The 144179-nt window shown below is 43.0% G+C and overlaps 2 protein-coding genes across 2 annotated transcripts; one reads left to right on the top strand and one right to left on the bottom strand.

Moving 5' to 3' along the window:
* Positions 1-2692: 2692 nt before the first annotated feature.
* Positions 2693-5049, bottom strand: CLDN5 (claudin 5). The gene has a single exon (XM_066603498.1). It carries the CDS (start codon positions 4967-4969, stop codon positions 4322-4324), a length of 648 nt encoding a protein of 215 aa, XP_066459595.1. The 5' UTR covers positions 4970-5049; the 3' UTR covers positions 2693-4321.
* A 36081-nt stretch (positions 5050-41130) lies between these two features.
* Positions 41131-128105, top strand: LOC136627949 (septin-2A). Its single transcript, XM_066603496.1, has 13 exons — positions 41131-41244; positions 58085-58136; positions 58676-58775; positions 59869-59955; positions 63132-63255; positions 68647-68781; positions 72556-72673; positions 86007-86108; positions 87354-87499; positions 91499-91582; positions 91671-91728; positions 105163-105249; positions 126813-128105. Exons 2-12 carry the CDS (start codon positions 58110-58112, stop codon positions 105232-105234), a joined length of 1053 nt encoding a protein of 350 aa, XP_066459593.1. The 5' UTR covers positions 41131-41244; positions 58085-58109; the 3' UTR covers positions 105235-105249; positions 126813-128105.
* Positions 128106-144179: the final 16074 nt, after the last annotated feature.

The raw sequence follows: 144179 nt of genomic DNA, 5'->3' as shown, positions 1-144179 counted from the left end.
CATTTGAATGGGTTTATACACAAGTGTGTATACATATCGCAGCATGTTCTATCTGGCTGCGATATCGTCCATTGCCTCCAATGGGGCCGGCGGCAGCAGCAGCTCCACCCCTATGGAAAGCAATGGAAGAACTCCGCGATCTTTTGTGACAGCCACAGCAGGGGATTCCTTCATCCCCTCAGGGAATCCCTTCAGATGCAACTGGGGTGAAGAGTTTCCCCGCGGGGATGAAGGAATCACCTGCGGCTGCAGTCACAGAGGATCGCAGAGTTCTCCCATTGCTTTCAATGGAGCCAGCGTTGCTGGCACCCCATTCCCTCTGTGATGCAAGGCTGTTTTCACATGAAAACGCCTCGCATCGATGGGCCTTTCACATGGATGGTGAGGGCAATATTAGCCCATGAATAAGCCCGATATTGCCCTCGCCCGTGTGAAACTAGCTGTACTTTGACCTGTGGATTTGCTGCAGAAATTGTGCAACAAATCTGCAACATTTTTGCAATGTGTGTACACACCCTAAAGGAAACTCTTAAGACGAAGCAGGGGCTTGTATCTTACACAGAGCATATTCATTGATGACTTTTCACAGTGGAAAATTGGCACCATGGATTTTGTCACAGGTTTGAGTCTTTGCATTTCCAAAGCTGAAATCCGCTGAATACAACGTAATGAAGTGTTAGCGCGATTGCATGACCAGCACTCCATTCAGTCTCTTCCTCACTGCGGGGGTGCAGTAACCCTGCAATGAGAAGGACATGGAACCCCCATTCTTCAGATTGGTGTGGGTCTCAGCAGTGAGATCCCCAGCAATCAGCAAGTTATCTCTTGTCCTGCGGTTTCCCAGATAAACCAGGACTGGCAAACATAACAGACCAGCTCACACAGTGGTAAAACGCTGCATTATACATGCAGCACTTTACCACGCGCTGAAGTGAGCCCGGCCAAACTCATTTGCACTTGTACAGTCTGTTTAGACAGGCAGAGGCATTGTTGGCTTGTTCAAACGCGAATCCTTCAGTCCCTACATAAGCGAATACTGGGACTGAATGATTGCTGTATAAACTGAACGATAAGGAACAAGCCAGCAATGATTTTATGCCTGCATAAAATGAACACCGGATGAAAAGTGAATGATTCTCATTCGTCATTGGCTTGCATTTAGACCGAACGATTATTCACTTTTGTTCTTTTGAATGACTTTTTGAATGATTTTAGTTATGTCTAAAAGCACCTTTAGTATTTTGTAATAGCTGTAATTTCTTGTGATTGTGATAACTTCCTTGGTGCTCAAAGTGAGAGAAGTCAATGGTAAAGAAACTTTATAGCAATGAAACCACCAATAAGATCACACAAATGGAGACTAATAAAACTCCAAATTTCAGAATAATGGAGTATCCCAAATATGATGCGATAATTTGTAACAAGGAAAAGAATATACACACTTGATATTTAACACACAAACAACCAGTATTTTATGTTTTTGTGAACTGTTATTTTGGGCTAACGATTAATCAAAATGTTAACTCGTGTGCAATATATATTCCAAATGATTTGCTGGGATAGATGTAAGGGTTAACAATCATTATCAATCACTCTTTGTGGTTGTATCTCATGTGGTTGTATCCATTGTAGGGGCAGCTTACAAACAATTGTCTAGAATCTTGTCCTGTTTACAAGCAACATGACCCCTAGAGAGTTTATGGACATACAATATCTAATACTCCAACCTAAGTTCACACTACCTTCTTACTTTTAGTTGCATAACAACAGAAAAACGGAAGTACCAGATCCAGCATATGCCAGACTTGGGTGGCGACTAACGGTCCTTGTTGAATACAATGGGGTCTGTTCAGCTTCCGGCATGTGGGGAGACATTTTCCTGGACTAAGTAGCACAGCATGCTACACTATTTCATGTGGGGTTTCATGCTGAATGTGTACAGGAGGCTCTGAATGAAGCCTCCAATGCAGATGTGAACTTAGCCTAAATTAGTATCTCTGTGATGTAACATACAAATATGTATATATTATGATACTGTATAATAAATATTGATTCACCATAAGAAACACATTTTTCTTAAAAAAAATCATTTATTTATCTTGAAAATATTGAGACTTTGGTAGACCTTTTTTGCAAAATGTGTACATTTAAATAAACAGATTCTTTAATACAGAATTACAACACAGGTCAAACACATTTAATAGAGTATTTAAAAGGTACCAAAAACAAGAGAAATCCAGAGTTTCCGAAGAAACTTTTCAAAACAGACAAAGCTTAATGAGGCACATTGCTAATTGTAATAATATTTCCAAAGCATTGGCTTCTCTGGATACAACATTTTAATGTAACGTGCTGGTTTGTGCATGGTTAATTTATTGTGCATACTTGTATTAATGACCTCCCCACATCACATGGAAAGGGACAAGATCAAGAAGAACAAATGGGAATGTAAGTTGTGCACACGATGGGGCGACATTGAGACTTTGTAGTACAATGATCTTAACTAGAGATGAGCGAGCGTACTCGGATAAGCACTACTCACTCGAGTAATTGGCTTTATCCAAGTATCGCTGTGCTCGTCCCTGAAGATTCGGGTGCCGGCACGGAGCGGGGAGCTGCAGGGGAGAGCGGGGAGGAACGGAGGGGAGATCTTTCTCTCCCTCTCTCCCGCCCGCTCTCCCCTGCTCCCCGCTGCGACTCACCTGTCAGCCGCAGCGGCACCCGAATCTTCAGACCCGAGCACAGCGATACTCGGATAAAGCCAATTACTCGAGCGAGTAGTGCTTATCCGAGTACGCTCGCTCATGTCTAATCTTAACCATTTGGTGACAGCTGCAGTGCACACAGACTTGCATGCCACAAATTATTCCTCCATCGCATCTGTAAAGGTTCCCCTAAAAACAAAAGTCTCCATGTAGCCCCAACCATAGTGTTAGGCTGGTTTCACATCTGCATCGGAACCTCCAGCCGGAGGTTTCATCACAGATCCTGCTCAAAAAAACTGAAGGAAAAGCACTGCATACAGAACTTTTTCTTCAGTCCAAACCAGGGCAGCTGGGCAGAAAGCAGACAGACCCCATTATAGTCAATGGGGTTTGTCCGGTACTGTTCGGTTCTGTCCAGAGATGCAATAGTTTGGCCACGGCGATTCCCCTTTCTTACTCCCCAAACAAAAACAGAGCAGGAGAGCGGAATCCCCAACACAGGTGTGAAACCACACTTACAGAAACTATTAGACCTTGTTTACACTTCATGACAGTGTGTGATTTAATGTGGCGTTTTGTCAGATGTTACCTGTAGGTGATTAAGAATGTATCATTTCAGACACAGCAGAGGTGCACTGGATGGTTTTTAATGGGAAAGAGTATCATGAACAGAGTTCAAAGTTTCCTCCCATTATCATTCCACTAGATTTTCTAGCATGCCTCTATCACCAGTGTGGACCAGCCTTACCAGCTGCTTTGGCATTTAGTACAAGCTGAAGGTAAAATCAATGCCCAAAAAGACAGGAATGAAAAAAAGTTCTCTCCTCCAAGTGTAACTTGGCGCCCTAAGACCAGTTTCAGATCAATGTATGGAAACACATCTGCAATACGGATCCGCATTCTAGACGTTTATCATCAGTATTTTCATCACTATTTGCTGCAGTATATTTTATTTTCTACTGGGCAAATACTGATCTGTATTTCTCCGATAGAAAATAATAGTCAAAATGCAAAAAAAAATAATTAGTAAATAGATACATAGATTTCCATTAGCTCTGTCCGCAAAACACGGAGCTAAAACATACTTGTCTGAAAGAGGTCTTAATCTGCTGGACAAGCAGGGTATACCCAGGTCCCTTCATTTATATGGCATGATGGCATCCAGCCCCTTCCCAGTGCCCACGGTAATACCCTACAGCAAAGCTGCTCAATCCGATCACCTGATAACAGCCGTAACAAGCTGGACACACCTCCTCAATCTTCTTACTGGGGTGCCAGGGAAACATGATCCAGTCTAAGAACACCGCCTTGGCACACATGTGGTTATGGGTGACACGATGGGTAGCAGAATATACATATATCAACACCTATATACACAGTGACTGCAGCAACAATCACCCAAAGGGCATCAAAAATAAGTTCCAGTAATACTATTCCAGTCCGCTAGCTGTGATGATGTCAGTTGGCACGGAGGTGCCCGCTGCAGGAGGGGGGTCACTTGTACCCACCACACAGTAGTCCGAGTCCAATGTGGCAGCTGTTCCTGAAGGCAGAGAGGTAACTTGTAGAAGTCCCTTCCTCTACAGTGCCAGGCTGTGCCCGCAGTGCCAGTACCCCTACACGTAGTTCTTCTTATCGTAGTCTCCGTTAGAGGTCGGTCTCCGGGAGGCTGAGTACTTGACCGGCGGACTCCGCTGCCTCCTCATGGGGCACGACAGGCAGATGAGGACACCGCCGAGGAGTAAGAGTGCAGTGGCTGCCCAGCCGACATACAGCGCTGCCCCCATCTCCCTCTTCTTAGAGGAGGGCACGTGGGGGTTGAAGAAGTCGTTGATGACGATGTTGGCAGTCCAGCAGAGCGGGATGAGGACCAGCAGCCCCGAAACGATGTACATGACGGCCCCGGCACACATGATGCGCCCCTTCACACTGCTGTCTTGGAAGCAGGTGGTGCACTGGGCTCCGACCACAGTCACCAGGAGGGCGACGAGTCCCACGAAGGATGCCAGCACAGTGAGTGCCCTGCCAGCCTGCAGCTCCGGCTTCAGTGCCAGGATGGAGTCGTAGACCTTACACTGCATCTGCCCCGTGCTCTGTACCACGCACGACATCCACAGCCCTTCCCAGGTGTAGTGTGCCACCACGATGTTCTGGTCGATGAAGGCAGACACCTGCCACATGGGCAGAGCACATGCCAGGATCACCCCTACCCATCCGAGGATGCAGATGGACAGACCGAAGATCTCCAGAGCGAATGCCCCCATCTTCTGCACAGTGCACTGGTATGGTGGGTGACAGTATGCCCGCTGCTGGCAAAGTAGATCTGAGCCTTCAGGCACTCGCATCCCCTATTAAGTAGCTCTCCAACTTCAGGTCCGCCTCGCCCCAGGGATGCCAGGGCAGCCAATCAGGGGCTACAGCATCTTGAGGCTACCAATCCGGCTGTGGTCAGGGGCTGCCTTAAGGGATGTGGACTAATGACTAATAGTGGGAAGGAAGGGCTGGGGGTGAGGGGGATCCTGCTGGAGGGAGAAGGATCTGACCAGTACTAGGAAAACACAATGCAAGAAGGATACGAAAGCACAGCTGAGTGAGGTGGGCAGACAGGGGGTCCTGCAGGGTCTCAGAGGAAGAGGGGAGCACAATGGGAGGAGGAAGTGTCCTGCCACACAAATCCAGGGGAAACCCAGGCTGTGCCCATGGAAGTTCCTTCTAAATTCTCCAGTAACCAAAGTTTCATCATTGTAAATGTGTTTTCTCTTGTTTCCTCATATGAATACATAGCTCTGTTCAATATTACATGGGAAGCTGAGATATTATTAAAAGAAGGTTTTAACTACATTACACTGCTTATACGGGGTGTAATGAAAAAGACTGATCAGCGCTATACCTCACAACTGATGTTCTATATTGAAGCATACTTGAAGATTTCAATTTTGTATTGTGGCCCCCGCAAGAGATGGGGAGTAAAACCCAATTGCAAATTTGAAGAGCAGAAATCCGTTTTCCAAGTCTCTCTAAGTCCCGTGGGACCGCTGCTATGACTGAAGTAAGGAAAGTGATCTGCTCCTGCTATGATAGGGGCAGATCATCCAGGAAGTCATCCACCGTCATCTGCAGGAGATTCAGGTATCAATCCACATTGAGAGTCCTTGGAATGAACACAGGTCCCACAACTGCTCCATTCATGCATCATAGCAAAAGGACGCCACTTCAAGTATGCTTTTCCTACTTCAGTCATAGCAGTGGTCCCATGGGACATAGAAAGATGCGGAAAACAAATTTCTGCTTCTCACATGCTATTCTTCAACTTTGTAATTGGGTTTCACCCTCTATGTCTAAAGGAACCTTTACATTTGGAAATACTCGTTCGCCCGAGTAAATAATGTCACAGTTTGCTCAGGCAGTCGGTTTAAATACAAGAGAAATTGCTTGTTTTCTTTCGGGATCATTCAGTTCCCCGTACCAGCGAGTCAGAATGACTGAACAATCGGTGCTTAAACCGAACGATTAGTAAACGAGCCAACAATGATTTTCATGCTTGCATGAAATGATCGATAAGCAAACAAATTATTGTTCATCGTTCCCTCGTTCGCTGGCTGTATTTACACAATGATTGTTTAGATTTGAATGTTCTGTCAGTTTTTTTGAACTATATTCGTTCTGTGTAAAAGCACCTTTAGTGGGGCTGCAATATAAAATTGAAATCCATGTTCCGCATTCGCCATATCATCATGAAGTGTATCCACGCCTTTCTATGCATGTACGCTATTGTTATTTCAATACAGACATCGGTATTGAAATACAGCACTAGATCAGTCTTTTTCACTACACCCTATATAACCACATTACATATATAAAATGATAGGAACAATGAGCAGTTACCGAGACTAGATGACTAACAAATTAATACGAAGAAAGAGAGGAAGGAGACAGTAGATGAGGGTAGGAGGTGCTCATCCTGTGGTGACAGAAGGTTACTGTTGGTTGTAGGCTTGTCTGAAGAGGTGGGTTTTCAGGTTCCTTTTGAAGCTTTGTCAGGTAGCAAAGAGTTTGATGGATCGAGGTAGCAAGTTCCAGAGTACAGATGACGCCCGGGAGAAAACCTGGAGATAATTATGCAAGGTGCTCACAAGGGGAGAGCAGAAGAGGAGGCCATGCGAAGACCAGAGGTTACATGTGGGGAGATATTGGGATCTTAGATCAGAGATGTATGGAGTGCACAGCTTGTGGGTGGCCTTGTGTGTCATTGATAATAACTTGAAGTGGATTTTCTGGGTAACAGGTAGGCAATAAAGGGACTGGCAGAGGGGAGAGGCAGGAGAGTTTCCATTGAATTCAATTAGAGCTGTGCTTGTAGTACCAAGCTGCGCCGTTGCAATTCGTACAGCTTGGTACTATAGGCACATCTGCTTCCACAGCTATCCATACTGGAAGAAGAAACAGGAATCAGCTGACTGTTGGGGATCCACAGCAATGCACCCCCCCCCCCTCCACCCTCCGATCAACTATTGATGGCTAATCCTGAGGATAAGCCATCAATAAGAAAATTCCCAAAAGTCCCAGACAATCCTTTTAATCCTAGACACTTTTCCACTTCATAGTAATAGCACTTACAGCGGACCGGGAATATCTAGCAAACCAGAAATTTCACAAACTGACTTGCGGCAAAAATAGCAGCCCATAAGGGTATATTCACACATCATAGGTTTACTGCAGATTTTTTTTTTTTTTTTTTTGTTTCAACATATTTTATTGATTTTTGTTGCATGTATAACATTACTTAACAAGTAGCATTAGTGCGTGAAATTCACATCTCAAACTGATTGTTGCAACTATTAAAGAAAACATTATGAAAAACAATGTTATTTTGTGTAAATTCTCTTCTGTTACTTGACAGACACGGGAAGGTGGGGGGGTGAGGGGGGGGGGGATCCAGGTTGAAACCCTTTGGTTTTTATTCACAGTCGCCATCCCGTAGCCACCTAGTGAATACGGGAGAGTTACGTGTGTCTATCCAGGCTGCCCAGGTGCGGTAGAAATTCTCTCATCCGGTTACGTCGTTACTGCAGATTTTTAAAGTTACTGAGCTCTTCCTTTAGACCCATCATACTTTTGGCTACTTGCTTGATTTTATGAACCTGTTTCTAATGGATTTGGCTAAAACACCTGAACAATAATTTGGAACAGCTACAACACTATTTTAGAGATTACCTGGAAGACTTCCCTCCATTAATTCTTAACAAATGCCCATGTGTCTTTTGACGGTGGCCTTTAAGGGGCTTTACTCTGCAGTGCCGTCTTTTTACCGTGCTGCATTAGCATTCTGTGCCAGGAAGAGTGGGTGCTTGGCTGTCAGGCACTTGCTCTAACACTCGAATTCCCTGTCTTTAACCCATAACACACCGCGGGCAATGCAACCACAGAATGTACAAGGCTGACAGATGGAAGGGGATTCCTCTGTTACCCATCAGACCCCTGTGATCACATCATGGGGTCCCAATTGGTTGCTATGGCCCCTGGCTGAGCTTCATAGGCTTTCTAATACACTACTATACTCAGTATAGTAGTGTATTAGAAGAATCATAAAAGATTCTGAAAATAAAGTTCCCTTGTGGGACAAAAATAAATAGTTTAAAAAGGATTTAAAAAAAAAAAAACTAGTAAAAAAAAATAAAACAATTTTCAAAACATAACATTCTGTCTTAACTATTTAAAAAAAAAAAAATCACATACGTGATATCGCTGAGTTCATAATGGCCCAGAGAATAAAGTTAGTGCATTATTTAATAAATTTAAAAAATGGCAAAAATAGCGGACAGGTGAGTATGTATTTTTGTTCATTTTTTACATGATTCTCCTTAGGGCTTATTCAGGTGAGCGTGTTTGATTTTGGTCCGTGAAAAACTGACCGATTTTCATGCGTGTGTATATCCGTGTTGCATCCATATGCATTCCGTATCGTACCGTTTTTTGCACGTGTGTTATCCATTATCTTTTCTCACATGCCAGAAAGACTGAAGGTGGTCCAATATTTTTCTAGCATTGGCTAGTAATGATTTATAAGAAATAGAACACACAGATGTCCTTTGTGCACTCCGTTTTGTTTTGTGCACCCATTGACTAGAATGAGTGACTGTTGTCTGAGAAGTCAGAGCAGAGTAAGACATGCTGCGATTTTTTTACAGTCCTTTTAAAACATGAATGACTGTATAGCCCCATTGACTAATGGATCATTGTGCTGTCCATGTGCAGTCAGTTGTAAGTGCAGACAGCATAAGCCCTTAACTCCCACCAATGTTGAATATATCAGAAAACCCCTCTAATGAGTATACATTCCTCTCCATATTCAAATCACTTGCCCATTTCTGCACATAAATTGTTTAATTTTTTTCCTCCTCTTTTGCCAGATTCTAACAATTCAATGCCATTTTTTTCCTTTGGCTAAAGAGAAATTTAGAGAATTCCTATAGCTTATAGTCATGGACGCCACATTTAACATTGTTGCATATTAGAGAAAAATATTCATATGCTTTGAGAATTAATAATAAAATGGCTTACATTTCTGGTATATAGGTTTAAGTAACTTTTTGAGGTGTAATACATTGATCATAAGTGTTACAAACAGTACTGCTTGTCTCTTCTCTCTGGCCTGCTTCATGGATATAATGCAGTTAATCCACAGCACTCTTCAAGGTGCGTCCACCAAACATATAACCCTTTAGGTCCTTAATGCACATCACTCAAGGGGGTCTGAGCCATAGACCCATACGTAGAATCCACCATATGCAAAGGAAGTGACAGCATAATTTTATGCCTCCATAATTCACAACGTTTCGACCCTCTCGCTTGACAAAGACCCCGAGAGGGTCGAAACATCACGAATTATGGAGGAATAAAAATTCTATTGGAACTTATATACCTGATATGCTGTCACTTCCTTTGCATATGGTGGATTCTGGCCTGCTTCATGAGATGTGACCTGGATGGTCATGGACAAGCTCCTTTCAGCTCTTCTGGCTGCTCTCACATCTGCCCTATCTCACCCACCAGCATTGCAACAGTTAAGACCCCATTCACATCCTCATCAGAGGCTTTGTTCAGAGCCTCTTGTGCAGATCTGACACAAAATCCCAGATGAAATAGCGCAGCATGCTTGGCCGGACTGCGGGTGGGGGAACAAGGGCTCTATATTAGTTAATTACTGCAAATGGGCTCTATTAGATTATTGGTGCAAAGGGGGCTCTATTAGTCTATAAGAGCACGGGGGGTTCCATTAGTTTATTGGGGACAGAAGGGCTTTTTAACTATATAGGAACACAGGGGGGAACTATTACTATATAGGGACACCGGGGGCCTATATATTTATACAGGGACATGGGGAAGCTTTATTACTATATAGGGACATGAGGGTGTGGGGAGCTTGTTTTTACTGTATAGAGGCATATGGGGCTCTATTACTATAAAGGCGTTATCTGAGTTAAATTAAAAAAAAATTGTGCTGTCTATGTATAATAATATATAAAAATAATTGTATACTCACCTATCCCAGCTTCACTGCAGCCCCAGCGAGTATCTTTTGCAGGTGCGAGTATTTTGTGCCTCTAAAAAGCTTACATGTGAACACTGCATAGGAAACCAATGGTTCTAATAGGCGCGCAAAAAAAAGACGTTTGTCTGACCACAGCCTTAAGGTGCACTACACTCGCCTTTTCACGTCCGGCTGATATACGCTTCCATCTAAGGCAATTACCCCCTTCCCTTCCACTCCCCGGATCTCTGCCTCTCTCCTCCCCTGTGAGCGGTTTGCAATGGGAGTGGGCCCCTTGTCCATAGCTAGCAATGGGAGTGGGTGGGACAGAGTGAAGCTAAGCCCCGCCCCCTCCCATTGCAAACACTGGAGTGGAGGAGAGAGGCAGGGAGCTGGTGAGGGGGAGGGAAGGGGAAAACTGCTTAGATGGAAGCGTATATAGGCAAGGTGTGAAAACGCTGGACGCTATACGTACGTGTAAATAAACCCTTAGGGTCACCGAGGGTCGTGAATGGCTAAACAGCTAACAATATGCTGTTTGATTATATATGATGTGTTTATGTATATTTTAGGGTGAACCACAGCTGGGAGCCATGCAAACTAGCTGTTTTTGTGTATGTCAGGGAGGGGGTGTTCAGAGTGGTAGTAGGGGGGCCCCCCGACCTGAACATTCAAACTCGGGCCAATGAGCCTGTACTATGCCCCTGGTTTGATACCTACAGTGCCAATTATTGGCAAGAGGAGCGCTATGGAGGAACAAGAGGTTGACAGCCTAGGCCAGCACAAGCTGACATCAAATGGTTTGCAGCTCATTTGCATACACCGCGTGGAACATGTAACAGAAGATATCTCCCTCACTTCCATGTGATATTCTCATGCCTATAGGAAGTAAAGATCTGGCAGCAACACCCCTGCTTTCCACAGACATTAATATGTAGCGGGAAAAACAGCTACTGTGTTATACAGTATAGTGTTTCTGGTATGCTAAGAACAGTGACAAAAGTGCAGCTCTGACAAAGGTGACATTTGTCTTTCTGCATAGCATGATCAGATGTGACATCGCTGATGTCTAGGGAGATGCTGATGTCACTGGACAATAGCTTTTGGTAAACCTCAAGTTTGTTTTTTCACAAAATACTGTTTGCTGTAACCATCATAGAAAAGAAAGGAAACTCTGCTGTTAACATAGTAACCAATTATCTAAATGTTGCAGATAATGTGTCAGCAGAAACATTGCCGGTAACTGACATTTCCTGCATATTGTTTCCTTTATTTTTGCCCTAAATAACACTGGACGTTGGCTTTTTGCATGTTGTTTACAATAAAGGAGTAACAATCCACAAGTATTTTCTCAGAAATGCTTACCCCACAATCATCCCAAGGTCATGTAATATCTTGTATAAACCCCTTAATAACCAGAGCGCTTTGGTCCTAAATAACCACATTGTTTAGCAATTTTGCGCTTGTGGTTGAGCACTGGGATAGCCGATCTGGATCCTTCCTCATAACGGGGGGCACATGGTGATCACAAGATTGCTGGGCCCGCAAACTGTCAGAGACCTGACCTGCTCCTGCAAGATCAAAGGAGCACGACTTTAACCCTGCAATGTAATGTATATTAACAGAGGTGCAGGTTTAAAGCCCATCTTCAGGTAATGTACATATGTCATTTGGCTATTATGGAGTTAAAGACTATGGTAATTTCATCATCTTACCTCCCAGTAAGGGCTCGTTAACATAAGGGCTCAAGTGGTTCTGCTTTCCTGCTTTGTTCAGTGGTCAGGAAAATGGCACCCCTGGCCAAAGAGATCCATCTTATGATGGAACTGAATGGACCTCATTGACTGTAATGGGGTCTGTTCAGTTAATGGCTGCGCTTTTTACAGGACTAGATGGCGCAGCATGCTGCGCTATTTCGTCCTGTTTTTTACCCATAGTAGATAAAATGCCATAAATGTCTAACATGTAGCGGTCTCAAGTGCATTTGGCTCTTTCTCTAACCCGTAGTCTTTAATGGAGTCTTTCATAGGAGTCTTTCAAGCAGGTGGGTGAACAAGGTCGGATGCTGACCGAAACGCGTTCTAAGTTTTTATTATGCTGTGATACTGATTATTAATAAAGGCTGAAGATTTTTTCCATACCTATGAAGGCAGACTTTCTTTTTACTAAAATTCCTGTTCTCAATGGGGCCTTCATTCCTGTGGGGAGTCCCCTCATCACTGAACACTGTGACATCAGCGGCAGGGTGTTCAGTAATGAGGAGACTTCCCGTGCGGATGAAGGAATCCCCTACCATGGCTGTTACAGCAGCAGCAGGAGATTGCGATGTTCTCTCATTGCTTTCAATTGGGCCGGCGCTGCTGCCACCCTATTGAAAGTAATGGAATGAAGGGATTCCCTGCTGTGATGTGAGGCTGTTTTTACATGAAAACACCTCGCATTCAGGGGTTTTTAAAAAGTTTGTGAGAGCGCTATTGGGCCGTGAATCACCAGTGCCTTCACACTGGCAATAAAATTGCGCTATTTTAATGGGATGAGAGAATGAGTGAAAACGCAGATTATGAAACCAATGATTTACAATGGTTTCCTTCCCATCTGCGATGTTTTCACTCCTGTGATGTTGAGAGAAAAATAGAAACACAACATGCTCTCTCTTTCTGCGTTTTGCGTTTTTTTAAATCTCCCATCTGTCCCTATAGATCCTCCTTTTTATCGCATCACAAAGCACGAGCTTGCAATTTTCATGCGTTTTTAACATTAGAAAGTCCTATTGACTTTCGCGCCAAACAATTGGGTCGAAGGTCTGCAACCAAATTCTTTCAGCGCAGAGTTAAATGCTGTCAGAGGCTCCCATTGTTTTCAATGGAGCCTCTCACACAGGCGTAGACAGATGCTCGAATGCAGCGCTGTGATTTTCGAGTGGTGTCTGTCCTATTTTTGAGCGTTTAGTGGCCGAAGCCGAAACTGAAAGCAAAATGCGCCAAAGCACCGTGATTAAAAATTGTGGCGCTTTCCACAATGCATGTGTGAGTGAGGCCTAAGGCATAACTAAATACAAATATCCACTCCTAATATTGAAATCAGTATTGAAGGTCATTTTTTGACTTTTTTTTTAATATTAGGACATTAAAGGGGGAACTAAAGAAGAGGAGAAACAGAGAAGAAACTGTTGTAGCCATGCTGCCAATGGAAACTCATGATGGGGTGGTATAAAAGAAAGCACTCTTATTTAAAGGTGGTTGATTGTCGGTAAATTGTAAATGAATTAGATATTTTTCGCTTTATAAGACGCACCTGATGATAAGACGCACCTAGGTTTTAGAGAGAGGAAAGTAGAAAAAAAATATTTTGAACCAAAAAGTGGGCTTAAATATTTAATAAAATAACAGAATAATATGTAAACATGAACAGCAGTCAGTCAACAGCCGCATTAAGAACTATTCTTACTGTAATTAACAGATGAGCAGAGATTTTTATTTTAGAACAATACACCTCTAGTCATCAGGAAACCCCAAAAACTCCTCACTGCTGTCCGAACTTCTCAAGCTCAGTGACTCACTATCACTGGTGTCAGCATCTTCATAAAGGATTCCATCCTCAGAACCGTCCAAGGCATTACTGATGCCACATTTTTTGAAGGATCCTACAACAATTTCCTCCTTCACAGCCAGCCACGATGTTTTCACCCACTCACAAACCTGAGTGATAGTGGGCCTTTTCATGCGTCCAATGGGTGTCAGGTCATGATTCCCAGCAGCCATCCACTTGTTCCACTCCTCTCGCATGAACACTTTAAATGGCTTGTTAATAGAAACATCCAGAGGCTGCAACTGGCTGATAAGGCCCCCAGGAATTACAGCTAGATGGGTCTTTGCTTTTTTAAATATTTTTTTTTTGTGTTTTCACTGATATGTGCCCTAAACTGGTCAAGTACTAGCAGGGCAGGTTTCTTCAGAAGCCCTTCAGGGAGTCTGGACCACACTTTTTCGATCCATATTTTCATTCCATCTTCATCCATCCATCCATCCATCCTTTCTCATGAACATGGACAATAACTCTTTTGGCATGCTTTTTCTTTTGAAGATTAGCATTGGTGGAAGTTGGGTGCAATCTGCACAGCAGGACAACACAACCGTGTAATGCGTTTTCTCATGTCCTGAGGTTTTCACAGTTATGGATTTTGCACCTTTCAAATCAACAGTCCTGTTTGATGGAACATCAAAAGTTAACAGGACTTCATCCATATTCCCAATCTGGCCTATTTCAAAGCCATTTTTCTTTCTTGCATCAATTACAAATTTATGAAAAGACACAATCTTGGCTTTATATTCTTTAGGCATTTTTTGCGCAATCCTAGTTTTGGTGCACATAGCAAGGCCACATCTCCTCATGAACCTGTAGCACCACGATGCGGATCCAGTGAAGTCCTCAATGCCTTTCTCTGCAGCAAGACGCTTGGCTTCAAAGATGATCATTTTTGTAGAAACTGAAAATCCGTTGTTCCTGTGACGTATTATCCACTCTTTCATTTCCATGTCTAGCTGTGGCCATTTTGCAGTACGCCCACGAAAAGTGTGCTTACTTTTATTTGCTTTTTGCAGGTCCTCCTCCTGTTTCCTCCATTCACGTATCATTTTTTCTGTTGGAGGCGGCCCAAAATGTCTCTCAGCTGCTCTGTTCCCATGTTCTTTGGCGTATTTCACTACCTCCAGTTTATATGCTAGTCGTTTCTGCTTTGACATCTTTCTAAAATTGGATGGATGCAGCAGGAGACTAAAGTAGCTTTGTCATGCAATAATGAAAGAACTGTAAGCACTTCCTCATAGGAGGAAGGGGAGCAACAGTTGTTCCCGCCGGCGCTCACCACCAATCAGCGGGCAGCAGTGCAAAGGAGAGAGAACTGATTCTTTGGCCAAATGTTCGCATGATTGCGCATTAAACTTGCAATCGTGCGTATTTTTGCGATCGCGCAAACAAGCGGCACGTTCGCTCTATAAGACGCACTGACTTTTCTCCCCCACTTTGGGGGGAAGAAAAGTGCGTCTTATAAAGTGAAAAATATGGTATGTATTCTACAGTAATGTCAAATACAAACATTCATTGCATTTTTACATCAGCTGTCTGACAAAGGGGGCTTCACGACCGCAAAATTTGCCGTATTGGCATTATTTTTTTACTTACTTTTTTGCTTTCTTATTCATAAATTGCATCTGTCTTACTAACTGTCAGATGTACAGATCTTGTGCAGCTTACTGTTGTGTGTGACCATGTGCAAAAGATGAAAAGCCATTTAATTATCTAATAAAAAATAGCGCTTCAGCAAGTTTAGAAAATGTACAACCAAGGCTAAAGCCACTTGTAGCAACTGAGACATGAGAACTACAAATAACCGATCACATGGAACACGTCCAAGAATGTTTCTACAGCAATGGGAGTGAACATAAAATACTGCAGACCTTGGAAACTAGTTACATCATTGCAAAGGTGGATTTGACTATTTTTATTGGTCAGCAATAAGAACTTTCAAAGTCATCAAGAGGAGAACAAAAAAAAACCAAATCTGCTGAGCCCTGAATCATGGGATAAGAAGTACCGTACAGTATCATGGCAGGACCAACATTCAAATTAATCCGATACAATTTGGAGTAATAATATTAGTTTGTAGAAACAATTGTTAGCACTATGTTTACAGGGGTGTAGGCAGCTATATGGTTTGCACAGGTATAAGTTGCACTCAGATCCTGTTGCCTAAGGGGGCCCAAGGGCCTTTCTACCACATATCAAGACATCAGTATTATAAACGGCACATAGTAGGTGGGGGGCCCTGTTACAGATCCTGCTATGGGGGCTAACGAACTTTATATTATAACTATGAACATTTGATAAGAAAACCCTGAAAGCACTAAGATAAAAAAAAATCAAGCCCCTAGAAAGAATTGTCATTTTGCTGTATAACTCAGCATGTAGTTACAGCTCAGGCAGACATACATATGATTAGAGATGTGACATGATTAGATGAACGGTCTTGCCACCTGAGGCCCTAAAAGTGGTTCCATCCTTTGCCTATAAAAAGGCTCTCAGAGGCTACTTGTGTGTAGTGGACTTCATTTTCTTTCCCGCTTATGTAGAGTTTGTTGATCACTAGCAGGGGCGTAACTATAGGGGATGCAGGGGATTTGGTTGCACCCGGGCCCAGGAGCCTTAGGGGGCCCATAAGGCCTCTCTTCCCCATATATGGAGCCCAGTACTATGAATAAAGCATTAGAGTTGGGGGCCTTGTTACAGGTTTTGCATTGGGGCGCAGGAGCTTCAAGTTACGCCTCTGATCACTAGACATGTCTTTACAAAGAAATTGAAGAGATTTTGCCCCGTTAAGAGTTTGAGAGGAGGCGCATTATTAGAAAAGGGGGAATTTGGATAGTGGTATTGACAAATTGCCTGCCATCTAGGCCCATCTGACCGGAATATTAGAAAATGTTGGGACCAGTGGATGCATGAGGGCATGCACACAAGGCGATCATACTCAGGATGCCCTCGACAAACCACATCTGATCGTCTGACAAGCCCGCACTGCTAATGTGATGGTCTGAGCAGCCCCAGCGTACAACAGTCAGTCACCCCAAGTAGTGGTACGATGGACCACGACAGCTCAGTGATATGTTCAGGACATCCTACAGCCACATGTGTTCTTCTCATGGAGGCTTCCAAGTGGCATTTTCCAGCAGGATAATGCTCGGCCGCACACAGCAAGGATGTCACAGGAATACCTCCACAACATTGTCACATTTCTTTCGCCTGCCAGTTCGCCAGATTTATCGACAATAGAACTTGTATGGGACCATCTGAGATGCCACCTTCAACAGCCTAAGGTATCCTGCACACTTGCGCTTTTCTTGCACATTTTTTTAATGCGATATCGCTGCATTTTTTTTCACACGATTGTCAATGGGACTTTCTAATGTAAAAAACGCATCGTAAGTTGGGGCGTTGCAATTTTTGTGCGATGCGTTTTTAACATTAGAAAGTCCCATTGACAATCGCGTGAAAAAAACGCAGTGATAACGGGTAAAAAAAAACATGCAAGAAAAACGCAAGTGTGCAGGAGCCCCAAAGAGTTTGCACAATCTAGAGATTCAGTTACAGCAAATGTGTGGAACCGGATTGTCATCAGTGAGGATCCAGGTTTAGTTTGGGCACTGACAACGGTCATGTCTAGAGATCTAGTGGTGAGTACCCTCAATTCTGCTTTTGCTGTGGAGCGGCACACTGCCCCCACTGGTGTGAGTTCTGGGGGGCCATTGCATATGACAGTTGGTCACCCCCAGTAGTGGTACAAGGGACAGTGACAGCTCAGTGATATATTCAGGACATCCTGCAGCCACATGTGTTGTCTCTCATGGCGGCTTCCAAGAGGCATTCTCCAGCAGTTTATCGTTTGGCCTCACACAACAAGGGTGTCACAGGAATGTCCCCACTTCCGTGGCCTGCCTGGCCAATAAATTAATCGCCTATAGAACATGTATGGGACCATCGTGGAGGCCAACTTTGACAGCTTACGAGTTTGCATGATCTAGAGGCTCAGTTACAGCTAATGTTGACCCATATGCTGCAGGATACCATACGGAACCTATATGCCTCCATGCCTGCCCGTATCACATCTTGTATCCAAGCTAGAGGCGGCCCAGCAGGGTACTAGAGCCTCCCTTCAAGTGTTGAGTTTTCCACAATAAATAATCCTTATGCTGATATTGTAATTATTTACTTATATCAACATTTCAATCACACGCAGTTTCATTCGATTCCTTTGACTTTCAGGTGCTTGTTTTTTGGGGGCAATGAGTGTATTTCTATAAAGTGTGCCTATTTTGTAAGGCAGATGGTGCTTTCAGGATATTTACATACTGTATTCAGAGGTGCCATATAGCAGAAGAAAAGTCTCCCTATATTCTTTAAGGCTTATATTCTACAAAGCCTACAGCAGCCTGCTGTGCAGACAGGAACCAGTTTTTACTAGATCAAATATATAGAGTTCCCTCGTGGAGTAATCCTACTACATTTATCAGAAATGATAAACTGCATGTCTTGGCATCAGAGGAAGCTGCTTTTGGCAGAGTAATTTTCAGTTAGCAATTCCAGTCTGATGATATCATCCTGTTCTTTTCCCTAAATCACCAAGTTAGGGATATAGCGGACATAAAAATAGTGTAAATTTATTTATTTTTCTTTCTGTTGGCTCTACATGCATGTCTATATAGTAAATAATTGTATTTACTATACAATTTTGAAACAACTTTAAAACATTTTTTATTAGAAGTTTGTGTTGCATCTTTATTCTTTCCAGAAATTTATGAGAAAATTAACCACTGGGTGTTACCAGTTGGTGGTGTGTCCAAAATTCTGCAGAGAGAAGTCATCATGAAATTCTGGGCTGGACTGAGAAGAAGAGGAAAGAAAATGACATTAATCAGAGAAGACATCACCTGTGAGTTACTGAATGTAAATGTTTATTCTGCCTTTAACTGTGACTGATGTGTATTAAAGCCACTTATGTGGTCTACAGCAGGAGTGCTGCTGGCATCTGGCATTCAGGGCATAAACCTTGAATCTTTAGCCTGGTGCCCTAAATCAGCCTATAAGACCCCGGGATAGGTATCACTGCACAGGCCAGCACAATGACATTAATGAATCATGTTGGTTTGTGCAGGGATCTCCTTCCAACATTTCATAGGACACAGTGCTAAATCGGCTCAGCTCCATTCTTCATGAAAATGGGGCTAGGTAAATAAAACATAAATTTTACCACTATTACTGTGTCATGGCACTAACAGGGGGCACTGTTACTGACTATTAAAAGATGAAATAAATGGCACTGTTACAAAAAAAGGCATCAATACTGATTGGGGGGGGGCAATTCTTTGTAAGGGCATTAAGGGGGTATCAATACTGAGTAGGAGTAGAAGCATTATTCCAAGTGCTGCTTCTAGCTGGCTCAATAGAAAGGCATTGGCCCAGCTAGCAAATAGAGACAGTGCTTGGATGAGCGCTTCTACTGCTCCATTCTAGAGATCGGAAAGGGGTCTCCGTACCCAGACACCCACCAATCAAAACTTTTGACAACGTTTTCTTGAAAGTACAGATACATTTTAGGCACTGAAAGTGAAATAAGGATACACAAGACTAATTTAGGGTCCTTTTAGTCAAGCTGATCATTGTTTGAACGAGCAAGTGGTGTCATGGTTAACTCGTTCGCTCTCGTTCAGCTGTTTAGACAGGCAGATACTTCGCAGCTTACCCAGTTTGGTTGAATAAACCCCTCTACAGTCTCATCAGAATCTTTCTGATAAATGCCCATTTGTTTATGGAGCAGATGCAGCTTATCAGTGAGTTCATCACTAGGGCTATCCTTACTGTTCAAGTGAAGAAAACAGGCAGCTACTGAGTTCATTCAGTCTTTTCCTGTGTTATAATTCAGCTTTCCGACGCAATAAATATCTGACTGTCAGGTCTTCATGGAATATAAAGCCATGCAGCTCAATTGGTTAAATTATGAGCCGAGTGGAAAGCCATACATCATCCAATGTTTTTCTCTCTAATGATCTTTTAATAGTTTTCATACATTTTAACCAGCTGTTGACTGTCACAGCTTTATCTACCTTACACTACTGTGATCCTATCCAGAAACATTCTACTGAAATACAAACAATGTTTTATGCTTTTTACAGATTGTTGTTGCTAAAATGTGATGAGGAACACTTGTTAACTATATGACTACATTCTACCTCATCTGTATAAATGTTATGTCCACTTGGCACACTAAAACGCCACTTCTCATATAACAGGAACCACACACTCAGACTAAACACCCCTCTAACACGAACCTCACATACTTACTTACAGAACTTCACCAGAGTAGCACCCATCCTCTGGAACGCTCTACCCCAGGGCATCCGGACAATGCACGATGGACGACATTTCAAATGCGCCTTAAAAACGCACCTCTTCAGGGAGGCGCTGCAGAATAAGTTGTCGCTATACAGATAAAGATTAATATTATTTATTATTATCCTCAGAACGGACGCAATATGATGTCCAAATAAAACTGCAAACACTCACACAGTATTTGCACTCACAACTTGCACCTCTCCAGGCAATGATGGAAGGACCCCTGTCCCTTACTAACCAGGGAAAGTAGGGAACCCCTGCCTAAAAGCGGGGTAATCATCCCGATAAGGTCGGCCCTACTGTCTTCATCTGGGACCTAGCTATCCCTGATTAGGAACCTGGAGCTGTGCACAAAACACACATAGGACGTGACACTGTTCACACACACTGAGTACAGAACAGGACTGCACATAAAGCACGTCTGGCCACTTGCACAGACATAGCACACGTCGCGGTTCACGCCAACATACAGAGTAACACAACCACATAGAACAGGACTGCACATAAAGCAGATGTATGGCCACTTGCACAGACATATCACACACATCACTGTTCACACACACACACACCAGGTGGTGCATACAACATATAACAGGAACCCAACCAAGAGCTTGCATGCATACAGATGATCAACCATAGCCATTCCAAGTGTCCACACACCAGGGGAATACATAGTCAGCCACCGTGCTGACATAGAGAGCAGTGTCAGGCATCACCCATCTGACACACACATAGGACATCGGACGTCTGGAGGCCATACCTGTCAGAGGGAAGGGAAGATGGGGTCTGCATATGATACAGACAAGGACTACAGGTGTCCAGACCATCTTCAGGGGACGAGCGAGACACTTCAGACAAGCATGCACCACATCAGCTCTGAGTGGGATTAACAGTGATACATAAAGCACTAAAATGACCAGCAATCTCTCACAAGAATTTGCTGGTATTTATCTGCAGCAGACAAGGGGGATTGGCTGGTGGACAATACCACACCCAGCCAGCTCAATTAACCCCTACCTGTGAAGGTGTGCACAAGGAAACCTGTAGAACTGCAGGTCCCAGATGCACAACCTTAAAGGGGTTGTCTCGCGGCAGCAAGTGGGGTTATACACTTCTGTATGGCCATATTAATGCACTTTGTAATATACATCGTGCATTAAATATGAGCCATACAGAAGTTATTCACTTACCTGCTCCGTTGCTGGCGTCCTCGTCTCCATGGTGCTGTCTAACGCTGTCTTCTCCTTCCATTTAGACGCGCTTGCGCTGTGCGGTCTTCTGCTGTGTTCAATGGAGCCGCTCCGGCGTGCTCGCGCCGCTGAGGTCTTCTGCGCATGCCCTTTAACAATAAATAACAAAAAGAAGAAAGAAGCAGAAATCTAAAATGGATCAAACTAAAATGGAGCAAAGAAGTAGTAGGGAGGATCAAGTGCAGCAAGAACCTAATTGTGGCTGCTATCGCAATTATTATGCTGAAGCCGATATCCAGATAGACCAATATCACACAGTAGTATAATGGTCAATATTTTACATCAGTATTTGTAAGCTAAACCATGAGTGGGTCCAACACATGAAAGAGATGTAAATCTTTCATTCTTCTTCTTCTCTCTGTATGTTCCACTGCTGGTTTTGCTTTACAAATACTAATGCAGAATACTGCCCATAATATATGTGAAAGTGACTATAGACATTTCTTGAAATGGATGCTCAAACATTACTAGTAGAGATCACAATAGCTTATTGATGTCAGAGGAAGATAGTAAGAAGCTTGGCAAATCTTGTCCTAAAGTCATCTTCTCTTGTTGTTGTTGTCATTCACGACCCTAAAGGCTCCCTCGCTCCATGTTTTTCGGTTTTGCGCTGCTTCTTTCCGTTGTGTGATATCCATGCCAGTATCAAGCTTTGACAGTATCAGCCATCGTGTTCTCTGGCCGCCGGGTCTTCTTTTACCACTGATCTGTCCAAGCATTATAGATTTTTCTAGCGACTCATTACATGGCCAAAGTACGCGAGTCTGAGTCTCGTCAATGCTCTCTACTACATATATTGAAAAATATTTGGAAGGAGTAAATATAATTAGAAAATATATTCCTGTGTTCTCGAAGGCTGATTAATTTTAAAAGATGATAGGGGTGTATGTTTTGGGCAAAAAAAGCGCCTATTCTAGAGTCTGCATTGTCACCTATCATGCTAAAAATGAAAAAATGTGAGCACACATGGTTAAAATATGAAGAGTTTTTTTTTTAAATGGGAACACAACATTTGTAACGTTTGCATACCTTGTTTCTGTAAGCAGGACCTTTCAGATCTGTAGGAAAGAATATGCAAATTGTAATACATCTCAAATAATGCATCTTGTTGGGTGCGTCATTTATTAAAAGCTGTATGTGGCTTGTGATTTCTTGTTTTACCCAGGTTAATAAGATTTGAGTGGAGTTCATTCTCAGTCGGCTGTGCAGAATTTGCCTCCCCAAATCTGGGATTGTTCTACCCAGGTGTCCTTTGCGTAGTTCATGATCCCCCACGCCTAGGGGCCCCTCTAATTCATGCTCTATAAAATGTAGATCCCCTTAACCTAGACTATATCTACTTCTTAGCTGAGAGCAGGAGTTATATATACAAAGTTTTGGCACTTGATGGAAACAGGAATATTTTTACCAACTTACATCAAACAAGGATCTTAAAAATGGCTGTAAATGAAAACACATAGTGTATAAGTAAGTTGCATAATGTCTCATTTATACAATGATTACGGTAAGCTTTATTTGCAGAAAATCCCTACATAAGTGATGCAATATAGGAGTTTTGGTGGAGAGACTTTGTAAGGATTCCTTCTTGGTTACATGTTCTGCTACAAGATTTCTTAACTCCCCAGCCTAAATTCTTGAAGTTGTATCTGACATACCAGAGCATCGAAAGCAGCTTGTTTGTGTTCCAGTTAGGAATTACAGCATGGCTTAAAGTGTTAGCAATAGCAAATGAGCCATGGAGTCAGAATAATTTCTCCACTCACAAAATGTACTTGCTCTATAGTGGTCGCTGGTCAAGGAAAAGAGTTTATGTACCAAATTAAAGTGCTATTCTATCACAAAACCTTTCCTTTGTCCCTTCACACATAGCAGAGCCAATGACAACTAATAGATAAGCGTGTGATCTCAGAGAATTTCACACATTTTATCTGAGCCTTAGAATTTCTTTCATGGGACTAAAACACCATTAGCACTCAGCACTAACCCTATCAGGGCCCTATGTCTCCTAAGATTCTCTCCTAGGCCTATCTGGCATACATTGTAGGAATGACTGGCATAGTTACGCTGGTGATTTGGCAGCATTAGATAAATAAATGATACACCACTCATTTTCTTTTCTTACAAAATGTCCTTAAGTACAGGAACTGGGCTTGACCAGGAAGGAAGATGTTAAGATGTAGGCCTAAGTTTTAAACTATGTCTTATTTCTGTTTGTTTAATTCCTCTCTAGTTAATGAGTAGAGATAACTTATTTCCATGTGCCATGAACCATTGTAGTTTCCTGTTCTGCAATAGAGAAAAAAACTTTTCCAAATGCTTTTTTGGCTGGGTACATTCTTTAAAGCGGGGGATCACTGGACGCCGCAGCACCAGCTTATGGTGTCCTTGGCCTGCATGTGACTGCAATAAACAGTAATGATGCAGCCAATTCTCTAGGCATACAAAACCCCACAGAAACTGTAAAAGAAAATACATCGCTTTGCCAATATCTTATATTCCATAGAGAGACACGTGTACAAAACAAGTAGTTTTCCTCTAAATCCGGAGTGTGGCAGACACAAGGAGGGAAATACAGGACTACCGAGTGGAAAAATAATACTTTACTGGAATATGGAATAGTATCAGAGCCAAGAAAGCAGAAAACAGAGTACAAAGGAGTAATAACAGAAAAATTGTATCAGGGAGCAGAAGCGAAGTGTGCCCATGTTTCCTGTATTAAATACGGATATTACTAACATAAATTTCCCTCTGTAAAATATCCAACGTGATAAAATGAGTTTTAAAGAATTTAAAAAGAAAGTAAAAATACGTAAAAAGGGTGGCGGTACTGATGACTCCGACGCAGGGTCAATTATCACAATGATCATGCACAAAGTGCACATGGATGGTGATTAGAGATGAGCGAACGTACTCGGATAAGCACTACTTGTCCGAGTAATGTGCTTTATCCGAGTATCTCGCCGCTCGTCCTGAAAGATTCGGGGCGCTCCGCTGCTGACAGGTGAGTCGCAGCGGGGAGCAGGGCAGAGCGGGCGGGAGAGAGGGAGAGAAAGATCTCCCCTCCGTTCCTCCCCGCTCTCCCCTGCAGTTCCCCGCTCCACAGCGCGTCCCGAATCTTTCAGGACGAGCGGGGAGGTACTCGGATAAAGCACATTACTCGGACGAGTAGTGCTTATCCGAGTACGTTCGCTCATCTCTAATGGTGATAGAAAAACTACAAAATGTGGGAAGTACATCACAGTTCATTAATTTCAGTACACCACAAATAAACATGCTTTAGGCCAATATGCCTACCGCGCAATATGCAGGGAATATACTACAAATAATGGGGGGATACAGAAGGTAAAGGGTATGGAGATGTGTACGATATGGCGAGGTGGAGAGTTAGGGATGCTATACACATACACAATAGTCAAAATGGGCTGTATAGTGGCTGCAGGGGGCGGTTGATTACGGCTAGCTGAGATTGCAGTCAGTAGTACAGGGAGCATGTTATCAGGTGGAGTAACGAGGGTTTGGTTTAGGAGATGTGGCATACCTTCCTGAGGAGGTGCATTTTTAGGGCATGCCTGAAGTTTTGTGAGTCAGGGATTGCCTGGATAGTATTGGGTAGCGCGTTCCAGAGGACCGGTGCTGCTCTGGAGAAGTCATGGAGGCAGGAATGAGAGGTTCGAATTAAAGGGGCACTGAGTCTGATTTCGTTAGCAGAACGGAGAGCCCGAGCTGGATGATGGATTGAGATGAGGGAAGCAATGTAGGGCGGCGTGGTGCTGTAGAGGGCCTAGTGGATGAGGGTGGTGAGTTTAAATTTTTAGGCTTCATTGTGTATACAAGACTCGAGAGGAAATCACCCATGCAAAATGTACTACATTATACTGTATATGGCTACTTTCCTGGCATTATTCTTCAGGCTAAATAAGCAATAAATCAGAATTACATGTGTAATCCATTGGATCATCAATATATAAACGTATTCACAAGATCAATTCAATGAGGTCTGTCGAAAACTCATCTGAGATAGGTTTTTAGATCACATTGCAGTATGTTATAGAACAGATGCTCAAGGACACAAGAGTATATTAATAGTGATGAATAGGGGTAACACAGTTACTTCTTGCATATACTAATAACAACTACATGTAATATACTATCTAAATGAAATTCTGATGAAGGGTGGCTTCACACTTGCGATCGTGATGATAGGGGTCAATCATTATTAATCAATAACCTAACATGACAGATAAGGAAACAGTGTAATAAATGTGACATTAGTTATTTGGTTATATAATGTTATGTATTATATGTAAAACATTCCGGAAGTTGCTAGTAGAATTTGGATATAGAATCATATGTAAAAAGGTATATTCAAGCGTTTATTTGAATATTGATTTTAAAATACTAAATGTATGATTAATTAGATTTTATTCAGTTATCTTACTGAATACCAACTCTGTGCTGACTCCCGAGTAGGTGGCCGAACCAGTTTTGTCTATGTGAAAACTAGAAACAATGTCCCCTCTTTTGATGTGCAAATTGTTGATGGATCTTTAAGATTACATTCTGATTAAGTAGGTACTCAGCCAGCCAGGAGACAACCTTTATTATCACATGTAATTGTTCTATGTCTACTTCAAACATTTTTGTTGATACCTTTTGTTTAGAAAAGCTTGTTGATTTACAGTTGCCAAAAGTACTTTGTAACCAGGCATCAGGTAACATTTGGAAACGCCTTCTTTACAACTTGCATATAAACTAGCAATGTACAACAATAAACAGAATTCATTCTGATTTACTAAGTCTGTGTATAGTGGGTCATTATGGTTCTCAACTATGAGTACTCTATATAATATTTCCTCTTAATTTGGATACAGGCAACATTCGCATTACGGTCTGCGTTCCAGACCCCCCACAGTTTATTTGGCGCCCGACAAGTGGGGCAGAAGCTAACTCCTTACCTGCAGCCGATACCTGACGACACTACCTGCCGACCAGCCAGACGAGAGGCCACGGGACCCCAGATCTACAAAACACCGGTATACGGTAAGCTCTTGACTTACCACTCAAGCTCTGGGCTCTCCTGACTTCAAGTCTCGTGTCGACAGGGGGTGAGTTGCTGTATGTTATATAGGACGCTTCTGCCTGTTATTTACGGTGTTCTTAGTGACCGTGCTAGACGGAAGAACCCTTGTGTGTATATTGCCATGTTGCCTGTAGTAATTGTTGAAATCTGTACGTTGATAGTCTGTGTCATGTTAGCCATAATTTGCCTTTACTAAGTCTGTTATAATATCACCAGAAGTTCCCTTAAAAATAGAGGTCTGGGTGACAAATAGAAGTCTGGGTGACAAATAGAAGTCTGGGTGACAAATAGAGGTCTGGGTGACAAATAGAGGTCTGGGTGACAAATAGAAGTCTGGGTGACAAATAGAAGTCTGGGTGACAAATAGAGGTCTGGGTGACAAATAGAAGTCTGGGTGACAAATAGAGGTCTGGGTGACAAATAGAAGTCTGGGTGACAAATAGAGGTCTGGGTGACAAATAGAGGTCTGGGTGACAAATAGGGATATAAAATATAGAAAGATAGGACTTAGAAAGCAGGAACCTTTAACTATGAGTTCTGGTAACAGTACGGAAAAAAAGCATATGAAAGATATCAGAGACGCCGGTTTAGATAAAGGAACAGACAATATGGGAAACGTACAGGGCAAGTAGTATGCCTATATGGAAATCAGCTAGAGAAATAGTAAAAGACAAAGAAGGCACGTTAGCTGTGGGAAGAAGAATGTAGTAAGGTGTTTAGAATTTTGGGAGTCTTAGACCAGCACGTTTGGGGAAAAGATTCAGAGATAGTCAAAAGGTTGTATAAAAATATGTTAGACAGATGGATTAAGGCAAGTATAGATACGGCAGTAAGGGGTTATCAGAGAAAGGGAATCCTCTTATAGTTTGTGTCCCTCTGGGACATAAAGTAAGTTCATGCAAAATCTGTGGACAATTATGTGACAAATAACCACTATTGTTTGTCTTGTAAGTCTTGTTGTTATGTAAACTAATCTTTGTTGTACGTCTTAGTGTTCTTGTAATGTCTAATTTCTAAGTGTAAGAAAGTTATACCCCACTCACATCTGTGGGGGTTCAAAAGAACAATGAAGTATATATATACTGGGTGGTTTTTTTGTTTTTTTTTTCCTGAGTGTAAAGAAGGTATGAGCTATGGGGGGTTGTATTGTCTCTGTAGTAAGGAATGGTGTAAGCAGACTGTGCAGGTTAATAGGGAACAAAGAAAGTGTAGTATAACTTGTTAAAAGAAAGAAAAAAAAAAAGCAAGTCAATGAGTTAAGGAAAGGTAGAAGGTTTAACAATGCACGGTAATAATAGTTGCTATCTGGAGTGGTGAATAAGTATGTGGGTGGAAATGGGCATAAGTTGTATTATGTTTGTCATTGGGTAGCCTATTCTGAGCGAATTGTGTAAAAACCGCGGTACTAAGAGTTTTTCTTATCTATACATAATTCGCTCATTATTGGAAGTCTGGTGTACAGTAAATACAATCCCAATTTCTACTTCACATATTATCAGTCCGTATAGGAATGAAAAAAAACAAACAAAAAAAAAACCCTTAGTGAGTGTGAATTTGCAGTTTTGTAAGGTGGGGGCAAGTGTATTACATTCTGGGTTAATCTTAAATAGTCAGCCCAGGTTATTTACACACAATAGAAGATGGTCACAGGCAGTGGAACCTGTTATACAGCTTTGCTATCTGTCTGGAGAAGTTTCTCTGTAGACTAGAGGGCCTACTTGTCTTTGCAAAGAAATGTGAATTGAGAATTGGTTATATTTTGCTGCACAAGAAAAAGCCCCTATGTTGTATTATATTAAATATATATATATATACTTTGTTCAATATGGGAAGTTCTATGAACAGTAAATACAATCCCAGTTTCTACTTCACATGAGATACTTGTGTTATATGGTATATACTGTCCGGTGGCTAGAAACTAAATGAGGCAAGAAAGACCAAACGCTGAGCCAGATCACAGGGGGTGGAGCTAGGTGATGAAAGGAGATGGGAGGGAAGAACAATAGGAAGAGGTCTTCCTCCACCCTCAACACAGACCAGCCTAGCTGAGAAGTATACGTCTTGTAATTACTAATAATTAATGCTGTTTAAAGTCTGAATGTTTTAGTTGCTTATTAATATCTTAGCTATTGTTCTGTTTCATAGAGATAAAATTCAGTGTCATAGAAAGGAAGACAGACGCTGATGAAATAAGAAACTTGTAATGAATTATGTGAATTACACGGTCTTAAAAATAGAGAACATATAGGGATTTTTAAGATATATTTTAGTTTTTTTTGCTTTTTGTGTAAATGTCAGTTCTGTAATTGGTTGGACGTCTATATCACTGCTAAATGCTGTTAGTACTGCACTGTCTCTGAGAGAATGTTCTGTAGGAGAGACATGCAGATGACCAGCATCGAAGTGGTGGAGCTAGATAATGTAAAAGTAGGTAATGTTTCATCCTTCTTTTGTCTACAAAGGAGGGGGTGAGGAGCTTGGGCAGTTAGGAAGTTTTTTTTTCCCTTCTCAAATTTGATGAGACATTGCAGGCAGGATCAGATTAATAATGAATTTGCTTAAAGAATATCATATTCCAATATGAATACATGTTTGTGGATTATTCTGCCTTGTTGTAATTCATGTCTGTTATTTGTACTAATATCTTACAAGCCTTATCTGCATCCATCAAATTTTCACTGGATGGATCGGTACGGGTTGAGACCTCAAGTGACAGTTCAGAGGAGGTTTGTAAACTAACTGCTCTCTTGGTAGATCCGGCTCATGTATTTGTCTTGATAGCTACTGCAGAAACTCAGCTTTCCGCAGGTCCTGACAAATAGTAAGCCACCTCCAAGACAAACTCCAATTCCTGAGTCATTGCTTAGCCCAAGGAACTGGACATCTGACATAATTGATCCAGGTATTGCAGGTCAGCAATTTCTAAATTTTTAATTTTTTTTTTTTGCTACAAGATTCTGATCTATTTTAAATAGAATACCAGCCTGATTGTCTAGCAGTAATTGGTGCAAGGGGTTTCAGGAATGCCAATTCAGCTGGCAGAAACTGAACCGCTAGAGGTAATGTTTAAAGGGTCACGATGCCTCATGCGCTTCCTTGTGCTGGAAAGTCCTGAAAGCATATTGGGAACCGAAATGATGGGATCCTTGGGATCTTGTATCGAACTTCACTCGTCCGGTGAGGCTCGTATACACCCCAGGTCTGAAAGTCACCCGACCTTCGGTCGGATGGCAGCAGACCTAGCGACACCTCTCCCTGTCTTCACTCTTACGCACGCAGAGAAACAAGTTCTTAGTGTCGTTCCTTCGAGCCTTTGGGCTACCAGTCAGACGGACCTCGACAGACTGTCTGTATTTGTTTGTATTTAATTTCAGAGGAAAGCAGTACTGTTGGATAGTGCTGCCACAAGGGGCACAGTATAGCCCAATACCAGTTCACCAGATTCATGAAACTGGTATTAGACGCCTGGCCAATTCGCGAGGGCACCGCCCTCTTGTAATATGTTGATGATTTGTTTTTAATTTACTTTTATGTACTGCTGACACAAATAGTTACCTCAATGCATCACTAAGCCTTTTGTGTTTCCTCCATCAGAGTAGAATGGCTGCAAAGCCAGCAAAGAGAAACTTCTTAGATCACACCATGGTGATCTACACCCCACATGACATACATGGTATCCTGACACAGGTAAGCCGTAGACATCTGTCTCTTGCTAGACGGATCAAAATGGAACTTGCATTTACACTCTTCATCCAATGTCTCATTTCAACGTTGCACCGCTTTGAATCCAGCCACCTTATTGCCATTAGGTGACACTGATTCAAATGGGGGAGTAAGTACAGAGGACCAGCTTTTTGCAAATTCTCTGACTGATGATGAAGAGGAGGCCTTTGACGCAGAACACCAGCATGATTGTGACAGCTGGGTTCGCACATGTCACTGACAAACCCCTCCTAAACCCCCACCTTGAAATGTTTGTGGATGGATCTAGATACCTGAATGACGAAGGAAGGTTTGTAACAGGTTTTGAAGTAGTCACACTGAATGAGATACTTGTACAAAAACCACTGCCGCCATACATGTCAGCGCAGGAACTGAGGCCTGTACGATTGAAAAATATACCACTACTAATATCTACACTGATTCCATGTACGTCTTTGGTACTGCACACGATTATGGACCCATTTGGCGGTCCAGGAGCTTTCTCACGGCACAAGGCAAGCCCATTAAGCTATCATGTTGCCAGGACAGGTGGCCATAATAAAGGTTAAAGCACACACGCAGGGGCAGTCACCAGAGAACAAGGGGATAGGGCAGCCAAGGCTGCAGCTCTCCTAGGACAGGACGCAAGACCCCTTGTGCTGTAAGTTGGATCTTGGTCCCACCACTCTTGTTGATTTGGGATTTGGCGTCCTACGGGACGTAGATGATGTACCAGCGGCTGCCTACCCCCACCTCGCCGTCCTAGCTCACGGGAAAGTGCATGCCTCTCGGAATGCCATGGTTTCTGTTATGGACAAGGTATGGTATGCTCCAGGGTTGGACAGGTTGGCGAAGGCATATGTGAAGGCATGTGAAGTGACCACTGTATCCTATTCAGAGATTACAAATCGATTACATCCAGCTTCCCAAATCAAGGCAGGTATGAGTACGTCCTTGTGTGCGTGGACCTGTTCAAAGCCACCGCACAATGTACAGTGGCTAAACTTGTGTCAGAACTTGTATGTAGATTTGGGGTACTAGAGACAATTGAGAGTGACAGAGGTACACAGTTTACAGGTGAAGTGATGCGAGAGGTGATGTCAGCCTGGGAGTGGAACAAGCGTTTTACACTCCATACCACCCGCAGAGTTTAACAAAGTTGAAAGAACTAAAATTATATGCTTAAGTTAAAAGAAGTGTTGTTTGGCTCTATGCCAAGATTAGGCCTGTACCATCCACAGGCCCTACAGCAAGGGTGTGATAAGGTTATTGAATATGTACAAGAACTATGTCGTAAACTGAAAATAACACCCGATCTAGTGTTTTCCCCAATTCCAGACCCTGACAACCTAGAGGGGACTCATTTCTTGCCACCTGGAGATTGGGTGGTCGCAAAAAGACACGTAGTAAAGGCCTTGGACCCAAGGTTTGACGACCATACCAAGTTCTGTTGTCAACGCCTACTTCTGTAAAAGTGGATACATGCCTCCCACTGCAAGAAAGTTCCCGAGCCAGAGGAAAAGTGATGGGTGGGATCCCGGCGTTGTTTGGGTGGGGGAGGTAATGGACATTTTGATTTTGACTTCTGCATTTGTCTTATTGGACTATCTTCTTATTGGGAAACACCACTACGAACGATCCACATGGAGAAGCGATGGACTGGATGGGCAAATATTTCCCACACGTGTATGCCCAACCTCAGGAGTGGAGAGGACATTTTGCGGACTTGTCTATTATCTGTCCCCACTCCTGTAGAGACTCTTCGAGACATACCCAAAAATACACCCCTTTAAGTGTCTAATATGACGATGACGATATTGATGTTGATAAATCTAAGATTACTGTATTGTAACCTTGATTGACTTGCAATATTTGATATTATGTCTTCATATCTTGATGGACATAGAGTGCACCATTCCTACCTGGGAACCCGGCACCTATGGGTGACAGAACCAGGAGATAATGGTGGCTCTGATGTCCAAATGGGGGAATGATAGGGGTCAATCATTATTAATCAATAACCTAACATGACAGATAAGGAAACAGTGTAATAAATGTGACATTAGTTATTTGGTTATATAATGTTATGTATTATATGTAAAACATTCCGGAAGTTGCTAGTAGAATTTGGATATAGAATCATATGTAAAAAGGTATATTCAAGCGTTTATTTGAATATTGATTTTAAAATACTAAATGTATGATTAATTAGATTTTATTCAGTTATCTTACTGAATACCAACTCTGTGCTGACTCCCGAGTAGGTGGCCGAACCAGTTTTGTCTATGTGAAAACTAGAAACAATGTCCCCTCTTTTGATGTGCAAATTGTTGATGGATCTTTAAGATTACATTCTGATTAAGTAGGTACTCAGCCAGCCAGGAGACAACCTTTATTATCACATGTAATTGTTCTATGTCTACTTCAAACATTTTTGTTGATACCTTTTGTTTAGAAAAGCTTGTTGATTTACAGTTGCCAAAAGTACTTTGTAACCAGGCATCAGGTAACATTTGGAAACGCCTTCTTTACAACTTGCATATAAACTAGCAATGTACAACAATAAACAGAATTCATTCTGATTTACTAAGTCTGTGTATAGTGGGTCATTATGGTTCTCAACTATGAGTACTCTATATAATATTTCCTCTTAATTTGGATACAGGCAACATTCGCATTACGGTCTGCGTTCCAGACCCCCCACAGTGATATCGCTGAGTTTTTTAACGCAGCTGTCAATAGGACTTCCTAATGTTAAAGACACATCACACAAAAATCGCAAAGCACAAACTTGCGATTTTTGTGCGATGCGTTTTCAGCATTAGAAAGTCCTATTGACAGCTGCGTTAAAAAAACGCAGTGATATCCCGATCGCTGGTATGAAGGTACCCTAAGCCATCTAGATTTAGTAGGCATGGCTGGCAATGAGGTATTACAGATGGTACTGCCATTAGGAGTTTGAAATGAAGGGTGGAACCACTTTTAGGATCCCAGCTGGCAAGATCGCTCATCTAATCACACCACAACTCTAATCATTAGTATATATGCCTGAGATGTAACTGCATGCCGAGTTTTGGAAAAAAACAACAACTCCTTCTAGGGGCTTGATTTTTTTTTTTTAACAAAGAGTGTATTTCCCCTGCATTTAGGATAAAATGGCTCCAAATGAGATGTTTAATGATTTCTTATTGGCAGTACTCACTTTTAACCTTTGATGAATGGCTCTAACCTGCCTGGTCTATGTTTTCTATGTACAGTGCTACACCAGGCCCCCTATCATAGAGTTATGTATCCCTAATGGCTGACATTCGTCTATAAATTTAAAGTCTGGCCTTCATATAAATAATATATGAAATGTCCATCTTTTCCTCATTGTTGACACATGAAAAGTAAAACTGCTGATACTATTAAAACACTTAGGCCTAGTGCCCACGGCCGTAACGGTCTCCGTGAGCGGTATTCTGCAGCGGAGTCCGTCACAGCGCCCCCCCCCCCGAAGACCTCATACTCACCTCCGGATCCGCTACCCGATGTCCCGCATCCCATGCCGGCGCGCATGCGCAGTACAGCACATGACGTGTCGGCAGTGTCATGTGACATGCCCGCAGTGTCACATGATGTGGGCGTCGGTGGGTGGGGAAGCGTTTTCACGCTATCTTCCGTTGTGCTACAGCGGAAGATAGCGTGACAGCCGGCTTCCATTGACTGCAATGGAAGCCGTACACCCGCGGCAAATAGAGCATGCCACGGGTGATTACGGGTGATTTCACGGGGCGGAATTCCACGGTGGAATTACGCACCGTGAGCACTGCGCTATTAGGTTCAATAGAACCTAATAGCTGCGGGGCAATGCTGCGGATTTCCTCCTTGGGAATTAGGCCTTAAAGGGCCACTCCGGTGATTTTTGTTTTCCATTGATTATGTAACTATTCCCAAGTATATATAAATTAGCTAGTGTTATCTTGGTTTGTTATTCCTTCCTAACTGAAATTCTTGGCCTCTCTCCTCAGATGGTCATGTGATCTTAATTCTGACCAGCTCAGATTTACTTGGGGTTATGCTGTCTGAAGCAAGTTTGTTTCGTAGTCTGTGTGATGCTGTTACATGGACCTACCACAGAAAATGCCTAGAGGGGAACACACAGCTATAATAGAGAAGATCACAGCTCACCCTGCTGACTGTGTACTTATGGTCTGTAGTTTATGTAGTTGAATATAGAAGGTAATGATAACTTAAAGGGGTTGTCCCGCGAAACAAAGTTGGGGTATACACTTCTGTATGGCCATATTAATGCACTTTGTAATATACATTGTGCATTAAATATGAGCCAAACAGAAGTTATTCACTTACCTGCTCCGTTGCTAGCGTCCTCGTCTCCATGGTGCCGTCTAATTTTCAGCGTCTAATCGCCCGATTAGACGCGCTTGCGCAGTCCGGTCTTCTCCCTTCTGAATGGGGCCGCTCGTGCCAGAGAGCTGCTCCTCGTAGCTCCACCCCGTCACGTGTGCCGATTCCAGCCAATCAGGAGGCTGGAATCGGCAATGGACCGCACAGAAGACCTGCGGTCCACAGAGGGTGAAGATCCCGGCGGCCATCTTCGCAAGGTAAGTAAGAAGTCACCGGAGCGCGGGGATTCGGGTAAGTACTATCCGTTTTTTTTTTTTTAAACCCCTGCATCGAGTTTGTCTCGCGCCGAACGGGGGGGGGGGGCTATTGAAAAAGAAAACAACCCGTTTCGGCGCGGGACAACCCCTTTAACTGTTGCATTGATTTGCAATGGAGTATTCAAACATGCGTTTTTGCACATGTGAAAAAATTGCAGCATGCCCTATTTTGGTGTGTATTATGCGTGTAATACACCTATTATAGTCTATGGATACGTACAATATGCAGTGGATATGCATGTTGCATTTTGTTGTATATTTTACGCAGGTGCTAGCAGACCTGTGAGGGACAGTTCTGACATCCTTCGGGATTGCTTGAGGGTTTTATTTACATTCGTAAAATACACAGTACATATGCAGGCCATATATGCGCAAAATTTGCTGGTCGCAGCATGTTAAATTTTTTTCTTCTTCCGCTGCGGGCGCATTCTCCTCTATGGGAGCGCCGGCCGCAGCAGAAGGGCGTGCGGCCGGGCCACTTCAAAACCCGCGTCTAAGTGCCGCGGGATTTGAAGCAGCGCTTTTCCCGGCAGAAATCTCACAGTTTTTCGCTGCGGCCAAACCGCGAGATTTCCGCCGGGATTCCGGCGTGTGTGAGCCCAGCCCAATTCTGTTCCTTGTGGAAGGTCCCTGCTGAAGCAGAAAAAGATCGGTAGGCAATGACTGCACTCATTAGCTAACATCTGAAAAAGAGTGTTGTTCATGGTGGGTTATCACAGAAAAAGGCAAGACATTTTACTGAAGACCACCTGAACGACCCACAGCAGCAGTATTCTCTGGACAGGTGAAACTGGAAATTCATATTCACCATCATACAGAAAACATGAATAAATCAACCATGACAGCTGATAGAAGAAATGTAAAATACCAATGTAAAGTCATGACCTCAGTGTTGTTATCTGAAGCAGGCCATAAAAGGAAGCCATACAAAGGAATAAATATAAGCCACAAGTTCTGTGTAGAGGAATGTGCTGAAATGCTGCCGCCCGAGTCTGATAAGCAGCTGCAGAACAGAGGATATTGGTAATAAAGGATGTTGCATTAGTTACTAAATATAACAGCCCACATATTTCAACCATCAATGACCTTGATTGTTCACTGCTAGTCCCAGATGAGCAGATAGCCTGGCACAGGAGTCTATTGACAATCAGCTCCTCTACAGCAAGAAAGGTGTTTACAAATAGGAATAATATTTAGTAGAAACTTTAACCCCTTAAAGACGCGGCCACGTTTTGGATAGAAGGACGCAATGATTTTTGGGGATTTTCATCCCTACTTTTCAAAAGCTGTAAATTATTAGTTATAAGTCAAAATAGCTAAATGACTGTTCTGTATGGCAAATTGTACTTTTTATTGGTACCATAAGGGCTTATTCCAAGGTGCTTATATTGGTCGGGTTTTCACGCCCGGCAGATATTCACTGTCTCTCTCTGCAGAGGGAGGAGGTGGGCCGGGAGTAGTGCACTGAGCTCCAACCCCCTCTCCGCCCCTCGCCACTATTTGCAATGGGAGGGGGTGGGGCTTAGCTCCGCCCCCACCATGCCCCTCCCATTGCAAACAGTGGCGAGGGGCAGAGAGGGGGCGGGAGCTCCGTGAACTGCTCCCGGCCTGGCCCGCCTCCTCCCCCTGCAGAGAGGGAGAGCGTATATCAACTGGGTTTTCACGATATACGCACGTCGGAATAAGCCCCGAGGCTGGGTTCGCACAGGGCGGATTTGCCGCGGAATTTCCCTGTGGAATTTTGCTGTAGCTATACCTCCTGCGGTCGCTAGTCTGGGGATTAGCCAGCCATGTTAACGAGATTTGTCAAAAATCTCGTCCACACGGGGTGGACAATCCGTTGCGGCAAAACCGGCATTAGCTGGCACTGCGGCACGGATTCCCGGGATGCAGCATGTCAATTCTTTTTTTTTCTGTTGCAGCCTCGCTTCTCTCTATGGGAGAGCCGGCCGCAACGGAAAAGCATGCGGCAAAGTCGCTCCAAAACCTGCAGCTATGTGCCGCGTGTTTTGAAGCTGCACTTTTTCTGTGGTTTATCGCTGCAGCAGAACCACAAGATTTCTACAGTGAAGCCGTCCCGTGGGAATCCAGTATAAGGGGTACTCTAATAACTATATACAAATATATCAAGGGACAATGCAGAGAGCTCTCCCATCATCTGTTTATACCCACGACAGTGACTGTAACAAGAGGGCATCCTAGAGGAAATAGGTCTCTACACCGACATAGAAGGGGGTTCTTTACTGTAAGAGCAGTGAGACTATGGAACTCTCTGCCTGAGGACGTGGTGATAGCGAACTCACTAAATAAGTTCAAGAGGAGCCTGGACAACTTTCTTGAGTGTAACAATATTACATGTTATAGTCACTAATTACTTCAGAAGGGTTATTAAGCCGGGGATTATTCCGATTGGCAGATTGGAGTCAGGAATTTTTTCCCCAAAAATGGGGCAAATTGGATTTTAACTGTTTTTTTTTTCCTTCCTCTGGATCAACATTGGGGAGAAATAGGCTGAACTGGATGGACGTGTGTCTTTTTTCGGCCTTACATATGTTACTATTTTGGGTTACATACAACATATTGTATAACCTTTACAAATTTTAGGGGGCAGGCAAGGCGAAAAAAACAAAACTATTCTGTCATTCTTTTAATGATGTTTTCTATGTGGTGTAAATAACATGATAACGTTTTTATTCCCCCAGCATTTTGCCAGTATTTGGAAATGCCGGCTCTGTCGGCAGAGACTGCATATGGACAGCGAGTGGACTGTGCATGCCCGCAGTTTTTTTTTTTCAATTCTCTATTCTGTTTCATAGTGGGATTGCATATGAAATTGCCACCCATGCATAATGTATTGCATATGGACAGCGTTTGCAAATGCTGCCTATACAAAAGTATAGGGCTCAGGCTGTGTGGTACACCGAGAAATAGAGCACGCTGCGATTTATTTCTCGCACATATCTACACTCAGTGTCTACTTGCTCATGCGCATGGATCAATGAAAGTCCATTGACTTTCATTGACTCCATTCACAGTGTATTACACAGCTACGCATCGCACGTGTAATATGTGGGGATTGAACACCCGTGGACATGAGTCCTTATGACAGTACTAAAATTTTGTATATTTTTTTCTAGGTTTTTCCACAATAATGGTGTGTTCACCCTTACTGATTTACCATGGCTTTTGTTTCAGTTGTTAAAATTGAATTGGTGATATCCACTGTAAATCTGCACCAAAATCCACAATGTGTGAATGCACTCTAAAATATTTTTTTTGCGTTGCAGCATTCAAAGACCCATGGCTTTTTTATTTTTCCAAGGATGGAGTTGTGTCAGGCCTTGTTTTTTACATGACGAATTATAGTTTTTTTTATTGGTTCCATTTTGCAGTACATATGATTTTTTTCTGCTCATTTTTTGTCCTCCCATGTTTTTTGGCTGTTTTTAAAATGTTTGCAGTGTGAAATAAAAATGGTGTTTAATTTAATGTAAAAAAGAAAAAAGTGTGCAAAAAAGACATTTTTTTAATTACTGTTTTTAACTTGGATTTTTTTTTTACTTTTTAGGCTCCTGAAGGGGACATAAACCTGCAGTGTAATATGTGATTTACTTGCCAGTACTTTTATGGCAAATCTCGAAGCCACTGTTCAGCGGCTGCTTGCCATGGCAACCTATTACCTCTATGTGATTTAATGGTGGAGGGCTGATGATGTAGTCATAGTGACTCTCATAGTGGCCCCAGTGAAAATAGTGACTCTGATAGTGGCCCCAGTAAAAATAGTGACTCTCATAGTGGCCCCAGTAAAAATAGTGACTCTCATAGTGGCCCCAGTAAAAAATAGTGACCCTCATAGTGGCCCCAGTAATAATATTGACCCCCACAATGGGCCAATTAGTAATAGCCACCCCCACAGTGGCCAAATTAGTAATAGCGACCCCCACAGTGGCCCCAGTAGTAATAGCGACCCCCACAGTGGCCCCAGTAGTAATAGCGACCCCCACAGTGGCCCCAGTAGTAATAGTGACCCCCACAGTGGCCCCAGTAGTAATAGCGACCCCCAAAGTGGCCCCAGTAGTAATAGCAACCCCCACAGTGGCCCCAGTAGTAATAGCGACCCCCACAGTGGCCCCAGTAGTAATAGCGACCCCCACAGTAATATTAACCCCCTCAGTAGTAATAATCCCACAGTAATATTATCCCCCTCAGCAATAATATTATCCCAGTCAGTAATATTAACCCCACTCAGTAATATTAACCTCCATAGTAATATTAACCCCCTCAGTAACATTAAGCCCCTCCATAATAATATTAACCCCATAGCAATATTAACCCCCCACAGTAATATTAACCCCCCCTCAGAGATATTAACCCCCAATAGTATTTACCCCCACCCCAGTAATAATAGTTCCCCCCCAAACCCATATACTTACCTCCTCCTTGCTGTCAGCGCCACTCCCCCTCTGCTCGCGCTGAGCCCAGGTGCAAACTGACTGCGGAACTGATGAGCAGGGGACTCAGAAGAGGAGGATCCCGGCTGCACACTGACGTCAGAGTGTGCGCCAGGATCAGCGCTCAGGCGTGATTACCCTTGGGGAGCTACGGCACCTCAGCTGGTAATCGGTGTCGCCACGCCGCGGGCAACATAAAGTGAGGCAGCAAGCTGGATTCGGCCCATGGGCCTTATGTTTGACACATGTGCTGTACATTGATCACGGCATGTAAGTGGTTAACGGTGGGGGATCAGTGCCATTGCAGTGGGATACCGGCTGACAAGTCACAGCCATGCTGTAAATATATGGCATTTAGCACTATTCCCCTCCTGTCTGTAACATACATGTACATCATGGGGTGCAAAGGGGTTAAAGAGGTATTCTGGGTCTTATATTTGATGAATACACCACAAATAAGGCAAATAAACATCCTTTATATTTATACACGTTGCTTACTAATAAATTGAGCCTTGATTTCCTTACTTTTTTCCATCACCAAAGTACCCACCCTTAGCAGTGAGCAAAGAATGTATTTGCCTAAATAAATCCTTATTCATTACAAACTAGCTTTTTTTGTTCACTTCCAAGAAATCAATGATTTGGGTGGTGAATTGAATTCAATGAGCTGTTGTAAATGCTTAGGATAGGATTTGTCTGACGGTGGATTAATGTAAACCCAAGGTAATGGAAGGCCTGGACTAAAACAGGGGCAGAATCAATCCAGGTCAGATCGCAGGAAAAGTGGACGGGACTGAGCTGCGGGACCGGGCACAGCCGCTAGTAGTGTAAGGAACTGCGCCTGGTAAGAAGCACGTCCATTGATTGGATATTGGTGGCCTCTGCTGAGGACAGGCGCTCAGGATTAAAGTCCTGTAAAGCCCTATAACACAGCGGTGTCTTACCTCCTCGTTATACGGAACACCATCATTCTAATGAGATAAACTGAACAATAATCGTTCAGTTTAAACGCAGGCAAACGACAATCGTGAGGTTCTCGCAGCAGAATCCGACCATTGGAGCAGCGGCGCCCGCGTGTACCTTGTCACTTTCGTTTTCACCTGTACTGCTGATGGTCCACGCGGCTCACCATCTGACATACGCAGTACAGATTTTTTTTTAAACAACTGCTTTTTCCACGTCATCGCCTAGTTATAGAGTAATCGCCGACCTTTCCAGAATGTCAATTGCAGAAGGGCCGCGGATTGGACGGCTTCTGTTGACTTCAATGGAAGCCAGCTGCGCAGAATCTGCAGAAAAATGGAGCATGCTGCGATTTTTTTCTTCCACTGGTGTGCAGGAAGAATGGATTTCCCATAGCATGCTATGTGCGGTATCTGCTGCGGATCCGCGGTGCAAACACCCGCTGTGGATTCTGCAGCAAATATCCGCCCGTGGGCAGGAGCGTACTATGTAGCAGAATTGCTGCGTGCGCCGCGGATACAGCTGGTGACGGCAGTGTGCACAGAGCTATGGCTGCACACATCCATGGGCAACTCTTAATTTACATGGCCACTAAATATCTCCTGCAAGTAGCAACTATAGTGTAGAACAGCCCGACACATTGTAACACTCCCTCAGCTGTGGCTGGCCCCTCCATCCCCAGCAGTGCTACACGTCACAGGACACGTTCCCACAGTGCGGGGAGCCGAGGAGACTTTCCCACTGTCCTCCCAGCTGATAGCGACGCTCTGGAACGCACTGCCGCAACTCTACTATTGCTCTGCAGTCTGACGTACCATCGAGTTGACTAGTGCCGCGGTGCATTGTGGGACAGTGGAGGTCTGCGGTTGGGAGGGGCCCGGATTCCAAAGTAGAGCGGCACCGCGATAGCAGCGGCCGGTGTGTACAAGTGGCATCTGCGAGGGGCTGACAGGCAGGTGAGGCGGCGGCGGAGGCGGCCATTGTTACCGGCGGCTTCTTCTCTGCATGCATGCTGCAGTCCTCATGTTGTCAGGATATCCTCTAGTGTCTGAGCGCTGACAACCATTACATCACCTGGGTCATCCTGACTACCCGACCTGCTGGAGGTGGCAGCACATGTGTGTCCGCCATAGCATTGTATGACCACACGCGTGTAGTATGTTCTCATACATGTGCTGCTAGAAATAAGCAGTGATGGGACTGAGAGGCAAGCAGCTCCTCCATGCCAGGAGGATGATGCGTCCGCGTGACCCCCGCATCGCCGCGCTCCTAAGACTGAATGCACACAAGCACAAGATTTGCACGACTATTCACTCCATTCTTCTGACCGGCGTCGCACACACAAGAGCGGCGTTTCCCCTAACAATGAAGCTGCCAGGTAAAAAAAAAATCACTGCATGTCCCATCTTCTTCACGCCCCTCGGAACGCATCATCTGTTGATGTCAATGGGACCGTAAAGACCTCGCGTGCCATGTGACTGTGACGCCATGTATCCCATTGACTTCAACGGGGTAACTTGTGATCCTTTATCGCGCATGCAGATCGGGATTTCACAGAAGCGAGGTGGTTTTGCTTGTAAAAGGCTCATGTCCGCTGGTAGAGCGCAAGATGACAGGCGCGATATTATTGGTTCTCGGCACAATATTGCGCGCTCCGTTGTGACCGTAGACTAATCCTCCGTCTTGTTGGCCAAGTGATTGCCCTGCTTGTGGCCGTTCCCGGTTTAGTCGCCCCATGCTGGTCCGATGTTCCTATACCGGTGTATATAGTTGTGTATCCGCTGCCAGAATAGCGCGCGGAGGATCCGGCAGAAGTCGGTTTTTTTCCCCCTGTGGATTTTGTCTCAGGAGTTGGGGCGGATCTCGCCCTCAATTGAATTCCAAAAGGAGTAAAATCTGCCTCAGATCTGTAGCACGATTCATGGCCGACTGTGCAGTAACTGGTGAGAATGTGCTGCTTTGGAAAATCCGCAGCAAACCAGCTGGGTGTGAATGAGCCCCACGGCCGTGATCACACGGGGGGGATTTTCCTCAATTTGGAAAATCCGCAGCTTTTTTATAGCATCAAAGTGGGTGAGATTTTAAAAACTTTTGTCCATAATCTGTGGAAAGAATCTGCACACAAAACCGGGTGGAAATAGACATACGGCGCGGAATAATAATCCGCAACATGTTAATTATCGCACAATGCAGAGTCCACTCCTGTATTAGGGCTGAGCTCAGGGTTTCCGTCTCTCCGCTCTGTGTATAAGACTCCGTTCTAAAGAATGCGGTTCATATATGTGTAACGTTTGTGCATCTCGCAACGCACCAATCTCACGCGCGTTTCACGGTCGTGTGGAAGGGGCCTTAGGCCCTATCTACATTGCTGATATTCTTGCACAAGTTGTGTGTTGTAAGAAGCACAAAACTAGAACCTGTTATTTGTAATGGATGTATTTACAGGAGCGAGTTTTCTCCCGCAGCTTCGTGAACACGGAAAAGTCACAGCGAGGCCTGTTTGTGCGAGTCTCGCAGAAGAAGAGTACATGTAGATGAGCCTGCGCAGCACACGGACGAGGGGTACATGAGTAACTACATTTGCCTATTGTAGGGATATTTTAGGTAAACCCAGAGCTTAGTGGGTTTTCTTCGAAGAAGGCCGCCTTCAGACAGCCGACTCGGATCCGGCAGCAAGAATTCTCGCCGCGGGACCCGACCCGAGCGCCTGCAGAGAGCAGCGCGTACTCACCGGCTCCCGCAGCTCCAGCCCTTTCATGTGAGCCGGCGCAGAGCCCCGCACAGAAATAGGACATGCTGTGGTTTGTTTGCCGCGTGAGATTTCGCGCGGCCGTCTGCATAGGATTGCGTTTGTTAACGCAATCCTATGCAGGCTTCCAGTGGTGGAATTTCCGCCCGTCTGCAGGCGGCCGAAGTCAGATTTCACCCAGATTCCTACAACCCCTGTGCAATCTGGCAAACCTTTGTGGGCTATGTGTGCACCAAGCAAGAAGGAAATATCAATCTGTGATGGAATCCTTCTAGAAAGGGCAATTACTAAGGGCAGCTGCACACCTACGAGTCAGATTTCGTAGGCAGGAGCCCGCAGCAGAATCCATCTCTGACCTCGGCCGGCGACTCCGTGTACCTTCTCTTTCTGCATTGAGGATGACCGTGGACGCTCACCGCCGTTTATGCACAGTGCAGATTATTTTTAAAAAGTATTTGTATGTCGCATGCATCGCTAGGCGATGACATGGGTACCTGTCGCCTATCTGCAATGTCAATTGCGGATAGGCTGCAGGTCAGAAGGCTTCTATTGAGTTCAGTGGGAGATTCCCATGCAGATTCTGCACAAAAATAGAACATGCTGAGCTATTAAATACACTGTAGATGTATTAAATAGAGACGACGCAGGAAAAACAAAGAACAGCTGCATGCAGAAAACAAGCGGGGCCACCGCGCTTGTCTTCTGTATCCTCCGCTCGGAGCGCTCAGCTGTATAACAGCCGGGCGCTCCAAGCAGGGAACAGCTGGATGCAGAAGACAAGCGGCCCTGCTAAATGGGCTAGCTAGAAATGAGCGATGAGCAAATAGTACACAAACAACAAGATGGCTTTTGAGCAATAATCGTTGTCTAAATGGACCTTAACATGCCAAGAGGTGTTGCAGAGGAACATCTTGTGAAATCAGTCTCTGCACCTCTCCCCCACTTGTTGATTTGCTGTGACCTCATGCTGCTTTGAAATGCTGATTGTCTTGTTTTTCTATCCGTTTTAGTCAGGTGGAGTATTAATACCGCCTGAGATATGACCGCTAGTACTGAACTTGTTTGCCTGCATTAGGTATTATGGGCTGAATGCAGTGTTTTGTGTGCAGGGTTTCTAATTCTTTTGAAATTTCTTTATTAAAGGGGTTCTCCTGGACTTTTTCTATTGATGACCTATCTTTCCTAAGGAAGGGTCATTAATAGCTGACTAGCAGGTTCTGTCACTCAGTATCATCACCGATCCCCAGGCCCCTGTTAATATGGATGCAACTGCAAGCAGTTAGTGCTGTCAACATTGCAGTGGCCCAGGTCAGTACTGCAGGCACAGCTCTCATTGAATTTAATTGGAAGCTATGCTTGCAGTACCAAACCGGGCCGCTGCAATATGGACAGCACTTTCCAGTGGTGTCCGTGCTGACTGCTGCCCAGTGATCAGTTGATCGTTAGGGATCTAGAACGTTAAGGCGCATTTAGACACAATGATTATCGCTCAAAAGCCATCTTTTGAGGGATAACCGTTGTGTCCAAGCGCATGGCCATCGTGTACTTTTCGTGCACTAATCATTCATCAGTGATTTCTAGCAAGCTAGAAATCACCGATGACTGTTGTCAGCGCCACTTGCTGATTTTCTCAGTGGGCAGCGCTGATGGTATTCTTTCAGCTGGCATCCTGCAGGCATTTCTTAGTGGGACACCAGCTGGAAGCTCCAAAAACAATGCAGCTGTTTGCATATACAAAACAGCTGCTTTGTTCTTGAAGCTATCCTGACAGTATCCCGCTCCGCCTGCATTAACTCTTAAGTAGCTAATTGGTTACATAGAGTTATGCAAAGATGATCGCTCAAAACGGTCACTTAAACTGTCGTTTAAGCGTGTTTTTTTAAGCGATCTTTCAGTGTAAATGGGCCCTTAGACTTCCACTGAACGACTGCTGATGACATGTTCCATAATGTCTACTGGTTATCAGGACTGTCTCTGTGTGATCATACTCATGTCTAAAGGCTGATTTAGACATATCGATTTTTGCTCGAAGCCATCTTTTGAGCGATAATCGTTGAGTGTAACTGCACTGACATCGTGCAGTTTTCGTTAAACCGTCGCTTGTCGTCGTCTTTCAGCCTGTCTGAAGGACAGCGATCAGCTTCATCAGGAGCGAGATACAGCTGATAATATTGTTTCAGTTGTATCCCATTCCTGATAACGGGCTGAGTATGAAGAACAGAGCAGTCCAGCTGTGTTCTTCATACCCCGCACGGAGCGCTCGGCTGTATAACAGCTGGGCACTCTGAGCAGAGAACAGCTGGATGTAGAAGACAAGCGGCCCCGCTTGTCTTCTGCATCTCCCGCTTGGAGCGCTCAGCTGTATAACGTCTGGGCGCTCCGAGCAGAGAACAGCTGGATGCAGAAGACAAGCGGCCCCACTTGTCTTTTGCATCCCAAGCTCGGAGCGCTCAGCTGTATAACATGCGACCCTACTTGTCTCCTGCACCCCCCGCTTGGAGAGCAAAGTGATCGCTCATCGTTTAAACGATCACCTTGCGCTGAATGCGCACAATGATTATCTCTCAAAAGTCGCTCAAAAGACATCTTTTGAGTGATAATCGTTCTGTCTAAACCAGGCTTTATAGAGGCAGTTCTGATATCTATTAAGGCATTGCTGAGCTTGCAATTCCCTACTGTAAATGAATGATGAAAGAGAGAGAGCGCACGCCGCTGGAATGTCAATCAGAACAGAATAGGAGGCATGTGGCGGGGTTAATGGAGGAGAGCTGGACCGCTGGCTGTGATCCGGACCACCCACCGGGCACGTCCAGACTCATTTGCATGTCTGATAACTTTGGCTCCATAAAGCCAGTTCCAAAATTCACATAAAGGTATGTTTACAATTACATCATACCACTCTGCTGCGTTATAATAACTGGTGAGAGGCGCTGGGAGACTCCCTGTAAGGGGGTTACCTCCGGCAGGCAATTAGTGCAGGTCTGGAGACACTGTTAGACTCCGGCTGACCTTGTATTACATGAGTGCCAATGATATTATATTTCCTCTGCATCGGCTGCTTCAAAAGAGATGCCTACCTGGCTGTGGCTGTACCCCGGGTAAATCAGCTGATTGCCAGCGGTGCTGATCATGTGCTGCTGAAATTTGCAAGAAGATGTCTCTGATGACACAACCCCTCTAAAGGGAACCTGTCACCTGTAAAGCACCTATGTGCTGTTAGGGCACGTGCTGTGTTTCTGGATCCCACGATGACGAGATTGGACCTATGTGTGACCACTGTTCCATTCCATCTCCGTGTCCCTGCGGGTGGGTGCAGCGGGCACACAATGACGAGAAGAGGTGGTCACAGGACCCCTGTTCTCAGGCTTTATGGAGATCTCAGAGATTGGACTTGTATCACCTATTCTGTGGATAATTGATAACAAACAATGTTGTACAACCTCTTTAATTAAAGTGTAGAAAAATGTTAGGTAATGGCCATTAGGTATCAAGGTATGTGCCAACATGATGTATGCTCTTTATATCTTACAAATTCATTCACAGAACTTAATCTGTATAAACTGGAGGAAAGCAGTAAAATAATGAGGGGGGGGGGGGTCATGAACAAAACCTTTAATATGATAAGGGCTAATGCCCACGGATGGATTTCTGCCGTGTTCCCCGTGGCGGAATAACGCAGCTATTTGGTTCTATTGAACTTCTTAGCTTTTCTACATGGCAGTGCGTTTTTCCGCAGTCACCAGCAGGGACGTTTTGTTTACCACCGCGGTAGTCCCGCGTCGTCTTCCACTCCGTCCGTGGTCATGAGCCCTAAAGGTATAAATAAGGTTCAGGAGGGAATTGTATTTATTTGGCAGATACACAGAGGGGCACAATCTGAGGTCAGTTGGGAGAAGATGGGAAGCAATGTCTGGAAGAGTAGAAGATGGTTGGAACAAACTTCCAGCAGACGTGGTTGGAAAATCCATAGATAAATAATATAGGAATGCCTGAGATCAACATGTATCTGCTTTAAGAGAAGTAAAGGCAGGGTAGTTGGGGCATGTGGTCTTTTTCTGCTGGTAATCTTCCATGTTTCTATCATGTATTGGCAAGTGAGAGGTTAACAGTTTGGCCATCTGAAGAGATTAAGTTGCCCCTCACCTTCTGGTTTCTTGGCAGGACTTTCTGTTCACTTTGCATTGTTATGGTAGGGTGGGGCTGGGGGTGCCAGCTACTCAGCACTTCCCTTTACACTTTTTGGAGTTTGGGGGGGGGGGGGGGGGGGATTTGTGATGTTTTGCTTTTCTCAGGGATAAGTGATGCCTAATCTGTATATAATATTTTGGAATCTCCAACAAGATTTTCATTAAAAAAACATGTTTGGGTACATTGGGCTCGTGAATACAATAGACTCCTAGCTACTATATGAGTCATCTGTACTGTGTCTTAGTGGTTGTTATCCAACCCGTATAATATACAGCTGCTGCACAGAATTGGCTAACAGGGCTTACAGGACCCCTTCTCTCAATAGGTGAGGGGTGGTATCCACTCCTGTCCTACATTTATTGCACACCAAGTGGATATGCCATATGTTTGTAAGATATGACTCCTTCATATATGACTCATGTTTTCTCTCAACTAAAAGCCTTGAAGAAGCAGTATAGGGGTCTGTTCACACCGGGCGGAAATACTGTGGAATTTCCACAGTGGAAAATTCCGCATCCAAAACCGAGTCAGAATCCACACCACTTCCGCATCACCTGACCAGCAGCGCTGCGCTCAATAGAGTCCGCCAGGTACCGGGTGAGAGGAGCGCTGGATCTGCTGAGATCGCCTGCGGATACGTACTAGTGTGTGGATTTTGGATACAGAAGTGCTACAGCATTTTCGCTAGTGTGAACGTACCCTAAAGATACTTGGTCTAATGAAGGAACGGCAACAACTGATAAATAGGGGCTGAGATAAATAGCATATATTTAGGGGACATTTCCAAACTTTTTTAAATACCTATGAAAGGAAATATGCAGCAAATAATGATTCCATATTCATAATATATTTATTATAAATATGGTATCATTTATAAATATCTCTGGTATTTTCTAAATCCGATGTTAGTGTCACGGTGCTGCGAGACTAGCTGCTTGTCGCGTTCCCTTTTTTATTTGTGTGTACAACTCTTTAGGGAGAGCACCAAGAAGGTGAGTGAGGACACAGGCTAACCCCATGCGGGCGATCGAGAAAATTGTGGCAAAACCACATCTTTATTCACTGCAATTTGTGAGCGTCAGCGATGCCTATTTTGGAGAATAATCTCCCATCGCTGGAGCCCGCCATAGAGTCGTGCGATTTTATTTATTTATTTTTTTGCAAAAGTTAATGGGACTTTGTAATGTTAAAATCACATTGCACGTTTGTAGCGATGCGATGCAATAAAAAGAAGCCCCCATAGGAATACATGCGAGATAAAAAAAAAAAATTGCACATCGCAGAAAGATAGAGTAAGACACAATTTTTTATCCTGAAAACATCAGAGATGGGAAGAAAACCCTTGTATATAATTGGTTTCATATTCTGCTTTTTCTTACTGACTATCGCAGCAGGCAAAAATCGCACGTTTTTTTTCGCTCGTGTGAAAATACCCTAATAAGGCCATCCGTGCTCCTCTGGGTGATATGCCCTTATTTGCATTTTGGGATGAAATAAGTTACACTACTAGAATGTTGCTGGTGTGTCACTGAGACATTTGCCTATCTCCACTACTTTACTTCCATGTATGGTATAATTTAATAATGTGACATATAGTACTTGTTTTACTGTTAGGATTCCCATTGATATTTTGGCTGTAGCGGTGACATAATTAGGAAGCTTACATTTGGATGAGTCTGTATGAAATGTTAATCATGCTGTGACTCAGCCTTGCTGCTGCCCGCTGTCCACATCCCGTACGTACATATCAGAGCGGTCGCGTCACTAATCTCCAAGCTAGGTGATGATGAGAATACCTCATTGTGTCTTCTTCATTGAGATCCAGCGCACGGATTCAATTACAGCACCAATATGAACCTCTCATATTGTTCTTTGATTGGCCTGTGAAAGTCATTTATTTCACCCTAGTATTCCCGTCTTTGTGGGAGCTGCAAAACTGAAAATATTTGTTTTTCTACCCATAGAAACTCATTGAAACTGAAGCCTTTCACTTTCAGGCTGGTGTCACAGGCGCATAACAGATGGGCTCACACAACCGTAAGCTTAAAACGCTGCGTCTGTCAGCTGTGGGGCTGGTGGTGAGCCGCATTATCGCTGCGTATGGCAGTGACTTCACCACGTATCTCACGCCGTCCTGCGCAGTCTTCCTGGTTTCATTTTTTGTTTAAATATCCCGCTCTGGCGCTTCTATACGACGCACAAACACAATGTAATTACATTTATTACGCACCCATAGAGAACAATAGGGCTCTATCACGCATAATACGCGATAAGATAAAAAACGCTGTGTTTATTTTTTGCATGCATATTACATGAAATGAATATTTGCAAATGTTAGAACGGATCAATGAAAAGCAATGAACTTTCCTTGACTCCATTCACCGTGTATCATACGTGGGTAATACCCTGTGAAATTACGCTAGTGTGAGCCCAGCCTTATCCATCGATTTGCACCTCATATTTGCACATTGGGCATCGCATGTTTGCTCGTGCATGTGGGAGATTTACTGGACTTTCTGCGCGCGCAAATTGTGTGCATTTGCACCCACAGAAAACGTGCAGTCATGCTCCCATTCATAGGCAATAGTGTAATTAGTTCAATATGTCCTCTATCCCTGCGCAAATACACAGAAAATAGAGCTTACTGTGTCCCCCCCCCCCCCCCGCAAACAAAATGCGCAGCAAAATAAGTTTGTGAAGGAACCTGTTCCCATCAATGGGTTCTGTTCGCTGCATATTAAACACACACATTTTTCAGACATAATACGCTGCATAAATACGTTCGTGTGAATTGGCCTCAATTTGTTGCTCAGTTTTTTATCTACCTTCTTCTTCCTCTTTTTTAAGTTTGAACAAAAGCACAGATTGTTGCATTTTTGTTTTCACTTTAAAAAAACAAAAACAGTTCTATTTTTTAAGTTTTTAGGCGAATTCCGTTTAAGTGTCAACTCAGCTTTAAGCCAGTTTCACACAAGCGCTAATCTTGCGGGAGTTTTGTGCGAATCATAAAACTTGTGGGAATATGAACTCCATGTGACGCAGGCGTCGGTGGGCGGGGAAGCGTTTTCACGCTATCTTCCGCTGTGTACAGTGGAAGATAGCATGACGGACGGCTTCCATGGAAGCCGTCCCCGTGTACGCCCACGGCAAATGGAACATGCCGCGGGTGATTACGTTTTTTTTTCATGGGCCGGAATTCCACGGTGGAATTCCGCACCGTAAGCATTGCGCTAATAGATTCAATAGAACCTAATAGCTGCGGGCAACGCCGCCCGTGAGAATTAGGCCTTAGAGCTCCTCTTTGGTTCATGCTCCCTGATTAGCAGACCTAAGTGTGAGAACTGTTTTTCTTCCGACTGCTGAATTCCGGACACTTGCTGCAGGTAAAACCCATTTCACATTTATTTTGGATTTCCAGGCGCAAAGTTTTTGAACTTTGTGCAGATTCCCTAATATTACAGGTAACATTATGGGCATACTATAAGGTATTTATGAGTACCTGTCTGTGCAATGAAGTTGTGTCAGCCTTTGTCAAGCGAGGCACTAACTTTTGGGTGAGCTGTAGGACTAGCATTATTTTAATTCATTTAACATTAAGGACTCTTGAAATTTTCCATCTTGTCGACGGCTCCTCACACTAGGGAAATTGTACTCCGGCTGTGATGAGAAAGTTTATTTCCAGTTTCCTGTAAGGAGTGCAGGAAATGAGACTAATTCCTTTCCATTTTTTCTCTCTGTCCTCGTGCTTTCCTGCATGTGGTTTGTACTGTACGTAAAATGTGATCATTGTTAGCAGCCGATCTCGTCACTACTAATTAGTACAGGTAGCTTCCAAGTACGGAGTGTATTGGACATTGAGTGTCCATGTACAAACCTGAGAGAGCGTGCTCAATGCCTCGTTGTTGGAAAATTATTGAGGGGCAACACCCATCATTAATGACTACTTAAAGTGTTCTTTTCCCACCATTTGATGAATGCAGGTATATATTCAATTAAGGGTCATTAAACCAAAAATTCAGAGATTGTAAAAAAAAAACAAAATACTCTTCGTCTACAGTATATGCAGATACCTAGAAAATAGTGATTTTGCAAACCCACCAAACAGAACATAGAAGTTGAGGAAAACTTTAATAAATCCCTCTTGACCAACGCTGCCCATCTTGCCATGCTGCAGTAGCCCAAAGACAACACAAATGCCTTCCAGCCTAAGGGCTCCCACACACTTGCACTTTTTTAACACAACTGTCAATGGGACTTTCTAATGTTAAAAATGCATCCCAAGTTTGTGCTTTGCGATTTTTGTGCGATGCGTTTTTGACATTAGAAAGTCCCATTGACAATCGTGTTAAAAAACGCAAGTGTGTGGGAGCCCTAAAGTGTAAATAGACCGTATATTTAGGCAGGTGGCATGTATGAAGGATCTCCTATAATTGTACCACCCTATCATCTAAAAAAAAAAATTGAACATTAATTGGGTGTTTTTGCTGTTGCAGAATGTTTTCTGACCCACGTCCGAGGCCTCTCTCTAGCAAAGTCAGAATCCTGCGGCACACTGATGAAGGGCAAAAACCCTGAAACAGCTGTCTGTGCATGGGCTCTGCCTTTGCTTTTCAATTCCTGGTCATTGTTACAAGGCTTGTATAAAGACTCTAACATTGCTTTAGGTATTGCTGCCTTCCAATAGGTGGCGCTGTGGAGGTATTGTTCCATCTCCCTTATTTGCGTATTAGAATGTTTTCTACAACATTGTATCCAGTGTGTATCAGCCACACTATATAGCGGCTTTCTGTCTGCTTGCAGAGCACATTCCTGTGTGGTCTTATAGCTCATTTCAGCTGGGAACCTATGATTAAGTGGCCTCATGTAGAGCACTATTTTGCTTCGTGGATTTTTCACTATTGTGCTATTTCCTTTCACCTCACATATGCTTGCAGAATTATTTTCTTTGCTGATCTCCCGCTGGACAGGAATGCATTTTGATATTGTATATTCAAAGCATTGATTGTAGACTAATTATGTGCTTAAAGAGTAATTTAATCCACCTGCGTTTGCCACACGTTGTTTCACTCAACACGCGATCGTAAAGATGCTTGTGAGCGTTCACTTTCAGTTTGCAGAGCGTCTCACATTCTAGTCCGCCTTCACACATGCAGCGACTCGCCATGCAGCGATTACAGTACAAACGGTGTGGAGGGGATTGAAAAAATGTCCTTCATACGGTGCGGATACTTTTGTCAAACGTTGCGAATTCTGAATCTGCATCGTGTCTATTTACGCTGCGGAATTCAACCATTGAAATACAAGGCTTGCATTACACAGCTGATCCACAAGTAAAAGCGCAGCCAAATCCTCACCATTTAGGTACAGAATCGTTGTGCGTATTGCGGTGCGATTCTTCCTTAGGCCTTAGTCACACGGCGTTTTTTTACGCGATTTGTGGATCGCATGACTGATGCGCATCCGCAAATCGCGTGACCGGTGCGCGCAAGTCGCCCGCAAATCGCCCAAAAATCTGCTCCTAGCCGCATTTCATTAGAAACGGGCCGGAGCTGTCCAGCGCATTGCATTCAATGGAGACGGCAATAGAGCCGGCTCCATTTAAAGCAATGCGCTGCGGGCGAGCCCGGGATGAATTGTCGGGAAGGGCTTAAATATATAAGCCCTTCCCTGCAATTCATCCTAAAATGTGTAAAAATAAAAAATATATATATACTCACCTTCTCCTGGCAGCCGGAGCTCCGCGCGGCCGTCCTGCAGTGGGTGTGAAGGGGGTGTGAGTCAGACCTGCCCCCTGATTGGCTCAGCGCTGAGCCAATCAGAGGCATGTCTCACTCACACCCATTCATGAATTCATGAATGGATGTGAGTCAGACCTGCCCCTGATTGGCTCAGCGCTGAGAGGCAGCAGTCACTCACCCATTCATGAATTCATGAATGGGTGTGTGAGTGAAACCTGCCTCTGATTGGTCAGGGCTGTGACCAATCAGAGGCAGATCATTCAGCAGGCAGGGATTTTAAAGCCCCGCCGGCTGAATAGTGCCGAGAAGCAGTTCAGGAGAACTGACAGCGGCCGCGGCTGGACTCCGGCTGCAGCGGAAAGGTGAGTATACAATTTTTTTTTATTTTAACACATTTCTGGATGAATTGCAGGGAAGGGCTTATATATTTAAGCCCTTCCCGACAATTCACCCCGCACACGCCGGCAGCCCATTGCTTTCAATGGAGCGGCTGTATTGCCGGCTCCATTGAATTCAATGGGCAAACCGTTCTTCTCTGTCACAGCTGTTACAGCTGTGGCAGAGAAGAATGATTTGTCTTCTATATGTTCTCAATGGGGTCGGCGCTGCTGCCGCCGGCCCCATTGAGCGCATATAGAGAAAAGAACAGGAATTGCAGATCGCAGATAGGTGCGATCTGCGATTTCTGTTCTATAATTTATCGGACGAGCGCATAAAAAGCGCTCATGTGTCCGATACCATTGCAAAGCAATGGTTTTATAAAATCGCCGGACGCATGCGCATGCGCAAATCGCGGCTAAAAACGCCCGTCTGACTAAGGCCTTAGAGTTGCGCTACGTGTTCTAGAGATGCTCAGAGGTACTAGAACCAAAGAAGATACATTGCAAGCCTATTTTCTGGCCGTTAACCTGCGTCCGATAGCGGTTTTTAACGTACCCATCATTGTGAATGGTGATAAAATGTGTTTAAAACACACAACAATGTGGGCAAAATAGAGCAGACAATGCTCAAAAATCACAGCAAGGCCTCATTGAAATCAATGGGGGAGTTCCACTGGGATTACCGCGACGTTTAAAACGCCATAGTAATCGCAGTAAAAAGAGCATGTGTGAGAGTGGCCGGAGGTTACTTTCACATGTAGCAGAAAATTCCAAAACAGACAGATCCACATACAAATCTGCATGCGGCTTTTGATGTGGATTTACCACAGTATTGCTGCTTAGTTCATCCTTAAAGGGGTTGTCCCGCGAAAGCAAGTGGGTCTATACACTTCTGTATGGCCATATTAATGCACTTTGTAATGTACATCGTGCATTAATTATGAGCCATACAGAAGTTATTCACTTACCTGTTCCGTTGCTAGCGTCCTCGTCTCCATGGTGCCGTCTAATTTTCAGCGGCTAATCGCCGGATTAGACGCGCTTGCGCAGTCCGGTCGTCTTCTTTTCTGAATGGGGCCGCTCGTGCCGGAGAGCAGCTTCTTGTAGCTCCGCCCCGTCTCGTGCCGATTCCAGCCAATCAGGAGGCTGGAATCGGCAATGGACCGCACAGAAGACCTGCGGTCCACCGAGGGTGAAGATCCCGGCGGCCATCTTCACCAGGTAAGTAAGAAGTCACCGGAGCGCGGGGATTCAGGTAAGCACTATCCGGTTTTCTTTTTTAACCCCTGCATCGGGTTTGTCTCGCGCCAAACGGGGGGGCTATTGAAAAAAAAAAAAAAAACATTTCGGCGCGGGACAACCCCTTTAATAAATCCACAGCAGAATCTACATATAAGGCCCAATGACCACAGATGGATTATCGCTGTTGAATTCGTGGCCAGACACCCGCCACAAATTCCGCAGCAATTTTCGTCCGTAGACATGCTATGTTAAATTATTCTCCCCTGCCCATGAGCAGAAATCAACCGCGATTTTTCCGCTCGCAGGGGAAAATCGTAGCATGTTCTATTTTGTGTGGAAGACCACACACACAGCTTCCATTGCAGTCACTACTGAATGGCCGCTATTTAAACTGAACGATGAGCGATCAGCTGATCGTTTATACAGCATAAACGATGGACGTTGAGCTCCTTGCTCATCGTTCAGTGTAAATAGCAGCCGTTCAGTAGTGAACAGCCGCTGTGTTATGTCAATGGAGAGGGGCGGGGAAGCAAGAGGAGAGCACCTCCAAGTTGGATTTCAGAAAGGCAGATTTTAATGAACTCAGAAAGGGGTAGAAAGAATCCAGTGGCTGGATGTTCTTAAGGACAGAAATGTCCAAGAAGGATGGAATATTGCGAAATGAGATTCTCAAAGCACAATAGTTAACAATCCCTAGAAGAAGGAAGAATGGGAAGCATTTAAAGAGACCAGGATGGATGAATGCAGAACTTGCAGACATGTGGAACATATTTTTCTTCCCTTTTATCAAATGGAAAGAGGGTGAATATCTAAAGAAGAATAAAAAGTGATCTGCAGAAACTGTAGGGAAAGTGTCAGAAAAGCTAAAGCTAATAATGAATTGAGGCTTGCAACAGAGCCTAAAAGCAATAAAAAAGGATTTGGGGGGTATGTCAAAAGCAAAAGAAAAGTCAAAGATGCTATTAGATGCTTACAAGATGAAAATGGTGAATTGTATGTTGAGAAGGCCGAACGTTTAAATTCTTATTTTGTATCTGTTTTCGCTCAACATTGTGACGCAGCAGCCAAAAAGGCAAACACAATTCTGGGATATTAAGAGAAGCATAGAGTCTAGATCACGCGGGGTAATTATCCCCCTCTACTCTTCCTTAGTCAGACCTTATCTGGAATACTGTGTCCAGTTCTGGGCACCCCACTTAGACAAACATAGACAAACTGGAGCAAGTTCAGAGAACAGTTACCAAGATGGTGAGCGGTCTGCAAATCATGTCCTATGAGGAACAGTTACAGGATCTGGGAATGTTTAGCTTACAAAAAAGAAGGCAGAGAGGAAACTAAAGGTCCATTTACACGGGACGACTGTGTGTCCACGTTCCCATGCTGTCACACGGGAGCTAGTAGTGATGCTCTCCCCAGGGGTGCTGCAAGCTGCTATGTAATTCTCTGCGCTGTCAACTCACTGCTTGGCTGTGAATTCCCCCGCCGTCAGCAAGTAAGCGCTGTGATTGGATTGAGCGCCAGCCAATCACAGCTGGCGCTCGATCATTCACAACCAATACAGTGAATGACATCACTGAATGGCTGTGATTGGTTGATCAAGCGCCATTTGGGGAGATCATTGTTCCGAGGACACAGACGCCGGCTGGGAGTATTGCATTTTGTTTTGTTTTTTTTACCTAGTCTAGCTAGGCTTTACTCGAAGCACCTAGCTTTCCAAGTTTTTTGTGGTAAAATTAGGTGCCTCGGCTTATACCAGAGTATATACGGTATATTTGCATTGTAATGAAAAATGTTTAATAAAACATATACAATTTGCAAAATAAAAAGCATTGCTCAAAAAAATTAAGTTCATATATGTAATATTTCATTGTGAACATGTCCTTCCTTGGAAGTATGAGATGTAACTTACTGTTGTTCCATTAGTGGGTGGAAGGTCCTTTATCTCTGCCATACTGCTGACACAGCAGATCCTGAGGACCCCCGCAGGAACATGATGCTGTTATAATCCAGCGCTGAACTTCTTGTTTGTAGCTTCAGATTTCTTGGGGGGGATTTGGAACATATTCTATTAGAATGTATTATGAATAGAACGTATTGCAGTATACTTTTATATACATTCACTTCTAGAGAGTGTTCCTAGAACAGGGCAGGCACACCCGACCATAATTTCACTGCGCATATGAATGGAGTCAGTGAAAGTACGCTGATTGTCATTGATCCATTCACACTTGCATATATTCCTTTTGTATAATACGTGCGTAAAAAAGAACGCAGCGTGTTCTGTTTTACCGTGTATTTCACGAGATAGAGCCTTATTGTTCCCTATGGGCTCAAGATACACTAATACCGATTTACTGTATCTCTGCTCTAAACCTGTCTCCTACTTACCCAATCCAATCTAGACTGTAAAGTCTTGGAAGGTGCTAAACGTACTTTATGTGAGGCGTACGATGTGCAATGCGACTTGTGCGTAGCTTACCGACTGTCCCCCCGGCACTGTGGCCTCCCAGCTGTCCTCCTCTTACTGTATGTGGCAGCAGCCAGTAACGAAGTGTGCACTGTCCTTGTAGGCTCCCTGCTCTCCTGCTGCAGTGTCCGGGTGATGGATGTCAGGGAGTGCAGTGCGCCACTGCCGGCTCCACGCTGCGCTTCTGCTCAGTGTGGATGGCGTCTTGTCACATCCTGAATCCTCAGAGCTGTGTCCCTCAGCTGCTGACTGGAGTGTTGAAGACGTCTGTGGCCAGGGGAGTGCCTTCTGCGGCACTCCCGGCAAAGGCACTTGATGCTAGTGTGGCCTCACTAATGCCGACCCCGCTCTGCTCTTCAACACAGAGCGGGGAGCTGTGTTGTGGGCCGCCGGCGGGGAAGGGCCTTTCAGCTGTCCCAATGCGCACCTGCAGTGGGGTCCCTGGAATTAACCCGGTCCACGGCGCCTTTGATGACAAACCACTTACAGTATGTGCTTAACGTAACTGGCCTGCCAGGACCTGCAGACAAGCCAGCTATGCAGCTAATCAGATACAGGGGGTGTCACCCCCTGTCAATCTTGACTCCACCAGGACTTCCTGGTGGAGTCAAGATACACTAATACCCAGTAAATCTAGTAGTAGTCCGTCTGTTCTAGTAACATAGGGGGCAGGACAAGAGGTAGTAGTATGGAATAAACAGCTACTTACTACGGAATCCAAGGCTTGAAAAGACACAGAGCATGAGGTCAGATTGAAGACATCCAGGCAATGAAATGGATTAACAAGCATTCTTAAGAAGCCCTTGAGATTATACACTAAATGAGGTTCTTTAATGTTCCTTGCATATTTGGCAGTCTGCATATACACATCCATATATATGCTTGCAGAGTACATACCCTTGTGATGATGATAATGTGGCTTGAAGAAAAATAGTTTGTCGCTTTGGTGCTGTTTATTTCCACCCCTCATATGTATTGAAGTGCCTTTCTGATCATGCTCTAAAAACTTAACATTGTGTTGTTTGTTTTTAGGTCCTCTACTTCAGAGTAAAGCAGCATGTCTCAAACTGGAGAGAAGGTCAAGGTATGTGCTGTACTATTAGTAGGCCCAGCAGATTAGTTATTCTCATTAGCACGGCTTCTTCCAGGCTCATTGGTGGTCAGTTATACAGCCTCTAACGCCATTTTTTCCCCCGTAAAACAAAGTTGTAAATTCTTTTACAAGTGGGGATTTGCACAAAAGTTGTTTTTTTTTTTTTTGTGCCAGCCTCACCACTGGGGGGGGGGGGGGGGGCTTGTCAGGAGGGGCGTGGCTACCTAGACCACCAGATTTATGTATAATGTATCGGTACTTGGCGTAAATCATGGCAGAAATGTACGTAGGGTTGGACCTGGGGAACTTTTCTGAGTAGGTGCTGAGATACACCTAATGCATGAAGAGGTATGGGATTCTTCATGTATTAAGTGCATTGTGCGAGGGGGGAAATTATGCTACTACCCGTGTTGGAAATGCCGGCTTTGTGAATTTCCCCCATTGCTTTTGTTTTCACTTGTTACTGTCTTAAGTGCACAAATAGAAACATTACATGTAACAATGCAATTACTTTTTTACACTTTTCCTAGTTTTCAGACTCTGCTGGTTATGTGGGATTTGCTAACTTGCCTAACCAAGTCCATAGGAAGTCTGTAAAGAAAGGTTTTGAGTTCACCCTTATGGTGGTTGGTAAGTTGTGTGACCTTTTCTTCAGTTCACTTTTTTTCTTGATATATTTTATAAATTGTGTGCTTGTTCGGTGCTCACAGTTTTTATGAACTCTATCCTTGCTGTGTTTCTGCATAACCATGAAAAAAATACCCTATGTAATAACGCAGTGCTTCTGGGAATGTGGGGTCAATTATACACAGCTGTGGGGTGAGCAGAGGTGGAAGGGAGCAGTGACCTTGGTCTATTACATCTTCAGAAATGAGATGGGGTGGATTTTTGACTCCGGGAGACTAAAAGGAGCACTTTAAGCAGTTAGGAGACCCAAAATGATCTCCTCCCTAATGAAGAACTACTAAAATCAGTCAAAAGGAGTGGGCACAGCAATAAGCCTTAGGCCGCATACACACCAACGGGTTGGATTCCAAATGCGGGAATTCCCGCAATGGAATCCAACCCTGTGCCTGGCTATTGTCTGTGTGTACCTGTCTTTTTCTGTGTTCATTTGTACTACTGATGGTCGCGGCGAGTCGCTGTTTGACATGCACAGTGCAGATTTTTTTTTTAAAGTTTTTTTTTTTTTTACTGCACTGTCGCTACGCGATGACACAGAATCAGCGACTTTTCCGCGGGTCAGACAGCTCCCATTGACTTCAGTGGAAGCCGTCCGTGCGGACATCACACGAAAATAGAGCATGCTGCAATTTTTTTTTTCTGCGTTTTTTTTTTTTTTGTGCAGGATGAATCGATTTCCCATAGCATGCTATGAACGGTATTTGCTGCGGAACCGTGGTGCAGACGCTGACCGCTGATTCCGCAGAGCAAATGCATGCATATGTAGGCAGCCTTGCAGTACATATATCTTTAAGCTGAAAGATGATTGATATTTTCTTTGTTGGAGATGCAGTGGAATTTCTTGTCCATGTCCTCATTCCTTGTCTCTGTCACATGCCTCTGTGATACTTTTATTTCTTAAGGAAAGTCGGTCACAGATAGGATGAGCTTTTGCTGGGAAACCCCTGTGAAAACGTTTTTCACAATATTGACACTATACTATATGCACTATATATGACATTGCATGTTGCTCATAAAGAAAACAAATCTTTATTTGCAGGAGAGTCCGGATTGGGGAAATCTACTTTGATCAACAGTTTGTTCCTCACTGACCTGTATCCTGAACGGTATATACCTGGAGCTGCAGGTACTCATTGACACTATATGCATTCGCAGTTGTCTACACCTATAAAGTATGGACTGTATTGATATTCTCTGTAGGGCGCTGGGAAACATGATGGTGTCATATAAGCAACAGGAAATCAATAATGATTGCAGGCTGACTATTTTAGCAGTGTGAAACTAGAGCATATTTTTAGTATTTCTTTAGTATAAGAATATTCTTAATTTTCTCTGTCAAAGTATAGGAAACCTTGAATTTGTTGATATTTAGTATATTATTTTGATAAAGCATGCATATGATAGAATTTCATCTAAAATTTGCCAAAAATAGACTGAATAGTTTCCCCTTCCAAATTATTCTGGACCCTGTAGGCAAGAATGAATGAGACCTTAGAAGCGTTTAACCATTACAGTAAGTGGGCATGTGCCTAAGGCCCACACCCAGAAAAATAGAGGGTCCTGGAAGGTGTGAAAAAAATATGACAAAGATCTCACTAAAGACTAATGCTGTTTTACTAAATATTAACAAAAAGCATTAGGTCTTTGGAAATTGAGGTTGTTACAAAACACTTTTTCAGACGCATGTTTCGGGTTCCTTTATGCAAGTATTGCACATTCACGAACCTCTGAGCTGTGCTGTGTGTGGATATGTCTGTGAGAACAGAAAACAAGGGAAGGAAAGTTGTATTGGATAACCACAATAAATCAGTTGAGTTAGCAAAGGGTTAAAGTGTACCTACACTTTCAGATGATTTTTTCAGATGTAACTGGTGTGTGTGTGCATGGGGTATTGCAATATATCTGATAATTTTCAGTTCTCTCTGAGCTGGTTGGAGGAGCCTGCTATTGTGCTGGCTTTTATATACTACACAAGGAGAAAAAACAAGACTGCTTTTCTCTAGTACAATGCGTACAGACATAACATCTGCATGGAGGACAATTATGAATTTCTGATTCTGACCTGCTTGGGGTGAATAATATTTTGTAGTTTCATTTCAAAAAAGTTAATACTGTATGTAACCTGATATTTGCTTATGAGTAGCTATTGTGTACATTCAGTTCAGAGGGGCCAAAGGTCACTTTTGTGACCAGGGCTTGGCACACTGTTATCCCAGCCCTGGTTAGAAGAGTATATGTAGTATATTTTTGGTTAGGTAGCAAAAAAATCCTTATGAAATGAACAAGTATGATTAACAGTAAGCCTTTCATATAGGCTTGCAGGTTATATACACTCCTTGGACACCACATATAGAGAAAAACAGTTGACCCTCTTTGTATTCTATGGTTTTAGGGATCATGACATAAAAAAAATCTGGTCCATAGAAGGTCTTAAAATTACTTAAAGGGGTTGTCCCGCGCCGAAACGGGTTTTTTTTTTTAACCCCCCCCCCCCCCCCCCCCGTTCGGCGCGAGACAACCCCGATGCAGGGGTTAAAAAAACAAACCGGATAGTGCTTACCTGAATCCTGGCGGTCCGGCGTCTTCATACTCACCTGCTGAAGATGGCCGCCGGGGTCTGCTCCCTCTGTGGACCGCAGCTCTTCTGTGCGGTCCATTGCCGATTCCAGCCTCCTGATTGGCTGGAATCGGCACGTGACGGGGCGGAGCTACACGGAGTCGGCATTCTGCACGAGCGGCCCCATTGAAGACAGCAGAAGACCCGGACTGCGCAAGCGCGGCTAATTTGGCCATCGGAGGCCGAAAATTAGTCGGCACCATGGAGACGAGGACGCCAGCAACGGAGCAGGTAAGTATAAAACTTTTGATAACTTCTGTATGGCTCATAATTAATGCACAATGTACATTACAAAGTGCATTAATATGGCCATACAGAAGTGTATAGACCCACTTGCTGCCGCGGGACAACCCCTTTAACTGCAATCTCAGATGAAGAACAACACACGACAAATTACACTTAGTATTTAACAAAAACTAGGCCAAACTACAGAAGCAGTGTGTGGAAGATTAAAATTAAATACACACCCTTAGTACTTCCATCGGGAGCTGCGGAAATGGCCTAGCTTTTTGTGCTATGCTGTTGGTAGCATTCCCATTGATTTGATTGGGAGTTATGTAAACTGCATCGTTTAGCCAAGCTTGGCTGTTTCTCCCATCCTGGCCACATTGTAATCAGCGGTATTCGCATCTCAGCCATGTTTGTCTGGGATGGGAACAGCCTTTTAATGAAAAGCAATAAGGGCAAACATTTAATTCTTGAAACTACAACCCCAATTCTAAAAAAGTTGGAACGCTGTGTAAAATGTAAAGAAGAAAAGAATGCAATGCATATTATATCAGAAGGGGAAAGTTCGACATTTTTCCATTTCAGTTAAAAAAAAAAATTTAACTTTTAGAAATTGATGGCAGCAACACCTCTCACAGAAATATGTCTACCATTGTGTAGCATCCCCTCTTCTTTTTACGTCTGGGAAATGAGGAGACCAATTGCTGGAGTTTTAGGATGGGAATGTTGTAGAATTCTAGCAGCTGAACAGTCCTAGGTCGTCTTTGCTGGACTTTTTGTTTCATAATGCGCCAAGTATGTTCTATTGTTGAAAGGTTTGGACTGCAAGCAGGCGAGTTCAACACCCGGACACTTCTTCTGCAAAGCCATGCTATTGTGATGGATGCAGTATGTGGTTTAGCATTGTCTTACTGATATATACAAGGCCCTCCCTGGAAGAGACTGGATGGGAACATATGTTGTTAGAAAATGACTATATACTACTCCGCATTGATAATGCCTTTCAAAATGTGTGAGATGTCCATGCCATAGGCACTAGTGCAGCCCCATATTACCAGGCTTTTAAAGTGCGTGCTCATAACAAGCTGGATGTGTACCCCTTGAGTCCGCACAACATTGTTTCAAAAAAGAATTTCAAATCTTGATTCATTTGACCAAAGAAAAGTTTTCTCAATCCATGTTAAATTAACTTTGGCCCAGTGAAGACGCTGGCATTTCTGGAGTGAGTGAGTGAGTGTGTATGTATAAAATTTATTTATTTTTTTTGCATGACACAGCTTTAACTTGCATTTGTGGATTGCACGGCGACCTGTGTTCACAGACAATGCTAGACCCTTTAATTGAACTTGTCCAGTTACTCTTTCTATTATATTTCGTGGCTATTTCTATTTGAATAAACAATTGTCGTTAGCTGCACTTGTATCACAATAACGTTTAACCTCTTATTTATTTTCTAGAGAAAATTGAACGAACAGTTCAGATTGAAGCATCAACCGTGGAGATTGAGGAGCGTGGGGTGAAACTTCGCTTAACTGTTGTAGATACTCCAGGCTATGGGGACGCTATTAACAGCCAAGATTGGTAGGTTGAATTGGACATAGCTGTAAAAAAAAAAGTGATTTGTAGCTGTTTATATGTTGTGCGTAAAGGAATTGCCCACCATTGCCAAATTGGATTTTGAGCTGTGGCGCACATCTGCAAGGTAGGGAGCTTAGTGCTAAAGAGGTGAAAGGAGAGAAACGTAAAATATGGATTCCACCTATTGATCGATCATTGAACTGATTATTGGCTAGTAGTCAGCAAATGTTTTAGCCATTGATTTTGCAATGCATCTTCCTTAAAGGGGTTGTCCTGCGGCAGCAAGTGGGTCTATACACTTCTGTATGGCCATATTAATGCACTTTGTAATGTACATTGTGCATTAATTATGAGCCATACAGAAGTTAGCAAAAGTTATTCACTTACCTGTTCCGTTGCTGGCGTCCTCGTCTCCATGGTTGCCGTCTAATTTTCGCCGTCTAATGGCCAAATTAGACGCGCTTGCGCAGTCCGGGTCTTCTGCTTTCTTCAATGGGGCTCCGTGTAGCTCCGCCCCGTCACGTGCCGATTCCAGCCAATCAGGAGGCTGGAATCGGCAATGGACCGCACAGAAGCCCTGCGGTCCACCGAGGGAGAAGATGCCGGCGGCCATCTTCACCGGGTAAGTAAGAAGTCACCAGAGCGCGGGGATTCAGGTAAGCGCTGTCCGGTGTTCTTTTTTAACCCCTGCATCGGGGTTGTCTCGCACCAAACGGGGGGGGGGGGGGGGGGGGGTTTGAAAAAAAAAAAATAACCCGTTTCGGCGCGGGACAACCCCTTTAAGGGGTTGTTCAGAATTTTTTTCTTTTTGGGTAAAAACCTATTCCCCCTGCCATAAAATAATAAACAGTCATATACTCCCCACATCAGCAACTCCAGGTCTCCTTTGTGACATCACGTTTACAGACTGCAATCGGCCTGTTTATGGGATGTCAAAAGCTGCTGTAGCCAATTGCATACCTCAGCTCTTGAGATACATGATAGGCTGCCACAGCCTGTGGCATCCTGTACGCAGGCTGACTGCAGCCTGGAAACCCAGACTCGGCGCTAAGGACGAAGTTGCCTACTGGGACATGCAAGAAGCTGGCAGAGTATATGGCTGCTTATTATTTTATGGTAGGGGCACATGTTTTTACCAAAAGGTTTTATGTCTGACAACCCCTTAAGGAAGATGCATTGCAGAAATAACAGATAAAACATTTGCTGACTACTAGCCAATGATTAGTTGAATGATCCGTTAAACGGTGGAACCACTTACTTGATCCGTATATTTTCAGCAACAGATTCTGTAGCCCGCAATATGACGTGCTATTTCTAAAATGATAGAAAAATTAAATACGGAATAGGAAATGCATAAGTGGGACAACCACATTATTTAGGGCACACAAATGGCGTTGGTACTAGTGATCTTGCTCTGTGTCATCTCCGGGACCTTGCAGGTTTGGCAGGAAATGAATTGCCTATTGATTGCCCTGTCCTACACCACAGAAGGGGAAAGAAAAACAATCACAGAACATGGCCATATACTTGCAGCTATCTACCCTCCTTAGTGAGCAAGTATATGGCCATGCCCTGTCCTACCCCATAGCGCTGGGGGAAAAAAGCGTGAAGCTGTATGTCTCCATTGGAGTAAGGGTTAAATGTGATAACTGTGCAGTGGGTAGCTACAGAGCGATGTGGAGGAGTCCCCCCTTCCCTTCCGTCGCCGTCTTGCCCCTGTAAGAGCTCCCAGCCAGATTATTGTATTTCAAGCAGTTCTTCCTGTTGATTGTGTGCAAATTCAGCTTGTTTATTCCATTGAAATGTTTCTGGCTGCCCTACTTGGATTCTTGTGACAATACGCAGGTCATAGGCATCCACTGCAATAGAAAATCTGGAGCCACTACACGGATCTCTTATCACGGGTTTTGTACTGGAACACTTCTTACGTTCATCCAAAGTTAAATGTAATCTGATTTAAGGGCGTGGGATTTAGGTCTTAGATTAATACTTCACAATAAATACTAGCGGACCTATCTGTAGCCATGATGGGACGGAATGAAAAAAGATGCATATTATAGAATTTAATCATGGCATTAGTGACTGCAGCGTGGAAAACAGTAAAAGTACTTTACTTTAAAACTGAAACTTCATTTCTCACACTCAAATTCACTGGAGAACTGGATTTTTTTTCCTTTTTTTTTATTTTATTGGTTTTGACTTTTTTTCTACGCTTTTCTGGTATAAATACTTTGAAAACTGACATTGAGGCTGACCTGACATCACTTTTAGCCCACGCCATATTCATCAACATGTATGGTGTCTGCTACCTGTGAATAGATTAATAATAATTATTATAATTCTCCCCACTGATCTGACACTTGCATTTCATTTTTCTTTTCATAGATTTCTGGAGCAATGTTTCAGTTTAGTATCCATAACTAATCCTTGGCTATTAGCAAATACTTGTATTCCACATGAAATAACAATTCTGCAGTACTCCCTGTTGTTCCATTCCTCCTTGTGTTATCCGTCCTTGTAATGTATTATTATAATACATATGTATTATTATAATGTTATGTGTTATCGGTTAGACCATCCTCGACTATTGTAGTGGCATAAGGGGAATGGTTGACATCCTGTTATCAGTTTATTCATACATTTCCAGGAGGAATAACTGAGGAAAGACACTATACATAGTGAAAAGACAGGATGCTCCAGAATTGATATTCCATGGAGAATGCAAGTAGCTACTAAGAGAGAGCGGTCAGGGGTGCTGCCAGGGTTGCTCATGCTATTCTCAATGCAGTCAAACACAACGGATACAGAAGAGAGGAAGTATCCGTTCTTCCTCTGTATTTTTGTTTCCTTTTATGATCCACTCCTGACTTTGATGAACTAAAACTGTTCCAAATACTTGTGTGTTTCCAGGCTGATGTAAACTTCTATACTTTTCATGTTTTATCCCATCCCAATGGTGACTTTACTAACTGTACAAATCCTCACTATTGACATTTGGTGTTTAGTACTGCTGTGATTCTACAGAACCGTCGGTGTGTAAGTGCCATACAATGAACTAAGAACATGCGTGAAGTAATTTCCTGCTACATGAGGTCACTTCCTGCTGCATGTTTATTTTATGTTTGACTAATACTGGCCATTGTATCCTGCGATGGGAAGCACCTGGTCTGTGAGGGCATATCCTGTGATAACAGCTCAGTGCCTCACAAACCAAGGCTTCAATTACTAAACGTATCCAAGAAGGGCTAGAAGTCATTCGATTGAAAATCAAGCCACAAATATTAACAATCTTCAACACCATTTTTGAATGAGTTCGCATAAAAGTTGGAAAACCAGCATTGTGACTGGCAAGGGTGTTCATAGATAATAGGGTTTACAGGGATGTGTTGGTGCCTGCCCTAGCACAGTAACCTTAGGGGGCGTCTCACACAAACGGATTTTAATTGCACAATCCGCGATCGTTGTCTGCCCGGTGGATCTGCTGAAAAAACGCGAGCATTAAAAAGGCCCGATCTTGTGATATTTTTTACTTCACACTCGCGCATATAAATTCCATATTCCACGAGCGGTAGAAAAATCACAGCATGCTCTGTTTTACCGTGGGCCGCCTCCATTGAAGTTAATGGAGGCGTCCGACCCGCAACTAACGTTGCATTTGGGCTGCAGTGCGGGAACTGCGAACAATGCAAACAAAAAATTGTACTGCGAATGACTGCCGGCGAGCCAGGATAGGTCAATATAATCAGATTGGTGGCAGTCCGGCTCTTGGCTCCCCATCCATCAGCTGTTTGAAGGGACCGCAGCACGTGGCTGAGCAGTGTGGCATTTGCACTGTATGTCAAGGGTCTTGTAGTGGTGGTGCCTGGTTTTGAATGAGACTGAACTACATATGGGCCGTGTGATGGATGGACACCAAGAGCACCGCTGCCCTTCACACCACTAGTCGTAAGGGTAGCTGGGAGTCAGACCACCGATCTGATACTGATGTTCTGTGCGGAGGATAAGTGATCAGTATTTTTAGTCTCAGAAAATTCTATGAAATCCATAAATAAGCTGCAAGCTATACTGAAAATTTCCTGCCGAACTATATATCATGTGCGCAGCTCCTCCTGCTCTGTGACATGCTGCCCCCCAGATGTTTAATGCCTCAGGGTCACTTTAAAGATTACCTCTTCACTAGAGTTTCTTTGCCACAGTATCTCTGGAGGACAGACAAATATAGATGCGCATTATGAAAATGCTCTACAAGGTGTCCTCTGTTTTCTATACTAGAAGAACCTACGTATATTTCCCAACTCCAAGAAAGTTGAACTGTAAATAATTCCATCTCACAGCATTGGTATAAAAGTGTATAAGGTGAGAAAAAATGAGTGGAGGTGTATGGGAGATGAAGTAACATTATGTCTATCTTTGCATTAGCTTGATGCCTCCCTAGGGCTAAATAGTATTGTAATGCACCATAACCTGGTCTCTGTGTTGACACAATGTATGGCTTTTCTTCAGGAAGCACTGGTCATTTCAAGCAGTCTCATTTCCTCGGATTTAATGTTTTGTGATATTGCTGCAGAAGGTTGAATGACCATCTGTTGAAACATCTGGCACTACTGGCCTTATTTGGCTTGCTGTTTCATCGCATACGTCTAACAATTTTTCATTATTTTTTTGTGTATGTGTAAAGCATGTCCGTTGTTTCAGATGACACTTTAGAATATACTGCCATGTTTGTACCTAAGGAATAATGCTATTTCTGGCCATTATATAACGTGTACACAGCATTTTTCACTAGTTTTCTCCTCTTCAGGCAGCATCTGTAGTTCTCAGTTGTCCTTGAGCTGATGGGTGGAGACTCAATACTAGGAAGTCTTATGTACACTGCACATGGAGAAAACAGCAGATTCTGCTCACTAAGTGTGTTCACATTACATACTTTGGAGTGGATCCGCAATTTTGCCATGGAATTGCAGCAGATTTCACCTTTCAATTGCAGCAAAGTCTGCTGTGAGTCTGTGATTAAATCTACACCAAAGAGTGTAAATTTTGACACAGATTTTTCTGCTGGGCAAAAAAATCCACCATGCGTATATACACCTAAATGCGCATGGATGAATAACATGTTGTGATCGAAACATAACCACTTCAGGCGGCAAAAGACAGTTGAACAAATTAGAAGGAAGAGAGTCCCACATTGGCCAGCACTTTAAATGGACTTTGCAGCACAAAAACATAATTTTAGGTAAATAAAGTGATTTGTGCTGTCATTGGCTGTCACATTAGCACAAGTTGTCTCGAAGTACAGTGCCCATTTCAATGTTACATGTTCTAGTATAGTGTGATCTTGTTGTTGTAATCTTGCATTCTTTTTTACATAACTAAAATTTTCCTCCCTCTTTTCAGTTTTAAAACCATCATTCAATACATAGACAACCAGTTTGAGCGCTACCTTCATGACGAGAGCGGTCTGAACAGACGCCATATCATTGATAACCGTGTACACTGCTGCTTCTACTTTATTTCACCCTTCGGACACGGGTAATGTACAGGTCACCAACTTGTGGGGGAAAGCTTTTTTATAATTAACCATTAGTGTTACTGATATTAAAGGGGTTTCTGAGACCTAAAAAAAAAAATTGAAAGGGCTTAAAGTAAACAAAACTTGAATACTCACCTCTCCCCATTGCTCCTCGTCCAGTCATGCAGCCTCAGTGCCCATCACGGAAAGCTGGAAGAAGCGGTGGGCGGTTATGTGCTGTTCATTGTACACGTGACTGCTCAGTCACTCACAGGCTACAGCAGCCATAGAGGAATCGCCGCTGAAGCTTGTGAGTAAGCGGTACGTCTACAATGAATGGTACATGACCACTGCCTGCTGCTTCTTCCGGCTTTCATGTGGTGCACACTGGCGTTAAACAGGCAGCTGCCGGGATAGATGTATATTCAAATTTTGTTCATTTTAAGCCCCCCCCCCCCCCTTTTTTTTAAATATAAGGTCAGAAAACTCCTTCAAATCAGTTTTTCTATGCATGAATGTCTATGCTGTATAATGTTGAATGCATTAATTTGCTAAGATGTATGAGGCTATGTTTATACTTTTATCATATTTCCATGGCACTTCTATGGCCAGAATACTGTAGCATCCTATCCAGTGGGGCGAAAATAAAATTATATCCAATGAATACTTACAAAATGAATAATAAGGATCTGTCATAGTTATTATGGCTTCTGTTTATTCTGTGAGCCATGGTGGTTATGTTAGATCCTTTATGATCTGTTTTTTTACTGTATTGACATCTGTTAGCAGCTAGAATGTATGACTCACTACAATGTAACGTCTTCATCACAATACCCTTGCAACAATAGCACGAAATCCCCACATTCTTAGCGCAGCTGTGGTTGTAGTATTTAAGTACTTTCATTACAAACAGGACTTCTTGTTTTAGGGCTTTCCTTTGTCCACCACCCAGTACCCTCTCTGATCAGTTCTGCGCCGTGCCAGTGTGCTTATGCTCTGCCATGACTACTGCAGGAAGTAGTCTTCTCCATTCCCACTGCAATGGTCAGGCTTGGTATTACAGGCAAAGTCCCCCACTTATCTGCAATTGGTGGCCTGTTCTAAGGATCGGTCATCAATCATTCATAGTTTATCTCCTGAGAAAACAAAAGGATTGGGCATGTTGAAATCCAACTTCCCAATATTTCTGTTTCCTGATATCTGCAATTGGAGGAAAGGCACGAGGCTTCCATAAACATTAGAAGGTTGGCCACCGTTCCAACCTTATTGGCTATGGCTAACTTCAGTCCTTCACCTAGCTGACCACTCTTGATTAATCCGCTATAGATCTGACAGCACACTGCTCCTATGGAAGTTGTTAAAAGTGGGTCATGAAAAAAATCTAGTTTTTCCAATAAAATGCAGATTTCATTTTCACAAAGGGCAGTAATAAAAAATAATAATGATCTTTATTTGTATAGCGCCAACATATTCCGCAGCGCTTACATAGACGGGGGGAATACAGAAAGACAAAAAAATACAAACATTACAGAACCACGGTTACATAGTAATCAGTTGATGGAAACAATAGAGGTGAGGGTCCTGCTCCAACGAGCTTACATACTACAAGTAATGGGGTGATACAGAAGGTAAAGGGCTGGAGATGTGCACAGTATGGCGAGGTGGAGAGTGAGGGATGCTATACACATAGACAATGGTCAGACATTTAGCCGTGTGATGGCAGAAACGTAATGACTGCAGGAGCGGTTTATGATGGCTAGCAGGGATTGCAGTCAGTAGGTCAGGGAGCATGTTATCAGGTGGAGTACAGAGTGGTTTGTTTAGGGAATGCGGTATGCCTCCCTGAAGAGGTGCGTTTTTAGAGCACGCCTGAAGTTCTGCGAGTCCTGGATTGCTCGTTAGCCTTTGGTAGTGCGTTCCAGAGGACCGGTGCTGCTCTGGAGAAGTCTTGGAGGCGAGAATGAGAAAAAGGAGAAAAACCACCCCACAATTTGCTAGCCAATTTCTCTATGGTTGCATATTTGGGAATGCTGCATATATGGATGTAAACTGCTGTTTTGGGAATGTGGCTTGGCTCAGAAGTGAAGGGAGGCTATTAGGCTTTTGGAATTATTTTTGAATGCCATCTGACATTTGCAGAGCCCCTTGACGTGCCTATTACAGTGTGAACAGCCCTGAAAATGACCCTGTTTTGGGGGAATTTTCAGAATGGATTATATCCACTAAAAAATAACAGTAGCCTTATGATGTCAATTCGCCCTAAAACTCTATAGGGCACAGTTCATCTTCCTTCCATGGTTTGTCCTGGGTTTTTGTCATAACTACCAGAAAAATAGCCAAGCATTTACAGTAAAATTACGGAAACCAGCATGATTTTCTTTTTTTCCTTTAACAGCTCCTTCTCTTCCATAGCAGAAAAACACAAATGATAATAGATAAAAGAATTGTGGAGCCAGAGAGACCGCATTGTAACTCTGCCACATTACGCAGGCCAATGCGTTCGCGTTGTAGCTTCTATTTTGATGCGCCCATGACCTGCTGATCACATGGAAACCAGAAAGTTTGGATTTCTTGTAATCACTGTTATGTGGACGTTGCAATGTGACTGCATTGACTTGCATTATGTTGTGATGTTGCAGGACTTACACTGCATCTTTTTCCACATAACCTTCTTGGGCAAAGTCCCCATGTAGCCCCAGCCTTAGTGTGTATAGTATAGTGCATAATATACATGTCGAGTTCAAACTTTATACAACTTTACAAATCGTCTTCACTATAATCGCAGTGACTTACTGTCACAATGATCACATTCTCGGAGACCACACTGATTTGTCTTTCTGCATCTCCAAATGGGGAAGATGGAACAATACCTCTGCAACGCCACCTATTGGAAGGCAGCATTTCTGCAAGTCCGTGTCAGACCTTTTAGACAAGCCTTACAACAATGACTGGGAATTGACCAAGATCTTCATTACTAGCTTTAAAATTCAGTCCATGGAGCTTAGCTAACAGAAGATAATAGACTCCATGGTTTACGTTTTATCTAGACATTACCTTGCAGCTGCTTGTTCTTGGTGGAGAAAGCAAGCTTAAGCAAGGCTTCTGTTTAGTCTGTCCAATCTGACGCTTTATCCCGGGAACATAATCTTTTATGTGCTACCATGAGCCATCGAGCCCAGTGGTGACCCAGTGGCTATTGTGATAAGGCTGTCTGCTACATCTTCTTTCTAACAAGCGGCTTAGCAGTAGGGTAATCTTTCTATAGCCTGTATTAGAGGGTATGTAGATAATGATTGGAGTCGCCACTGACTGATCTGTTTTGCAGGTTAACCCCTCATTATAGAAAGTGGTTACTGAATAGGAAAGTAGTTAGAAGAATGTATTAAAGTGAGGCCATTGATAAACTGCAGACATCAGCAAGGACATCGGTTCACAAATGACTTAAACAGGCTGGGGAATAATTTGAATGTACAGTTTATTAATGCCAGTATCCTCTTAGCAGTGCCGCTGTAGTCTTACAAGATATCTAACACGTGGCATGTGGACTTTGCATACCCTGGCACAAGCAGCTTGGCGCAGACTGTGCAGCCCTCTGATGTAGATGGCACAGCATGAACTGTGGATGCCACTTAGTGGTTTGTGTTTCAGGTGCCACGTCTTCTGAACTTCTTCTCTTTGCAAATATTTGTTTGTAGTACCTGTACATCTCCTCCAAGATACTGATAAACCTACTTTTATTCATGTAGAGCTACATAGAGAGAAACATCTGCTCACAGCATTGTTCTCTTTCACAGACTGAAGCCACTGGATGTGGAATTCATGAAGGCGCTTCATGGGAAGGTCAACATAGTTCCTGTGATTGCTAAAGCAGATACCTTGACTCTGAAGGAAAGGGAACGGCTGAAGAGGAGAGTGAGTACTACTCAGATCTTAACCCCTGCACAACACACTCTGTACCTGTAAGAACTACTGTGCCTCTGCGTCGTATATGTACGATGCTAATTACCAAGGGACTCGGAAGCTGAGCTCCTAGTAGCCAACTTGGGATCACTTGACTTAGCTCAGATTCCGACAATTTAACCCCTTAAGTGCTGCTGTCAATGCAGATGGCAGCATCTAGAGGGGTTTGAGAGGGAGAGAGATCCCTCCTTCATGCCATCGACTCTCCTGCGATCCAGTCATGGAATGCTGATCATACTGCCTCACAAAAAAATTAAATTCAAAGCATTCAAAAATATGCACCCAAAATGGTAGAATAACAACATCAATTCATCCTGCAAAAGCAAGCCCCATACAGCTCAAAAGATGGAAAATAAAATTATGACTGAATACGGTGATGTAAAACAAAGTTTTTTCCATGAAAAATGCTTTAACCCTTTCCAATCCAATTTTGGATTCAAGGTTTCCTAAAAGGCTTTCTCTTCTTGCTGTTATACAACGGTGCCATCTGCTGGCTAAAGCCAGTGTGTGCTCCAGAGAGGCTCTAACAGCGGAGTGGCTGGCAATAGACGGTAAGAATACCCTGTCGGACGTCTTCTGACATTGGAGCTGTACAAGCTTCAATCAGAATGTAGGAAGATGTCAGACGGGGGATTGTAAAGGGTTAATTGTCCTAAAGTAGCGAAATCTTAAAAAAACAAATCCACACTATATAAATTTGGTATTGTCGGAATCTTAATGACCCATAGAATAAGGATAATATAACATTGATACCGCATGGTCAACGGTATGTGAAAAAATAAATAAGAAACGATATCTGTTGCGATGTTTTTTAGTTTTTTTTTTTCTTTTTGTACACCTCAGCTTTCAAATTAAAAATTGATCAAACAGTTATACTCACCCCAAAATGGTGCCAACTCATTTAACAAAAAACGAGCCCTCAAGCGTCACTGCGGATGAGAAAATGAAACAGTTGTGTCTCTGAATATGGCGATGCAAGAAAAGCAATTCTATGAAAAATACTTTGTGATCAAAGTAATAAAAAAAAATGTATATATTGGTATTGCAGCAACTGCACTCGCCCGCAGAATAAGAATAACATATCGGATGAACGGATTGCAAAAAAACAAAGGAAAAACCAGTGTGGGAATTGTGTTTTGTTTCCTTAACTGCTCCTCTTTTAAAAATGCAATAAAAATGTTGTGCGAACCCCAAAATGGGACCAAAGAAAACATCGGCTTATCGCACAAAAAAAAACCCTGCACAGCGTTGTGGAAGGAAAATTAAATAAAGAATAGTAGTTCTGTGGATATGGCAATGAAACATTGGCCCAATAAAAGGGAGGCCCAAAAATCCTCTAGGTGCTCCTTCATTTCTGAGGCCTGTGTTTGAGTCATGCAGCATGCTTAGGCCACATGTGGGCTATTCCTAAAAACTACAGGTTCGGGATAATAAATATTGAGTCTTATTTAACTACTAATTTCTGTAGTGTTTACAGAAAAAAATGATTAAAGACGAAAATCTGCAAGAAAATGTATCGTCTACATTGCTTTAATTCCTGTGAAACGCCTAAAGAGTTCACAGACTTTGTAAATGCTGTTTTGAAAACTCTGAGGGATGCTCATTTTAAAACGAGGTGATTTATGAGGATTTTAAATATATAGGCCTCTTAAAGGCACTTCAGAGTTGAATTCATTAGTTAAGTAGATTTGCATATTTTCATCAAAATTAGAACGCTTTTTGATGTCCAAATTAAATAAAAGGACAATTTCAAAATTGTACCAACATACTGTTTACATGGTAAATGCTGTTGGCTGTTTTGCATGATTAGTGGTCTTACAAGCAGAAAAATTAAAAGTTTGAAAACTGCAAATTTTTCAAAAAGTTCTGTAAATTTAACCCCTTAATGCTCTAGGACGTACAGTTATGTCATGGAGGTTCAGGTTTGTATGAAGGGGGATCAGAACCTATGCCACACAATACAATGCAGGTGCCGGCTGTTTCTCACAGCTGACACCTGCTGGCAGCAAAAGCTGCGATCAGCCCTCACCCTGATAGCGGTTGTTAAAGGGGTTGTCCCGCGCCGAAGCGTTTTGTTTTTTTTTCCAAACCCCCCCCCCCCCCCCCGTTCGGCGCGAGAAAACACCGATGCAGGGACCTAAAGAAAAATCCGCACAGCGCTTACCTGAATCCCCGCGCTCCGGTGACTTCTTACTTACCGGCTGAAGATGGCCGCCGGCATCTTCTCCCTCGGTGGACCGCAGGGCTTCTGTGCGGTCCATTGCCGATTCCAGCCTCCTGATTGGCTGGAATCGGCACGTGACGGGGCGGAGCTACACGGAGCCCCATTGAGATAAGAAGAAGACCCGGACTGCGCAAGCGCGGCTAATTTGGCCATTAGACGGCAAAAATTAGTCGGCTCCATGGAAACGAGGACGCTAGCAACGGAACAGGTAAGTGAAAAACTTCTTATAACTTCTGTATGGCTCATAATTAATGCACAATGTACATTACAAAGTGCATTAATATGGCCATACAGAAGTGTATACCCCCACTTGCTGCCGCGGGACAACCCCTTTAACCCTTTAAATGCTCCAATCGGATGCAGTGAGATTGCAGGGTGCCATTTGGTTGCCATGGCTGCCAGGGACCTACTGAAACCTCCCATAGCTACCATTTGCAGATTGATTGTCAGATTGCGATCAAACCATTGCAAGTTCAAATCCACTATAAGGAGTAAAAAAAAAAAGTCAAATTCAATTTTTAAACCTTTTTATTATAAAAAAAATAACAGGTAATAAGTTTAAGAAAAAAACCTTTCCTTAAATTCATAATAATAAAATGAAAAAAACATATTTGGTATCTCTGCATGCGTCAAAGTCCAATCTATCAAAGTGACACAAAGTAACCGCAATTGGTCTCCGCAAGTGTGCAGTAAGAATCGATTTTCCATAGCATGCTATGGGTGGCATTTGCTGCGGATCCGCGGTGCGGATTCCTTAGCAAATAGCCGTCCATGGGCAGGAGGCCTTAAGATGGGTGAGAGCTGGGGCAAAGCTTTGTTACTGTTAAAACCATTGCTAGTATTGGACTCTGTCTGTACAGTGCTTGGGACTGGCTCTTGGCCAATTCACAGCAGAGTTCGTGATGCAAACATCAAACATATCCACAGGGCTCCATTCATCCAGTAGAGGCTAATGTGTTTAAGTAATATAAGTTGACATAACTTTCTTTTTTGGTCAACTGTGGTAGAAAGAACAGCAGGATTGCGCTTTCTTATACAGAGGGCTGCCATAAAAAAAGCATTTACCATGCTGTACAGGCTTACTTTTTTTTTACATCTGGAATTAATGAGCTACATATGCTGTATATATGCCTGTCCAGTAACATGCATTAGAGGTATACATAGAGGGAATCCTTTTGTCCTATACCTCTGGTGGTAGGTCCAGACTTGGTGTGCACAGTGTCTACTATTTTCCAGAACTTGCTTCAGCAAGCCTTAAAACACATTGCTTGAATGTTATTGATAAATCTTCCCTTTCTCTGTTACAACTATTTGCACTTGACTTAATATGAAACTTTCTTGGTCAGTTATTGGAAGGTTCTAATATTTGTTTCCCCAAACGCAACCTGATGATGATGATTACTACCTGGGTGTACCTGGTGTTTTGGGATTTCAGAATTTCTCGATACAGGAACTCCCTTAAACCTTGCTTCCTCTACCCTTTCTTTCCAGATCTGAAAGGAAACCATAAAATCTTTATCACAATACTATGTATGCCAGACACTGGGCTGCATGTGATTTATGCTTGGCAGGCACGCTCTTAGCACAAAACAAAAGCAATTCTTTCTTCCAGCTCCCTGGACGTTCATAGAGCTGGTCCTGGTTGGTCATTACTATAACATATACATTAAAAGTGCTTCAGTGTTGCATGCATGCGACCTACAAGCAGTTTACTGCACTATGGAACAGTGTGATTAATTGATGTAAGATTGAAGGAATGCTGTCATTAGAAAACAAAAATTCAATACTTACCTATTCCTTCTCCGTCTGTCTTCTTACCGCCAATCTTCTCCTGCAATCCTCCTAGGTCACCTCACCTCCAGCCAGCCGATTCTTCATCTTCTGGCGACGAAGCGTCAATTGCGGGCAATGTACTCTACGTCACTAGTGATGTAGCGTTTACAGCCTAGCAGGGAATGCTGAGCTATTGCTGAGACTGCACATGCACGCTATCTCTCTGCCAGTAGTATATGAACACTCGCCTTCCTTGCTAAGCAGTGAGCGTTTCATCACTAGTGACGTACCCTACACTGACCTGCAGGAAGAAGAATGCAGACAAGGCACGCTCACCACCAAGATGTTGAATGGTCGGCAACTCCTGTCCTATGAGGAACAGTTAACCCCTTAGTGACCACGCGATCGTCTTTTTACGTGTATTGAGGGAGATACCGCTGCTATCTCCTTCCGTACATCGCAGGTGTCAGCTGTTTATTACAGCTGACACCTGCAGGCAACAGCCGCGTTCGGCCGCGCGGCTGATCGGCACTGTTAACCTTTTAAATGCCGTTGTCAAATCTGACAGTGGCATTTAAACCCCCCAAATGATGTTCGGGGGTCCCATACGCCCCTCCCTGCGGTGAGGTTTAGGGAGCCGTGCGGGTGTCATGGCAGCTGGAGGACTGAAAAAACAAAGTAAAAATAAGAACAATAACGTTTTATTTATTTATTTATTTTTTTTAAGTCGTAAAAGTTCCCCCTTCCCTTTTGCCATATTTACAATGAAAAAATCTAAATAATAAAACAAACATACATATTTGGTATCGCTGCATTCGAAAAAGTCCGATCTATCAAATAAATGCATTATTTACACCGCAAGGTGAATGTCGTCCAAAAAGAAAACAAAACGCCAGAAATGCGCTTTTTTAGTCACACTGTTGCCAAGAAAAAATCTAATAAAATAGCGATCAAATAGTCCTAAGTATTCCAAAATGGTAACAACAGAGATGACAGGACGTACCGCACAAAATGAGCCCTCGCACAACTATATCGACGGAAAAATAAAAACTTTGTGTGTAGAAGATGGAGACAGAAAATAATTTAAAAAATTTAATATCTTTAAAAAAATATATAAGTAGTGCAGCAAAAAAAAAAAACTGCAAGTTTGGTATCGTAGTAATTGTACTGACCCATAGAATAAAGTTATCATGTCATTTTTGTTGCAGTTTGTGCGCCGTAGAAACAAGACGTACTGAAAGATTGTAGAATTTCATTTTTTTCCCATTTTTCTCCACTTAGAATTTTTTAAAAGTTTTTCTAAAACTTTTATGGTACATTGATGTACATTTCATATCGTACATTAAATAGTACCATTGAAAAAAACAACCCATCCCACAAAAGACAAGCCCTCATACAGCTACGTTGATGGATAAATAAAGGAGTTACGATTTTTTTCAAAGGGCGAAAAAAACAAAAATGGAAAAAAGCAAAAATGTGTGATCACTAAGGGGTTAAAGGATCTGGGAATGTTTAGCTTGCAAAAAAAGAAGCCTGTCTACAAATATCTGAAGGGCTGTCACAGTGCAGAGGGATCAGCCCTATTCTCATTTGCACAAGGGAAGACTACAAGCAATGGGATGAAACTGAAAGGGAGGAGACACAGATTAGATATTAGAAAAACTTTCTGATGGAGTGATCAGTAAGTGGAACAGGTTACCACGGGAGGTGGTGAGTTCTCCTTCAATGGAAGTGTTCAAACAAAGGTTGGACAAATATCTGTCTGGGATGATTTAGTGGATCCTGCACTGAGCAGGGGGTTGGACCAGATGACCCCTGGAGTTCCCTTCCAACTCTACCATTCTATGAGGAGAAGATGCGGTAAGAAGACTGCAGATAGTTGAGTGAACAAATATACGAAGCTCTTAGCAACAATAGTAGGTGATGGAAAATTAGGAACTCCAGACATCAGAATTCCGGAATAAACCCTAAGATATTCCTAATGGAAACCCTATCTAAAATGCTGTCCCTATCTAAAATGCTGTCCCTAACAATCAGAAGGCACTAGGTCCCATAGAAAAAACTAGACTGAACGAGAAACAAGACTGAGCAAGGAAGTTCAAACAAGCAACAAGACTAGAAACCAGGACTTAACTACAAAACCATAGGAGCAAACTATACTGACAAGAACAAGCTAAGCTGGAACAATATACTATAAGTAAACAAGGAACACTGGATTTAAACCAACAAAAGGGAATTTACTGTATTACAGCCAGCATTTAAAATGCCTGCCTAAATATCATTCCCTCATGCATATTTCAGGCCTTTGTGCACCTAAAAAGAAATCTATTCCAGCTAAATTATACATATATTTGTTGGGCTGGGGTGGACATGTCCCCTTTTCTGTAGATTGGCATGAATTTTAAAAAAAGTTGCAAATTTATTGCTCAAATAAGGCTTATACCAAATTTTTTGACACCTCTATGCCACTTTTGCCTTAACAAATCTCTCCCGTAGTTTCTACTATAACCAGCAACACACTGCAGGAGCCAAGAATCCTTATACAGAGGCTAGCAAATGAGGAGCCTCTCTCCAAACGAAGGGTGGTCAGCTGTCCCACTCTAATGGCTCATCTGTGGGACAATTGCATAGCAAGCGCACCAACAATAATCTTAGAAGATAAGATATCAATGCAGAAGGAGAATTCCTGATGATTTTAACAGCTAGACAGTGCCAAAAAATGGTTTGATGATACAGAGTTTTTTCGTGGAGTTCACGAGATAACCCCAAAAGCTGCCAGAGCTACAAATACGTCATGCGTTTCCAACTGGCTTTTATGTGTTTATTTTCTCATTTACAACAGACCTTTTTAACCTCTGCATTGACATTTCCTCCTTACTTTTTCCCATATGAAAGATTAGTGTTCTTTGCAGCCATCCCCCCTTCTCTTCCGATGTTCCTCAGATTGTTGTTTTTGGGTGTTACAGTAAAGCATGCTTTATTTTCTCTGGCAGCTGTTTTTAATGTGCAGCTGTATTGTAAACTGCTGAGGCTCTTGCTGTAAAATCATTTTTCCCGCCATTGTTTGAGCACAAGGATGTTATCTAGGAAATCTCCCAGCTGACTGCTTTCTCTTCCATGCTTTTGTTTTGGCTTCTGACTTGGTCTGTTGCCGTCGTTGGTATGTTACGGTCTATAAGGCAGTGCAGAATAGCATGTACTGTTCAGTTCTCTCATTAGTGACTTCGGATTCAGTATTTCCAGTGTTCATTGGCATTGCTGTCCGGAAAGTAAGACGTTAAACATAGGGCACTGCGGTTGGCTGAATTAACCTGTTAAGCTCAGCATTTATAATCCAGCACTGCTATTTAACCCCCTGTTACCAACCATCCCTTATACCACAGAAAGGTACAAGCCCCTCTTTGTAGGATAAGATTCAAGAAGATTCAAGGCTAAAGTTGTGATGTTTCTACAGAATGTTGGGGGAGTCTATAAAGACATTTAGCGTATAATCAAAGGGCATTCTGCGAGGAGGATTTTGGTACATAGTGTTCATGTGTGAAAATCTGTAAGAGTTCTTGTGTTAGTCGTCTTTCAAGTAAGTTGTATATCCATTTACTCTGACAGAACTTGGGACAGAATGTCCTGTGTGAAGAGTCCATGGCATGCTTCTGACCGCTTTGGATATACTTTTATATAATTATTACTGACGGTCGTCCCATCTTTAGCAGTGTTTTACGCTGCACTGGGTGGGTAGTAGGGTTACTGTAATCAGTTACTACTAGAGATGAGCGAACGTACTCGGATAAGCACTACTCGTCCGAGTAATGTGCTTTATCCGAGTACCTCTCCGCTCGTCCTGAAAGATTCGGGGCGCTCCGCTGCTGACAGGTGAGTCGCAGCGGGGAGCGGGGCAGAGCGGGCGGGAGAGAAGGAGAGAAAGATCTCCCCTCCGTTCCTCCCCGCTCTCCCCTGCAGCTCCCCGCTCCGCAGCGCGTCCCGAATCTTTCAGGACGAGCGGAGAGGTACTCGGATAAAGCACATTACTCGGACGAGTAGTGCTTATCCGAGTACGTTCGCTCATCTCTAGTTACTACCTTTCCTAATTCAGCATTTTTGGGGTTGGAAAGGACATATTGAATAAGAAAAAACATCCTTCATGTTTGTTGCCAATACGGTTTAAATTTAAGGGATTTCTTAAAACTTATTTCTTGTTAATTGCATTCTCTCTAAAATTAGGTTAGATTTGACAACCTGTATAGTTGTCGCAACATAGCTCAACTTTGCTGTCATCTCATTACATTTTCACCCAAGCCTAATTTAAATGACCATTGCCCTTTTGATAACGTGTGTTAATATAATGGCCAATGTAATAACTAGCAAAAGTGCAAATTACTCAGCCTAAAATATTTTGTGCTGAAAAATCCCTCTAAAATGCTGGCCACTAGGGATCTCACTTGTTTCTAATTTTATGTCCACTGCCTGTTGTCCAATAAAGTCCATCTGTAGTGACACATACCTAAATGAAACATAGGACATGGGAGAGGGGAATGATTCATGCTGTCCATTAAAGCTATTGAAATCGCATGTACACTGCTCAGTGTCCCACATGATGTTGTTCATTTTTCTCTGCGTACTACAAAGAGTTGGGGAGTAGAATGTCAGTTTTCCCTGTGTACAGTCTATAGCAGCCAATATAAATGCAGACACCTCCCACCAACTCGGAGACAACTGAGAATTAGATATAAAGCCTGCAGAGTGAAAAATGCAGGATACAAGTCAGTGGCCAAATATTATGTTTTTCCTCATGTACACACGACGGCGTATTCTAAAAGGTCATCTGAAAGTGTGAGTACTGTTTAATTATGGCGTTTTGTCCCCATCCGTATACACTATTAGGATATATGGATGTCATAGAGGACCTAGCCCTTTGTGCATTACAGTATGAGCCGGTATTATTGTATCTTGACGCCACAAGGAATTCCTGATGGAGCCAAGATTGACTGGGGTGTGACTTCCCCTATAACCGATTGGCTACATGGGGTGTTGGCAGCAGGTCCTGTAAGGCAACTAAAGATGAATAGAAAAGGCATACAGCAGCCGACAGTGCTGCAGCCGCACACCCCCAGGAGAAAGTGCCTTCCCTGGCAGCGTCCGAGAAGGCTGAATCCCCCTCACTGTAGAACTGATGCGCCCCGTCGAAAGCAGGGATGCCAAACCGAACTTGCTGTCGTTTCTCGGACATGGCAGTCATTGACCACTGATGCGTGGGAGCGTAGCACGCATGGCTGAAATGCCGGCCGGGACGGAGCACTCATGCTGCAGCGTCTGCATAGATTTGTCCCAGCGCTGCAGCCTTAGAGTTACTATAGTTCTCATGCTTACATTAGGACATGTAAATGCTGCCATGTTACAGCGGTAACATGCCAGCATTTATAGGTAATAATGTAAGCCTAAGAAGTATAGTAACCGTCAGGCTAAGGCTGCAGCGCTGGGACAAATCAATCCACACTGTGGGGCTAGGACATTCGTATCTTGACCCTATTGGGAGCTAGGGGTGTGAGAGGGGGGCGTTCCTCCTGTCAAACCTAGCTTCCGGTGGCGTCAAGGTACAAGAAATACCGTATGAGCCATTATTTTGAATAGTCAGAATCTAATGCAACATTTCTGCAGAAGAAATGTACAGGCAGATGTGACTTTCCCAGGTGGTGATTGGTCAGCAGGGCTTAGAGTATCGGAACCTGTGACCATCAGCTGATCATCCGGCTGGCGTCTGTTCTGTATTCAGGAGTCAACCCCTTTAATAACATGAACTAATAAAGTAGGACTTTCACTCTCCAGAGCTTTTGTGACCTCATCTGATCTCTATTGGCACTCGAGCAGTCTGATTTTGATATTTAGGCCAGCATGGCATTTATTTATTTATTTTGCGTAAAGTAACGGTAACTACAACAATAGGAGTATAGCTGTGCTTAATATAGTCTAAACAGCAGGAGATAAACAGTAGTTAGTAGGCCAGCACTACATCCAGCAGACCCTTGGTGCTGGCCTTGGGATCAACTTCTGATTGTGCCAAGAATGCCAGGAGCATACAGAGTGCCGCTCAGCTGCCGTTTCTGCACAAGCCTGGAAATGGATGATATTTCCAGCTTCAGACTGAATATGCAGAAGACCTTGTTAATTGGGTTGCAATTATGTTAATAAAATGATTAGTATTTGTTATTTCATAGAACACACAGGAATGCTGCAACGATATTGGATGTCTCACTATTAATTTGGTCTGACTGACCGTTTTCACCTCCTTAGAAATAATGCTTTGTGTACAGACTTTGCTGTATTGGAATTACTGAGCCCATTTTTATTTCCTCACAGGAACACACTGTAGGGAATGTTTTACATAACCACAAGGCATTTACTGAATAGTCCCAGTTGACATTTCCATTTCTTTTCAGTGTGCTTAGTCTCGATCTTGAAAAATATGGATATGTGAATTAACTCAGCCATTTTACATGATCACATAAGAATAACTGAAGGCAAGACTGACTGCTCACCACTTATAGTAATGTTATATGTAAGGCTGAAAAAAAGATTTCCAATCAGTTTCTGCCTATTATCTTGCAATGTTGACCCAGAGGAAGGCAAAAAACTTTGAGCTAGTATCCATTTTTGTCCCCGTTTTGAGGAAAAACCATCCCTGACTTCATCAACCCTTCTAAAGTAGGCTAGTGATCATAACATGTAATATTGTTACACTCAAAAAAAGCGGCCAGGCCCCTGTTGAACTCTTTAAAGGGGTTGTCCCGCGCCGAAACGTTTTTTTTTTTTTCAATAGGCCCCCCGTTCGGCGCGAGACAAACCCAATGCATGTGTTAAAAAAAAAAAACCGTTTAGTACTTACCCGAATCCCCGCGCTGCGGCGACTTCTTCCTTACCTTACTAAGATGGCCGCCGGGATCTTCACCCACGATGCACCGCGGGTCTTCTCCCATGGTGCACCGTGGGCTCTGTGCGGTCCATTGCCGATTCCAGCCTCCTGATTGGCTGGAATCGGCACACGTGACGGGGCGGAGCTACGAGGACCAGCTCTCCGGCACGAGCGGCCCCATTCACCAGGGAGAAGACCGGACTGCGCAAGCGCGTCTAATCGGGCGATTAGACGCTGAAATTAGACGGCACCATGGAGACGAGGACGCTAGCAACGGAACAGGTAAGTGAATAACTTCTGTATGGCTCATAATTAATGCACGATGTATATTACAAAGTGCATTAATATGGCCATACAGAAGTGCTGAACCCCACTTGCTTTCGCGGGACGACCCCTTTAAGTGAGTTTGCCATCACCACGTCCTCAGGCAAGAGATTTCCATAGTCTCACTACTCTTACAGGAAAGAACCGCCCTCTATGTTGGTGTAGAAACCTTTCTTCTAGATATCGAGGACTTCCAAAGATGCTTTTAGTCTTTGGGTTATTGGTTCAGTTTTGGGCCACTGCATGGAAATATATTGACCGTGCATCTGATAGAATACTTGGAGAGATGTTTGGGATCTTTATTAAACTTTCCAAAAATTGCTTGGTATTCTTCCACTCTGCCATAGATGTATGGGGAAGAATTCCTCATGCTAGAAGTTTGAATTTGATACTGGTGTAATGATTTTAGATTCACAGAAAAGGAAAAAAAAATCCCCAGTGGGTCCTTTTCTCTATCTATTGCATTTATACACTACTCAAAATAATTAAGGGAACACTCTAGCATCACAGTATAACTGCCAGTCACTTAAACTTCATGGATATCACTCTGTCTAGTTAGGAAGCAGAAGTGATTGTGAATCAATGTCACCTGCTTTAGTGCAGATGAAAGTGACAAAAAGTGAGCTGGAGGAGCAAAAGCAAGAAAACCCCCAAAAAGGGAATGGTTTTGCAGGTGCTTATCCTCCCTGACTGTTTTTTCTCTAATTTTGTGTTCTGCTAATGTCCTTGACACTGCTGATAACGTGAGGTGGTAGCTGTAGCCCAATCGGGTTGTACAGGATGGCACATCCATATATGCTGTTTGAAGACAGTTTTCTGTGTGTCTCGGCACTGGTCCAGGACATAGACTGTTACACAAGGAGAGATGGACAGGGCCGTAGGAGGACATGAACCCAGCATTAAGCCTATGTGCTACTTTGTCAGAGGAGGAACACTACCAGAGGCCTACAAAATGACTTCCAACAGACTACCGGGTCTGTATGTTTCTGACCAAACTTATCAAAAGTAGACTCTGTGAGGATGGCCTTAGGGTCTGACATCCTGTAGTGGGCCCTGTGCTCACAGCCCAGAACTGTGCACCTCAAGTAGCATTCACCAGAGAACACCAGAATTAGCAGGTCTGTTATTGGTGCCCCGTTCTCCTCTTCACAGATGAGAGCAGGTTCACACTGAGCACATGTCGGACATGAAAGTGTCTGAAGATGATGGAGATCATAAAGATCTGATGTGTGATTTTAAGTGTTCATTTTTTTGAGCATTGCCTTGCAAGAATTATCTGAGATATGTAATTTTTATTTAGCCTGCGCATGTGTAAAAATAATAAACCATTGCTTCCCTCCTCTGGCTCCCTGCTGTTCACACCCTGCAGCTCCAGCTATGTATGGGATGTGGTGGGCTGCTGCAGCCAATCGCAGAGTTCTATGATTACCTACAACAGTGTGAGACGCCCCGTACGCACGCTGCTGCAGCCTGTAAGCACTACATCACAGGGGTGACCCAGAGCTGGACACTGGACACAGCAGGGACCCGAGTGAGGCGAGTATAGGCTTGTTTATTTTTACCCATTACCCCTTTTTACATCTTTAAAGCACTGTATATCATTTGTGAGGTAATCCTCATTGTAAGACTATATAATCCTCTCCGAAGAGGAAAAGACCTTTCTGGAGACTGTGTGAAAGTTCGTTTTAGGAAACACTTAAACCAAAGTTCTTTTAATGTTTTGGCAAAATAGTAAACTTGGATCACACCATAGCTTATCTTCCCACAACTCTGGGGACGGTTGGTGGTAGAACGTCCGCTCACACTCTGAGAGCTACATTACATAGCTGTTCCCAGTCTGAAGTCTCCTTTCTGTGAGAACTTTCCCATTTGTGAATCTTGAAAGAAGTGGTGCCAGTATTGCTGTGCCCTCCAAGGACAGGAAGCCAATCTGAATAACACAAAATACACATGGTTTGTAATGACTGCTACTCCAGAAGGGGGATGAGGTGTCTTCTGAGATGGCATCTTCTGCTGCTTGGTTGATTCCGCAGGCGCATGTAACGCGTTTCTTCTTATAGGTCCTAGATGAGATTGCTGAACATGGTATTCGAATCTACCAGCTCCCCGATGCCGACTCCGATGAAGATGAGGAATTCAAAGAGCAGACTCGAGTGTTAAAGGTGAGGTGTTAGAAAATCCATATTGTAATGGAAATTATGGCTTTAGAGTGGTTTCAAAGGAAAATATCTAAGTCAATATAAGCTCTGATAATCTCTTCTTTGTTTCCAATTCCTAAAAATGAAGCGTGTGCATTCCATGTAGAAGAATTTCTATCCACAAGGTAGTACGTAATACTCTAGCTGCAGGGCTCTACTATACTAGGCATAACAACAACGCCACTTAATAAGCCGTAACCAGCAAGATGACCTCTTGCCTGATGTGGGTGGGGAGGATTACGCTGGTGTGTGGCACTTGATGGTCTCAAGGCTAAGCTGTACAGCCAGCGTAAACGCACAGTAAATCTCTCAGCATAGTGTTGGGAGCCGTGGCACACATGAACCGTTATTGTGCTTTGACACCAGGTTCAGGGTTACTTGTACTTGCTCTGTACCCATGTCCTTCATTAAAATGCAATACACTAGCCAAGAGTAAAGGGCGTTCCTGTCATTGCTTTGTAGGTCTTTCTATTGTACGGCCCCTTGTATTCAGGATACAGTACACAATGCTACTTCATGAAAGGGAAACTTTCACCAACTTTTTGCTGTCCCCTCTTAAGGACAGCGTAAGATAGTGACGGGTACGTTGATTATAGTGAAATGTCTGCTGTATTTACATGTCATAGTGTGGGAGAAACGTGCACTTTATTAGTAGCAGCTACACATAGGAGACTAGTTGTCAATATTCATATGTTGCATGTAGCCCTGCTCATTACACCCTATGGACACTGACAGCTGTCTCCCTATGCACAGTAATAGGCAGACAGTGGGCGGGGCTAGTCTGCAGCTCATGAATATTGAGGACTACTTCCTGTAGGCCTCTGTGTAGATGCTGCTAGTAAAATGTATGTTTCTGCCAAACTACTACATGGATGCTCCAGACCTATTACTGTCATCAGCATGCCTATTACTAACCTATGCTTCCCTCAGAGAGGATAGAATAAAGGAGGTAGAAGATTCCCTTTAATCATTTAGCTCAACTTCTCATATAATTGAAATGTTTGCAAAGTCAAATTAAGTTGCCTGTAATAATGTGGATATTGAGGTACAGCATTAGGAGTTTGGGATTTACTGTAAACTTGTTTTAAAATTAAGTTTGTCTAAAGGAAGTATTGGTGTTTGGTGTGATCTCTCTTTTATATTCTGTTTGCTCTCTATGGTAAACCTAGTTGGTGATCTAATAAGAATCATGTTATTGCTTTCCCTTAGGCCAGCATCCCGTTTGCTGTCATTGGTTCTAATCAACTAATTGAGGTAAAAGGAAAGAAAATCCGTGGCCGGTTGTACCCATGGGGTGTTGTGGAAGTGGAGAACCCGGAACACAATGATTTCCTGAAGCTCCGTACAATGTTGGTGTAAGTAAGAGAGAGCCTGCTTCTTGCTTCTACACATAAGGCCACTCTGCTTTGGGAGGTATCATTTTTTACATTTAAGACAAATATGTAATTCTTCACTGCTCAGTACAACCTCCTGGACCTTTTCAGGTCTGAGGGCCACATTGTAAGTTTGTACAACAACCAAGGACCACAAAAAGGGATATTACCATCATAGATATTTATACCATATTGACAGTATATGTAATAAATGTCTGATAAGTGGGGAGACAAAGTGGCCGCCCTTGCTTGAGGCGATCTCCGTTATAGTTTGACATTTCTGGAAATTTCTGAGGGGTTCAGAACTCCCTTAAACTATATTGGAGCCATAGATGCAGAGCCATCTGACTATCTCATCACGGCTTCGCTGGAGTGCCAACTCTGTTAGGCCTCATGTCCACGGGCAAATTATGAATTAAAATCCGGAGCGTTTTTCCTGCACGCGGATCCGCGCCCCATAGGGATGCATTAGACACCCGCAGGTAGTTAAATACCTGCGGATGTCATTTTTCCCTGCAGGTGCTCCATTTAGGTGCGGGTCTCCTGCGGGGACGGCTCCCGCAGGTTTCTATTGAAGCCTATGGAAGCCGTCCGGATCCGCGGGAGACCCGCCCCAGAATTTAACTCGCCTGCTCCGGACGGTACGGGTCTTCCCTTCTTCGCGGACGGATCTTCTTTCTTCGGCCCGGTGGATGTGCCCGGCGCATGCGCCTGGCACGCAGACGACGTGCCGAGCACATCCACCGGGCCGAAGAAAGAAGATCCGGGATCAGGCCGCGAAGAAGGGAAGATCCAGAGCGTGTGGAGAGGTGAGTAATTCTTCTTTTCAGCCCTCATGTCCGCGGGGCAGGAGGGACCCGCTACTGATTCTCCATGGAGAATCCGCGGCAGGCCTGATTTTCCCCGTGGACATGAGGCCGTAGACATATAAGCCATAGTTCTCATGGGGTAAAATGCAGAAATCCTATTTGTCCAGCTCATACATAAATGAGTCTGCTTTTAAATAGGAATACTCAGAGAATAACAACCAGACAACTGATTTTAGAGAGGTTTTTCCATCTTGTCAATTAATGACATAATACAAATATATGCCTTCATTTTTGATTGCTGCAAGTCTGCCTGCTATGGATGCAGTGCAGAGAATAGTAACTTGGCCCAATGCAAGAGACTGTGCTGAGCTGAAGTACCTGCAGGGTGTCTAAATGGGAGTCATGCTGTTCAGGGAAAATTTATTCCAGCGTTATGTGGAGTCGGGCCTTCATGTTTAGCAAGGGACAACATACTGTATTTCCCCAAAAATAGGTCCTAACCCGATAAGACGACCTACCTCGGTTTTCAGGGGAGGCTTGAAATATAAGGCTTCGCCCAAAAATAAGACCTAGCTAACCTGCATAAAAAAAAATCAATACTCACCTGGTGCACAGCGTCCCGATGGTCTCTGGTGGCACTGCGGCAAACTGCAGTGTCCTCCCTGTCTGCCATCTCAGCTTCTTTCTGGTGACGGGGCTTTGAATACCCCGCCTACAGCAAAGCGAGCGCTGTGATTAGCTAATTGAGTGCCAGTAGCCAATCATAGCCACTCTGTGAATGACATCACTGAATGGATGTGATTGGCTCATCGAGCGCCTGCTGTGATTGGCTGCCGGTGCTCGATTAGCTAATCACAGCGCTTGCTTTGCTGGCGAGGGAGTATTCAAAGCCCCGTCACCAGAAGAAGCTGAGATGGCAGACGGAGAGGACACTGCAGTTTGCCGCAGCCCCGCCAGAGACCATCGCAAGGCATCAGGATGTCACAGATCAGGTGATTATAAACCCCCTCCAAAATAAGACACTGTGCCTCTTTTGGGGCAAAAATTAGCATAAGACAGTGTCTTATTTTCAGGGAAACATGGTAGCTATATTCCCTCACTTGCTTGGGTGGGAAACTCCTTTAAAATTTTGCATTTAGTTAATTACACACATGATTCTATGTAGATTACTTTTTTAATATACTGATCTGACCTGCCAGCTCTGCTACACATGGGCAGCACTGGTCAAAGCAGCGTGTAATGGTTTATACTAATACACAGTGTGCATCAGGCAGTCAGAGAAGCTGGTGCTCCGTCTTTGTTTCTCTGGGCTCCGAAGGTCACTTTAATGACATGATTGAACCACAGTGACACCTGCTGGTTATACTGAATACTGTCTAGTTTGGCCGTCATAAATATATAGTTTTATCGGTGAGGTAGATATTTACAGATTGATTTAACGTGTTTACTTGCTCTTCTCTTTTGAAACAATGTATATTTATATGGGGACATAAATAACTGTTTTGAATAAGCTTTACTAGTTATATGCTTATTATACCTTACTTGGCAGATTTACTTTTTTTTCCTGTAACTGAAATATTTGATCTCCCAATTAAATGTAAATTATAGTGTATTTGCATTTTTATTGTTCCCTGCATAAATTCAGTCTTGTAGTTAAGTGCGCAGCTAGGGCTCTGATCCATATGCACTTGTACAACAATACATTATAAAATAATCCAGTTCCCCGCTAGTAATGTGCCTGAGCGGAGAATAATGAAACAGTAGGAACATTTTAATATTAGCTTGTGAATGGAAATGATCTCGCTGTTATAACTTAATATGTATGTTTGTTGCCAGCAGCCATATTGTTCTGTAGTCATGAAACCTGTAATGAGAAACTAGATCACTTGGATAACAACTACTTGACAACAAGTGGATCACAAATTGTTCTCCTGCTAGTACCCCCAGCGATAATCTGCGGGGACACCTGGAAGCATGTGTTCAACTTTTATACAGCACCACTACTGGTGAAATGAAGCATTACACAGTGATCACTCAGATCGGTGGGTTGTCGGTGTAAATGATGGGTCCTCCAGAGGAAAAGATGATCTTTGTAATGATTCTGGCAAGAGATCAAGGTCCTGAACAGAGAAACCCCCTCTATCTACTCAGAATTCCCTATTAGGGTATTTAAAAATGTGTGTTCTAACTGGAAAATCCATTTTAACAATGCTAGATGGCCAATTATTCAAACCCAATGTCATGAGACATTGGCGGAATTACTGAATATTGTTGATGTGCTTGATATAGAAAGAGTATAATTAGATAGGGCTTCAGATATTTGTGCTACGTTGGCACTGAATCATTGGTGAAAATTAATTAAAGCACCCCTCCATGCTCCCCCTTACTATAGGTACTTTTACACCAGCTGATGATTGGTTAAACAAACATCTGTATGAAAACATCTGTCGTTTAATAGCATCTTGTATCGGGACCAAAGAATGACCCTTTTCCTGCAGCACATATCCTTGTCCAAATGAGATGTGTTGCCAATAACATATGATGTAATAGTTGTACAAGATGTATAAAGCAAAGTATTAGGAGACTTGAACTGTCGAATATTGTAAAATATGAGCGTGGAGTTTTCATTGACACTAGTCTTTTTATTTTACACAGATTTGCTTTTGCTATGTGTTTTAACAGTTGAAATACCAAAATATCATCATTTTACTTTTCCTTAAGTGTGTGTGTGTGTGTGTATATATATGTATATATGTGTGTGTGTATGTGTGTATATATGTGTGTGTGTATGTGTATATATATATATATATATATATATATATATATATATATATATATATATATATATATATATATGTGTGTGTGTGTATGTATGTATAATGTGTATATAATATATTATATGCAGTTGTAGGCAACAGTCTAAATACAGGGCCCCCTATACCATTTGCACTTTTATTACATGTTTACAATGTAAAGCATATTGTTCTTCAAAGAAGGAACTCTTAAGGTTGAGCTCCTGGGCCCGGCTCCTACTGTCTAATTGTCCCCCTCAGTAGGAAACCTTTCTTTCATGTTAGATTGAGTGTGGTCTGGCACTTTATTTCTAGATCATCTTTCTGTTTTCGTAGCCGGGCTTCATGGTCTGAAAACCGTGGTGTTTTTGTCTCCACAGGACGCACATGCAGGACCTGCAGGAAGTCACTCAGGACCTGCACTATGAAAACTTCCGCTCAGAGAGATTAAAACGTACCGGCAAGTGAGTGAACATTCATCTTGTCCAACAAAGCAAGCTGTGAAGCGACTGGCAACATCAGAATTAAATCCACAATATATTCTTGTTGCAGGCCCGTGGAAGAGGAAGTGATGGATAAGGACATGATTCTGCAGCAGAAGGAGGCTGAGGTGAGAGAGTCCTGGGGAGGGTGGCATATTCTGCAGTGCACACCCATTGCACCATTTGGGATTGCGTCATTTAGTCTGCTTGTGCTCAGATTGCTTGGCTGGCACCTTAAAGGGCATTGCTAAGCTTTCTGACAAGCACCTAAAATTGAGGGTGTGTGAATACCCTCCGAGTGTTTTAGAATCTATGGGAACTAATCTCAGGGCTCCTTCTACCCGTTTAGATCTTGAGTGGGTGCGGGCATTGTGTGCTCCCTTTTTTAGCAGGGTACATTGTAGATATCCTAAAATAAAGAGCTGTGACACATGGGGCTGCAATCTTCCCCCATACTCTTTCTTTTTCCTCCCTATAGACATGGCAGTTACTCAATACCCTTCTTTTTCACACTTGTGATTTAGAAGCTTGTAGTTTTTCATTCTATGCTTAGGTCGGCTGCACACGAATGGCTCGGATTCCACATTCAGGAGCACACAGCGGAATCCAACCCTGTGCCTGGCCGGAGTCCGCATGTACCTGTATTTAATCTGGTCCGGATGGCTCGCTGTCTGACATGTTCCTGTACAGCTTTTTTTTTTTCTTCCCAAGTCCCTGCTTCTTTCGTGATCACGCGGAATCTGGTTGAAGTCAATGGAAGCCGCCCGCATGGAATCTCTGCAAAAATAGAACATGCTGCAATTTAAAAACATTTCACCCCCCCCACGAGAGGAATTCGTAAGCACTGTCCGCTCGTGTGAGTGGACATGCAAATGTTCTATTCTTGCTATGGATGCGGAATGCCACGGATTGTCTGCGCGGGTGAATCCAAATCTGGCCATGTGCAGCCGGCCTTACAGTATAAAGGACATCTGCTCACCATGCACTAGGCAGACTTATAAAATGCAACTAATTGCAGTACAGCTTTTATTTTTCAAGAGCATTATAAGAAATGAAAGCTGAGCTGTGATTGGTTGCTGTGAGCGCCAAAGACTCTGGTGTTTTGATTAGACAGTTTAATAAATCTTCCACGCTGACTACCTGCTGAGCTTGTGATGGACCTGTGCTTATAAGTAGCAGGTAAGCTGCAGTAACAGAATAGAGATCTCCCTTAAGTTTGCCACAAATTCTCTATTTAATATAACCCTATTCACATTCGTTGTACATTCTGTTGCGGAAGATCTACAACCAATTTGCCATGTGTGAACTGGCCTGGGGAAAAGAAGCCAAGCAACAACACTTGAGAAAATAAAGGTCATGTTGGTATCCAGCAAAGATGCTGACTTAGATATGTTTCTAAAGGAGTTTTCTGGAACTGTAATATTAATGGCCTATCCTTGGGATAGGTCATCGTAATCACATTGGTGTGATTTCCAGCACCCCCGCCGATCAACTGGCTGAAGGACCCACAGTGCTCCACCAAATGCTGCGTTGTTTTCTTTCTTTAGCTAGCACAGCGCTGACCGTTTGGTTGTGGCTTTGTCTTATACTAGTTATTAGTATTATTTATAGTACCAGTGTTTCTGGTGGCACAGTGCGCCACTTACTAATATAATAATATAGTGGAAGGGATTGCTTCAACAACGGTTGATGATTAGTTTTTGGCTGGACTAGTGTTGGCGGCATTAGCACTTGAGATGACATGATATCACGTTCAGGAGATGTGAAGATGGTGGGGAAGGACTATGCTGCAATGTTGTTGGTCAATATGCACCGCCAGCTATATATGTATACATTTCTGAGGTGTCACTAAGGGGGCCTCCACACAGGCATTTGCGTTTTTGGGTAGGCAAAAAATGCAGCGATAGGGCAAATATGTTTTTGCTTTATAAAGTGCGTCATCGTACCTTTTTTCACCCAAATCGAACAAATGATGGTTTCATATGGAAACATAGGTGCATAAAAAGGCAAAAAAAAAAAGCCCGGAAGATGGAACATGCCGCCATTTTTTGCTATCTCAACAGAGAACACATTGCAGATGTAAATGAAACCTTTGAAAGGCATTGGTTTCATAAGTCTGCTTTTTTTACTCCCTCTCGCATAGAGCAAAAAACACTGCGTTTTAGGGTCCGTGTGGAGGCACCCTAAGAGAGAGGACAAGAGGAAAGAAGAAGAAAAAATGTATTCATTTAACCAGTAATCTTACAGGGTTTTTCATTAGAAAACAAAAATCAATACTGACCTATTTCTCCCCAGGCAGTCTTCTTACCGCATCTTCTCCTCACCGATCTTCTCCTGGCTACTGCAGTACCCCCGGTCACCTCGTCTCCAGCCGGCCAGATCCTCTTCTTCCTGTTTTGGAGCGTCTCTTAGCTGCAGTTCATTTCCTGCAGTGAACACTAGGAGTGACTTAGCGCTCACTGCCTAGCAGGAAATGCTGAAACATCAGCAGCCTGCTTTAGCGTGACTTCGTGTGCACGTTATTTTGCCACTAGGGTTTCATATAGTATATGAAATATTAGTGTCAAAACTGTGTGCATACGAAGTCGCGCTAAAACAGGCTGCTAAGGGTAAAGTACATTGACCCGAAGGAAGCAGAATACTGGCAGTGTACGCTTCGTCACAGGAAGAAGAGGATCCGGCCGGATTGCGGTGAAGTGACCCGGTTGGACTGCAGTAGCCAGGAGAAGATCAGTGAGGCGAAGATCTGGCAGGAAGGCTGCCTGGGGAGGAATAGCTAAATATAGATTTTTTTTTTTAAATGACGGAACCCTTTAACCCCTTGAGTGGCGGGTTTCCTACCACCTTGTCGTGCCCACCAGGGCAGGTTTTTTAAAATGGTCTAATCATTGAATTTCAACTAATTTTGCAGTTGCGTCTCAAGAGCCATAACTTTTTCATTTTTCCATTGACACGGCCATATGAGGGCTTGTTTTTTGTGGGACAAGTTGTGATTTTTTAAACAGGGGGGAGGAAAAAAACAAATGGGGAAAAAAGAAAAAAAGGGGCCATGTCATTAAGGGGTTAAATAATGCATTAACTTCCTTCTCTGGGTCATTACGACAAATGGATACCACATGTGTGATTGTATTTTTGATTTGTTTACAAAGTAAAGGGAGACAAGTGTTTTTATAATTTTTTTTACAATTTTTAAATTTTTTTTTTGTCCCTTTAGGGGACTTCCACAGGGACCCATCAGGACCCCCTGATCACATTCCGGGGGTCCGATGGTGACAGCCCTTTACATGCTGCAGTCACATAGACTGCCGCATGTAAAGGGTTAACACAGCAGAGATCGGAGGTTTTCTCTGATCTCTGCTGTAAGAGCTAGTACCTAGCTGTCCTCTGACAGCTAACAACCAGCTCTCCCTGCCACAGAGACCATCGGCTTGCTTCTGACAAGCCGATGGTCTCTATGGCAACCTGTAAACAAAGCAGGAGATTGCCGACATATCGGCAATATCTTCTGCTGGTTTTTCAAAGCCCTTTTTTATTTCTCTGTGGGACTGTGCAGGCAGAGCACAATGTCACAGCTTGTGGCATTGTGCTCTGCAGCTCCCATAGTGATACATAGCCCGGAAATCTTCCGGGCTATGTTGCTATGAGCAGTGGAGCTCGTCCCGGAAATTTTCCGGGCGTGCCACTCAAGGGGTTAAATGTTCATACTTGTGAGGTTATTAAAGAGAACCTGTTGTACTTTCTGCTGTTCTCACTGAAAGCAGCATAAAGTAGTGACAGGCATGCTGATTCCAGCGATCTGGCACTTAGGTAATGTGCAGTGGTTTTTATGAACTTACAGCAGTTTTCTGTATATTTCTGCAGCTCTCAGCAAGAGATAACTCCAGTATATTTAGGAGGTGTTGATAGCCCTGCCTATCATATTCTAAGTATGTGGTGTGATGGCTAGAAAACTGCCAATCAGAGGGTGAGCGGGGATAGCTGCACCTCATGAATAAATGCAGATAGCTGCAGAAGCATGCTATAACCACTGCACATTACCTCATAGGTGACAGACTGCTGGAATCAGCATGCCTGTCACTACTTTATTTTGCCCTCAGTGAAGACAGCATAAACTACATGACACGTTCCCTTTTAAGCATATTTTAAACCGTGGTATCCAAAGCTTTTTCTGTACGTCGTCCAATTTATTTGTCTTTCTATACCACTCTTCTGATCTGTGCAAGTAAATCAATCCTATTAATCCAGCACGCTACTGAGGGGGGAACCTACTAGACTTCTGTTTTGTACATTGTTACACTTATTAGATGTAGAACTGTAAGCGTTGGGCTAGGTGCACAGTAGTTGTAAGTGTGGGTTGTGCAACCCTCATCCAACAGCACATGGACTCCTGTCCACTCCTGTCCATGTGCTGTTCCAATACACATGGACCCAGCATATTCACAGGCATTGGCATGACCAATTGTTTTTCACTGTAAAACGGACAGTAATAGGACATGCCATGAGGTTTTTTTCATGCAGACCATTGGTCGATGTGGAAAAGAGTCCATGCATGTAACCCCATAGTAAATGATCTGTGGAATTACACGGATAGCACAGAGCCCCAAAATTTATTGAAATACTTAAAATAACAAAACAAACTTGAGAGGTAACAGCCCGAGTCAAAAGCAAAGACCAAGAAGACATATTGCAATATGGGAACAATGGGTGTGAAAGAAAGTGTATACATTTAAAATAATTGCAAACCGTGATGAGCAAGCATTAAAGATAACAGGAGTAGAAGTAAAGTGTCCACCATCACTGAGTACCATGGAAAAGAAACCGGAAGAGGAAGAAGCAGACAGACAACTGACCCTATTGTCTCCCATGGCCTACGGGCCCGACACAAGCAACTCCTCTCTGAAGAAAGAGCAATATAGGTAATCTGTTCATTATGTCGAGGGGCGTTGGCCAAATATTCCATCCAAGTTGGAAAATGAGACTTTTTAGTAACTTATCTATAAGAATATAGTTCCTCTAAATCATATGTGAGATTAATGGAATTAATAACTTTGTACAAAGAAGGCGCATCTGAAGATTTCCATTTTTTGTCAATTGTTAGGCAGGATACAAGAAATAATATGGGTGACAATACCTGAATAAAAAGATGGGAGTGTATCTGCAGAGAAAAGCAAAGAGCCGGGTCCGGGGCCACAAAATGACCTGATGCAGTAGAAACAAAATATAAAATTATTGAACGAAATTACAGAACGACTGACATGGCAGGACCACCACATATAGAAGTAGGTACCCTTGAGGCCACATCCTCTCCAACATGTTTCAGGGATGGAATTCTTCATTTTGGCGAGTCTAGCAGGAGTTGGATACCAACGCATAATTATTTTTTGTGAGGACTTACAATGCCTGATTCCATGTGAAGATGAAGCCCATCCTCCATTCCTCCAGTTGGGATTCATGCTTAAAGTCTTGTTCCCACAGTTGCATATGAAGAGATTTGCTTTGAGGAGCTAGGGAAAAAAAAAACATCCTAAAAGATGGAAAGGCCCTTGGATCCCGAGAACGCAAAGGAAAGAAATAAAATAAAAGTGGACTTGGGGACAGTGGGCTTATGAACACCTAGGGATCGAAGAGCGAGTTGCAATCTTAGAAAGGCAAAAAACATACGATTAGGTATTGGAAATGACTTACAAAGTGTAGGAAAAGGGTTTTCGGAAGTTATGTAAGAGTTGTGGAATGTAGTTAAACAAATAATTTTTGGTGAATGTATAGGAGCTAGGGCTTGTAATAGGTTCACCTACATGCGGTATGGAATGATCATTCTATACATACGGGAAGGAATTGACTACATGTTGCCGAGCTTTATAGTCAATCCCAACACCCAGCAATTGAGATTTTGTATTGTTTACCGTTATAATATGAATTTTTTTCAAAATCAGAAATTACAGATTGAGGAGATGGGTCCGTTAAAGCTAAGATGACAGTTTGCATATGGGCCTATTTTGTGTGTCTGATGTCTTAATTTAATACCGAATAGTACTGAATGCCTAGAAATAATCTGGGTTTAAAGATACTGAATTTGCATTGCCATAAGCAACATTAACCCTTTTGGTATTAATTCAAATAAAATATAAATAGAGATGAGCGAACCTACTCGGCCACGCCCCTTTTTCGCCCGAGCGCTGCGATTTTCGAGTACTTCCATACTCAGGCGAAACGATTCGGGGGGCGTCGGAGGTGAGTGGGGATTGCAGCGGGGAGTGGGGGGGGGGGAGAGAGAGAGGGCTCCCCCCTGTTCCGCGCTGCTACCACCCGCTCCGCCACGCCTCCCCCTGGCGCCCCCCCCCCCGAATCGTTTCACCCGAGTACGGAAGTACTCGGAAATCGCGGTGCTCGATCGAGTAATTACTCGAAACGAGTAGGTTCGCTTATCTCTAAATATAAACCTTTACTATGATGTAGATGGACAAACGCCTATATTTAAAAATCCAGCCTGCAAAGGTCAGTCCATAAACATGGCAGTATCAAGACTGTTCCTATATAATATAATAGTTTGGTAACTGAAGTCATCCATGAAGGATGGCCAATCCTATATTCTTAGTACAGATAAACTTTCTGACTGACTATCAGAGACTGATATCTAAAATCTAGCTGTATGACTCCTAGTAGTAAAGCTCCAACATGTTTCGCTGTCTATGCAACATCATCATCAGGGGGGAAACCCTTTGCAGACTATAGGTCTTTGTCCGTTTTATGTTATAATAAAGGTTTATATTTTATTTAAAATTAATACTAGAGGGTTAATTTTGCTTATGGCAATTCAAATTCAGTTAATGTAATTCCTTTTGATCTGATCTGTGGATCAATAAGAAGGGCAAAAATAAGACGGCAGTCATATTGAATACTCTAAGAAATTGTAAATAAAGGGGGAATACACCTAGGTGATAAACCTGTGCATATGGTGCCAAATAGAACTACAAGATTGCAGATTAAATGGGATCAGAGGAACCAAATTTCCCTTAGGTAGCCTCTAAATAACCCCAGTGAAGCTGAACAAACACCTTTTCTGCATCTAGGACTAGGAATAAAGGCCCATTTACACCAGCTGATGATCGCTCAAAGATCGCTCAAACCATAGTTTGAGTGACAGTTTTGAGCCATCATTTTGCATAAACTATTAAGTAGCTACTCAGCTACTTAATAACTATTTAGTGTGCAAATGAAGCCTTAGTTTGGACTGAATTTACCGATCAGCTAGCAGTGCACGATAGGCGCACATTTAGACGCAATGATTATCACTAAAACAATCGCCTTTTAGTGATTTTATTTTCATTTTTTTAGCGATCACCGGCTGGTGTAAATGAGTCTTTAAGCAGGTATACGACCAGGTTCAGCAGTCTTAATGAGATTCAGGAATCTGCGGGTTGCATTAGGAGCCTGTCTCTGTGGGATGAAACCTACTTGAAAAGAGTTGGATGCTGACTCTTTTTACTACAGTGTTCAATAGGGAAATGAGATTAAAAATATCTGGAAAAATAGTTTGTTTGGCAGGTTTGGGTAAAGTGACATTAAGGGCCTCTAATATTACTAAGGGAAAGGAATTCCTATTCATTGCCTCATTAAACACCGTTACCAGATAGGGGGCCAAAGGGAAGGGTATTTTTTATAATACCCATTAGAGAAGCCTTCTGGGCCTGGAGATTTGAAAGGTTTTAACGTTTTGATTGCTTCTAGAACTTCAAATCTTGAGAGCAGTGTAGAAGGAGAGGTGAATGGTTGGGTGATGAGAGATTAACCCCTTCCCACTATAGGACGTACAGTTACATCCTGCAGCATCGGGGTATGTATGAAGGGAGATCGCAGGGTGACTTCTCTTCATACAACGCGGCTGCCGGCTGTTTGTTACAGTTGACACCTGCCGGCAATAGCTGCAATCAGATCCCCCGAGAAGATCGCAGGGAACCATGTGAGTGTCACGGAAGCTGGGGGCCTTCTAAAAGGCCCCAGGACTGCCTTAGCAGACTGCCTATCAAGCTATCCCCGTCGGGGGGGCTTTATAGATTGCCTGCTTGATAGCAGTATGATGTAATGCTGTGGCATTACATCATACTGCAGGAGTGATCAAAGCATCGCTAGTAATTGTGCCCTGTGCAGTCCCAAAAAAAAAAAAAAGTAAGTCAGAACAATAACGTTTTACCAAATATTAAAATAAAAAAAGTAATAAAAGTTAAAAAAAACCCTCTATTTCTTTCAATTGGGGTTGACGCATATTTGTATCTTTTCTTAGATTATAAAGAGAATGGTAATATGAAACAAATACATTAGCAGTGTTTGGGGAATGAGTAATTGTAGGACCGCCAGAGTCTAAAATCGGCCTGGCATGATCTGTTATTAATGACCTATGCGAAGGCTGGATCAGCAGTATTTTAGTCCTGGAAAAACCCTTGTAAGGCCGCCTGCAGACGGCCGGGTCGGCTTCGGCTGCGAGAATTCTCACAGCGGAACCCGACCCTAGCATCTGCAGAGAGCAACGCGGGCACTCACCTCTCCCTCGGCCCCGGCTCTTTCATGTGCCGGCAGCCGGAGCATGCGCGGAGCCGGCGGCCGGTGAGTGATGTTTCTGTGCGGGGCTCTGCGAGCCCCGCTCAGAAGTGGAGCATGCCGCGATTTGTTTGCCGTGCGAGATTTTGCGTGGGCAAATCACGGCCGTCTGCATAGGATTGCGTTTGTTAACGCAATCCTATGGCAGCTTCCAGGGGCGTAAATCTAGCGGGAAATCCCGCTGCGGAATTTCCGTTCGTGTGCAGGCGCCCTAAGTAGTTAAAAATGTATAATAACCATTTTATCCTTGCTGTAATAGAAAGTTACGTTCCGTGTATTGACTTTCTGATGTGGTTGTGTTCACACTCGGTCTGCAGCCATTCTTGATGGGCAGTGTCCGTGTAGATGAGGCTGCAGAGCCGCACACTTCAGCATGGATTGAAATCCCCAAATATTCAGCGTTCTGTTTGGTTTTGTCACACTGTGATTGCATTATACTTTTATTATGGTTATGGCCCACAAGAGGGCGCTGTAATACCTTTTTGAATTAAAATGAGAATGGAGAATATTAGATGGCGTGTCATAAAACCAGTCAGTGTTTTGCTCCCACTTTAAGCTGTTTTGGACAAAATTACACAGAAAAGTACATGTTAAGTGCAGAATCGTGCTGAGAAAATCCTCAGTTTGCATTCTTCATTTTGGTCTTTAAGACGAAAATTCACAGGGTTCACAAGAAACACTTATGACTTTGAGGGATCTTTAGTTTTATATTAGATATTCTGTATGCAGCAGCCAAGGTGTTAAATCCTACAGGAGAGACAGCAGTGGGATCATGCGAGTGCTTGGTGTTCTGGATGCTGCCCTGTTGAGGTACGAGCGCTGTAGGTATGGATTTATTAGTCTCCTCACTTCAGCTATTTTAATGGAATTTGCTATTACTGTGAACCCCTTTTGGTGGTATCATGCAATATTTATTTATTATTTTTCACTTTTCAAAAAAATTACATACTGCTTTTCTTCCAATCCGGTGGATGATAGTAAGCTTTCTTCCTTTTGCTGGCAAATTTTCATTTTCTTGAGTTTATTGCAGGCAAAGCCTTATTTTTAGCTAGGATTCAAATGCAAAGACTTGCTGCAGTTGCTGCGCTGACGGGCCCGGTGCTTGTCCTTGACGTGACGTCAGTGGCTATTCACTGGTTCACATTCTGCTCTCTCAGACTGGAGTCCACTATGATGTTGTTCTTGGCTGGAGGTTTTGCCCCATCCTTCTCCCCATGTCATTGTCCAGGCATAAGGTATTTTTAAACCAGCACAGCAGCTAACATCGTGGGAACATCCTGTCCGGCCGGCTCCTCCTTATTTCTCAGATTCATCCCTCGTCCAGACAGATGCATGGGAGGGACTGCACTGCGTTGTGTGTCTGCCATAGTTACTGTGTAATAGCGCACATTTCATTATAGTCACAAAGTGACACCTTACTAATAATAAAGGATAATAGGTTTGCTGTGAATATTAATACAGACCGTGAAATAAAGCATCATGGTGTAAGACCTTCAAAGAATGGACCCCATAAGTAGTCTTTGTGTAATTTGTCAGTGACCTGTGTTTTACACTCTCTTAAAAGGTTATTTGGTAGCAGGATTTGGTTGAGTCTGTGCAGTCTAGCCCCAAATATTGGCTGCTACTGCAGTACTTATTCTATATTAGGCCATTTACAAACTTGTTTAATGAAAGGTAATTATAGTATGTAGTAGTGCCGTGATGAAAACCACAATAAGGCTTTGTTTTTTTGTTTATATTTCCCTAGTGATGACACAGATACCCGCAGCCCATATGCAAAGTAATTGCATAGGGACTGCGGGTATATATGCGACCATAGAGAACAATTGGCTATGTCGCGGTAAAACAGAACATGCTGCGTTTTATTTTCCACTCGCAGATTACGCAATTCCGACATGTTAATTTGATCAGTACTGCATAAGGCAATTCATTTGATTGCCTGTGAGCTACCGCGTATCACACGTGGGACAGAGCCCACAGTGGAATCTGCAATTCAAATCCAGTCGTGTGAGAACGGCCTAAGTCATCACCTTTTATTGCATCATCATTAAAATTTCCCGTTGTTGAATAACTGAAGAATTTGTCGTCCTGAATACTTGGACTGCATAAATAGCATTTCTAGAATGAGTTTTGAAATCCCTCCGTTTAGCTGTGGGAATGTCTGATTACAACATGTAGAGTCTCTCACTTTCACTATGGCTTACTGATCAGTTAAAAGGACACCGGAAGACCTGCATGCCAGTGCGGAAATTATTTTTAAATGCTTGCTGGTGAATGCAATTTTAAATTTTTTTTTTAATTTTTCCCGGCACGAATGTATGCTGATGCACTGCAGATCATCCGTGCTGAAAAAATCCACAACCCCACCTCCCAGCCTTTTCCCCACCTCCCTAATTGATTTTAACCTTCAAATCTGCAGTGCATCCGCAATTGTACTTGTGGATGCACTGCGGATCGTCCGCACCCATTGACTTTTATTGAGCCCATCCACACGGAATCCGCACTGAAATGGAGCATGCTGCGATTTGTTTTCCGCACCAAATGGTCCGCAAATCAAATCCACATGCTTAAATTCAGCTGCGGATGCCAATGCTTCCCTATGGGCACTTTGAATTGTGGATCTTCCACCCAGGTGACCCGTGCGGATTCCACTAATCAAATCCGCCCGTGGACATTGGGCCTGACATTTCACACAACTTCTGCTTATCTAACAGCATATAGCCTCATGTCTCACACGGAATCCAGCACTGCCCGTGGCCAGTGACCCATGCTTACCTGTATTTCCCCGGCAGTGGCGTCCACACGGATCTCTCCACTTCTGGGTTCACTGTACCGTGCATGCTCCTCACGGCTCTCCGTCGGACATGCTCAGTACAGCTTTTTTTTCCTCTTAAATCTCCTGCTTTCCCGCGGGATCTGCCTCACGTCTGCAGTGTCAGCTGCGGGTGTGCCGCGGATCAGACAGCTCCTATTGACTTCAATGGAAACCGTCCGTGCAGGAACCACACAAAAATGGTCCACAAAACAAATCCATTTACGGACACCCATGCTTCTTTATGGGCGGCTTGATTTGCCGATCTTCTGCGCGTGTGACCCGCAAATCAAATTCGCCCATGGACATTGGGTCTTAGTGTGTCATCAATCTTGTAATATACTTGCATTAAAAATTTATTGCTTTGCCGCTGAAAATCAAATTTCACATAACCGCTTTCAGTTTGCAATCTGTATTGGGAAACTGCAGACAGTAAGGCCTGATTTGGGTCTGATTTGCGGAATCCGCGAGGGTCACCCATGTGGAAGATTTGCAAATCAAGCCACCCATAGGAAAACATGGGCATCCTCATAATTAATTAAAGCATGCACCACTTGCTCCGGAAAAAAATCGCAGCATGCTCCATTTCAGTGCGGTTCCCACACTGACTACTTCCGTCAATAGAAGCCGTTCAAACCGCGGCCCGTCCGCAATTCAGTTGTGGACGGGCTGCAAATTCCGTGTGAAAGCAGGAGTTTTAAAAGAACAAAAAAAAAAACCTCCACTGCGCATGTGCGGCGGCGCAACAGCTGACGCTTCTGCACACATTCACAGTGAAGAAAATAGAAGACCCGAACAGGCATGCAGAAGACCCAGACAAGTAAGCCGTGTCCTCGGCGGCGGGCAGGGTATTGAACGGAAAAAAAGTGCTTCCAGTATTTAGAGCAGGATCTGTGACAAAACCACCGACCAGAGGTTCCAACGTAGATGTGACACCAGCTTACCATGCCCCTTCATGCCCCTATCAGTAATAATGTCACCTTTTCTGTCCCAAACTGTATTTCAACCATATTTTCTGCCCCCACACAGTTGTCAGTCTGCCTTATGCCCCCATCAATAGCTATGCTTCGTTTGTTGCCCCCGTCAGAAGCAATGCCTTGGTTTATACTGTATTTATTTTTTTAAAAAAAAGCTAATCGCCTCTCTTGCTCCCTCACCGCTCAGCTCCACTCCTTCCTCTCTTTCACGGCACATGACTGAGGCCAGCAGCAGTCACATGCCATCTAGCAAGTGGTCACGCTACCTGGAAGGAAGGAATGGAGCTGAGCAGCCGGGGAGCGAGAGAGAATTGTGTTATTTTGTTGTTTTACAGTGGATACATATTAAGTTCAGTCTCATGAGTCTAATTTAGAAGCTTAAATTCACCTCTGCAGGCATTACTGTGGCCTCCAGAGTGTAATAGTAGTCCTTCTCCTCGTTACTGGCCTTAAAAAAAAAAAAAAAAATTAATTAAAAAATATAAAATTTAAATTTTTTTTTTTTTTTTTTACTAGAGACTAATTTTCAAAATTCTGGATTTTCACAGAATTTCCAGACTGCCAAGGGCTGGAATTTTATTCTGTTGTTTTGCTTTAAAACTTGGATGTTGAATCTTTATTTTCTAACTTTCAGGGTAAATGTTTGACTTTTCTACCAAGCAGTAATTTGTACATGGCTGGTCTCCTGACTTAAGAACTTCTAAAACTTCGCTCACTACTCCCAGCTTTGTTGGCGTTTATCCATTGCAAGCAGAACCCCAACGGGTGGGGTGGTGGGCACATTTCCTGACTGTACCCAGCTAATGGAAATTCACTTATTAACTAGGACAAGGGAACTGGCGGCCAGACTGTGATAAAAATACATACATAAAAGTCAAGAGCTGTAAAAAGGAGAGAGACGGTTTTTATATTTTTCATTTAAAAAATTTGAATGCTTCAGAAGTAAAAAAAAAAAAACCTGTTTGAATCTCAGTTTTTTATGAACAGTGTCTCTTTTTAATGCTAACTTGATGTTGTGCCTAATAAACGTGTTTAGTATTCTATAATTGTAGCAGATGTACTCCCTTCCAGCGTTGGGTTACTGAATACACATCATTAGTTCATGAGTTATTGGAGCCCTCAGTGCAGTTCTTTTACTGTTGCTCACTAGATCCCCTTCTGATTTGGTTATTTTCCAGCTCCGGAGAATGCAAGAGATGATTGCACAAATGCAGGCTCAGATGAGGATGAAGCCACCTGGAGATGAGTGAGCAGCTCCTTTAGAGGTAAGGCGGGCATCACACAACTGCTGAGCACAGTATTGCACTATTTGAATCTGGGCAGATTTCCTTAAACCTGTAGCCTCTTCTTCCGAGACAGACCAACTTGTTCAGTTGAGACATTTGGTTTTCCTTCCCTACTCATATCGGCAGTGTCCATATGGGTTAAAACCTATATGGCAGCGAAACAGTAAAATTCTTCTTTTTACTTGCTGGATTTTACATTTTATTGTTTTGATTATATTCTCCTCGGTGACCTTGTTTCTGGAGTCCAGATTCCATGACGGAAATAACCAACTACACTCCCACCTCCCCATATGTAGCGCAGTCCAACATCTGTCCGTCTACCCCTTATAATTACAGGCCAGTCAGCTGGGGTAAAACATTCCTCATATTAATGGATCTGAACTTTCAGATTAAGAAATCCACTATCTTTTTGCTCATCACTTTCTTCTCTTTTATGCCTATTTCAGTAGGTATTTTCTGAGCTGCACCAGTTGAAGTGAGCCCTTAAAATACATCTATGACATTCCCTAATTTAACTCTCCTCCATTTACCCCACATAGCAGAAGTGACAGTAGAGGGCGCTCCAGCTGTAACTGCACCTGTTCTCTATAGTACAGGTGCGGACACAACTGTTCCCATTGACTAGTTTATTAATAAAGACGGCTTTATACATTTTGAGTTTTACACACACAATTTCTGCTGTGCCCCACATCTGTCCTCAGTGTTATTTCTCTTTTGGCTGCTGTTCTTTGCCAGCAGCATGCTGTGTATGGAGAGACCGTTCTATGCTGATGGCTTCTCCCCTTCACAGTGCGCCTGTTCTCTGCTGGACCTGATGCACTGTCAAGGCTCTCGGTGCATCGGGTGTACAGTACTATATTTCACCGCCCGAGACGCTGGTGCCCTGGCAGTGCATCAAGTCCAGCAGGGAGGGGGCATGCTGTGAAGTGGAGAAGCTGCTGGCATAGAACGGCTTCCCCATACACAGCGTGCTACCGGGGAAGAACAGCAGCTAGAAGTGCTGCTGGGGACAGATGTGGGGCACAGCAGGAAGTATCTGTGTAAAACTCAATGAAATTATCTAAAGCAGCCTTTATTAATAAAGTGTTCAATGGGAACAGTTGTATCTGCAGCTGTACTATATGGAGAATGGGTGCAGACACAGCTGGAGCGCCCTCTACTGCCTCCTCTGCTATGTAGTGATGTAAATATAGATTTCCCCAGTAACATACTCTCCTAGCTGTATAGTAGAAGAGGGGTTTTGAAGGAAAAATGTACAGCTAGGTTAATAAAATGTTGCAGATGCGCTTAGAATCTTCTATTCTGTGCATTAAACAAATAAATCACAGTTACACCTCCTGTATGCATTGTCTGATTTTGTGCGCTCCTGTACCCTCTGATTTGTAAAGTGCTCTGGAATATATTCTTGCAAAAGATATTTTTTTTATAAAGCGCGGTTTGACATAATGAAATGCGTCCATAGTGCGCCGTACCATATTAAAGAGTATCCAGTTTTTAAATGGTATTACTGGTAACGATGAAATATTGTACAATATTTAATGTAAAGTATTCCGTGTAATATTCCCTCCACATCCCGCCCTTTTACATATGTGGGGGACCAGCTGCTACTGGGGGGCTCACTGGCAGCTAATTCATTGGGCTCCCAGTGAGCTTCCTGGGAGCCAGATGAATCTGTACTACTACAGTAGCCACAAGTCAGGCATCCTTCACACACTTTTGTGGTGTTTTTCTGGGGTTTGTAAAGACTGCCGTGTGTGTCTGTCGTCTTTTTGTCCACACATTTTTGGCATGTTTTTTCCTGTAGTGGTCCATGAGGAAGTGCCTAAAAAGCCATACCTAGAGCATGCTGCTTTTTGGAAGAACACTAGACCTAAAAAATGTACCAAATGTGACGAAAAAGGCCACATTAAAAGTGAATAGTTTGCAGTGCTTTTTAGAAGTCTCTATTGGCCTGCAGCTCACATCTGGCAGCAGTGTTTTTGGCAGAAAAAAAAACCTTGAAAAAAGCATCATTTTTCCTAAACGCACCATGTTTTATCCCACCCTTCTGGAAGGAGCAGGGGGTTTGGGGCTCTGCGTGAAAGAGCTGTGATCCTTAGAGATTATTGAACAACATTGCATCTGTTACATGGCCCTCAGTACATATACCTTTGTACTGTTCAGCAAGAAAATATCTGTCCGATGCCATTAAGTGCCAAGAGTGCAGAAGCGCTGCTTTCGTCTTGAAGGGGTGTGATTTTGTGATGAGACTGGACTTGCACAAACCCAGCTGAAGACGCATCACTGTGACAAATCGCTGGCAGATTGTACTCAGGATTTGTCAATAAACAGCTGTATTTTTTTTAATACACATGGCAATCAGAATTAGGCCGCCTGCACATCACCGGTCTGATTCTGCATGCAGAATCCCGCAGCTGAATTCGACCCAGTGCCCGGCTGATGGCCCCTGCGTACTGCGGATGTGCCGACTGTTGTGATGGCGTTCAGATAATGCCACACTGTCGCTAGCTGATGATGCAGATTCCTTGATCTTTCCGCAATGATTGCAGAAGGGACGTGGGTCGGACAGCTTCCATTGACTTCAATGGCAGCTGTCTGTGCAGAACCGACCTTAACCTCTTAGTGACCAAGCCTGTTTGCGCCTTAATGAAAAAACACCAGAAAGGTTTTGCATATCCAAGTGATTCTGACATTGTTTTTTCGCCACATGTTGTACTTCATTTAGGCAGAAAAAAAAGACCGATAGAATTTGTGTTTATTAAAAGCGCCAAAATTGGGAAAATTTTGAAAAAATCGTCATTTTTTCACATTTCCAACTGCAATATCTCAAATATGTGCAAACATAATACAGAAATTTTTGTTAAGATATATATTTCCATCCGTTTACTTTATTTTTGGCGCACATTGGAAAAACTTTCGTTTTTTTTAAACCATTTAGGAGACGTACAAATTTAACATTACTTTTCAGCATTTTGAGGAACACTTTGTTTTCCTACACCAAACCAAGATTGGAAAGGCTCATAGGAGTCAAAATGATAGATACCCCCACAAGTGACCCCATTTTAAAAACTACACCCTTTAAGGTATTCACTGAGGGGTGTCATGAGTATTTTAACCCCACAGTTTTTTTAGGAGTCAATGCAATTTAGAAGAGAAAAACTAAAATTTCATATTTTTGCAAATATGTCATTTTAAAGACAGGACTTTTTTCTATAGTACACATGAAAACTAGGATTTGCACCCCAGAATCGATACCCCTGTTTGTCCCGTGCTCAGAAACATAGCCATTGTGGCCCTAATCTTACGTCTGGATGCACAATGGGGCCCAAAATGAAAGGAGCAACCGGTGGCTTTCGGAACAGAAATTTTGCTTGAAGGAGATTTAGGCCCTTTTGCACACTTGTAGAGCCATTGAGTGACCAAAACGATGGAGAACGCCCACAAGTGACCCATTTTGAAAAGTAGACCCCTTAACGAATTTATCTAGGGGTACGATTACTTTTTTGACTTCACAGTTTTTGAATGAATCTAAGCCAAGCAGAAGGAAAAAATTACAAGTTTCATTTTTTTGGCAATTGCGTCAATTTATAAAGTTTTTTTTTTGTCCAGTGTACATAGGAATGAAGACGTTCACCCCAAAATGGATACCCCCGTTTGTCCCGTGTTTAGAAATATACCCATTGTGGCCCTAATCTACTTAAAGGAAACATAGCTAGGCCTATAATGGAAGGAGCACCCGTTGGATTTCAGGGTAAAACGGAATAAATTCCAGTCCCCATTGCCCACTTGTAGAGCCATTGAGCGTCCAAAACCAAAGAGAACCCCCACAAATGACCCCATTTTGAAAACTAGACCCCTTAATGAATTCATCTAGGGGTGTACTGTGTATTTTGACCCCCACAGTATTTGAATGAATCTAAGCAAAGTGAAAGGAAAAAATTACGATTTTCATTTTTTTTTTGGCAATTTTGTCAATTTAAAAACTGTTTTTTTTGTACAGTGTACATAGAAATGAAGACTTTCACCCCAAAATGGATACCCCCGTTTGTCCCGTGTTCAGAAACATACCCATTGTGGCCCTAATCTACTTACAGGACACATGGCTAAGCCCATAATGGAGGGAATGCCCGCTGGATTTCAGGGCAGAACTGAATAAATTCCAGGCCCCATTGCCCACTTATACGGAAAAAAATTTGACTTCCTAAAAGTAATTCTCCCCCCCCCCCCCCCCCCCACCGCCATCCCCATTTTTTGGCATTCCCTGAATATTCGATAAAGGTAATAATATAAACTGCGTTTTATGTCCGAAGACGGGGGTAATTACGGAGGCTGGTTGTGTTGGGCACATGGGGTAAGAAAACCGGGTATCCCCCCTCCTCTCATGTATTTTTTTTTTTTTTTTCGTGACCTCAGCGGTGGGGATGGGGTGTAAAAAGTGGTGCTCTGTGAGGCTTTGTAATCTTGCTGCGGTGCGGCGGTCTCACAGAGAAGGCGCTCAACAAGCTGCTCCTGGAACTGCATGAAGGCGAGCGTTCCCGGGGCTTCTTGTAAATTACGGATTACAGGTAGCGGTCTGAATAACGCCGGGCTCACACGGCCGTATGCAGAATCCGCTTGTGGAGGCCCGCTGCAGATTCCAGCTGTGAGCCCGGCTGTGACCCTGCGTACGGCCGCGTAATGTACTGCGCATAACCGCCTACTCACACAGGCGGTCATGCGCAGTACTTTTTTTTTTGTTTGCATTTCCCGCGCCATCGCTTAGCGATGACCTGGGTACCCGCAGCTCATACACAATGTATTTGCACATGGACTGCGAGTATATCCGCCGTCATAGAGCACAATGGGCTCTAGGTCGCGGATATCCGCGGTAAAATATAGCATGCCGTGTTCTGTTTCTGCGAGTGGATTACGTAATTCCGACCCGCTAATTGGGGGGAATTGTGTAATCCAATACATGTGATTGATCCGTGGATTACCGCTGATCAAGCGCATGTAGAACCTGTAATTCCTCTCCCGTCATGTGTGACCGGCCTAATGTTAGATCGCTACTTTATCACGTGACCGGGGACCGCTCAGCGAAGCCGCCGGTCACTGCTCCAAGCACTCAGCGACCGTTGGTCGCTGGGAGCAAGGAGGTTTAAAATTTCCTGGGCTCCCCGGCTCCTGAGAATGTGTCCGGCATTTTGCCGGCGGGCACATGCGCAGAAGCCGGAAGGATCCATGGAGGGTAATCGCATCTGGATTCAAATGCGGAAGCCTCCGAGAAGATGTTTCATCTCCCCCCACCGATCGCATCGGTGAGGGGAGATGAAACTGCCACTTTTTAAAGAACTTTTACGTGATCGCCATTATGCATTGGATAACGGCGATCACGTGACCAGTAACCGCTCACCGCGGCTCCCCGTGACATCTCCAGGCTCTTCGCTACCTTTGGTAGCCAGCAGCAGGGAGATTTTACATTTCTTGGGCAATATTTCACTTTTGCGCATGCGTCCGCCATCATGCTGACGGGCGCATGCGCCGAAGCTGGGGTAAGGTCCGCGGATCAACATCCCATCAGGGAACAAACCCGGGACCTTGGGTACGGAATTTCATCCCCCCTTACGGATATGATCCTAAAGGGGAGATGAAACTTTAACTTTATAAACGTTAAACCTTTTTTTTTTTTTTTACTTTTTAACTTTATATGATCACCGTTATCTGATGGATAACGGTGATCATATGACTGGAAACTGCATACAGCGGTCCACAGTCATATCTCCCTGCACTCGGCTAACTGTGACAGCCGGGTGCAGGGAGATTTTGAATTTGCCGGGCTCGCCGGCCTTCTGCGCATGCGCGCCACATCGGCACATCGCAGAAGTCAGCGGAGGTCCCGACACCGGCCGAGGACATCGGCGGACCTGAGGTGAGTATTTTCACCTCCCCTCATGGATCCGATCCATGAGGGGAGGTGAAACTTTTCTTTTTTTTACACTTTTTTTCACTTTTCCGCGATCGTCGTTATCCAATGGATAACGACGATCGTGGTACCCGCTGACATCTCCTACCTCCCAGCTACCTACAGGAGATGCATGCGCAGAAGGACGGCTACGGCGCCCGGAGCATCGGGACAGCAGGGAGTCGTGCGGCGAACCTCGGTGAGTAATTTCAGCTGCTCCGATGGATCCGATCCATCAGGGCAGCTGAATATGTCACTTTTTTGCAGTTTTATTTACTTTTTTGCGATCGGCGCTATCCATTGCATAGCACTGATCGCAATGCCGGGGGGGGGGGGGGGTCTGAACAGCCCGGGATGACAGCTCCATGCTGTCGGCTACCTGCGGACACCGACAGCATGGAGCTGTCACGTCCACAGCCCGAGGGGCATTATTCTCTGCAGGACACATGTTTTTATGTCCTCAGAGAATAAAGCCCACTTCGGGAGGATGTAAAAACACTATGGGCTGGTCGTTAAGGGGTTATAAAACAGAGCATGCTACAATTTTTTTTTGATTTTTTTTTTTCCCCCACAAGTGGAAAATCGCAATTGATTTCTTTTCATGGGCAGAATATAGCATGCTATATTTGCTGCAGAATTTGGAGGCGGACGCCCGCTCCAGATTCCGCAATGCAAATCCGTCTGTGTGCAGACGGCAGGCCCTTTTGCACAGAAAGATTATGATTCAAATGAGTGATATTCAGTACAGTGTAAACGCAGCCAATGATTGAACGACTATCAGTAAATCACTTGCTTTTCGCTCATGTTATGCAGGCATACAAATCCTCGTCGGTTCATTCACTAATTGTTCAGTTTAAGTACAGATCGTTTAGTTGTTCTCATTCACTTATACAGCAAATGTGAACCATTTCTTGTTTGAACGAGCCAACAATGTATCCGCCTGTTTCAACAATGTATCGGACGTTCAAACAGCAGATCGGCAGGTGTAAACGGCCCCATAGCTGGATGTACTGAAGAGCATCTCCATTCTTTGTCCAGTTGTAGTTGCAGTAAAGCAATAGAAAGATGGAACATCTGAATACCTTTTTAGGTGAACGGCAGTACAGTGAATGTGAATGACTGGTTCGCTCCCTTGAGGGTAGGTATTTATGATGGAGATTTCGGTTTGTGAATATAGGTATTTGGGGGGAAATCCTCCTTACAAATAAGAAGTGCTTTGCAGCCCACTCCACAACTAACGATGCATATATCCTAAAAGCCTCACTCCTTGAGCAGACGAGCATCTGCCTTCTGCGCCTCTGACCTGGGGTCATGTGAGGTTTAGATCATCTGAAGGCTCTACATATGGTGGGCAGCTGTCTGTCCAGATGACTTCAGTAGCTTCCAGAGAGCAGCCCTTTCTGCTCCAAAGTGTACATGATGATAACATCACAAGTCACCCAGAATCCTCCTAATTAGCAAGCTGCAGAATTGCCAATCACATTTTCCTTTTTTTATTCTTCACTTCCTGTAGTAACATGTTTTTCTCTCTATAAGCTAGAAAGCTTCCAGCTGACATGTTAGACGGTGTTCATAAGTTGCCATTTACCATAACAATCATTTTGGCCTCCATCTGACTGCTATAATTTTTATTAAGTAGTTTTATAGTCAAACACACTTTTCTATGCAGCAGCAAATCCATTTTTTTCTTTCTTTTAAAGCATACTGCACATGTATTTTTATTTTTTTATTCCTAAACATGGGAGCCTATGGGCAACGTATACCTCTGTTGTGGCATATGTTGTTTGCAGAAGGCTCAGACGTGATGGGATCAGAGTGTTAGATGGTTTTCCAGTAGACTGTGGTAAGAATAATCCGTGTCTTAGCTGAAAATGGTGCAACGCAAAGCCCAAACCCTGCAGTACGTGTGGTTTTTAACCACGGTGTTGCTTCAGTTGCATTGTTTGCATTTTTTTCCCAATATGAAATGTTTATAGAACTAATTCAGGAATTTCGTTTTCCTGATTATTATTTTTTTTTTTTTCTTTCATCCAGTGAAAAGAACATCACACAGATTTCAGGGACAGAGCATTTTGTGGTTAGAAAAAAACATGAGGTTTTGTGCTGCACTATGTAAATAGGAATTGCTGTAAAATATTCAGGAAAACTAAAATTGGAAAAAGTTTAAGTGAAAAATGTGCCAAATGTTCTTTACTTTCCATTTTACCTATTTTACCTCAAAATTGAACAGATTTGCAGAACATTAAAGGGAACCTGTCCGTTCCCATGAGCACCATAAAATAGGTTTATAGCCTCATAGCACTGGGGCCGCAGAGTTCTTGAGTGTGCTTTTTATACTCTCCTGCCTCACTGTCCGCCCAAGGAGTCGGTGTTTAGTGCATGCATCTAACCTATCTCTTCATTCAATGTGCATTCAAATGCACTGTCCTCAGTGTGTGCATCGGCACCCAATGAAGAGAGGAGTCTAATGCCTGCATGCTTCCTGGGTGGACACGGAGAAAACCTCAGGCAGGGGAGTTTATAAAGCACACTTTACCGGACTCTGTGGCCCTGTCCTATGAGTGTTTAAACTTAGTTCATGGTGCTCGGGGGACCTGTCAGGTGTTCCATAAAAGTTCTAAAATGTTCTCTGGTTGTTATTTTATCCTTACAGATTTCTATCTCAATATTTAATGCACTGCAAATTTTTCCTTCCATTCATGGAAAATCCTGTAATTTTGTAGTTTTGTAGATCCTGCCTGCAAACCCTCACTTGGCAGTTCCCGGGGCCTTAAACTTAGTAAATGAAAACAAAGTTATAAATAGGATTTATATGAAAGTAGAACCTTGGCATGGATAAATGGACGTACAAGTCTCCGATTGTCCTCCAACAAATTTTACTTTTCCTGTTTTTCCCCCCCAACATTAAGTGATCTCTTCCTGCTGACATCTGCAGCCAGATACAAACTCTTCTCCTGTATGTCGCTTGCCATTAAGTAGTAATAAGGACCAGATCTTCCTGTTACTAGCCTTCAGCAAAAGTACTAGTCACACAAATGTGTTATGTGGCCGTTAAAAGGGTTGTCCAAGAGTTTAAAGGGAACCGGTCAGCTTCAACATGCTGACCAAACTGCAGACATCATGTTGTAGAGTAGGAGGAGCGGAGCAGACTGATATATAGTTATAGGGAAAGATTTAATATAACTTGGATTTTATTCATTTACATCCCTGCTCATTCTGAGCTGAACAGTCCAATGGGTGGTCCTATCAGTGATTGACAATTCTGTGTATGACTGTACATACAGGGAAGGCTGTCAATCACTGATAGCTCCGCCCATTGGACTGTTCAGCTCAGAATGAGCAGGGATGTAAATGAATAAAATCCACGTTATACTGAATCTTACCCCATAAATCTCTATAACAATCTGCTGCACTCCTCTGCTCTATAACAGGATGCCGGCAGTTTGGACAGCATGTTGCAGCTGACAGGTTCCCTTTAAGAAATTAAAGTAGCTACTGGAAATTATATAAAATCAAAAAGCAAAGATTGCTCACCAGTAGAGATGAGCGAGCATACTCGCGAAGGACAATTACTCGAGCGAGTATTGCCCTTAGCGAGTACCTGCCTGCTCGGAAGAAAAGATTCGGTAGTGGGGGGAGAGAGAGGGAGACAGAGATCTCCCCTCCTTTCCCCCCTGCTCTCCCCCGCCACTCCCCGCCCCCACCAGCACCCAAATCTTTTCTTCCGAGCGGGCAGGTACTCGCTAAGGACAATGCTCGCTTGAGTAATTGCCCTTAGCGAGTATGCTCGCTCATCTCTACTCACCAGTTACATTCCCGGCCGAGGCTGCAGTAGTCCCTACCGCTCTTTGTTAACCTGGAGCTAGGATGTGCATTTAAACAGCAGGATCAGAGTAAGCGCACAACTGACTGATGATGATTGGTAAACATTTGTTCTATGTATGATTTTGTTTAACCCATTAAGCCGCTCACACCGTTTCAAACGCTGCACTAAACGCTGTAAAATTCCTCCATTGATTTCAATGGAGCTTCTCAGACAAGCGTTCATAAAACAAGGCGTTAGAAATGCTGCGCTGTCTGCTCTATTTTAGTGCATTTTAGCAATTTCTTTTTTAAATGCACCTCACCACCCATTGCAATCATGGGGTGCATTAAAAAAACAATGTCAAAAATGCTGTAAAGCACTGCGTTGAAAAATTGCGTTTTTACACACTCCTGTCTGGGAGCAGCCTTAAAACGCTGCCCTTTTTTTGTTTTGTTTGACATTTTCCTTCCCACCTAAAAAAAAATATATATATCCATCAACTAAGATGTCTGAGGGTTTGTTTTTTGCAGGGTGAGTTGTATTTTTCATGCTATGTAATCTATATATATAAAGCTGAAAGCCCTCCCTGACTGACTCGCCAAAAGTTCTCCAACTTCCCGATGTCGTGGAAACATGAATTTTGGCACAAGCATAGATTATCTCCAAAATAGGAAAAATAATTGGGTCCCAACTCGATTATTCAATTCTAGCGCAAAAGAATTAGCATCCAAATTTTACGTACGTAATCTAAATCTCTCACTTCCCAATGTCATAGAAACTTAAAATGTAGCACGCACATTGATTATGTCATAAATAGGAAAAGTTAATGGGTCCCAACTCGATTATTCAATTCTATGCGCAAAAGAATTAGCGTCCAAATTGTACATATGAAATCTAATTCTCTCACTTCCTGATGTCATTTTATATAAAGGAAGCGTCGCATGGTTACCTCCCCGTGATGTTTCCTGGGTAACACAGAGAACCATGCAAAATGGTGAACATATGTTTTTCCGGTATCTCTAAAGTAACCACGGCTTCAGAAGATTTTCCGTGTGAACACCAAATAAACACCAGTACCAAATTAACTCGGGCGAAGCCGGGTATATCAGCTAGTATACCATATAATGTACTGAAAAACCTGAGAAACTGTAAGTGGAGTCTTATTTCTATGGTATACACACTGCACAAAAATGACATCACTTAATTCTATGGTTCAGTGCGACTACTGTAATACCAAATAAATATATTTATACACATACATACATACATACATACATATACACACACATATACATACATTATATAAAAATTAAAATTTTCTGCCACCATGGCCCAATGGTCTGTGCGGAAAAAAAATTGCTACATATCTTATTCTTGTTCGTAATCACACAACAATAGACATGCAGCGTCCAGTCCCGAGATATCGAACCACACATGGATGACTGCCTGTGTGTAGTCTGATAAGCTATGCCTGAGCGACTTCAGCCATCTGAATTCGGCATTTCATACAGGGAATAGTAGTGTAATCTGTAATTCTTTCACAGTTGCTCGTTATGGCATAGATGCAACATTCAGCAAGTCTGCGCCATTTAAAGCTTTCTCTGCTCTCATGTAGCTATTCACTACTCATACTGTGTTACATGTGGCTCAGCATTAAATTATGTAGCTACATCAGAATAGCATATGAACAGTGCGTAAAGATGCATTTAGGCACAAAGATAATCGCTCAAAAGATGGCTTTTGAACAATTATTTTTGCATAAACTACTACTTGGTATTATGCCTATTAGTACAATTAGTAGCGTGTGAGCCGCCGGGAGCTGTATTCGGAGAACAGACCACTCGCTGTTCTCTGGAAAAGTTCTCTTACAGACATAGATTGACGTGCACCCCACATCCCCCCCCTTCAAACTCTTCTTGGAGAAGCTCTCCTTTATTATGCGTATAGACTGAGTGGAAGCCTCTTTCCAAAAGGAGACGCAGTTAGATGGATTTTTCGAGATATGGTAAAGTTTTATTGATATCCTACCGCACAGAGTAAAAAGAGCAATACATGAGTCTTTCAGAACAACTGCATGGTACATGACGAGGTCTATGACTTAACACCCCCCCCCCCCCAATTGGTGGAGTGTAACTGACATGGGCGGGTGCACTGGGGGCCCGCATGCGCCGGAGCGCTTATTCGTATCCAGGACGGAGAATGTTTCTGTTCGGAATTATATAGAGGGGACGAGAGACGCAGAAGGCAAATAAAAGAAATCAATTAATTGTGTTAACTTGGTCCATGGTTGGTTTCTCCTTTCCCTCTCCCCTCTACCCTCCATACGAAGTGAGAATGCAGGAAAAGCATATACCAGATATGTTTTGATAAACAGATATATATGTTTTGTAAAAGTATGGAAACCCTGTTTAATGCAAAAATGTTTACTAAAAACAAGTTAAAATGAATACGTTCTCTTTGTTCTGCCACGGGGGTGACAGCTGAGACAATGTAATCAGCTGTTATCAGCGCACCCCGGGCAGAACACAGTGTGCGGTCCTTTTTATCAGCTTTTCTGCTGAATGACGGATTTCATGCCGAACTGAAGTCCATCATTCGGCAGAGAAGTATAAGATGGGCACATTTACATGCAACGTTTATCGCTCAGAAGATGGCTTTTGCGAATCACTGCAGTATTGTGGCATCATCCAACTATCTCAGTTGAATGCAGACAATTATTAAAGATAATCTGTAGTGACATCACAACAGACAGAAGACATATAGATAAAAAACTATAGTGAAATCATCAAAATGGAACGCTGCCTAGAAATATGGACAAATACTATTGTGACATAACATATACAAGACTGTTGTGACATCACAAACATAGCTAAATGCCCATTTAGACACAACGATTATCGCTCAAGATTCGCTCAGACAACTTTTGACCAATAATCGTTGTGTATAAACGCGCCCATCCTGCATTTTTCGTTTACTATTAATTCGTTATCTTTCAGTCCGCTTAACCCCTTCCCGCAACAGGGCGGGAACTTGCGTCCTGGGGATAGCGTGAGATCAGAAAAGATAGCCAGACCTCTGGCTGCAACAGTGTGGGTGCATCAGAGATGCGACCCCCGCTGTTAACCCCTTCCCTGCCGCGATCTCCGTAGATTGCGGCATGGAAAGGGTTCATAGAGGGAGTGTGCTCCCTCTGTAACCTTATCGGGCTCTCGTGATATAATCGCAGAGAGCCCGGCTGGTTGACATGATAACAGGATACCACCTACAGGTGTCCTGTATAACCATTTCCTATGATTTGCTGTAATAAGTGATAAGGCATTGCAAAAGAGAAGTCCTGCAATGCCATTTCAAAGCGATCAGTGCTATGCTGTAAATTCCCCACAGCGACACAAATGGTGTAAAAAAAATAAAAATAAATAATGTACAAAAAAAGTGAAAAAAAACCTTTGTGCTTTTTCTCATTAGCATAAAAAAAATAAATAAAAATCCCACATATTTGGTATTGTCGTGTCCGTAATGAGGGGTACAATAAGTTGCACACGCTTTTTATCCTGCATGGCAAAAAGCGTAAAAAAAAACGCTAAACAAAATTAAGGCAAAATGCTAACTTTTAGCCTGTTGCCTCCCAAAAAACGCAAAAAATCAGTCTTCACAGAGCTCCATTCATGGACAAAATAAAAAAGGTATAGGAGTTTGAATACAGCGATTTTAGAAAAAAAAATTCCAGAAAAGGTTTTTATTGTAGAAAAGTGGAAAAAAATTAAGAATTTTGGTATCGTTATAATCGTATCGACCCGCAGAAAAAAATGTATTGTCATTTATGCTGCATAATTAATACTATATAAAAAAAAAATCTATGGCAAAATTTATGCGTTTTTTTTCTCCGTTATCATAAAAATAATAAAAGTTTTACAATATAGTCTATGTACCCAAAAATGGCTCCAATAAAAACTACAGTTAGGCACGCAAAAAACAAGCCCTTATACGGCCGCGTCGACAGAAAAATAAAAGTTATGGTTTTTGAAAAGTGGAGATGAAAATTCGCCAAAAATCGGTGCATCCTTAAGCCAAAAATAGGCCATGTCATGAAGGGTTAAAATCCATTGTTCGGCAGATCGCTTTTTGTTTGGTTTAAATGAAATTCGTTCAGCGATTTGATGGGGGTGTTTGTTTGGCGGGGCGTACATTCAGCCAGCTTAAGGCTGCATTCCGACAAACGTATATCGGCTCGGTTTTCACGCCGAGTCGATATACGTCGTCCTCATGTGCAGGGGGGGGGTTGGGGGGGGATGGATGAGCCAGGAGCAGGAACTGAGCTCAGTTCTAAAGACCTCTAGTTTCTTTCTGTCTCTGCTAAACAGCTAGGTCTTTTTTTTTTTTTAAAGACCAGATAAGCAGACCCACGATTTTCACGGGCCATTACAAAGAAGCTTTTTTTCCCCCCCTTCGCTAAATGCACACACCTTTCAAACAAACTATCGCTCAATTATCGTTTAATGCAAACGCTACACAACGATAATCTAATGACTGAAAAGCTAGGCTGCTACGTCCATTTTCCAATGATTTTCGTTAGGTGAAAACGTCTGTCTTGAAAAGCAAAACCATCGCTCATTTTTTATCTTAATAACAAATTTTAAGCGATAATCGCTGTCTAAATGGCCCCTAAGAAAAAAGGAAAAATACCATTGTGACAATATCGCCCTTCCAGAGAATAAAGGGAAACTGTATTGTGACATTCTCAGAATGGAGCACAACCAAGGAATAGAGATGCACACTATTGTCACATCATTACACTGGATCTCTGCCTAGAAAAGAAGATAAACACTGTTATGAGTTTAGACAATAGATCAGATGTGTTCTATTGTAATGTCACAATTTAAGAAAAGTTCAGTAGAACACAATGGCATCATCCTAATATAACACATCCGAGGAACAATGTCAGATCTTATTGTGATATCCCCACAATAACAAATCTATATGTGAATACAGAGACTATTGTAACATCCTCATAGCCAGGGAAGCAACTTGTGACCCCACCATACAGAACCCAGAGTAAGGTGCATGGCTATGCTTCAATATATCCTTTTAAACTATCTAATTTTTACACGTGCCAGGCAGTATTCACACTGGTGATTTTCATGCATGAGTTCTGTTCGTCTGAAATCTACAGAACATTTGAATGAGTTAATTCACACATACAAATTAAGTCTGAGTTTGAAAAAACACTGTCTTATTTTTGTGTGATTCTTGTTCAAGAATTGGCCATTTTCTATGGAGCGGTCAAAAAAAGGATCGCACTCTAGTGTAATCCATTTTTAATGCGTGATACTATGGAAATTACATGAAAAAAAAAACAGAACCTCGTGATTTTTTTTCCTTTCTTTTTTAATGAGCTTGAAAAAATGAATGTAAACTAGATGCCAATTGCATGTGAAAATTGCAAAAACACACAAAAAATATGGAGATTGCACACAAAACACACGTTTTTCATTGGCCAAAATTGCACTTGCCTGTGTGAATGCAGCCTTTTATTAGAAAAAATGATGAACAAAAACCATGAGCACATCGATACAACTCAACAAATGGAAAATAGACATTATAATGTATCGGAGTGTTGTATCCAGAATTACAGAAATAAACTCTGAACTTTACATTCCATGTCTATTTTAAGTTTGTTACAAAACCCGAGGAATAAAGATTTCCAAGGGAAATGTGAAGTTAACCAAAAGGACAAACACAGTAAACCCTCAAATTGCTACATAAATGAAAGTAAAGCAGGGACACATTAAAGTAGCTCAGGGCAATTAATCAGACACCTCATCTACTGTTGCGGAACAATCTGTCCAGCGACCCCCAAAGTTTATCAAACTTTGCTGGGCAACCCTGAGCTAGGTATGACAATTTATATAAGGGTGCAATCTGTATCCAGGCAGCCCTAGTTGGCCTCTTAGAGTGTTTCCAATTCGGTAAAATAACCTTTTTCAGCAGCAGCCCGTACCTTGTACAAATTCCTGTTCTTTTATGCTATCACCGAGAGATCACACAAAATGCCAAGGATACAGACCCTGGGTGTATAATCCTTGGTTCTCCCAACTGAGTTTCCATAAATTCAAAGACATCTTGCCAGAGGCCCTACAGCATACTATACTTCCAAAACATATGCATGACCATGCATGCATATCAAGCTGTCAAGCACCATGGACTATTTGCTGACGGAGGCAAACCCATAGTATGTAAACCTACATCTACAAATATATATCTACAAACTTGACCTGTATCAATTTATCCCGAACACTGACTAAAGGGGTACAAGTGCTAGCCACCAAATTCTGGCTATCCTCAGAATCCAGATCAGGAATATCCAACATCCACTTCTGGAGGGCCTCCTCCTTCTAACAGAGCAAAATTTTGAGTTTAGTAACTAGAAAAGGATTTCACAAGGTTAGACATTTGTGCCAAACCCCCGAAGAGGGTCACAGATAAAGAAATGGTCAGGTTATTGAAGTGAGCTGCATGTCACAACTGACTGTATCGGTAGTAGGAGTTCTCAGGTATATTGTGTTCTGCAGCTGCAAAAATGAGCAAAAAGTCCCCTCACTTACTATGTCAGCAGGAGTAGTTTGGAGACCACTTACCCACTTCCTCAGGAAGAAGTTGAAGAGCGGTATGTCACACTTTGAGTCACCATCTTGGGTGTAGATAATGTAATTACAGGAGAAGTAGGTAAACAGTAGCTCCTGAAGACTTTGGTCAGGACGCACCACTGTATGCTTACAGTGTTCTAATCGGATAAGGACAACCACCAGCCCGCATAGACCAATTGACTAGCTAAATAGTAATAAAAATGAGACCAGACTAGACCCCCTCCCCCAATCCACTGAAACACAAAAGGTCTCTAAATTAATCCTAGAAAGAGAGCCTCTCCATAATCTGCAGAGTACAATCTTCTGGGGAAATAAGGGAGATGGAATAAATCCTCCACAGTGCCACTTATTGAAAGGCAGCATTCCTTCGAGTCAAAGTAGGACTTTTTATACAAGTCTAGTTGAGTCTCCTCACTTAGTTTATAGTATATAGTTGCTCTCCCTAAGGAGAAAAGAGCGTTTCTGATCTTCTGGGGAGCATGGGAAATCCTTTAAGGAACAAGGATGGGAGAATTATGAAGAACATATAAAAACTTAGGCAATAGTTTCATTTTCGATAAATTCGGCCTACTAGAGTTAAGGGAAGAGAGGTCCAACGTGCAGCCAGCTTTCCAGCCCTACCCAGAAGGGAGTGAGATTGGCATCATAAAAAGTAGAGACTTGTTTGGTGACCTGTATACCTAGATAAGTTACTTGATCTGCCCAACTTAGTGGGAGAAGCAGGGCTGCCACTGGTTCGACTGCCAAATAATGGTTTATATCCCAATTAATTCTAATACCAAAGTAGAGACCAAATGCATCAAAAATGGACAGTGCAGAAGTGAGAGATGACTCTGGAACCTGCAAAAAGGAGATTATCATCAGCATATAATGCAATGCACTGTTCATAATTGTTCACTTTGAACCTTACAACCGCTGGGGATATCCATACTTGAATTGCAAGAGGCTAAATAGCCAGGCCAAACGAGGGTGGTTACAGGGGGCAACCCTGCCCACGTACCTCTGTTCAAAGGGAACGTCACAGAGATGTGGGTATTCGTTTTAATACTCGCTACCGGTGAATTATATAGTATTTGTACCCACTTAGTAAAGACTAATCCAAACTGATCCATCAATGCCCATAATACCTCTATTCTACTGAATCAGAGGCTTGAGCCTGGTCAACCAATATAATTGTTTGTTTCTCACAGTTAGAATGTTCATATGGAAATTTGGTGAAGAGTCTCTTAAGATTTATGTCCATACTCTTGCCAGGTATAAAACCAGATGGATCAGCATGTATAATTTCTTTGAAGACTGAGCTAATACGAATTGCTAGTATTTTGGCCAACATTTTAATAACCTTATTAAGTAGGGATATTAGGCTGTAAGAGCTACAGTCTACTGCTTAGGAATAAGAACTATAAAGGCCTCACGCATAGTAGCTGGCAGAGTGCCATTCTGTAGGATGGAGTGCCAAGAGTTTAGGGGCCAGGAAGTCTGCACTCTGTTTATACCATTCAATGGGGAACCCATCTGTACCCAGGGACCTTCTATTACAGAAGGATTGAATAGCATCCACAATTTCATCTTTACTCAACATCCCATCCAAATAGGCTACACTATCCTGAGACAATGTTGGAAAAGGGATGGCATTTAGATAGGCGGCCAGCTGCTCATTGGAGCAGTCAAGCCAAGAAGTATACAAATTGGCGTAAAAGGCAGTAAACATCTGGTTGACTAGTTCTGGATCATTCACCAGGATACCACCATCGTTACGGACAGCCGTAATTGGGAATAAGGTGCTATCCTGTCTGGTTAAGTAAGCCAAATGTCTTTAAAGGTATTTACGCATGGAGATGGGTTGTCTTATCAGCAAGCCAATGGACAAAAGCCACCTGCCTGATTTGTGTTACAAATTCAACACAAATATTGACTTATCCACTATAAAGACATGGATCAGTCTTCTCCTTTAGTCACAAAGCCCGACATGGATTAAGCAGAGTATCCGAAGTATGTGCATTCCTTGAGCTATGGTGTAATGACTAGTACTTGGGTGAATACACACAGACCTAAAGCCTCAGTGCTGACGGTGTGCCCTGCTGTACTGTTCTCTGAAGTCTAATAAGTGGTAAGTGAATATAGACATAACAGGTTTATCTGCCGCCTTACCACGGCTGAAGATTTTAACTCTGAAATGCCCTACAGGCAGCTGTTTATACTGCAGAAGGTAGATTAGTGCCGTAAGAGCACACAGCTGTCCTGGATGAGTCAGGAATCGGATTCCAGACTGTAAGACTCTTTTCTAGACATTAAAGGGAACCTGTCACCTCCGAACAGCACCATAAACTAAGCTATGGTTCTGTACAGGGAGGTGACAGAGAGCCGGAGGATGCATTTTTTTTTTTTTTTTTTTATACTTTTCCTCCGTTCCTGCGGACTCTGCCAGTGTAGCCCTCTTGCAGTCCAAAAATATGACTCCATTCAGACCACCATGTGACGTAATGTATGTCATAACCCAGTCACTGAAACCCTGACTGTGTATGGGGAATGAGAGCGCTGTGAAGAGGAGAAGCTGTCTGTAACACAGTATGGCTGCTTCTCTTCACAGTGCTGTTGTATGGCAGCAGGAGGGTTATATAAGAGGGGAGGACACTATTGGGAACATGTCTGCTTTTGTTTTATTAAATTTATATATACATTGTTGGGTTAACTGCCCCAGTACTGCATTGGATACATCTGGCTAATTCCTTTTCTCTGGGAAGTCTGAAGGTCTCTCCTTTCTTGGCCTTTAGAACTCACATGGATGGATGTACACATTATTGGCAGTTGTGCGGTGGGTAAAGTTTTTGTTTAATGTGTTGCGATTTCCACGTTGGGAGTCTTGGTCTCCTCCGTTGTAAAGACTAAAGTTAAAGGGGTTGTCTCGCGGCAGCAAGTGGGGTTATACACTTCTGTATGGCCATATTAATGCACTTTGTAATGTACATCGTGCATTAAATATGAGCCATACAGAAGTTATTCACTTACCTGCTCCGTTGCTAGCGTCCCCGTCTCCATGGCTCCGTCTAATTTAGCTGTCTTTTTGCTTTTTTAGACGCGCTTGCGCTGTGCGGTCTTCTCCCCTTCTGCTCGGTCCGGCACGAGCGGCGTTCTGGCTCTGCCCCCTTCTACGCGTCATCGCATAGCTCCGCCCTGTCACATGTGCCGATTCCAGCCAATCAGGAGGCTGGAATCGGCAATGGACCGCACAGAGCCCACGGTGCACCATGGGAAAGGACCCGCAGTGCATCGTGGGTGAAGATCCCGGCGGCCATCTTGGTGAAGGAAGAAGGAAGACGTCGCAGAGCGGGGATTCGGGTAAGTAATATGTTTTTGTTTTTTTTTAACACATCCCTTGGGGTTGTCCTGCGCCGAACGGGGGGCCTATGGAAAAAAAAAAAAATTGTTTCGGCGCGAGACAACCCCTTTAACTTTTAAGAAAAAAGAGGATATCGTAAAAAGGATTGGAAAAACTTTCACCTAATATTGTGAATTTTGCTAATGTTTCTCTCTTTTTTTTCTTTTGTTTGGTGTTATATAAAATGCCCAATAAACTTTCCTTTAAAAAAAAAAAAAAAATATATATATATATATATATATATTTTGTACTCTTCTATGTAAGCTGCTAACAAAAATGTAAACTTTGAGGGGGTGTGGGGTGGAAGCGCAGGTACTCTTTAAAGGAGATGTCCCGAGGCAGCAAGTGGGTCTATACACTTCTGCATGGCCATAATAATGCACTTTGTAATGTACATTGTGCATTAATTATGAGCCATACAGAAGTTATAAAAAGTTTTATACTTACCTGCTCCGTTGCTGGCGTCCTCGTCTCCATGGTGCCGACTAATTTTCGCCCTCCGATGGCCAAATTAGCCGCGCTTGCGCAGTCCGGGTCTTCTCCTCTTCTCTATGGGGCTCCGAGTAGCTCCGTGTAGCTCCGCCCCGTCACGTGCCGATTCCAGCCAATCAGGAGGCTGGAATCGGCAGTGGACCGCACAGAAGAGCTGCGGTCCACGGAGGCAGAGGATCCCGGCGGCCATCTTCAGCAGGTGAGTATGAAGACGCCGGACCGCCGGGATTCAGGTAAGCGCTGTGCGGGTGGTTTTTTTAACCCCTGCATCGGGGTTGTCTCGCGCCGAACGGGGGGGGGGTTTAAAAAAAAAAAAACCCGTTTCGGCGCGGGACATCTCCTTTAAGGCTGGGTTTACACGCAGATTTTGTTGGGCAACAGCTTCACCTGTTGCAAAACTTTCATACAGTACTTTCTTGCTGACTCCTGTATCTGTTGTTTTCATATTTTGATACTAAAAAGTGACATTTCCTACCTTTTTGTTGTGCTACAAATGGTCAGAAGGCACCCTGGCCCTAGGCCTCGTGCACATTACCATGTACAATACGGTACTGTACAGCACTGTGTACTAATGTCTGCAGCAATGAACATCTCTCTGTACTGTATTTTTTCCTTCTCTGTTTCCATACTTGTACTCCAAATGACTTCATATGGTTACCGTATGAAAACTAAGTGAATACAGAGGAACTTTCTTCCAGCTGCTTTCCCATTTATGTACCTGTGTTCATGAATGGAAAACTATATTAATTCGACACCTTTAAGCTGTTTCATGCGAGTGTTACAAACGCATTCATTCGCCAGTAATACAGATGTGTGTCCTGACCTGAAGTCTCCCCATCATAGACGTCTATGATGGTGAGAATTGGGGTCAGTAAACCCGCGGTTGGTCCCGGACATGCATTCCTGTTACAGGTGCATGAATGCGTTCATAATCCTCTCATGTGAAACTGGCCGCACAGACTTTTTCTGATCACATTCTCAGTAGACATTGACTTCTAAAATCTATATTGGCCACATACAGATTCCATAATTGTCCTTAACAAATGTTAAACTGCTTATGAAAAGCCTCCTCTGAAACCGTCTTGCTGGTAGATTTCAGAAATGCCCATGTAGGCAAACAGATGGGCAGCTAATAGCTATTTGCTTACTATTTCCAAGGCCTCTGATTTGGTATTTGCACAACCTTTTACAGTGTGCCTCATGGTAACGTTCTGCTAAGTCTTAAACAGAGTTTCTACCTGTTCTTGCTGTAATTGCAGTTTTTTTCCTGTCCCTAAACAGGGTCCTGGAGCAGCATCAAGCGGATCCCACCCCGGAGGAAATTTTGACAGCTGGGCTCCAAACGCAATGGAACAAGACTGGCCTTTGTTGGCTTCTGTCCCCTTTTCTATCTTTTGCTTACTTGTAGCCATTTAACTTGTTTAAGTGTCTTTTTATACTCCCGTATTTGATGTTAGTGTTCAGCATATAACAGGTCTGTGCTCCTGGTTCAAGTTTTTAATGTTTAACCATCTGATTCAGGCAGGAAGTTGCACATTTCTCTTGCCGCTGTCGGTACTTGCACTGTCTAACTCATTCTTGCTAACTCTTTCAGCGTCAAGTTTACAGCATCTTTCTTCTAATTATGTTTATTGTGATCTGCACATAAATCTGGGGCATTCGTCACTGAGGGAGGCTTCCTAAACCATGGAAATAAGATGATAGCAGCAGCTTAGTTTTACGTAAGGTACGATACAGGCTAAAGGAGTAATGGTACCTGCTGTCCTCCAAGTGCCTTCCGAAAACACGGTTCTGTTTGCAAGTCCCCACAAGGATGGAATTGCTGTTAGACCAAGCAGTGCCTTAATTCTATTTGACTTTAACGCCATTAAACAGTGTAGGGTTTGCAGCCTTATTACTCTTCTCCTTTTGTACAATGGTAGTTAATTGTAACAGAAGATTCTGTGGAAAGGGAACTTTTTGCCAGAGGCACTTGAGGAAAGTCTGTATTCTTCGGAGAAGTCTCCAGACACACTGATCACAAGCAGCATTTTCTCCCTTAAGAAGGAACATAGATAACAAGAAGATAGAGCTCAGGCCATGCCATAGTCGGAGCTTCTCCCACACTTATATGCTGAATCATTTACTGTATATTGTATTTCTGCAAGCTGGACCTGTAAAGACCAGGGAATAGTGTTCAGGCGCTGTGGCTGTGTTTACCAGATATGAAGGCGATAATGCGGTCATCTCTTCTGCACTGGATTGTTTTAGATTTTACTATTAGAAACAGGTAATATCCTGATAATCGGGGTTTTACAGAGCACGAATCACGACTCCTTAACGGTTAGCATTCAGGCCTGACGTTTACACATTATTTAATTCCTATTACAAGGTTACGCCCGCTTCCTGCCGTTTATGTCTTAGTAGAAGTGAGGGGTTAAACCTGGCGAGATTTGAGTTATGTATTAAATTATGTAGTAACACATTCCTTCAACTTTGGGTGTTTTAGCAGGTGTAAAACCATAACGCATGACCTATTTTCTTTCTTATTTTAATTCCTGACTGATGTAATATCTAATAAACTGTACAGATCCATCTCGGTGTGGCGCATTTTTTGATACTTTTGAAGTGTAAAGGAATGTGGATATCAGACCGCTTCAGTATCGGACCCATTCTGAATCGCCTTAGGATATCAATGTACTGTGGTCACACACAAATATATGATATTTTCCCATCTATAGTAAAGCCAAGGCTGCCGCAGTTAATAGTACGCAAAGTCTGGTTGTGCATGTGCGTGGCGCTCTTCAGTCTCTGCATACACGCAACAACCTCTCCAGTTCATCTCCTGGGTCCAGACACTTTAGATTGTTGAAAAGTGGTAGTTGGGGAACCGTTCAAATAATTATAGCAAGTGAGCGTCAGTTTTCTATGTTTTCACATTTTATGTTAAGCTTTAAAGGGGTTTCCCATTACTTAAAACTGCTCCACAACCACTCTGTACTTCCTGGATACGGCTGACCAGGGCATGTGACTGTTGCAGCCAATCACTAACCACAGCAGTGGCCTTATATAGCCAGTGATTGGCTGCAGCAGTCACATGTCCTGGTCAGCAGTAACCAGGAAGTACTGAGTGGTTATGGAAGCAATTTTAAGTAAGGGGAAAGCCCTATTAAGCATTCCATATATCTGTTTTTTCTTAATAATTTGTGCTTTAATTCTCACCAATTTAATTATCTCTTCTACAGTGTTCTAGAGGTTTTACCAAAAATCACAGAAAAACACTGCTTACACATGGACCCACTTTTAATAACTGGTTTGCTAATGATATTTGCTATATCTGTGATTTCAGATGGCAGCACACAGAGGTATTCTTCAAGTGGCTTCTGCACAAATCCAACAGAAATAAAATCGTGGCGTGCTCCATTGGCCGCCTTTTGCACGGAGGTGTACTCTGGTATACAGCAGCGCACATAGTAATATGGAGTGATGTGCTGCTGCATAACCTCTGCCGGCGAATTAGTTATATAGTGTTTAGCATCCCTACATCTCCAGCATGAACATGCACAGTTTTCCACTTCACTGCTTCCCGAGTTAAATGAATAATCTATTAACTTGGTTGAAGTTTCTTCTGCATTGCTCCAACTTCATCAACTTTTGGTAGTTTCTTCCAAACAGAAATTGGTATAGATTTGTAACGCAGATTACTTTCAGAGTGCAATAAATTTCTACTTATAATATGGCAATCGTCACAAATGACCTTAAAGAGCAGTATGAAAAAACTTGTTCGTATCTGCATCTTTTGCTCATGGGTGGCCTCTTGCAGGTGATTAGTTATGTAAACCCTCATACTCCACTAACTGCTTAACACCAAGCACAGTGAAGTACATTAAGATTTCTCATGACAAGTAGCAACATATGCACTAGTTGTGCAAGACTGGGAACTAATGAAAGTACTTGTATAATCTGCACCCTAGTATCGCATCTGCTAATTTTGTGGTTTGTGACTACTTTGTAAAAGCATCGTTTGCACTTGTATGGTTAGTATGTGTTAATTATAAACCATGCATGAATAAAGATTCATTTGTGCATCGCCCTTTGAATTTGATGGATTGGAACTACATATTTGCCATTGTGTCCTTCAGCTGTAACATAAGAAATGCCCCTTGTTTTAGGGCCCTATATACAGAGATCATTTTATGCTGTGTTGTGTAACACGCACGTTTAGCAGCACCCTATTGGTGCTAAGGTATATGCAAACGTAATATTTGAAGAATTTTAAATTGTATTATTGCTGCTATGTTTAATATGATTGAAGATTCTTAGTCCACATTTTGATCAGATTGAGTGAGCCCACCTGGGAGAACAATGTGACTTCATTCATTTGGGTCTCTGTACTACACAATGTACTTGTACAACGGGAGATGTGCCTCTTGATCTGTCCTAGGCCCATAGAATGAGCTCGGGCGAGGTAAGAATCTACTTTATTCTATACTAATTTAAACTCTGCTTCAGACACTTGGGAAGATGTTTGTGTTTGCTTCTGCATTGTATTCTCAGTGGATTTGCACCTGCCAATATATTTCACTTTGTTACGCGATACTAAATAACTTAAGCTGCGCACACACGAAATGGAAAAGTCAGCCAAAATCTGCCATTTTGGGTATTTCAGGTGAAATGTCATTGAAAAATTTCCAGGGATTGTTCAGGACGGCAGTCTATCTGCCAAAAATGTGGTCGGCGATGTTACAAAATTTTGGCCACAGTTGGCTGAAAATGCATCTGTATGACACGATCCTCTAAATCCAACTGATCGCTTTCTTTTTCTTTTCTAACCCAGGAAGGTAGTTTTTTTTTTGTTTGTTTGTTTACTCAAACTCCCTGATTGTCCAGTTTGAGCTTTGTAGTGTTGCTGGTGGTATCATTCGCTTAAGCGATGATCATCTTAAAATCTTACATTTATGGCCAGCTTTTGTCTTTTGCATCACACAAAGTGTTACATTGATAAAATACCTGAGAAATTAGACAAAACAGTGCTCCATAGCGCAGAGGGACCGGCAATTATACAGATAAAACGTGGGCAATTAAGAATAACGCTACCTTCACCAGTTATGCAGCGGCACGCAACGTATAAATGCAGGGCACTCGGCAGAAGCCAGCGATCACAGAACCTTCAGGGACGCCATGTAGAAACCTGAGGTATTGGAGAAAAAAATCCAGGCACACTCAAGGAGGACCAGTGTGAGGTGGAAATGAATCCTTTATTGAAATATATGTTAAACGTATGTATTTTAGCCAAAATCAAACTAATACCTTGCATTTATTATGTATTATTCACATACAGTGTGGCTTTTAAACGCAGGGTGAGCCATGGGTGGCAGTACCAATGTGGTTCACTTTTTGAAGTGCAGAGCAGCCCGCTGAACTATTATGGCGTCATTAATAGGTTGCTAGTCTGCATGGTGGACTACATGTATCAGAAGGTCTGGTACTTTCTATCTACTTTATGAAGGAGTATACACCAAGCTCCTGTATCAGTAAGTATATGGCCGTTTTCAGTGATTGTTTTTATATTTCCCTTTATGTGATACAGTTTTAATGCAAGGATTAGGTGGGTCAGAGGAGGAGTCTGTATCTCCTCTCTCACCTGGGTTGTGGCCAGTGACTGACTGAGGTACTGTTGATATCACCTACTTATAAATTGGAACTTGAGATAGTTCAATGCAGTTGGGGTCCAAATGGATGGCCTTCCCCATGAGTGGAGAACCAGATTCAGATTTTCTAATTGGGAATCCAGTTCAGATTTGAAAGCATGCTTGGGATAAAACCCAAGGAGCGTTCAAAATGAGAGGTCCAGGAAAATACATGAGAAGAAATAAAGGGGACTCGGCTGTTGCCTTCAACTGCCCAATACCCTTCCCTGAGAAATCAGCGGGTTTACTTCTAGATCCGTGGAAGATTCTGGTTTTATTATTGCCAGAAGTTCACAGTCTGATATTACATTCAGACACAACAGTAGTAGTCTTAGAATTAGGGGGAACAGACACATTGGACCGGGGGGTTATATTTTCACCTTCATCTAGGTTGACTGACCCCAATTGCCCAGAGTGTGGATCATTACAATGTCTGATAGGTTCATAGCGTTTTTGAAAATAGTAGTAAATTTAATATTTCTTAGCGTTCTCATGTGGAAGCCATCAGGTGAAAAAAAATCTTTGTGGTCTTCAAAGTGGGAAAGCGATGAAAGAACCGCATTGATCTCCAGCAAGACAACCAGACAAATGGTTTTCCTTTTGGCAATAATGTGGTTCATCAATTATGAATAATTTCAAGCCAACCAGCATAAAAATAAACATCACTGGGAACCTGGGATTTGGAACTGATATGGAACCACCTGGCGATTACATTTTCGCTAAGCTAAAACTTTAGAAAATGGCAGTCCAAATTAGTTGTTTAAGTTTTCAGAAGGTCCTCAAGTTTCCGAAACTAATCAGTCATCAGTTTAGTGTCTTCAACAGTGGTGGCTTTGGTGGGAAGTCTGATGTACCAATTCAGCCATAAGGGTGTCATATGATTTCTCACGTTCCATAAACAAATTGAACATATGCAATATATTGTTCTTGCAAAGAATGAGTCATGTAATTTCTTAGTATACGGATCAGAAAGCAGATTCACAGAGCAGCTACAACAGAATGGGGTGCAGGATCAGCACCCTCCACCAATACGGGAGCCAGGAAAAAACAGCCAAGGACTGAGATAATCGCCTGAGAAATTGGACAAAACAGCATTCCATAGGGATTGGCAATTATACAGATAAAACGTGGACAATTAAGAATAATGGGACCTGCACTGGTTGGGCAGCGGCACAACAAGTATATTAATGCAGAGCACTGAGCAGCAGCCAGAGATCACAGAGCCTTCAGGGACTCCATGTAGGAAGTTGAGGTAATGGAGAAAAAAATCCAGGTGCAGTGAAGGAGAGACCAGTGTGGAGTGAAATGAGTCCTTTATATAAATGCAGGCAAATACAGCTAGTGTTACAATATAGGACTCATTCCCACTCCACACTTGTCCCCTTTCAGCTCATCTAGATTTTTTTCTCAATATTACTTCAATATTAATAAAGTAGGTTGGTACTGATGAATTACTCATTAGGAATGTTAATGGATACAGAAAATCTAGTCTCCATTCAGAATTTGCTGCAACTAGCTATAGCTAAAATTTACAAGTAGTAATTAGAGATGAGCGAGGATACTCGATAAGGCAAAACTACTCGAGCGAGTAGTGTCTTATGCGAGTACCTGCCCGCTCGTCTCTAAAGATTCGGCTGCCGGCGCGGGTAAGCGGTGAGTTGCGGCGGCGAGCAGGGGGGAGAGAGGGAGAGAGAGAGATCTCCCCTCCGTTCCTCCCCGCCCTTCCCCGCTGCTCCCCGTCCCCTGCCGGCACCCGAATCTTTAGAGACGAGCAGGCGGGTACTCGCATAAGACACTACTCGCTCGAGTAGTTTTGCCTTATCAAGTATCCTCGCTCATCTCTAATTACTACTTGTAAATTTTAGGTATTTAGTATGCTCGCTCAATTCTAGTAGTAATACATGAGATGGGAATTCCATTCTACAAAATCATGTCTCATGTATGAAAATACATAATCAGGACTATTTCTATTGTATAGCTCTGCAAATGTGACGGAAAGCCCGGTCCTACTACTTCTGTTTAGAGATGAGCGAACGTACTTGGTAAGGCCGATTTCGCAATCGAGCACCGCGATTTTCGAGTACTTCACTACTTGGGTGAAAAATACTCGGGGGCGCTGTGGGTGAGCGGGGGGGTTGCAGAGGGGAGTGGGAGGGAGAGGGAGAGAGAGAGAGCTCCCACCTGTTCCGCTCTGCTACCCCCCGCTCCACCACGCCTCCCCCCGGCGACCCCCGAATCTTTTCACCCAAGTAGTGAAGTACTCAAAAATCGCGGTGGTCGATTGCGAAATCGGCCTTACCGAGTACGTTCGCTCATCTCTATTTCTGTTTCATGCAAATTGATTCTTGTCCTCTCTGGGAATATAGAATATTCACCTCAGTACACACTAACTTTGTAATACACCCTTTCTTTGGTCCCTAAGCTGAAAGCTCTACTTGGCCATCAGTGTGTTCTGTTTGTGTGTATGGCCTTGCCCATACACTAGTGCGGGATGAATTGGCTGCATGAACACAGCCCATCCATACAATCACTATATGGGCACGTGATAGTGTGTTACAATGGATGTATCCAGTTCATGGATGCTATAGCCATTTACACGGCCAAATAGAAGACACAAATATTCGTCTGTAAGTCTGTTTGTTGAGTCAACAGGCCATTTTAAAGCCTGATAAACGAGCGTGCTTGTTCATCGGCTCATTTATTTGAGCATAAACATGCTGTTTGGCTATACATTTCTTCTTCAGCCTCTTTCACACCTGTGAGCGATATTTCAACTGTGTTCCCGCAATAACTGTGCGATATCACGGCGTTTTATTGGGGCAATATCGCGATTGTGTTGAGCGTCAAAGTCATGCTCTTATAAGCCCTAGCTGCAATTTTTAAAAATGCCCTGCCGCACTTCTCCTCCGACAGTTCCACCACACTTGTTTGTGGTCTTCAGCCACTGCTTCCTGGTCAGGGGTTCATAAATCCCGCCTCCAGGAAGCGCTAGCCCTGATTGGCTGGCCGTGGCACTCAAGAACCAATCAATGCAGTGCTTGATGAACCAATCACAGCCATCACATTTTTATGTTTGAAACTGAATGATCAGCCAACAAACGAGTGCACACTTGGTTACTGGCTGTTCCTTGCTCCTTTTACATGGCCCAATTATCAGGCAAATGGGTAATATGAGGCATCCAAAGCTTTTAACATGGTGGCTGTAACGTGATTTACACACATCACAACCCTTTCAGCTGAGAATTCTTCTGTGCAAGTGCTGACAGTGTTCAGGGCATGTGCAGATATGGGAGATTCTGCTGCCTGTTTCTGCTTAGTCATTGGACACTTGCAGCGCCTGCAGATTGATAGGATTGAGCTAGGGAAGTGTCACCTATGGTGGCCACAAAAAAGCAGGAATCAATTAAAACGTACATGTATGTAAAATTATATATATTGTGTGTGTGTGTGTTAAACTATATAATCAATTCAAATAAATATAGAATTATATATATATACTAGCTTACCCGTCGCGCGTTGCTGCGAAGACAGACATACATACATACATTCATTTTTATATATCTAGATAACAACCAATCACAGCGCAGCTTTCAAGTTACCTCAGCAGTATAATATATAGCAACCAATCACAGCACAGCTTTCATTTTACCTCAGGATTCTCAATATCCAGCAATTGTCTTGCGAAAGGTTCGGCGGATGCATCATTTTGTAGTTGAACACGCATCCCGTTGCTCGTAATGCCTTTTGCTTTCGTGCTTCAGATGGAAATCAAACGATCTTTTTCTGGGGGGCATAACTGTCGACGATGCTCGCACGCGCGCCACCTATCATAGGATAGATGTACTATGCCAGTACTCTTCGGAGGAGTGTACTCAACAGCTTCCCAAAGTTTCGTGGCGATTATATGAATGGTGTAGTAATGCATAAAGAACAGACAGACAGATTAGTCATTCATTTATTTATATATATTTATATATATATATATATATATATATATATATTACATCAGGAAGTGAGAGAATTAGATTCCGTACGTAAAATTTGGACGCTAATTCTTTTGCGCTTAGAATTGAATAATCGAGTTGGGACCCATTAACTTTTCCTATTTATGTCATAATCAATGCTCGTGCCAAATTTCAAGTTTCTATGATATTGGGAAGTGAGAAAATTAGATTCCGTACGTAAAATTTGGACGCTAATTCTTTTGCGCTTAGGATTGAATAATCGAGTTGGGACCTATTAACTTTTCCTATTTATGACATAATCAATGCTCCTGCCAAATTTCAAGTTTCTATGACATTGGGAAGCAAGAAAATTAGATTCCGTACGTAAAATTTGGACGCTAATTCTTTGGTGCTTAGAATTGAATAATCGAGTTTGGACCTATAAACTTTTCCTATTTATGTCATAATCAATGCTCCTGCCAAATTTCAAGTTTCTATGACATTGGGAAGCCAGAAAATTATATTCCGTACGTAAAATTTGGACGCTAATTCTTTTGCGCTTAGAATTGAATAATCGAGTTAGGACCCATTAACTTTTCCTATTTATAACATAATCAATGCTCGTGCCAAATTTCAAGTTTCTATGACATTGGGAAGTGAGAAAATTCGATTCCGTACATGAAATTTGGACGCTAATTCTTTGGCGCTTAGAATTGCATAATGGAGTTGGGACCCTTGAACTTTTCCTATTTATGACATAATCAATGCCTGTGCCAAATTTCAAGTTTTTATGACATCGGGAAATGAGAAAATTAGATTCCGTACGTAAAATTTGGACGCTAATTCTTTGGCGCTTAGAATTAATCGAGTTGGGACCCATTACTTTTTCCTATTTATGACATAATTAATGCTTGTGCCAAATTTCAAGTTTCTATGACATTGGAAAGTGAGAGAATTAGATTCCGTACGTAAAATTTGGGTGCTAGTTCTTTTGCGCTAGAATTGAATAATCGAGTTGGGACCCATTAGCTTTTCCTATTTATGACATAATCAATGCTCGTGCCAAATTGCATGTTTCTACGACATCGGGAAGTGAGAGAATTAGTGGCAATGTTGGAAATCGAACGATCTACGTGGGGGGGGCATAACTATCGGCGACGCACGCACGCGCGCCATTTATCATAGGATAGTTGTACTATGCCTATAATCTTCCCAGGAGTGTACTTAACTTCCCAAAGTTTCATGGCGATCGGATGAATGGTGTAGTAGCGCATAAAGGACAAACAGACAGACACGCATACATTCAATTTTATATATATAGATAATCTGCACTGAGTAGAGTTACTTTCTCATGGAGAACAACCTGCACATTTGCCTTAATTCTAATCCACACTAATCTAAATTTACCTAAACTATGTTCTGGCATATTACATGATATAGACTTCAAAGTTTTAGGAAGTGTAAATTAATTCTAAATGTATAAGTTTTATATCAAATTTATATAATATTACAGCTACTATTACTTGGTTTTTGGCAGCATCATCCCTTTTGCTGTGATTATATGTCTCTTTTGGGAATAATTATTTCTTTACTAAGCCGGCTATGTGACAATCCACTCCATCTCGCTTCTCAGTCCCCACCCACATAAAAACCTATAATTAAATCCGAACTGCAGTAAAACAATATTGCATGAGAATTATAGCCTAATGCTTTTAAATGGTTGAATCACATAACGATAGCTACATGTATTTTAAGTGCTCGGAAAGCTGAAATACACCTGTGGCTCTGCGTTCTCTTTGTCTGGGCCATATTTGCCCCAAAATTAAAAAGACAGAGCTGGCCCTAAGTATAGTATAGTTGTGGACCGCTACACTGCTATGCAAAAGTTTTAGGCCTCTTGCCCACGGCCGGGTCGGCTTCCAACTGCGAAATCTCGCATCGGAATCAGACCCGGCGCCCCACAGAGAGACTAGTACTCACCTGCACAGATTCAATGCGAGTGTCTGGGCCGGTGCTCATGCGGATTCTCGCGATACTTCTGCAGTGCTCACAGTGGAAGTATCGCGGGACGGACTGCTTTCGTTGACTGTAAGCGGAAAATCGCAGTGGGTAGGGGAGAATCGTTTAACATAGCATGTGTATGGACGGACATTGCTGCGAATTCACAGCAGGTGTCTAACCGTAAATTCCACAGCGATTATCCGTCCGTAGGCATTCGGCCTTAGGCAGATGTGGAAAAAATGCTATAAAATAACTAATTCCAAAATAGAACTGTTAAAGGGGTTGTCCCGCGCCGAAACGGTTTTTTTTTTTATTCAATAGGCCCCCCGTTCGGCGCGAGACAAACCCAATGCATGTGTTAAAAAAAAAAAAAGTTTAGTACTTACCCGAATCCCCGCGCTGCGGCGACTTCTTCCTTACCTTACTAAGATGGCCGCCGGGATCTTCACCCACGATGCACCGCGGGTCTTCTCCCATGGTGCACCGTGGGCTCTATGCGGTCCATTGCCGATTCCAGCCTCCTGATTGGCTGGAATCGGCACACGTGACGGGGCGGAGCTACGAGGAGCAGCTCTCCGGCACGAGCGGCCCCATTCACCAGGGAGAAGACCGGACTGCGCAAGCGCGTCTAATCGGACGATTAGACGCTGAAATTAGACGGCACCATGGAGACGAGGACGCTAGCAACGGAACAGGTAAGTGAATAACTTCTGTATGGCTCATATTTAATGCACGATGTATATTACAAAGTGCATTAATATGGCCATACAGAAGTGCTGAACCCCACTTGCTTTCGCGGGACAACCCCTTTAAGATTTTTTTGTCCATTAACAAAATTCAACAAAAGTAAATGAACAAAAGAGAAATCAAAATCAAATCCATATTCGGTGTGACCTCCCTTTGCCTTCAAAAGAGCATTAATTCTTGTCGGTATACTTACACAGTTTTTGAAGAAACTCTGCAGGGAGGTTGTTCCAAACATCTTGGAGAAATAACTACCGATCTTCTGTGGATGTAGCTTGCTCAAATCCTTCTGTCTCTTCATGTAATCTCAGATAGTCAATGATGTTTAGTTCTGTTGGAACCATATCATCACTTCCAGGACTCCTTGTTTTTCTTCACGCTGTAGATAGTTCTTGATGGCGTTGGCTGTATATTTGGGGGGGTTGTCCTGCTGCAGAATAAATTTGGAGCCAATCAAATGTCTCACTGATGGCAGTGCATGATGGATAAGTATCTGCCTGTATTTCTCAGCATTGAGGTTACCATTAATCCTGATCAAATCCCCAACTCATTTACTAAAATGCAGCCGCACACTTGCAAGGTACCTCAACTCTACTTCACTGCTGCCTGCAGACACTCATTATTGTACCGTTTCTTAGACTTTCGGGGATAAAAACTGCCTTCTGTTATAGCCGAATAGTTCAATTTTTGACTCCTTAGTCAAATCACTCATCACTGTTTTGTGGCAGATTTTGAGCTAAAGACACAAGTGGATGTTTCGCCTTAGCCCTGTTTTTTTTGCTCCCACTGAGGACGCCGCAAGGCGAAACATGTCGGGGTGGCTATAGGTGAGATTTTAACAGGGTATGGGTGCTGCTGACTTATTATTTTCCACATAGGCTTTTGAAAGTTGGCCATCCAGGCCTATGTTTTATATTTTTAGCCTTTATTCACACGGGCATTTCATCGCTGCGATTTTGCCACGATAAAACGACAGCCAAATATTACGACCATCTGAAGCATTGGATTCCAATGCATCTTTACAGATGGGCAATTTTTGGGGCCGTAAAATTGGCCAGCTGGAGAAAATAGCGCACACGGTGAACATTCCGACCTGCCACTTTTACGCCGTCCGGAAAAGATAGGTCTGGACCCATCTTTTGGCTGGAATACGGTTACTGGTCCCATGGACTCCTATGGGAGCTGTCGTAAAAGAGAGGTGGGAGGGAGTTTAGCAGCAGCTGCCCCTCGCAAATGTTTATTTTCAGCCCCACTTCAGCACTATTCAGCAAATCCAGCAACCTGATTTGGTTCTGATTCACAATTCCAGCAAACTGATTGGTTGTTTGCGTTGTCTGTTTCAGAATTCCAGCAACCTGATTGGTGAATAGTGCTGAAGTGGGACTGAAAATAAATATATGCCTCCCCCTCTCTGCCCCTTGCCGACTGCCGGAAAAGGGAGGGGGCAGGACTTGGCAGATTAGCACACTAGCTCCCGCCTCATCCTGCCCCCTTCCCTTGCTGGAAGCTGGCAAGGGGCGGAGTATAAGATGCTCACTCCCACCCTGTCTCTTTGCCGGCAGTAGGCAAGGGGCGCAGAGGGGGACAGAGTTTAGCAGGGCTAAACTTCTTCTCCCTGCCCGACGGTATTCAGAGCTGCGGTGTATACACTCCACACCCGGTCATTTGCACAGGCAAAAAAAACGGGCCCTGAGCCTTTTAACCATTCCTCATAGGACATGATTTGCAGACCGCTCACCATCTTGATAACTCTTCTCTGAACTTGCTCCAGTTTGTCTGTCTTTTTTTTTTTTTTAAGTATCTGGACACAGTATTCCAGATGAGGTGTGACCAAGGAAGAGTAGAGGGGGATAATTACCTCACGTAATCTAGACTCTGTGCTTCTCTTAATACATCCCAGAATTGTGTTTGCCTTTTTGGCTGCTGCATCACATTGTTGATTCATGTTCAGTCTATGATCTATTAGTATACCCAATTCTTTTTCACATGTGCTGCTTGCTGTTCCTCCCATGCTGTATGTGCTTTTTTTTTCATTTTTCTTGCCCAGATGTAGGACTTTGAATTTCTCCTTGTTAAATACCATTCTGTTGGTCGCTGCCCACTATTCAAGCTTTTCTAGATCTTTTTGAATACTCTCTCTCCCCCTAATGTTTGCTATCCCTCCCAGCTTTGTGTCCTCAGCAAATTTGATCAGTTTTCCATCAATTCCCTCCTCCAGATCATTTATAAAAATGTTGAACAACACTGGGGCCAGAACGGAGCCTTGTGGTACCCCACTTGATACATTCTTCCACTTGGATGTGCAGCCATTTATGACCACTCTTTGAGTACGATCACTCAGCCAGTTGTGAATCCACCTAACTGTTGCCTTGTCAATCCCATATTTGGTCATTTTTTCCCCAGTAAGTATGGTATGAGTTACTTGGTCAAATGCTTTACTAAAGTCAAGATATACTATTACCACCGCATTTCCCTGATCAATCCAGTTGGTGATTCTGTCATAAAAGGAAATTAAATTTGTCTGGCATGACTTGTTTGTTACAAACTCATGCTGGCTCTTGTTAATTACTCCATTTTTATCCAAGTACTTGCATACATGCTGTTTAATAATTTGTTCAAAAATGTTTCCCGGTATAGAAGTCAGGCTCACAGGCCTGTAGTTTCCTGGATCCACCTTCTTCCCTTTTTTGAAGACAGGGACAACATTTGCCCTTTTCCAATCTTCTGGGACGTCTCCTGTTTTCCAGAAATTTTCAAAGATTATGGCGAGTGGTTCAGCAATTACCTCTGCTGCTTCCTTTATGATCCTAGGATGTAATTCATCTGAACCTTGAATCCATTTAAGTTAGCTAAGCTTTCACTCACCATTTTCTGCGTACAGATAGCCTGCATTCTCTTATTTCCCCAAGAGACACAGGGAAGATCAGCTGATGTTCCATCTACTTTCTGAGAGAAAACAGATACAAAATAGGAATTTAAAAGTTCTGCCTTCTCAACATCATTGTTAACCAATTCACCATTTTCATCTTGTAAGCATGATACGACCCTTAGATTAGATTCACAAGCGCATTAACACATGCAATACACAGATAATAGAACCCACTGAGTTCAATAGGTTAGCTCACCTGCGCATATTTTTCCTGTGCATTATGGTTGTGCAAAAAAAAATGCAGCATGCTCTATTTTCCTGTAAAATTGGGGGGAACAAATGCTCATGCAATACGCTAAGAGATGCGTAATTCTGCTGGAAAAAGAACTGGAACTCATTAGACTAATTAGCCATTTAAATGAGTGCGTCTTTTTGTGCCCGCAAGACATGTTAATTTGCGCGCGGCAAACAAAGTCCAGTTAAAAAAAACATTAGTTCAGCAAAAGAACTACGCTCATGGGTGCGCAAATGCGCATAGACTTGTATGAAGGGTGGCTAAAGATATATTCCAACAGGGTTGGTATAAATGCTGCAGATTTTCCATGTAGAATTTCTCAATGGAAAATATACAGTACATACAGTAGCAAAGTACAGTAACAAATGAGACAAACAAATGTTAACCACATGCTGCATAAAATATCTGCACAAAATCTGTGTAGAAATTGACATGTTGGGTGGATTTTAAACCGGCAGCATATCTATTGTTTCCTGCAGATTTTCACAGTGAATTTCACCCTGTGCAATGCAGATCTATAGCATTTCCCTACAGAAATGTGTGCAAAAATCGCACTATTTGGTGTAGTTTTTACCGCTGTGGATTCTCCACAGTGTATATTCCCACTGACTAAATTCACTAAGAGTCCTTTTATCTCATATCTATTGTACAAGAGCAGATGCAAGGAGGAGGAGCCCGTTTAAATGATAAATACCATTGGAATATTAGCCACAAAACTCTGGAAAAACTGTCATGAATAAGAATATGAGATCATAGTGTTATTAGACAGCGGAGTGCAGTATGGAATTTGGGCAGCAGGATTGGTCTTTTGCCTATTGTGGAAGTAAAGCTGCAGATTTTATGGTATGGAATATATTACTCATTTCAGCTGATGATATTAAGATGCTTGTGGTTTAGCAGCTCATAAACTGAAGTCAACAAGGAGACAGTTCCAGGCTATGGCTGTTTTATATAGGTTGAGCTGGAAATTAAAGGGCTTGACTATGCACAATTGGCAGCTATATATTTACTTGACGCACTGGATATTTAGATGATTCTGCTTTGATGTTAACCATGTGCCCTATTACATTAAATGAAAGTATTCGCAGGAGGCACAGTGAAGAAGACAGTTTATTATAACTTTTTAAAATGTTTTTCTTTTTCTGTTTCATTTTGTCTGACCTAGTGTGAGGCTGCAGTACATGATATCGGTAGGCTCTAGTGGAGCTCCTCGGGTAGTAATTCAGCATGGGTGGTAGTGTCTTTAAAATTAAATCGAGCATTCATCAGACCATGCCCAACAATGAAAATGTATATGTCATTCTGGGTGTTTGGAAAGCTGGATGACATCTATGGGCATTGTATTCAATGAAACTTTGGAAATTAGTCACATACCAGTGTTGCCTAATCAGGGATTGGTAAAACCCTAGCAAGGGCAAGAGAATATGCAGATACACACACTCAATCCCTGAAGTTCACTATGATAGTTATTGGAGGACGGATGATCATTCCATTGTCCTGTGTTGCACCCCTCCCCACTAATCCCTTGTGGTCTTTCACTGGGGTATCTGGAAACCTAGTTGGGCGTAGCCAGGAGCTGTTGGGTTGACCCTCAGTTCAACAATACTTGGTACAAAGGAGACAAACATTGAAAAAATCATGGCTATTTAATTTTTTTGCCCTCATGTTGATTGCTTCTGGTAGTACTGAGATAAGTTTAATGTACAGTAAATATGACCCAATAATATGTTATTTAGTCATATCTGCAGGATTAGGAGAAGTGAGTGATCTGTACACTTGGGGTTCTGTGTATGTCTTTGTAGTGTGATAAGAATGGCTGAAACATTTGATAGAAGTTCCTCAATGTTTTCCAGGAGTTCCCTTATGGTAAAAGGTTGAGAACCCAACAGCTGCTGAATTATATATAAAAAGACTTAATGTATTTATATTTACCAGTGTTTTTATTTTGGGGGTAATGTTTAACCCCTTAACGCCACAGGACGTAAATTTACCTCTTGGCAGAGGGGGTACCTAATGCAACAGGACGTACAATTACGTCCTGTGGGTAGCGCGAGATTAGGAGAGTTCCCGCGCTATCCGGCAGTGGGAGCCGTCTGTCACAGATAGCCGGCCTCCCACTGCAACAGTGGCCTGTATTGGGACAGCGACCCTAGCTGTTAACCCCCTTCCCTACTGTGATCTATGTAGATTGCGGCATGTAAAGGGTTGACAGAGGGAGCGTGCTCCCTCTGTGACGTCATTGGGCACTTGCGATGTAATTGCAGGAGAGCCCAGCGGGTTGCCATGGCAACAGGATGCCAGATACAGGCGTCTTGTATTGCCAGTGCCTATGATCGCTAATACAAGCGATAAGGCATTGCAGGACGGAAGTGACACAAATAGTGTAGAAAAAAAAAAAGAAAAATGTAGTATTACCCCACATATTTGGTATCGCCATATCCGTAACGACGCGTACAATAAATTGAACACAATTTTTACACTGCACTGAAAAAAGCCTAAAATGAAACCCTAAAAAAACAAGGCAAAATGATTGCTTTTTTTATTTTGCCTCCCAAAAAATGCAATAAAAGTGATCAAAAAAGCCGTATGATTCTAATAATGGTCCCAATAAAAACTACAGCTCGTCTCGCAAAAAATAAGCTGTCCCAAAAAATGCAATAAAAGTGATCAAAAAAGCCGTATGATTCTAATAATGGTCCCAATAAAAACTACAGCTCGTCTCGCAAAAAATAAGCTGTCATAGAGCTCCGTCCATGGAAAAATAGAAAAGTTATAAGACTTTGAATGCAGCAATTTAGGGGAAAGAAAATCCAAAAAAAGGGGTTTTATTGCGGAAAAATGGAAAAACCTAAAAAAAAAATGTTGGTATCATTGTAATTGTACCAACCCGCAGAAAAAAATGGTTTGTGTCATTTATGCTGCAAGATTAACGCTGTAAAAAAAACCCCAAGAATCTGGTACAATTGATTTGTTTTCTCTCCCTGCTATCATAAAAAATTAATAAAAGTTTTACAATATAGTCTACGCATCCCAAAATGGCACCACTAAAAACTACAGTTCACCACACAAAAAACAAGCCCTTAAACGGCTGTGTCGACGGAAAATTTAAAAAGTTATAGATTTTGA

This window comes from Eleutherodactylus coqui, chromosome 5 (assembly GCF_035609145.1).
Source record: "Eleutherodactylus coqui strain aEleCoq1 chromosome 5, aEleCoq1.hap1, whole genome shotgun sequence".
NCBI classification, from domain to species: Eukaryota; Metazoa; Chordata; class Amphibia; order Anura; family Eleutherodactylidae; genus Eleutherodactylus; species Eleutherodactylus coqui.
Note: the sequence above shows the minus strand (reverse complement) of the source record. Positions and strands in the feature narration are given on the sequence as shown.

What these genes read in the sequence shown, in the direction of transcription:
- CLDN5 (XM_066603498.1), bottom strand. Translation starts at nt 4,969, where the DNA reads ATGGGGGCATTCGCTCTGGAGATCTTCGGTCTGTCCATCTGCATCCTC.
- LOC136627949 (XM_066603496.1), top strand. Translation starts at nt 58,110, where the DNA reads ATGTCTCAAACTGGAGAGAAGGTCAAG. An exon ending in GTTCACCCTTATGGTGGTTG is followed by an intron (nt 58,776 to 59,868) that starts GTAAGTTGTGTG and finishes CTTTATTTGCAG; the next exon opens with GAGAGTCCGGATTGGGGAAA. An exon ending in AGCAGACTCGAGTGTTAAAG is followed by an intron (nt 86,109 to 87,353) that starts GTGAGGTGTTAG and finishes GCTTTCCCTTAG; the next exon opens with GCCAGCATCCCGTTTGCTGT.